This window comes from Leopardus geoffroyi, chromosome A3 (genome assembly GCF_018350155.1).
Source record: "Leopardus geoffroyi isolate Oge1 chromosome A3, O.geoffroyi_Oge1_pat1.0, whole genome shotgun sequence".
Lineage (NCBI taxonomy): Eukaryota > Metazoa > Chordata > Mammalia > Carnivora > Felidae > Leopardus > Leopardus geoffroyi.
In genome coordinates, this window is record NC_059336.1 from 32158549 (window position 1) to 32301410 (window position 142862).

At 40.9% G+C, this 142862-nt stretch overlaps 5 protein-coding genes across 14 annotated transcripts; 3 read left to right on the forward strand and 2 right to left on the reverse strand.

Annotated features, from left to right (window-relative positions):
- Window positions 1–2020: 2020 nt before the first annotated feature.
- CHGB (chromogranin B) lies at window positions 2021–15251 on the forward strand. Of its 2 annotated transcripts, none has more exons than XM_045445270.1 (5): window positions 2021–2243; window positions 6639–6685; window positions 7204–7297; window positions 12024–13759; window positions 14853–15251. In XM_045445270.1, the coding sequence occupies exons 1-5, from the start codon at window positions 2195–2197 to the stop codon at window positions 14934–14936; spliced, it is 2010 nt and encodes a 669-aa protein (XP_045301226.1). In that variant the 5' UTR covers window positions 2021–2194; the 3' UTR covers window positions 14937–15251. The 2 variants fall into 2 exon arrangements, with proteins under 2 accessions (XP_045301226.1, XP_045301227.1); XM_045445271.1 differs by having other exon boundaries at window positions 6642–6685.
- A 13026-nt stretch (window positions 15252–28277) lies between these two features.
- TRMT6 (tRNA methyltransferase 6 non-catalytic subunit) lies at window positions 28278–40795 on the reverse strand. Of its 4 annotated transcripts, none has more exons than XM_045445272.1 (11): window positions 40489–40794; window positions 36875–37002; window positions 35339–35448; window positions 34707–34798; window positions 34500–34583; window positions 34102–34226; window positions 32834–33192; window positions 32293–32378; window positions 31331–31433; window positions 31146–31232; window positions 28278–29781 (listed from the first exon to the last, which is right to left on the reverse strand). In XM_045445272.1, the coding sequence occupies exons 1-11, from the start codon at window positions 40614–40616 to the stop codon at window positions 29590–29592; spliced, it is 1494 nt and encodes a 497-aa protein (XP_045301228.1). In that variant the 5' UTR covers window positions 40617–40794; the 3' UTR covers window positions 28278–29589. The 4 variants fall into 4 exon arrangements, with proteins under 4 accessions (XP_045301228.1, XP_045301230.1, XP_045301231.1 ...); XM_045445273.1 differs by having other exon boundaries at window positions 29670–29781; window positions 31146–31260; window positions 40489–40795; XM_045445274.1 differs by lacking the exon at window positions 36875–37002 and having other exon boundaries at window positions 40489–40795.
- Window positions 40796–40909: 114 nt separating this feature from the next.
- MCM8 (minichromosome maintenance 8 homologous recombination repair factor) lies at window positions 40910–97311 on the forward strand. 6 transcript variants are annotated; one of them, XM_045445260.1, is made up of 20 exons: window positions 40910–41264; window positions 46414–46566; window positions 46880–46963; window positions 49014–49096; window positions 49510–49659; window positions 51545–51648; window positions 52422–52620; window positions 56152–56237; window positions 64373–64524; window positions 64771–64966; window positions 67870–67900; window positions 68421–68561; window positions 71787–71928; window positions 75238–75433; window positions 77138–77357; window positions 77653–77862; window positions 79140–79216; window positions 82855–83044; window positions 86749–86850; window positions 97165–97311. In XM_045445260.1, the coding sequence occupies exons 1-19, from the start codon at window positions 41225–41227 to the stop codon at window positions 86824–86826; spliced, it is 2532 nt and encodes an 843-aa protein (XP_045301216.1). In that variant the 5' UTR covers window positions 40910–41224; the 3' UTR covers window positions 86827–86850; window positions 97165–97311. The 6 variants fall into 6 exon arrangements, with proteins under 6 accessions (XP_045301216.1, XP_045301217.1, XP_045301215.1 ...); XM_045445261.1 differs by lacking the exon at window positions 97165–97311 and adding an exon at window positions 94467–95599; XM_045445259.1 differs by lacking the exons at window positions 86749–86850; window positions 97165–97311 and adding an exon at window positions 85217–85585.
- A 3587-nt stretch (window positions 97312–100898) lies between these two features.
- Window positions 100899–126437, forward strand: CRLS1 (cardiolipin synthase 1). Its single transcript, XM_045445276.1, has 7 exons — window positions 100899–101377; window positions 104538–104675; window positions 109717–109846; window positions 120007–120092; window positions 121446–121514; window positions 123277–123368; window positions 125452–126437. Exons 1-7 carry the CDS (start codon window positions 101072–101074, stop codon window positions 125537–125539), a joined length of 909 nt encoding a protein of 302 aa, XP_045301232.1. The 5' UTR covers window positions 100899–101071; the 3' UTR covers window positions 125540–126437.
- A 3745-nt stretch (window positions 126438–130182) lies between these two features.
- On the reverse strand, window positions 130183–140622 carry LRRN4 (leucine rich repeat neuronal 4). The gene is made up of 5 exons (XM_045445265.1): window positions 140400–140622; window positions 138514–139156; window positions 137217–137421; window positions 133359–133496; window positions 130183–131780 (listed from the first exon to the last, which is right to left on the reverse strand). The coding sequence occupies exons 2-5, from the start codon at window positions 139145–139147 to the stop codon at window positions 130529–130531; spliced, it is 2229 nt and encodes a 742-aa protein (XP_045301221.1). The 5' UTR covers window positions 139148–139156; window positions 140400–140622; the 3' UTR covers window positions 130183–130528.
- Window positions 140623–142862: the final 2240 nt, after the last annotated feature.

Consider the following 142862-nt stretch of genomic DNA (forward strand, 5'->3'; position numbering starts at 1 on the left):
CAGCCCAAGCCCTGTCTGAGAAGCCACAAGATGACATTAATATTTTTAACCCTGTACTTTATGAGAAAGCAAGATAAAAGGGAAATTGATGAAATACTGGAATGTAGATGCTCCTGGAAGGTGGCAATGTTTAAGTACTATTGGCAATCAGTGCATTTTAACAGCAGTTGGAACCCTTATATAATTTCAATAATAGTAGAAGAATTTCCCCCAGATTAGCACTCAAAGAAAGGCCTTTACTCAACACCTTCTTTTTTTGTACCCAGTTCTTTACAGAGGTTTTATAAGACTCTTTTGTGCCAAGAATATTCTTTTCTGTTTGTTTGAAAATAATATCAGATTTCAGAAAAATGCAAAAATAGTATTAAAAATTCCCATATACCTTTCACCCCAATTTCCCAAATGTTGCCCTACTTGCCTTAGTATTCTTTCTTTTTTTTCCTTTCTCTAACTCTATATTTTTCTAAAACATTTGGGGGTAAGTTGTATATATGACACCCTTTTATCTCTAGCTACTTCAACATGCCTTTCCTAAAAACAAAGACATTCTCTTACATAATCACAAGAACAATTCTCAAGATCAGGAAATTAACACTGTATTGTATTGTAATGATACAATATGTATCATGTAATCTACAGATCTTATTAAAATTTTACCAACTGCTCCACTAATATCCTTTTTAAGACTATTCTCTTAAATATCCTGCAGCCATGGTCCTGGGGAAATCATTCCCAGCCTTTTCAGGAAGATGTAGTGCATGCATAAAGAATTTGAGCCTCATTGATTTTCAGGAAAAAGACACTGAAACTTCCTTTTAGTTGTACATGCAGACATCTGCCTTCTCTAAAAAAGACCCCACATGATGGTTCACTCTATTCCTCAAAGCCTGTGTTATCAGAGAAGACTCTGAGCTGTTTCTCTTTGGTGCCCATATGCCTGCTTCTTTTTCCTGATTCCTCATTAGATTGAGAGAAGTCACATTAAAAATATCCTGGAAGATGTTTTCACCTTCCTCTCACATAAAACAGAATGCCTTCCTATTTCAATTTTAAAGCCAGAGAGGATGAACAGTGCTTATGAGATGTACTAGATTCTACAAGCAGGTTATTACATGACCTGCCCCTGACACTAGGGCTCTGTTGTAAAGGAGTAATTAAAGGCCAAAGGGTAATAACCTAAATGAATGCCCATCAGAAAGGGAACTGGTTAAATAAACTCCAGTTAATACAGTCAATGTAATATAGTGCCGCCATCTGAAAGAAGATGTAGCTATATATGCTCCAAAATAACTTAAGCCTAAACAACAGAAAGTGGTTAGGTAGAGTAGACTCTGCAGGGGGTTAATTAGGAATGAGGGGAAATAGAAGTAGAAGGGAGATGTTTCTAGTAAACTCTTTTGTGCCATGTGATTTAAAATTTTTTTCACTATGTGTGTATGTTATGTGTTCAGAGAGAGAGATAATCATAAATAGTACATAGGTAGGTAGGCAGAAAGGTGGATAGATACGGATAGATAGAAAAATGGGTAGATAGATTTAAGACTAAAATTTTTAAAGAACAGCAGATTCCATATTCTCCCTCTGCACCTTTTATTTTTAAAGCCATCATTGCTCCTTCCATGTCCCCCCACCGTTTAGTACTCTCTAGTTAGCAGGAGTCTTATTGATACTTCGCTGGGTAGTGGCGACACAAACCAGACTTAGTCCTAGATACACTCTCAACAAAACTGCACACGATACACAGCCTCATTGAAGGTGGCGTGGAGCGAGATGAGGAACAAGCTGGCGCAATCTATGCGGGACCTCTGCCTCTCCCCTCGCGTCAGATTTGCACTGCCTCCCCTCAAACTTTCATTCCGACGTCCGCCTCACTCCCACACCCGCTCCAGACCTCGAGCACCCGGGAGACTGGACTGGCGTAGATTTCCTCCCACTTGCGCCGCGGGCCCCGGGGCCGCCTCCTGACGTCAGCGCTGAGCCGAGGGGGCGCAGCCTTCTGGATTCCCGCCCCTCCCGGCCCTGCGGCCCTGGCTTGCCCTTTAAAAGAGCGGGGCCTGCGCCAACCGCGCCACACCGCGGGGACCTGGACGCACAGCTGCTTTCCCGGAGCATCTTTATCTCGCCTTCCGCCCGCATCCCACTCACCGGTCCAGTCGCCATCCTCTTCTCCGTGCAGATTCGGGAGAGCGGGGCCATGCAGCCGGCCGTGTTGCTGGGCCTCCTGGCAGCGGCAGTGGTGGCCGGTGAGTGGGCTCCGCGGGCTGTTCAGCACCGCGGACAGCGCTAGCCTTGGCCCTCCAGGGCGCTCCGGGAGTGTTGGCTTGTAGACACTGGGGGAGAGGAAGGGTTGGTTGAGTGGAAGGTTTTCCATCTTGGTTGACATTCTTAATTTCTTCTCTTGGCTGGGTATTTTCCTTCAACTCCCCGCTTCATCGTCTGACTTGGAAAAAGCCAGAGGTCTTCTTAGCCCAACCAGAAGAGTCTCAGTCTTTTCATATCTGAGTTTTCCCGTAGATAGAAAGAAAACGTGCAGTGTCTCCGCGGAAACCCCACATTTTGTGCTACCTCCTAAAATGTCACTCTCTCTCTACCTGTCTAGACGCTGTTAAAGCCTTAATATGTAACTGGAATGGAGTATTTCTTTGTTTTTTTTTTTTTAAAGCCAGAGGACTACAGAGACACAGGAGTCCATGTATTATATATTAGTTGGCACCTGTGTAATTTCCTTTATTATTATTATTTAAACATGATGAGATGAAAGTAAGTCTTGTATGTATTCTTATATCTTTTAATTAACATGTTCAACTATATGTGTGTGTTCATGTATATGTTATGTACAAACTTAATGTAATTTTTTTTTTATTTTATAGTTCCATTTCTGGGAAGAGGTAATTTCATACCCAAATTAATCCATTTTTAAGTTATGAATGGAAAGTGCAGTAGATATTTTGTCTTTTGTACTGCAGGAAAATAACAAGTATAAAATAACCACAAAATATCCTTGGAGAAGTTAAAAAAATCATTTTAGTCAATTTGGGAGAATGAAACTTAAAGTAGTAGATATCTGACAGTGTCTCTTTATGTGTGGAAGACTGCAGGATTAATCTTTCAAACTACTTTGAATCTTGAATAAATGATCTCTGGAGATTGGAAAAAATGTGTGGGGTGTGTGTGTGTGTGTGTGTGTGTGTGTGTGTGTGTGTGTGTATTCATGTGTATTGAAGTAAAATTTCTATGAGTATTGAGACCATTGGGAGGTAAATATGCACCACCAGATTAAACTGGAGGTCTTCTGTGGCTATTTTAATGACCCCATAGGATATTGTTCTTTATCTGAGATTGAGATTCCTACCTGGAATTGAAGTATTGCCATCTATGAATATAAAGCTTTCATTGACAGCAATTGTTGGATACCAAATGTAAAGACATAAAATGAAAGCCAGTGGTAATTTATTTTACTGCAAGCTACAAGCATTTCAAATTTTCTAACATTCTTGTCACTCTTATAAATTACCTATAAATGTTCTTAATTTAAATATTTTCAGAAACAAATTGCTTAAAATGCTATTGCTATGCTATATACATTGTGCTAGAGACAACAAAACAGAGATTTATTTTATTATAGTGGTAAAACACTTAGAGCTCTCCTATGCAAGAGAATATTTTAAGATGGGTTCATATTTTAATATCAGCTAAAATGGAGACATCACATTCTTTAAAAAAAATATTGAGCTATAATTCACATGCCATAAAACCCACATTTTTAAAGGGCAGAATTGAGTATATTCCGACATTGTGTAATCACTATCAAATGTCAGAAGTTTTTCATTACCCTAGAAAGAAACCCCTGTGCCCATTCCTGCCATCCACAAATGCCTGGAAATGAAACATGGTAGCTTTCAAGCAAAGTTTGTTATTTAGCAAAATCACAGGGATGAAGAAAACCTCAGGAAACCATTTGGTTCATTTCCTCTCCTTAAGAGCTTCTGAAGGAGATCCATACCTTTCCATAGTAGCTACATGTGCACTCTAAAAATTAATATAAGTGAAGTTACTACGTGATATCTATATTATACTGGGTAAAATGGTTTCTTCATTCAGATGAAGTTGCTTAACTTTTAAAATTTTAGCTGTATTTTTATTCTGGAATCAAACCTTAGTTTGATAGTCTTATGAAATATCGTACATTTCAAGTTATTCTCGGGTATACCATACAATATTATTTGAAGATTTTCTATCATCTGATTACTTCACCTTTATCATAATTATTGGGTTTTCTTTGGTGCCTCCTGAATCTTTATACAAAAATAAGTTAAACTGCTTTAGGGGAATCAATGTGTCTTTAACTATCACTTTGCTGTTACAGATTCCATTGGAAAAAATACAGTGGAACTTAGGTGTCTCATCAAGGTGCGTAATGCACTTTTATAAGGAGACCTTAGTGCCTTTACATCAAAAATAAATCTGAAGAGCCTCAATCAGAGAAATAGGACTGTTTGCAATAACAAACATGAGCTATAAATTGTTTAGAGTGAGTGCTCGCTTCAGCAGCACATATACCAAAAATTGTTTAGAGTGATAAAAGAAAAATATTTATCTCCTCCCAAATATGATAACTGTTAATACTTTGGCAATGCCAGTAGTTAATAAAAGCACCTATTTTACATATATGGAGAAAAAAAGAAAAGTTATTAGCAAGAAACTGCATTACCAAAGAAGGTTTAGTAATGCTAGATTTTAAAAAGGCACCTTCTAGTTTATTGGAGGAGTAATTCTCTCAGTCATTTCTTTCTAGAGAATTTTACAGATTCAGGTGCAAAGAATAAATGCCAAAGTGAAAATGTTTCCCAATAACAACCATTTGGGGGATAAAATAATGATCTAGCCAGTATATTTGGCCCTGGGTGCCAAAGGTAGGACATCTGGATCTTGTCTGAACTATGTTTTAGAGAGATAGTGGGGTCTTTTTACCTTGTTAGGCACTTCTCAAACATTTTACAAATGGTTTTAATATGCTGGATAGCTTTGGACTTCTTGAAACAATTGAAGTATATCCCAAGTCATGCTTTAAAAAGGAAAATTAGGGGCGCCTGGGTGGCGCAGTCGGTTAAGCGTCCGACTTCAGCCAGGTCACGATCTCGCGGTCCGTGAGTTCGAGCCCCGCGTCGGGCTCTGGGCTGATGGCTCAGAGCCTGGAGCCTGTTTCCGATTCTGTGTCTCCCTCTCTCTCTGCCCCCCCCCCCCCCCGTTCATGCTCTGTCTCTCTCTGTCCCAAAAATAAATAAACGTTGAAAAAAAAATTTTTTTTTAAAAAGGAAAATTAAGTAAGGTAAGTACATGAAATAGGTTTTATTCCTAGGTTGAGCCTGGGATGATGTGTAACTGATTAGAGACAGGTAGTTAAAGAGACTTGGAGAGTAAACATTTGGGGAGGAGAGGTCAGATTGCTGGTTAAAAATAAATTGCATTTGAGTAGCTTTCATCTCTGATGTCTGAGTTTTGCTCTTCCTTCAGCTAGCTCTTTTCTTGTCTCAGGGACCTAGAAGAATTTTGTGCACTGAGCTTCTTCAGCCATAATGGCAGCTGTCCACTCCAGGGAGTGTCAGGAGAACTGTGGAGATGGGCCTACATGTAAATGCTTTGAGCTTCTCCAATGGAAAGGGCTTAGACAGAACAGAGTCAAAGCGAAAGATAAAAGAATCAAAGCAGCTTTGAAAGAAAAAAAAATGGCATTGGAAAATTAAAAGCACTTGAAGCATTTCCTAAGAAGACAAAGACACTTTAATCGCTGGTTCAAAACAAGCAAAATCTTATGAAATTTAATTTAAATAAATTAAGATCTACTGTTTAAAAATATTCTGATAATCCAGTTGTTAAACACCTATTTCATATATGATATTATTAACTAGAATCAGATCCCTCCCCTGCTGTTTACAGCCAACATGGGGAAAGGGAAACACAACACTGATACACATGCGTAAGCAAGCTTGTTCAGAAAAAGGACTGGGGGTAAAAACAAGGTAATTAGTTATGTAAAATAATCACAACCATGACTTCAAAAATGAAATGAGTTGTGGGGAGGATATTTTGGTGGGGACAGCAATAGGTAGAGGGAATCACAAATCTTTACCCATTTTGGGTAGGCATAAGGGTTGAGGAGGGTACCCTGGTTTCATTTAAAGTAGGTTTTCAATTTTTTATTGAAGTATAATATCCAATTAGAAAACTGCACAGATCATAAGTATATGGATTAATGAATTTTTCTCTCATTGAGCACATCTGCGTAATCAGTACCGCAATCAAGAAACAGAACATTGCCAGTATCTCAGAAGCTCTCTTTGTCTGTGGTCTGGATTTGATTTATACTGCATATAAGATAGTATTCATTTCTAAATCATGTTTAAGACATTGCTAGGGAAAACAGGTGTGTGTGTGTGTGTGTGTGTGTGTACATGAGCAACTGGGGCAATTATGGCTCCTGGACCAATCTTACCCAGTTATCTCCACTCTGCTCAGCTGTGACTCTGCCACTCTTTCCAAGTAATGTGCAGGGAGTGGGAGTGATTTTGTGAGTTTGGGGTCACACAGCTTCCAAAAATCAGCTCAAGTCATTTCCCTTTTCTTTTTCTCCTTCAAAGCAGTCAGTTCTATGCCAGTGGATAACAGGAACCACAATGAAGAAATGGTAAGTTGAAATGGAAGTCTAGAATGTATACTTTCATCTAGACTCTAGATTCTCCCACTCCTTATCATACCAAACAAACAAACAAACAAACAAACAAAAGAAACAACAAGAATAAAAAACCTACAAAATAGTGTTACAAAGCCAGGTTTTCATCCCTAAGGGAATGGGGGCAAAGGATGTCCCTCCTGCCTTGGGATCTCACTTCCTTCCCAGTGTCTTTAGTGCTCCTGAGGATAGCTGTCATCACTATTTTCCTTTGGATCTGCAAGAAATGGGGGGGGGGGGGTGAGGTAGTTCTCTTCTCTTGTGTAATCTTGACCCAGTGCCATTGTGCAGTGTTCTGTGGAAAAGCCTGGGATGTTTCATCATGGTCCTGTAAATCTACATTTCTGCCCCAAGGATCCCACACCAGTATAGGCCACAGAGCCGACCCTCTCTCTACAGCAGCTCTGGTTTGGGTTAGACCATCATCCCAGTGACACCAGCTTTTGCCAACCTGCTTTTGGGTTTCCCCCCAGGTGACTCGCTGCATCATCGAGGTCCTCTCAAATGCCCTGTCGAAGTCCAATGCTCCACCCATCACCCCTGAGTGTCGCCAAATCCTGAAAAAGAGTAAGTGTCCTACACTGCAGGAGATCTTTGTCCCTCAGGTGATCCTTCCGCCTGCTTGCTCCACTTCAGCTTCCACTTTACCTCCAAATGAGGGGAGAATCAGGGGAGTGGGTAATGCAATGGAAAGAGTACAGACTAGACTAGTATCTGAGGAGATAGAAGATATGGCTTCTAGTCCCAATCTGCCGCTTAATAGCTGTGTGACCATGGGGAAAGACCTCTTGCCTTTCTGGGCTTATTTTCTCAAAGTAAAATAAGGGAGTTGAACTCAATGATAGTCTTTGAGATGTCTATCAGTTCTTAAATTCCTTGGTTCCAGAGTTTGGATTTTTAGAACAGGCTTTTACTTGGGTGGAGGGAGGTGTGGGGAGTGCTTATTTGTTATTAGGTAGTAGGGGTTAAGTGTTCTGGGAGTGTTGGAAGACAAAAAGATAGAAGTAGATCTTAATTATTCTTCTCCCTGCCTTCTGCTCTTCTGACAGTGAGAAGTTAGAAGCTTGAAGGGCGACTTGGAAACTTCTGCCCTCTTTACACGACAGATTGTTTAAGCCATTTTCATTTACAGCTGATTAGAATGGGAGGTACTACCATGGGAGGTCAGGCCTGAGAACTAAAAAGGGGAGGGTAAAAGCAGAGCATTCAGTGAGTCAGAGCAATGACCTTCTGAATCTAGAGTGGGATGTATTCTCTATACAAATCAACTTCTGTCGAAGACAAAATCTGAACAGTAATGCAAGCAGTATCCATTGGGCATTGACATTAAAAGATCAATTTCTCAAAACTATGTTGTCTCTTTTAAATTTTTTTTAACATTTATTTATTTTTGATAGAGAGAGAGAGAGAGAGAGAGAGAGAGAGAGAGAGAGAGAGAATGAGTAGGGAGGGCAGAGAGAGAGAGAGAGAGGGAGACACAGAATCTGAAGCAGACTCCAGGCTCTGAGCTCTCAGCACAGAATCTGATGTGGAGCTTGAACTCATGAACTGAGAGATCATGACCTGAGCTGAAGTTGGATGCTTAACCAACTGAGCCACCCAGGCACCCCTATGCTGCCTCCTTTATACATGAAGTCAAACTGATGCAAACAAATCCAAAAACCACTGTTCTCTTCAACACCTTCTCTGCTTTTAAATTTTTAGTGAGGCTGGGAATGGTGATCTTTTTTTTTTTTTTCTTGTCACCTCCAAAATCTCTTGTTGCAGGAGAATACTCTTGCTATTGCTGCACATGAGCCCTCATACATAAAATGGTAAAAACAAGTATTGGCAATTGACCAAAAGAGTAACCTATCAGGACTCAATCCACCATTGGAGGCTTCAGGGTAATTATAGTAGATGTGGGGACCTGAGTCTGCAGGGGCCCCATGAACAATGGGAGGAACCTTCCCTACCAATCCCAGCCTAGACATCTCTTTCTGAATTTCTCCCCAACTTTCTTTTCCAGCCATTACAGGGAATGTGTACAAACAGAATGAATCTTCAGGCAGGGACAAAAGGCAGCTCCTCTGGGCAGACCCATCTCACTATCTCCCTTCTCTTTGTTTCGTTTACCAGATGGATGCAAAAGTGTGGGGTTTGCCATACTAGGTCATCAAAGAACTGTGATTGCTTAGGAAGAGCTGTTGAATGTTGGATTCTGCTTGCCTGCTCAGACCTTACTTTGTGGCCATGGCAATTCTAGCCTTCCCTTATCACTGACTGCCCTGGGGTCTTTTGATGTCCTTTGAGACAGCCTCAGGGAAACTGGTTAAAATCTAATGACTCATGTCTAACACGACCCTGGTGACACTGCACCCAAGAACTACACAAGGGTTTAAGAGCTCCTCTGGGTTGCAGACTCAGACATCAGCCAGGGCCAGACAGATAGCATAAGGAATAAGGCAGAATAGGAAGTAACTCACAGACTGGAAGATACATGTCCGTTCTGGAGGGGGTGAGGGTACAGGGGGAGATATTTTTCTGCTCCAACCGAGAAATATAGACTTTATTATCAGATTTGGGATTTTTCAAGAGAAGTGAAAATTTGGATTTGTTAGCAATATCTCCTGGTATTTGAATATTGCCTCTGAATTCGAAATTGCTAAAAATGCTATTTAGGCCAAAAAGAACTCACCTCTGGGTTACTAGTTTGTGGCTTCTGCCCGATTCTAGTTTTCTTTCCTGCTGGTATGTCTTAAGCTGATCTGAAGACCGGTAGAGGTTTTGGCCAGCTGGATGGATGAATTCTCCCTCCCACCTGTAGCTCATCTCTATCTCCACTCCCCACTCTCTTCAGCATGTCTGTGGAGCAAGCATACACTTACTGAGTAAATGAGCACTGGGAGAGTGGAAGAGAATCACTGTTTGTGGCTTGAAGAGACCTTGGGGAATACATAGTCCAGTTCTTAATAGGTACGAGAATCTCTTTGTCCAGGTTAATCTGGTTGTCTTTGCAACATGAAAGTTAGGGATGGAAGGTACATTTCCCCCATTTTTACTTGAAAGTAAGGACGGGCTTCACACCTTGGTTTTACAGATTGACAGTGACTATGTGCTGCTAATCACAGTACTCTGATCTCACCTGTGGGGACTTAAAGCTAAATTTAGGAGGAAGTGCTAAGCCTCAGTCACAAGCTGCTACAGGGAGCACACATATAACTGGGGAAAAAGAAAAATACTTCTGTTCCTAACCAGTAGGCAGTAGGAAAGGGGTGACACAGCCCCTGCCCTGGAAAGCTGAGATCCTGTCTGATCAGGGTTATGTCATCTGACTCTCAGAATGATGTCAGTCTCTGCCCAAAGCCTCCTTGCTTACCTGTGCCTACTTGGACAACCTCACCTGCCTCAATGTTGCACTGGTTCTTAAAAGACAAAATCACTGGAAAGGCACCAGCTCTTAGGTGTCTGGGTGTGAAAGGTCAGAGACATTTCAGTTGATTCATAAAACATGAGAATGTTATCACGCCAGGCTGGGCTTTAAGCAGAGAGGTACAGACCATCTTGCTATTTTTTCGACATTTTTACAAAGACCCAATTTTGCAAACGTCAGTTCAAAATGACTCATCAGTAGTGTTTTGTAGAAATATAATGTGAACCACAAATATAATTTCAAATTTCTTAGTGGCCACATAAAAAAAGTAAAAAGAGACAGGTGAAATTAATATTCATAATATATTTTATTTTTATCTAACACATTTTATTCAATATATAATTCTTATACAACCAATAGATTTATTTATTTTATTAAAGTTTTTTTTTTAAGTAATCTCTATGTCTAACATGGGGCTCAAACTCATGACCCCGAGATCAAGAGTTGCATGCTCTTCCAACCGAGCCAGTCAGGTGCCCCCACACCTAATGTATTTATAATATATATTATCCAATACATCCCAAGTATTATTTCAATATATAATCAATATGAAAAGTTGAGATGTTTTGCTTTTTTTTCATACAAAGTCTTAGAAATCTGGTAGGCATCTTACACTGATAGCTCATCTCAGTTTGGATCAGCCACATTTCAAATACTGAGTAGCCACCAAAGGCTGATAGCACGGTGGGACAGTGCAGATGTAGCCCCAGAGTTATGAGAGGCTTGGGCTTCAGGAGTTCTGTCTGAACTCAGTGACAAGTTGAAATTCAAGGCCTTCCAGCTATCATTCAGACAGCGTTAGCTGCATATCTCCTCTCATGGGACTCCCCTGAGTTAAGGAGGATTTAGTAAAAGAGCTACTGACATCTGGAAAAGATAGAACACATTCAATTGAAATACCAGTTATACCATCTACTGTTGACTAATGAAACACAAAGATAGCTCAGTATACTGATTTTCATCTTGAACATCTGAGAATATGTTGGGCAGATAGGACCCGAGTGATGAAAGAAATGGTTCTTTCTACTGCTGTACAGTTTTCTAAGGGAAGACATATACCCACTTCTTGTCACCAGTTAGTAAGTTATATTGTCACTTACTGCTACCTTGGGTCTACACAGTTGATTGAATAAAAAAAAGGCTGATAAACTAATAATTTAAAATTTTACATCCTCCTTTGAATCCTGATGTTTCCCTTTGGCTATTTAACTTCATTTAGCTGGATTCTAGTTAGAGCTATTTACATAATGCTAATTTTTTAGATCTTACTTACAGCCAATATAGAAAGAAGGGTCCCTAAATACACCTTTCTGAATTTCACTGTCTTTGTCTGCAAAAAGAGGAGGTTGAACAAGATGAATTCAAAGGTTTCTTCTGGCTCTTAAGTCTAACATTTCATAAATCTCTATTTGGATTTCCATTTTATCATTAACAGTACCGAGAAATGCTGGTTGGGTGCTATGAAAAAAGTAAAAATAGAAAGAGTTTATTATTAGATTTAACACAGCCAAGGAGCTTTCATACCGTTTGCTTTCAAAAGTAATCTGAGTATATTTTTCATTAACTTAAAAAATTACCCAAGTGGGGTGCCTGAATGGTTCAGTCGGTTGAGCATTCAACGCTTGGTTTTGGCTCAGGTCACGATCTCGAGGTTGGTGGGTTCGGGCCCCACATCAGGGATCCATGCTGACAGTGAGATTCTCTCTCTCCTGCTCTCTCTGCCCCTCCCCCACTCACTCTATCTCTCTCAAAAATAAACTTCAAACAATCACTCAAGTGATTTTTCAGGTCCTTACGTTTTGCAGTGATCACTGAGGCTGGTGTTTGTTGAACCACAAGCAATTCTGAAGTTATGCTTATGCTTTTTTATTTTCATGATAGGTAGAAAAGAGGTCAAAGATGAAGAGAAAAATGAAAATGAAAACACACGATTTGAAGTAAGGTTGTTAAGAAACCCAGCTGATGCCTCAGAAGCCCACAGGCCTTCCGGTAGGGAGGAAACAAGAGCCCCAGGGGAGGATACCCAAGGCCTGACAATGGCAGACACAGCGGGAGGTGGGCATAGCCGAGAAGAAGCAGGTGAACCCCAAGGAGGCCTCTACCCCTCTAACAGTCAAGTCTCCAAAGAAGCAAAGACACACCATTCTGAGAAAACCGAGGAAGAGGACAGGAAGGAAGAGGAGGGAGAGAAATACCAGAAAAGGGAGCATGGGAAAGATGGCAGTGAAGAGAAAAACCTGGAAGAGCCAGAAGAGACACAAAATGCCTTTCTCAACAAAAGAAACCAGGCTACTGCTAAGAAAAAAGAGGAGTTAGTTGCCAGATATGGTATACACTCTGCTGGGCCGCCTGAGGAGATGACACACAGTCGAGAGAGGAGTAGCCAGGAGAGTCGTGAGGACACAAGAAGCCAGGAGAAACACCTTCAAGAGTCTAAAAACCAAGTTGGGAGCCAGGAAGAATCTGAGGAAAGTGAGGAAGATGCTGGCCCTGAGGTGGACAAACGACGCTGGAAGCCAAGACACCACCATGGGAGGAGCAGGCCTGACAGGTCCTCTCAAGAAGGGAAACCTCCCTCCGATGAGAGGGGACACTTTCGTGAGGAATCGGAGTCAAACGTGGGCATGTCCAGTGTAGGGGAAAGGAGGGACCATCATCCAGCCCACTACAGGGCTTCAGAGGAAGAAGAACCTGAATATGGGGAAGAAGTGAGGAGTTACCCAGCTGTCCAGGCTCCTGAGGACCTGGAGCAGGGACAATATGGCAGCAGAGGAAGTGAGGACTACAGGGCTCCAAGACCTCCCAGTGAGGAGAGCCAGGAGGAGGACAAGAGAAATGGCCCCAGCTCAGAGCTTGACAAGATGGCACAAGGATATAATGAAGAAAGTGAGGAAGAGAGGGTCCGAGAAGGGGGACACCACTATAGAAGCAGAGGAGGGGAACCAGGTGCATATTCCATTCCAGACAATAAACAAGAACAACGGTTCTTGGGTGAAGGACACTACCGTGTTCAAGAAAGCCAGATGGACAAGGCAAGGAGGCATCCACAAGGTGAGTGGAAAGAGCAGGACAGAAATTACCTCAACTATGGTGAAGAAGGAGCCCAAGGGAAGTGGCAGCAGCAGGAGGACCTGGAAGATGCTAAAGAGAGCAGGGAAGAAGCTAGGCTTCAAGGCAAACAGTATACTCCCCTTCACACCACTGACAAGAGGAAGAGATTAGGGGAGCTGCTCAACACATACTATGACCCTCCTCAGTGGAAGAGCAGCCATTCTGAGAGAAAAGACAACATGGATGACAATTTTCTTGAGGGTGAAGAAGAAAATGGGCTGACCTTGAATGAGAAGAACTTCTTCCCGGAATACAACTATGACTTGTGGGAGAAAAAGCCCTTCGAAGAGGACGTGAATTGGGGCTATGAGAAGAGAAATCTCCCCCCCAAACTGGATCTGAAAAGGCAGTATGACAGAGTGGCTGAACTGGACCAGCTCCTTCACTACAGGAAGAAGTCAGCTGAGTTTCCAGACTTTTATGACTCTGAGGAGCAGATGAGCCCACGCCATGCAGCAGAAAATGAAAAGGACAGGGCCGGCCAGGGAGTTCTGACAGAGGAAGAGGTACAGTGTGGGGCTTTTGCTTAAAATTAATTTAAGATGGTTAATGTTGATATGTTCAAGACTATCTGATATTAATGTGGAGAAATTGGTGGGAATCAATTACCATGAGAATCTACCCCCATAAGAGAGTGGAGATAACCTCTGGGTTTGAGTCCATTGTCCATATCCCTGTGCACTCACCCTACTGCAGTGCTTCTCAACCTTTGCTGCACATTGGAATCACCTGCAAGGCTTGAGTAATCACTGATGTTTGGACCCACCTCCAGGGATTCTGTGTATTTGGTACTGGGTACTACGTGGGCATGAGGATTTTTCAAAGCTCCCAGTCATTGTTCAGTCAAGGTTGACAACCACTATTTTGGTGTCTTCTTGGTCATTTAACTTTTCACCACTATTTCCCAGGGGAAGAAAGAACAGATGATATAGAAATTAATTGCTTTAGTCTATCTTAGTTTTTAATTTTTTAAACGTTTATTTTTGAGAGACAGAGAAAGAGCATGAGTGGGGGAGGGGCAGAGAGAGAGGGAAACACAGAATGTGAAGCAGGCTCCATCCAGACTCTGAGCTGTCAGCACAGAGCCCGAGAGCGGGGCTTGAACCCACGAGCCGTGAGATCATGACCTGAGCTGAAGTCAGTCGCTTAACCCAGTCCCCCAGACACCCCATTTTAGTCTATCAGCTAAAGATATCACCCCATTTTGTTACCAGCTACTGGACTATAACAATTAGTTTACATCTTGGAGAGTTAACATTATCAGAACTGTACCAGCCTGAACAATGATTTTTTCCTAATATTATGTTGGTTGGTGTTTCTCAAACTTGAACGTGCATAAAAATCTCAAGAGATTCCTAGCCTTCAGGGTTTCTGATTGAGTAGGTCCTTGGGTGAGGCCCGAGAATCTGAATTTCTGACAAGTTCCTTGGAGATGCTGATGCTTCTGGTGAGGGGACCACACTTTGAGCACCACTGATGGTAGGGTGTCTCATATGACTTCTAACATATCAAATATTCCCCTTTCTGTTCATACTCCTTCAACTACAATAAAACTAATTGATCTGAGACCTCATGCCTCCACTTTTCTGTATTTTCTAGGAAAAAGAACTTGAAAACTTGGCTGCAATGGATTTGGAACTACAGAAAATAGCTGAGAAGTTCAGTGGCAACAGAAGAGGCTGATGGTTGTTGGAGCAAAGGGCAGTTTTAAAGAAGCAACTCTCACATTATCTATTTTCCACTCACTTCACTGAAAGACACCATTTATTTACCCAAGAGCAGAAAGTAGAATTCACTATTCATTAAATGTTTGACACAATTTGGAAATGCTTTAATTTTTGCCAGAATGCTATTGAAAATATGAATAGCATGACTTGTAGCATATCCTTTCTTGCAAAATAGACATATTAACATGCTTGTGACAATGATTGTGCTATCATCTTTGAAAAAACATGTTTGTCTTGGTTTGAAACAATAAAAGATTCATCTGAGACCAAAGCTTCATGTTCTTAGCTTCCTTTGGGCATCTCAGGGTGGAGTGTGACTTTCGAATCCATTCTTTAAAGTAAATTTGACTATGTGGATGGAACTAGAGGGTATTATGCTAAGTGAAATTAGTCAGAGAAAGACAAATATCATAGGACTTTACTCACATGAGGACTTTAAGATACAAAACAGATGAACATAAGGGAAGGGAAGCAAAAATACTATAAAAATAGGGAAGGGGACAAAACATGAGACTCTTTTTTTTTCTTTTTAAAAAAATTTTTTAATGTTTATTTATTTTTGAGACAGAGAGAGACAGAGCATGAGTGGGGGATGGGCAGAGAGAGAGAGGGAGACTTAGAATCCAAAGCAGGCTCCAGGCTCTGAGCTCTTAGCACAGAGCCCAACGCAGGGCTCAAACCCACAAACTGTGAGATCATGACCTGAGTCGAAGTTGGATGCTCAACCGACCGAGCCACCCAGGCGCCCCTTCCAGTAAGAGACTCTTAAATATGGAGAACAAACAGAGGGTTACTGGAGGGGTTGTGGGAGGGGGATGGGCTAAATGGGTAAGGGGCATTCCTTAATACGAATCTACTCCTGAAATCATTTTTGCATAAGTAACTTGGATGTAAATTAAAAGAAAATAAATTAAATAAATAAAAATAAATTTGAGAGGCTAGCACTAGGATTTGTTTGTCTCTGGGTGCAGAATAGGAAAAAGAAAAAAAAAAAAAAAAAGCAAAACTTTAAGTAAAAGAACGTCCAGGATATAAAGTGAAAGAGCTCAAGAAAAGACATCTATCCCCCCAGGATAAAGAAAGTTTAAGTAGACTTGAAGAAGCTGTTTCAAAAATGATCATAAGACATTACTTTTTAAATCTTATTATCTGGAAAGCTTTGGGAATAGCAAGCCAAGGGTCACTTTTCAGGGCCAAGGAGAGCCTGGATCATGGGAAGCACTCTGGACTGAAAATCAGAACATCTGGGCCAGTCCAGACAGATCCCTGGACCCTCAGGGCCTGTCTGATTTCTACTCTGTAAGAAGACAGGGTTCTGACTCTGTTACTAAGTAAAGGTATGACTTTGGACAAGTTGTTTTCCCCTCTCTGGACCTCAAGTTCATCAGCAAAATAAGGATACCTGCCTCACTGGGTTGTTATGAGGATGATATGAGTAAGCAAGACACTTAGAATAGTGCCTGACATATGACATGATGCAGGAAATGTTGGCTGCTACCACTGACCCTGCAGCTAGCTACAGCAAGACAGGTGGAAAATGTCCTCTTCTTTTACCTGTCATTTCATTCCTCACCAATGGTGTCTCCCAAGGGATAGAGCCCCAGGTGCCACAGCAGCAACCTGCTTGGTAATATAGCTTTATAGGCTGCCTTTATCTCCTTGTCCCACTTTCCTACTGGTAACCTCAACTGGTGTTTCCTGGAATCATCTCCCAAATAAACTACTTGTCCTCAACTTCCTACCTTAGGGTTTGCTTCTGGGGGACCCAAACCTAAGAAACCATTCAGAGCCAAGCTTGTATTATGGAAAATAATACAACTACAGTTTCATATATTGCCATTGTAACCCTTTGTGTTATTGAATCTTGATACAAGTTACTAAGAAATGCTTAAGGGGCGCCTGGGTGGCTCAGTCAGTTAAGTGTCCAACTTCAGCTCAAGTGATGATCTCACAGTTTGTGGGTTCGAGCCCTGTGTCAGGCTCTGTGCTGGCAGCTCAGAGCCTGGAGGCTGCTTCAGATTCTGTGTCTTCCCCTACTCACATTCTGTCTCTGTCTCTCTCTCTCTCTCAAAAATGAATAAAAATTAAAAAAACAAAACAAGGAAAAAAAAAAAGAAATTCTTAACACATTGCAGTAGACACAACAATGTCTCTCCCTTTTCTCTATTGCAGTTCAGTAGAAAAAATCACTTCCTAATAAAGAAGATTCAAGGGTCCAAGATGAATAGCTTACTCACTGGATAAGAGAAGGCAAAACACTGCAACGCACCAAATGCCAGCCTAGCAAGTCACTCACTCACACACACACACACACACACACACACCACTGTTCATGAGAAGCTGCTGGCAGATGGAGCCTAGCAACACATGGTCCTGGCCTCTGGTGGATGTCCTGTGCACTAGCACATCCTTTCATTTTAGTTTGCAAATTCTTCAGGGCAGGAGAATGTGTAGGCACAGATGACCTATCAAAGATACAGGAGACATTCAAGAGAATCCCACCTGACTCATGGTGCCAGCAGAGTGTGATTAAGACCTCTGGGGATGCGATGCCACCATTTATTTAAGACAAACTCACCATTTATTTGAGACAAATCCAGGCCACTGTTTTTTTCCTCTTTTAATCAAAGTAGTATATATTGATGGCAAAACATCAAGTAGTCCTGAAAGGCATACAGTGGGTGTTTTGGGTTGAATTGTGTCTTCCAAAATGACATGTTGAAGACCTAACCCCTAGCACCCCTAGCACACGACCTTACTTGAAAATCGTCTCTGCCAATGCAATGAAGTTCTGTTGAGGTCATTTGGGTGGGCCCATATCCAATACAACTAGTGTCCTTATCAGAGGAGGGAAATCTGGACACAGACACACACAGAGGAGAATGTCATCTGAAAACATAAACATGGAGGGAAGATGGCCATGTGAGGATGGTGGTAGAGATTAAAAGTGGGCTGCCACCAGCCAAACATCTGGGGTCACCACAAGCTGGAAGAGGAAAGATTCTCCCCTAGAACTGTCAGGAGGAGAATGACCCTGCTGATACCTTGATTGGGACTTCTGGCCTCCAGGTCCTTTGTTAGGACAGCCCTGGGTATCTAATACAATGAGAAACAAATGGCTTCTAACCCTCTCCTCTCAAATCCTTTTGCAGATGTAACTATCTGTATTTAGAGTTCTTTTCCTATTTGAATATTTGAATTGTCATGGTCTCTAATTAATATTTTCTCAAGGAGGAATTAAAGCACAGTGATGGAACAGGAGGGGAGAAAGGGTCCTAACATTACAAAATGAAAATGTACAGGGGTGCCTGGGTAGCTCAGTTGGTTGAGTGGCCGACTTCAGCTCTGGTCATGATCTTGCAGTCCGTGGGTTCGGGCCCCGCATTGGGCTCTGTGCTGACAGCTCAGAATCTGGAGCCTGCTTCAGATTCTGTGTCTCTCTCTCTCTCTCTCTCTCTCTGCCCCTCCCCCACTCATGCTTTGTCTCTCTCTGTCAAAAATATAAACAGTAAAAAAAAATTAACAAAATGAAAATGTACAACATATCATTGTAAAATATAGTATAATTGGGAGATCTCAGGTGCTAAAATAATTAACTCATGAAAATGAAATCATTATCACTCTGTAGCTCAGAAACCAGCCTCTTGGATACATAACTGGCCTCAGGGAGAAAGTGAAACACCCTAAAAAAAAAAGTGTGGGTTGTCAGCCATGTGGACTTCTGGGGGAAGGACACTTCAGGCAGAGGGAATAACAAGTGCAAAGGCCCCAAGACAGTAAATGTGGTCGGTATGTTTGAAGAAGTGCAGGGAGGCCCATGTGGGGGACATAGAAAGTGAAGTGGCACTAGCCAGATCACACAGGGCTTTGTATGGCCTGGTAAGGACTTTTGCCTTTGCAACTGGAGAGTTGTCAGCAAAGGACTGACATGATTTGCTTTATACAATAACAACACTCCAGCTCCTGGGTTGAGAGAAGGCTGTAGGGGAAGTGAGGACACAAACACAAAAACCAGTAAGGAGATCATTTTGCAATAATCCTGGTGGGTCACTGTGATGGCTTGAACCAGGATGTGGCACTTGAACCAGGGGGCAGGGAGAAGTAGTCAAACTATGGATCTATTTTGAAGACAGAGGACAGGTGGGGCTGAAGGATTTGGTGTGGCATGAGTGAAAGAGAGGTGTCAAGGATGAATGCTTTAGGCCTGAGCAACAGGGAAGAGCAGAGGTGAGGAGGCCTGGCTTAGGAGGGAAGATATCAGATTGGGCTATATTAAGTCTGAAACATGACCAGATACCCAACTGGAGGTGTTGAGTTGGGTATATAGGCCTGGAGCTCAAGGGAAAGGATGTGCTATAGACATCATGTGGGAGTCATCATCACAGAGATGGTATTTAAAGCCTTAAAACTGGAGAAAGAAGAATAAATGAAGCCCAAAGTTAGTAGAAGGAAGGAAATGACAAAGATCAGAGGGGAAATCAATGATATTAGACTAAAAAGACAATAGAAAAAAAATCAGTGAAACAAAGAGCTGCTTCTTTAAAAAGGTGAACAAAACTGGCATACTTTTAGCTAGACTTACCAAGAAAAAAAGAGAGGGCTCAAATAAATAAAATCAGAAATGAAAGAGGAGCCATTACAACAGACAGACATACAAAGGATCATAAGAGACTACTGTGAATAATTATATGCCAACAAATTGGACAACCTAGAAGATATGGGACATCCCTAGAAACACACAACCTTCCAAGACTGAGTTATGAAGAATTAGAAAATCTGAGTAGACCAATTACTAATAAGTAGGTTGAATCAGACATCAAAAACCTACCAACAAACAAAAGTACAAGACCAGACGGTTTCACTGGTGAATTCTACCAAACATTCAAAGAGGAATTAATACCATTCCTAAAAATGTTCCAAACAATTTAAGAGAAGGAAATGCTTCCAAACTCATTTCTATGAGGTCAGTATTATTCTAACACCAAAAGCAGACAAGGGCACCACAAGAAAATTACAGGCCAATATCGCCACTGAGTATAGATACAAAAATCCTCAGCAAACTGAATTCAACAATACATTAAAAGGATCATACACCATAATCAAATGGGATTTATTCCAGGGATGTAAGGATGGTTCAACATCTGTAAATCAATTAACATGATACACCACATTAACAAAATGAAAGATAAAAAGCATATGAAAAAGCATCTGACAAAATTTAACATCCATTTATGATGAAAACCCGCAAAAAATAAGTATAGAGGGAACATACCTCAATATAATAAAAACCATAAATGACAAGCCCACAGCTAACATCATACTGAATGGTGAAAAGCTAAAAGTTTTTCCTCTGAGATCAGGAATAAGATAGGGATGCCACTGAGAACTCTAAAACATTGATGAAAGAAGTTGAAGAAGACACAAATAAATGGAAAGATATTCTGTGCTCATAGATTGGAAGAATTAATATTTAAATGTCTACACTACCCAAAGGGATCTATAGATTCAATGCAATCCCCACCCAATTCCATGACATTTTTCACAGAAATAGAATGAGCAAGCCCCAAATTTGTATAAAACCACAAAAGATCCCAAAGCCATCTTGAGAAAGAAAAAGAAAGCTGGAGGCACCACCATCCCTGATTTCAAAGTATATTGCAAAGTTATAGTAATCAAAATAGTATTGGCATAAAAACAGACATATATGGGCTTTGCGCTGACAGCATGGAGCCTGCTTGGGATTCTCTCTTTCCCTCTCTCTCTGCCCTTCCTCTGCTCATGAAGGTGTACACACAGGCTCTCACACACTCTCTCTCTCTGAAAATAAAAAAAAATAAACTTAAAAAAACCCCTCAGAGATATAGATCAGTGGAACAGACTAGAGGATCCAGTAATACATGGTCTATTGATTTACAACAAAGAATCCAATAATACACAATAGAGAAAGGACAGTTTCTTCAATAAATGGTCCTAGGAAAACAGGACAGCCATATGCGAAAGCATGAAACTGCAGCACTGTCTTACCCTATACACAGAAATACACTCAAATGGCTTTAAGACTTGAATGTAAGACCTGAAGCCATAAAACTCCTAAACACACACGCGCGCGCACACACACACACACTCACGGTAAGCTCCTTAACATCAGTCTTAGTGGTGAGTTTTGGATTTGACACCAAAAGCAAAGCAAATAAAAGCAAAAATCAACAAGTGAGACTATATCAAACTAAAAAGCTTCTACAGAGCAAAGGAAACCATCAACAAAACGAAAAGGCAACCTACTGAATAGGAGAAAATATTTGAAAATCATGTATCTGATAAGGGGTTAATATCCAAAATATAAAGAACTCATACAATTCAATACCAAAAAAACCCCTAAATAATCTTATGAAGAAATGGGCAGAGGACTTGAATAAACATTTTTCCAAAGAAGACTGACTGATGGCCAATAAGCACATGAAAAGATGTTCAAAATCACTAATCAGATTATCAGGGAAATACAAACCAAAACCACAAAATATCACCTCACACCTGTCAGGAAGGCTAATACCAAAAAGAAAAGTAATAACAAGTGTTGATGAGGATGTGGAGAAAGGGGAACCCTCATACACTGGTGGTGAGAATATAAACTGGTGCAGCCACTGTGAAAAACAGTATGGAGGTTCCTCAGAAAATTAAATATAGAACTGCCATATGATCCAGCAATTTCACTTCTTCACTTTTGGAAAAAAAATGAAAACGCTAATTTGAAAAGATATGTGCACCCCCATGTTCATGGCAGCATTGTTTACAATAGCCAAGATATGAAAACAACCTCAATGATTGGGTAAGTGGATAAAAAAGTTTATATAATATATAAAACGTAAAACTAGTCAGCCATGAAAATTAATGCAATCTTGCCCGTTGTGCAACATGGATGGATCTTGAAGGCATTATGCTAAGTGAAATAAGTCAGAGAAAGACAAGTATTGTGTGATTTCACTTATATGTGGAATCTAAAAAAACAAATCAAAGCAAAACCAAAAAACCAAGCTCATAGATACAGACTATAGATTGGTGGTTGCCAGAGTGGGGAAAAGGGCTGGGGAGTGGGCAAAATGAGTAAAGGGGGTCAGAAGGTACAAATTTTTAGTTATAAAGCAAGTAAGTTTTGGGGATATAATGTACAGTGTGGAGACTATAGTTAATGATACTATATTGCATATTTGAAAGTTGCTAAGAGAGTAAATCTTAAAAGTTCTCATCATACAAAAAAATTTTTGTAACTACATATGGTGACAGTAACTAGACTTATTGTGGTTGATCATTTCTCAGTGTATACAAATACTGAATCATTATGTTGTAGCCCTGAAACTATATATTATGTAACGTCATAATATAATGTTAGATGTCAATTATATCTCAATAAAAACAAATCCTGAAAACTGAGTAAGATCACCTATTGTTTATATAAATGAGTCACAGACAGCTCCTGTGCGTTGGCTGCTAGGATTTTTCACTGCAGACTGAGAACTCTTCGCTCAAAAGCCTGCCAGTGACAAATTCAAGTTTTACACATCCACTTAATTTTATTTATTTATTGAGAGAGAGAGAGAGAGAGAGAGAGCACGTGCACAAGTGGGCCAGGGGCAGAGAGAGGGAGAAAGAGAATCCCAAGCAGGCTTTGCACTGTCAGCACAGAGCCCAACTCAAGGCTCAATCCCATGAACAGTGAGATTATGAACCGAGCTAAAATCAAGAGTTGGATGCTTAACCAACTGAGCCACCCAGGTGCTCCACACACCCACTTATTTTAAACAGAGCCCAAATAAGCCAATCTTTAGACATTTAAGGTTCATCTGCTTTGCATACCTTCAGCAAATTCCCAGCATCTGCTGACCATTAATTAGAAGACCCCAAGCCTTATAAGACTTTGTTCCTCAGAGTTTTGGACCCAGGGACTCCACCTAGATGGGAGAGGGCCCTCTTCAATTCCCCTCTCCCTAAGGGTTCCCCTGCTCCTCCCCTTCTTTGAAGCAACTCCCTTGGTGTAGCTTCTAAACAGATTCCCGCTGTGAACAGCATCCCCTCCCTTGTAAACCTGTCAGAGCAGTCCCATCACTCCATGAAGCATGTGGGTGCTACTGCCAACTCATGGTCATATCTTTTTCTTTGATCAGATCCCAAATCCCTCGAACAGCCTACACCTAGCAGTGTGTAGACAAAAAAAAAAAAAAAAAAAAAAAGGTAAAGAGTGCAACTGCTAAGGCCTGGGGCAGGCCAACGCCGTTCTAAACATTCATCTCAGAGATGAAGAGGAACCACCAACAGGGATGGAGGAAGAACAGCCAGAAAGATAGGAGGGAAACCAGAAGAGTGGTGTCCTAGAAGCCAAGTGAGAAAACTGTCATAAGGAAAGGGTTCAACCATGTCAAGCTCTGCCCATTGGTCTAGAGGACCGTAAAGGAGCTCTGGATTTCACATCTTTTGTTGCTGCTGGCTCCAGACCAGCTGTCTGCTGCGGCTGCTCCAAAGTGCTGCTCTCCTGATCCCTTCACCCTACAATCCCTCTCACCACTTCACTTACTTCGTGGTCAGCATACCTCTTAGATGGCCAGAGAGCACATATTTAAGGCTTTGAGGGCCACACGCTCTCTGCCACAACTATTCAACTCTGCCAACGCACAAAAACAGCCACAGACAATACTGTAGTCCACTAAAACTTCATTTGTGGGCACTGCAATTTGCATGTCATGTAATTTTCATGTCATAAAATTATTCTTTTTTTGCTTATCCCTCCACCTATTTAAAAATGTAAAAACCATTTTTTTAGCTTGGAGGCCATACAAAAAACTGGTTGTGAGCCAGATTGGGCCTGTGGGTTATAGTCTTCTGACCACTGATTGATTTGATTGATTTAAATGTTTATTTGAGACAGAGAGAGAGAGAATATGCATGAGTGGGGAGTGGGGGAGGGGTGGGGAGGGGGAGAGAGGGGACAAAGAGAAAACCCAAGCAGGCTCCATGCCGTCAGCAGAGTCTGATGCAAGGCTCAGTCTCATGAATTGTGAGATCAAGACCTGAGCCGAAATCAAGAGCTGAATGCTTAACCAACTGAGCCACCCAGACGCCCCTGACCATTGACTTAAATTGATCATATTCTTTCTTATTTTTGCCTCCTCTTTCCTTGAGTCTGTCACCATATGGCTTTAACTACTTTGTGTCACTCACAGGTGATGGGAAAGAACTGTGAAAACCTGCTTTACTAACTTACTTGTTTGGAGAAGAGCACTCCCAGAAGGCAAAGGATCTCATTTCCTCCACTGTCTGGATCAATTTCTCTACTTTTTAAATTTTTTGATTTAGAATGGTAACACTAAGCCGACCAAACATGCAACAGATTGAACCCACTAGCATTTAAAACCAAAATTTCCTTACTGCCTCGTTACCTGTCAGTGTGAAAATGAAATGTAAAAATCTTTCCAGTCTTGTCCTAATCATATCTTAACTAGATGCCAAAAGCCCAGGTTATTAATGGAACTGTAAAAGAGGCAAAAAAAAAAAAAAAAAAAGGAGGGGAGATGGGAGTGGGGGAGGAGGGTACATATTAATTTCCTATGCTTCAAAGATTTGATACGTCCTCATAAAGGGTTAAAAAGCAAAGGTGTCTAATAAATGTTGAGGAGAATAAGGTAACAGCTTATCAGTTACTCTTTAAGTAGCTATTCAGGGACTCAGATTTCTCGCCATCTGTCCTGTGCTACGTAAATCCAAGAACAACCTGTAATCTATTTTTGCAAAAAATTAACACTACTCTCCAGGCAGAATTATATTTCAAATAGAGATATCAGATACACCAGGATCCCTTCTAGCAGTGCACTTAAACACATTCCAAAATTAGGAACACACAAGAGCAACATTAATCTTTTTAAAAATGTTTTTAAATGTTTATTTTTGAGAGACAGAGTGCGAGCGGGAGAGGGGCAGAGAGAGATGGAGACACAGAATCCGAGGCAGGCTCCAGGCTCCGAGCTGTCAGCACAGAGCCTGATGTGGGGCTCGAACCCATGAATTGCAAGATCATGACCTGAGCTGGTAGTCTGACACTTAACCCACCGAGCCACCCAGGTACCTTAAATATTAACCTTAAATATCGAATTTCTAGAATAATTTTTTTTTAGCATTGCTCTTGCAATATTTATAATCAATGCTTTAAAACAAGATGAAAACACCCAATTCCACCCCCCCCCCCCAATTTTGTACATATTAGTGAAGAATGTTATTTTTGGCTTTTCCATATACAACTAATGAATGAATGATTGCCTATTAAGACTTGCTTCATATAAGACAGGACCAAGATGGCAGCATAGGAGGGTCCTGGACTTTGCTCCTCCCATGAATACACCAAATGTACAGCTACACATGAGTAATTCCCTTTGACAGAAATCCAGAAACTAGGGGGCACCTGGGTGGCTTAGTTGGTTAAGTCTCTGACTCTTGATTTCGGCTCAGGTCACGATCTCACAGTTCTCATGATCTCACGGTTTGTGAGATTGAGTCCCGCCTCAGGTTCTGTGCTAACAAGCATGCAGTGCCTGCTTGGGATTCTCTCTCTCCTGTTCTGTCTGCCCCTCCCCCCTCAAAATAAACTTTCTCTCTCTCAAAATAAACTTAAAAAAAAAAATAAATAAAAGAAACCCAGAAACTAGATGACTGACTCCTACACATCAGGGGAATGAAAAAATACCCACATCAAAACAAGTAGGGAAGGCTGAGACATTCACCACCAACTCTACCCTGGGCACAGTAAGACAATTTGAAGAGAATCCCCAACCCTAACTCCCAGCTTATCTTGAGTGATGGATTTGGACCACACATATATGCACCCCAACTTTTGATTCCCACTCAAGGAATGGACCCCCAAACACTTATCTCTGAAAGCCAATAGCGCTTGGGTCCATGAGACCCATACGACTGGAGCAAAGAAGTTCACAAAGTCACAAGAGCATTTGCCCTGGGGCTCAGTGTAGAGCAAAAATGCTCATCTCATAGTCTTTCCCTGAAGGATATGACTGCATACTTTACAAGCTGCTGCCTGAGGGTCCAGTTTCTGATTTAGCACACATTTAGAAACCAGCTGCCATCCTCCCAAGAGGCCCTGGGAGCCAATGGGCACCTCCCTTACCTTCTCCCTCTGGTTCACTCCAATGATAAAATCAGATCACCAGCACCTACCTGGATGAAAGGAGCTTGTACATGTGTCTGGCACCCCGGCTTTTGTGGATGCCACCTAAGGGACCCTGGATCACTTCTAAAGCTGAAGGGACTTACATTCATGACTCCTACAGCACAAAGGCAAAGAATCAGTTTTTAAACAGGTGCAGGAACACATCCCTGCAGCTATTCAACTGCGGTCAGCATAGAGGAAGCAGGCAAACATGCCAATCTCCCAATTTCTCTCTGGAAGGGTCTTAACCACACACATCGCCACCTGCTGCCTGAGGACCGGCTGATTAATAGCAGGTCTTGGCACACCCTCAATTACCAGGGACCACTAAGAACAAAGATAGTGGCTTAGGCAATCATGAAGAGACAACTAGCAGCTCAGACTAAGCTGGTTAGTGAGGTTTACCTCCTACACAAGACCAACCTGTCAAGACTGGGAGAGGCTGCTGTCATATCTAATATGCAAGCATCAACATATAGAGAGAAAAAAATAAAGAAACAGAGGAATAGGTTTCAAACAAAACAAGCTAAATCTCCAGAAACAGATCTTAATGAAACAGAGATAAGTGATTTATCTGACAGAATGTTCAAATTATGATCATAAAGATGCTCACCATGGTCAGAACAATTCATGAACAAAGTGAGAATTTCAACAAATAGAGAAAATATAAGTACCATAAAGCAATCATAGAGCTAAATAATAAGTGAACTAAAATATTCAATGTAAGGGTTCAAAAGCAGATAGGTCAAAGAGAAGAAAGGATCAATGAACTCAAAGACTGGGCAGTGGAATTCATTCAATCAGAGATGCAAAAAATTTTTTTAAATAATGAAAAAGTTAGCTTAAGGGACTTCTGGACCAATATACACATTATAGGGGTCCCAGAAAGAAAGAGGCAGAAATTTATTCAAAGAAATAACGGGGGGGGGGGGGGATCTGCTTCACACCTCTAAGCTAAAAAATCATCTCGTTGGCACCACTGTATATGTCCAAGTACTCTAATCCAATGAAGAAATAAGATGGACATTACAAACTGATTTTTGTCTTTATTTTTTGACTGCCACTCATTAAAATGTTATTGCACATAACTCTTGGTGGCTACATGTCCAGAAGTCATAGAATTATCCACTCATCTGCTCCAAAGGTGGATGTCTACTTTACAAATAAGAAAAAAAAGCATCATGGGGCGCCTGGGTGGCGCAGTCGGTTAAGCGTCCGACTTCAGCCAGGTCACGATCTCGCGGTCCGTGAGTTCGAGCCCCGCGTCGGGCTCTGGGCTGATGGCTCAGAGCCTGGAGCCTGTTTCCGATTCTGTGTCTCCCTTTCTCTCTGCCCCTCCCCCGTTCATGCTCTGTCTCTCTCTGTCCCAAAAATAAAAAAAAAAAAAAAAAAAAAAAAAAAAAGAAAAAAAGCATCATGTAGTTTGGCGTGCTCTTGATGTGGGTGTACACACAGGAGTGTTTCTCAAGCAGTGGTCCCTGGGTCAGCAGTACCAGCCATCACCTGGAAACTTCTTAGAAATGCAAATTTTCTGCCCCACCCCAGACTTACTGAATCAGAAGCTTTGAGGTGCTAAACAATCTGTGTTTAATAAGCCCTCCAGGGAATTCTGGTGCACACTAAGTTTTCAAGTTATTGAATTAAGCATCAGTTCTCAAAGATGAAGTGAATAATATGAAAGAGAAAAAAAACAAAACAAAACAACACTTGGTTTAGGTTAACTTTTACTGTTGGTATATGAGTTCACAAGAAACTCCAGGGCAGCTACATGGGCACACAGGGCCTTGGTAGTGCAGACTTGCAGAATGAATGAAATGGGATGGGACTTGAAAACTCAATGAATAACAAGTATGAGAGGATTCTAATGACAATGACCCGTGGAGAGCAGCCGCTACAGAATCCAGTCTGTGCATGTATTCTCCTTGACAAAACTTGACTGGTTGTATGTGGGTGAGGACTGTTTGCAAGGACGTGTTCAGTGAGGTTATCAATTTGGGCACGTTTTCTTATACAGATCACATGTCACAATCAGCTGAAAGCCAGTGAATGTGGTGTCACTGACTGCATCATTAATGTAAATCAGACAAATCGTAGTAGGAAACACTTTTATTCTTTAAAAGGAATTGTTTTAAGAAAAAGGAATCAAAACTGTACTTGTTGGTAATCACATTGACCATTATCAGGATAGTACATGCTATTAGGAAAATGTAATTTCTTTTTTTCTGAGATGCTCCTTGCTGGATGATCAGCATCTGTGCTATAATGATGTGAACAATACACACTATGAGCATGTTTAGTAAGCAAGGCAAGAGCCGTGGCTTACTCTAAACACTTTCCTTGGCTATAGATGACCAAATAATTTGATTATATGTTTTCAGAGCTTAGAAAGGCTAACCACCTAATCATGCCAGAGCTCAACAAACCAGCATTAATAATCACCAAAAAAGGCACTTTAAAATACAACTGACTAGGAGTGACACTAATGCAATGAGAACTGGTCTAAGCTCTGCACTAAACTGTCATAGTTCACATAGATAGTGCATTCTCTCTGTCTCCGTGTATATGTGTATATATAAATATATATATGCGTATATACCAACAACCATATACATATGTATGTGTGTGTACATATATATACATATATTTATATATCTCTCCACAAGTGTCTGGGTAGGGGGGAAAAAAACCCTTGTTGTTGCCTTTAATTGAATAGTACACAAAAATTCTAGTCACTTCATTTCGAACAAAGAAGGAGGGGATTGGCAAATTAACCCAAAAAAGTACCCTACTACACCTCTGTGTTGACAAAAAAAAGCAGTAAAATAAATATTCAGAACTTTCCTAAGTTATCAACTATTAAAATTAAAAAACCTAGCATTTTAAAAAAGTTTATTCCACTGGAGGAAACAGGGAGGACATTTTTGGTACTGTAAATCTCAGACACTCATACATCCATATTGCTTAGATTAAAGAGAGCGGAATGAACACAAGAAATGTCTTCCACAAATTCCTTTTTAGTACCTAAGTTGTCTCTATGTTGTGTTATTCCACTTAGCTTAACACATAAAGTCTTGTATAAATATATTTCTAGGATGTCTAAATTCTCAGGATATTTGCACAGAGTACCAAATGTACTTAGAGGATTTTTGTGAAATAAACAGGATTGGCCATATATACCAGTCCACTGCATACACCCCAGGCTTAGGTATTTTGGCTCGACGTTTTGACAGACCAAATCTATCTGTGCCAGAAGTGGACAAAAGGCTTACTCGTCCTTCCCAGGAGCAGGTGTACAGACATGTTCTTATTTTTGAATGTAAGAAAACAATTAGTAATAGCGTTTAAGGTTTAATTACTAACTGTATAGTGCCTGAGGACAAAAATCAGAGCAATTTTTGAAAGCTTAAGAGTCAGACTCTGGGCATTTCCGTTTTTTAGCTGCTGGCTCTTCAGTCTTGTGTAATTCTAAAGTGCTTGCGTTGGATTTGAGACTGGGGTCTGCTTTAAGGTTATCCATGGCAACAGTGAAGCCTGAGAGAAGGTACCCCCCACCTCCGCTCATCAGTAGTTTGGGATGACTTCGATCTGGCAAAACCTAATCAAGACAGAAAGACATTCATGTTTTCCTAAGCAGATAAAGCACATACTAACAATACACATGCTGGAAATCAGAGTTTAAACGACACAGATTCTCTTGAAGATTTAATCGGATCAATTCCTAAAGAGCTCCTCCTTCACATAATAGTGCAGATAAGAGTATAGAAACTGGTTTAAGTGGTTTTCTTTTGAAAAATAAAGCTGGAGCTGCTGCTCTCAAACCTGACGCAAGTTTCTGGTGGCAAACAAACAAATGGTTGGTGTAGTACTCCTGGGCCTGTGCATAACTTTCTTTCTATTGGCTCCAGGAAGCTTCATGGCCAACAGTGGAGTTTCAGTCCATGGAGAAGTAGCTACTGGACACATATCCAGAGCCTCCCTGCCCCAATACCTTGTTAACTCTGACAAGATCTCTTCTCTGCCGTTACTATAGCTCAATAAGATGACTGTCATGAAGGGCAGGGTCCGCTCAGGGCTTTAAGTATCCCGGATTAAGTAGGACGATGTCCAAGCAGCAGGGCAGTGCCCGTGGCAGCCATGGCGGTGCTCCCTCAGACCTTCCAGAGGGAACCGGCTGTGAGGAGTTCAGGCAGCAGAAAGCCTCTAGGTGCTGCTCCTTTGGGATCCTCTGCAGCATTCACAGCCAGGGAGGCCATGGGCCACTCCAAGTCGATTACTGAGCATGGGTACCAGGACCACAACATTTCTGCTCAACATAGGGCTCCTTTAATGGGCACTCTTTGCTCTGGGGTTCCCCATTATGTTGGCTGAGACCTTCTGAGGGTAGCACAGCAGGATCTTCCTGCCCATCTTCCTTTCTCCCCCTTCTCTCACAGCCATCAGACCTCCACCATGGTCTGAGGGCTTTCCCATCTAATCCTGCTTCCTCTCTCATCTTTCAAAGACATTTTCCCCCAATAAATCCCTTCCACTGCTAATTCCATCTTAGCAAATGCCTTCCAGAGGACCTGAACTGACATGAAGCCCAGAAGTAAATCCTGAAAACCTGATGCAAAGATATCCCGGGAAGAGAGAAGAGAGTCACTTTCTTATTGGCCTAGGGAATTTGCTATTATCATTTATTCCCTCCGCAATGATCTCGAAGCCTTGAAGAAACATGAATCATAATTGTTTACATTTTAAATGTCTCTGGACTGGAGTTACAGAGTAATAGACCCTGACATGAACGGAGAAAAAAGGGTCAGGAAAAGCCAAGGTACTTTCTCTGAGTTACAGGCAGGAGATTCTTTCATCTCTGTAGACAGAAATAGGCAAATTTCTATTTAACAACTTCTGGCACTACTGCAAAGAGCCAGCAACTCAGGAGAGTAGCTCCCAGGAACTGGCTCTAAGAACACGTACCTGGTAATTCCTGAGCCAGGTTTCAGACAGTCTGAGGTTGATGACCCCTCCTCTTTCCCGCAGTTTTGTATAGCATTCCAACAGCGGCTAAAAGCATAAAAAGAGTTGAGGATGACTTTGAGGGCTGTGATTTGAGTATTAACATGCAGACGCAAGAACTCTCATCCATTCCATTTTAGTATTACCTCTTTATACTGACAGTAGACCACAAATGGCCTTGAAGGGGCCACGAAGTCCAGCAAAGTCAGCAGGAGTGGAGTGGGATGGAAACGACTAGCTACAATTAAACTGTAAGGAAAACATTAGACAAATTATTTCTCTGCTCGGCAAGGCGGAGCGCAGATTTTAAAATGTATTTAAAATGATCATTTATTTGCCATGACTTGCACAAGGAACAGCTTGATATACAACATTCTACAAATTCAAAAAAAAAACAAACAAACAAACAAAATCATAAGCTATTACTTTCTAAGAAACACAAAATGAATTAAAAGCTCTTTTGGGAGTGACTCAGTGGCTCAGTCAATTAAGCGTCCAACTTCAGTTCAGGTCACGATGTCATGGTTCGTGAGTTCAAGCCCCACATCAGGCTCTCTGCTGTCAGCGCAGAGTCCACTTCGGATCTTCTGTTCCCCCCACCTCTGCCCCTCCCCTGCTCGTTCTCCCCCTCTCACGACAATAAACATTAAAAAAAAAAAAAAAAGCTCTTTTGGTGCTTGGCAACTCTAAGTCGCATTTAATGACACTCCTGATTTAAAAACAAAAAAATCTGGAAACAAATCCAACATGGTACTTACTGGCTTTACGGATATCTGAATCTACGACTGTCAGGTTTCCCCTAGCCCTTACGGGTAGCCAGTATCACACCAGTTTGAATGCCCCACCACCTGCATGCAGCAGGACCACACAGACCCATCTGACACACGGTCATCAGAGAAATTCCAAACTTATTCTAAAACTCTGAAACCAGCACACTTTCCCACCTCCACTAGATGCAGCCTCCTTTCTTTAAAAACCCAAGACAGAATCATCATCTCAGCTCCCACTATAATCAAAGCAGACAAGCAGACAAGCAGACAGACAATTCTAATCTGTTTGAAGCAGAACCCGTGAGCACCCAGATATCTGCATTCCTTCATCAACGCACCCATCTGCATTTCTTTCACTCAGCAGAGCAGCAGCCTCTAAATGTCTTTTCCTTTGCTCTTCTTGTCTCCTCTGCTTTTCCTGAATCTTCAAGAAGAAAAAGAAGAAACTAATGTACTGAGGCCATTCAGTCAGGTTTAGGAAACGCTGGTCTGTCAGAACATTTCAACAATATTTAGCAACTTAGACTAAAGCAACAGAAAGTCATTCATAAGAAAGTTGCAAACACATAAATCCATATGTTATAAAACCATCATTAAGCTACCTGGTATACAATGCTTCTGTATCCTAAAGCTCCATCCCAAAGATCACATCACATACGTGTGTACACCCACACACACGCTTTCTCCATCTGTTTTGATATTCACTATCTTGGGCACTGATTCTCCAAAGCCAAGCCAAATCTCAGTGCTTAAATTAAGTTAACTGAAACTGAGGGAGTTACACAGTAATAGATCCTGACATGAAAGGAAAAAAAGGATCAGGAAAAGCCATAATGAGGGGAATGTTATGAAGGTAGTGGGGACTCTTAATACTCTTACATAATCTTTTTTGCTTCCTCTCTCTTTAGGCTCCTTATATTCTGGATCTTGAGAGACAATTTCCATTGTTTCTTGTTCCTGTGGGTGATGGCTCTCTTGGGCTTCTGCCACACTGTCTTCCTTCTCTTGCTCTGAAGTCTGTTTTTCCTCCAGGGTGCCGTTACTTTCTTCAACTGAAGCACTGTCTTTAGGCTCTGAAGATAACATCTCTGCAGAAAACGTGCCATTTAGGAGACTGTCCACTTTGTTGAGTGGGAATTCATAAAGACCACTGAGGAAAGATTTGGGAAATCCAAAACATGCTGTTGCTGCCCGAACAGGTCCACCTCCAGGGTACAGCTGAATAATGGAACCAAAGCCTGGATTAAAAAAAAAAAAAAAAAAAAAAAAGCAAACATCTGCTTGACGGAGGTGATTCTAGACTATGCAAAACCTCAGGGTCCACCACAGTAAGAAGATAGAAGGTCTCTACTCTGCTCAGAGGCTGCAATATGATGCAGCTCCTCCGGGGTCTGTTCAGTCTATGAATATGCCCAGTGAAGGAAATATAATTCCAAAACACGGGAACAAGAAATCTTTTTTTTTTTTTTTTTTTTTTTTTAATGTTTCTTTGTCTTGAGAGAGAGAGAGAGTGCGCGCATGAGCAGTGAGGGGCACAGAGAGAGAAGGGAGAGCATCCTGAGCCACCCAGGTGCCCCAACATGAACAAGAAGTCTTAACGCTTACCCCACTTGACACTATGGTAAAACCCTGTGATCGTGCAAATTTGGATGTCATGTGATCGGTGACTGGCTCTCAGCTTTCCCCTACTCCAATCCTCAATCAGGACAGTTAAAAGTTCTTATCTTCTACAGGGTTAGAGAGAGGACAGGCAAACCAGGCCGTGTTGTGTTCCTCCAGGACAAAATATACCCCCAGTATTCTTCTCATACTATCCCCTCAATTCACGCCAATAAAATGAGCGCCAGCTATCCAAGAATTCACTGAAATCACTGTCCTGGAGGTCCAAGCTGGAAAAAAGCTTCAGAAACATCCCCATTGATGTTGAAGCTGGAAAGGGCAAATACCATCCAGGGGCACCAACATAGCACTGGCTGGGAGATGTGGACGCTGCAGGAAGGTCCCAGGGACGGGAGCTGTGCAGGCCCACCCAAGCCATTTCATTAATCTTGTAGTAACTCAGCCTCACTTTCTGTGCGTTGTGTTTTTAGGCCCCTCTACTTATGTCATGGTGGTGCTTTAATGAACCTGAGAACGTTAAATCTTACCTCCCATTCGTTCCATCATTGCACCCAGTACCAAGCCTGCACACGTTTCCATTACAATCATTTTATTGCCAGCACGGATATTTCCCAACGTCAACATCTGGGCTAGGGTATCGTATCTCATGTGGCTAAAGAAAAAAAGGAATGATTCATTTATTTTTAGCTAAGCAGAGACAGCTATCTTAATCATCATTTCTCAAGTTTTATTTGTTTGTTTCACAAAAAATGATGTTGGTAAGATTATAGATTGCTTTGGAGACAACAGTAAAAAGAACTTACAATTCATGAGGTAGGAGGACACTTTATGCAGGTGTGCAAGTTTTTCATTTTACTTAAAATCATGACTTTTCTTAAAGACATATTTTCCCCCAATTATACTTTTGAAAGGAAACAAAGCGTACTTAATTTTTCCAGGTTCTCTTGCATAATACATAATTGAAAGAATGCGGGTGGATGGCTTCACAACAGTAATGATGGCTTCATACCTGAGGGAAGAAAAAAGAGGACATCAGTCTTGAAAAATTGGCTTAAAAATATTTTATTTTTAATAATTTTAGAAGTCTATAAAGATTTAATACTTTCATCTTTTTCAAACAAAGGCCACTTACTTCTTTTTCTTCTTTTTTATATATTTATCTTGAGCAAATTCTGTCTTGTCTCGGAATGTTGTACTATTTTCAATTAATTGCTGAACTATTTCCTATAAGAAAAGGAGCAAGCAGATTTCCTGAAATTTTATTTCCACTGAAACGATAACTTCAAAGGTTTCTTACCCTAGAACGTATACAAAGACCTGATTTTCCAGGCCCCTTTCCACACAAGTCCAAATGAATACACTGCATTTTTCACTCTATCTAGAACTTGTATTAAAATACAAGTACTTTGTAACTCCACTTAAAACAGGATAAAAAAAAAAAGAGAGAGAGAGAGAGACATACATAATAAAGGGAGAAGGGATGTAAAAGAAAGACACTGGCTGAAAACTTACTGAAAATGAACCAAGTTAAGCTCTGATATGCACTAAGTTATTAAATTCTCTTTTGCTAATAATATCAGTAAGGTCACTCACATTCCTGCATAAAAGAAATGATATCTTTGATATATTGAATTGCATGTACATTTCAAACTATTTTTAAGAGAAAGTATTTTTACCTCTCACCTTGGGTAAATCCTGCTTTAAAAACCAAATAATTTCCTCAAAACCATACAAAAACAAAACACAACATCCTTTGAATATTACCTCTCCTTTAATGCCCTTGTCCTTTAAAGCTTTTATGTCATCTTGAGTAAGTTTCTGAGATTTCCCATCATCAATTATATTTCGATTATCAGTGCCCGCTTCTTTGGTCTCTAAGGAAGGAAATTGCTTTATGACATTTATGATCTGCGGTTAGTTAAAATCTTTCTTCTTCTAAGTTCATGTCCACATCCAGCCCATCAGTCATTCAAATTTGGCCTTCTAATTCCATTGCCTCTATTCCTCCCTCCACTCTTTTCTTGCCATGACTGCTCCAGTCTCTAACTCCTATTCCTGCTCCCTCCCACTCTTGCTCCCTTACAATCCACCCAGATACCAGAGTTCTCTTTACAAAATGCAAACTGGCTCATCTAATCCTCCCGTGCACAAAACAGTGGCTTCCTACAGCCAGAATACATTCCAAAGACGACCTGCAAGGCTGTATACGCTCTGGCCCCTACACTTTAGCCACTCTGCCCTTCTTTCTCTTCCTCAAACACACCAAACATAGGCTCACTGCAGCACTCTGGCACTTGCTGCTGCCTCCACTTGGAGTGCTTTTATGACAATCTCTGGGTAGATTTCTGCCTAGGTCCTTCCCATCACTCAGCAGTGAACTCATTATCTCAGCCAAGTCTCAGCCAATCAGCTTCCAGCACACCTCCCTGTTTTATGGTCTGCACAGCACATACCACCACCTACAAGTATGTGTTTAGCTTGTCTACTTATTTTTGGTGTTCCCCACTGCTAAGTACATTTCATGAGATGGTTTATCTCATAAACTGTTACAATCACAGTGCCTAATCATACCTGGAACATATTTGGTGCTCAATAAAAATATGGATGTTAATTGAAAAGCATTTAATTGGTTTGAACAAAAATTTTAAAATAGTATTTTAATTATTTGATTTTAAAAATTATTTTAATTAATAAAATATCTTAAGTACATTTATTTTAACATGTTGGAGTACTTAATTTTGATTAACAATAACTGCTAAAATTATGGGCCTTTGCTACAGGCAAGGCACTGTTAGGAACTTCCCATATATTATATGACTGAACACCAGCAACATCCTGGGCATTAAATGTACATATGGCTCCATTTTACAGATGAAGCTCTAAGACCTAGAGAAACCAAGTAACTTGCCTAAGGTGACAAGGAGAGTGATAAAACAAACTTAAACCTAGTCAGTTAACTTTGAAGCCAGACTCTCAACCTCTACCCTACATGCTAACTGCCTCCAGCAATTATTTAACTTCTGGGCACTGAAAGGGCTCTCTACCTGCTCTTAGCAAGGGTTCCTGGGATTAAAAATTTGGCCTAAGGTCGGAGAGCCAGTTAATGATGGGCTAGAGACAGAATCCAGGTATCTCAAAAGTCAAAAGCAGACCTCGCTTCATTCCATCAAGCTACAGTTCTTAGATTATGAGTTTAAGTTTCTTTGAGGATAGCTTGGGTTAGCATTTTAGAATTGGGGTTGACAGGTTTCTGACTAGTCAGCTCAAGAGCACCTATTTCATATACCCAAAGGAGTGCACCTGAAGTAGGCTCTTCCTTCTTCTTCTTAGGCTGAAGACTTCCTCCATTGGTCACTTCAAATGTGGTTCCATAACTATGGCCAATGATGTTATCCAGATAGAACCACTGCTTTTCAAAAGTTACTTTTCTGGGGAAGAAAATGCAATTAGCTGTATCTTATTTGCATTCAGTGTAGAAAATATATGCTCAATCAAATTTATTTCAAAACTGGTCTCCCATAGAGACTGATCTCTGAACATTATCTCTGAACATGAACTGACAAATGAACTAGAGAGAACTGGGTTGGACAGAGACAAAATTAGTAAGAAGCCACAAAAACAGTGAATTTGGAATGAGAAACAAGGACAGAAGACATTCCTCTTCTGAGGCATTGGTCTGACTCCAACTTGCATTGACAGGATGTCCTAACTCACAGGTTTGCAGATTTCCTAAATAAAGGGTCACCAAGATTGCCTGGCCACTGAACACACATTGTGACAACTGTGACACCCCTCAAACAATCATTGAGAAGACAGGGATTTAACAAATTCCCTGGTCTAATTGGCTATTTCCTTTAAAAATTATCTAGTAAAAGCAGGGGTGCCTAGTTGGCTCAGTCGGTAGAGCATGTGACTCTTGATCTTGGAGTCATGAGTTCAAGCCCCACATTAGATGTGGAGCCTACTAAAACAAACAAACACATAAATAAATAAATAAATAAATAAATAAATAAATAAATAAATAAATAAATATCTAGTAAAAGCAAATTATGTTTACAAATAAACATTACTGACAATCTATACATTTGGAAATATGTCTAATGTTGACAATGCTCTACTGAGGATCTGGCAACTTTAGCTTTCCTCATTATCTAAATTTTTATCTTATTACCATTTAAAAGGAAAATCCCACAAAAACAAACAACTTTTTCTTTTTCTTCAAAACACCTACTGAGTGTTGACAAGTGGCTGGGCAGTACATGCCAGTGAGTTTCATGCTTTTTCATTTAATTCTCACAGAAATCCTGGGACATAGCTCCTTCCTGATGAGCAATCTAAGGCTTAGGAAAAGTATCTTGTCCAAGACTCATAGTTACATAGTGGGAGGCTGGGATTAAAATCCAGGTTTGACTAACTCCAAAGCCTGGTACCTTCCACTATACAACACAGTCTGCCCCAGAAAAGACCAATGGATCTCAGGAAGCCCTGCCTAGTTTTAGGACATGGCCAGTGTCCACAGAACTCCGAATCCTGGAAGACATGTACTGATTAATTCTGTTTGTGCCCCACCCTACACCTTCTCTTCCTTTTTCTGTGCCCCAGGAGTCTATGACAGAATGCATAGACCACATCACCCAAGCTCCCTTGCCAAAAGTTTCTCACCACTGCTAGACCCTGGGTGCATCACCATTCTCTGTTGGTTCTCTAAACCTCGCCACACCACTGTACATGTATATGTCACATCTTCATTAAATCTCCTCCCTTGAACCACCTGAGTGAATTCCTGCGAGATCCTAAGTAATCCAGATAGGATCAATTCTTATTCTTTGCTGTGTGCCCAGTTTCTAAAACATAATAGAACATAGCAGACTCTAAAAATATTTGCTGACATAAATCCCATCAGAAATTGAAACTCCGTTCAGTCCAGATGTGCAACCCACACTCTCATCCCTTGAGCACCCCAGTGCTAGTGAAATACTGAGTCTGAGATGATTTGGGTTTACCCTTCTGGCTGGGGGTCTGATATGCAAAGAAAGGTGTGTCACTCAAACTGAGAGGCATGACAAGACGTCACTGCCCTAGTCAGGAAAGTGGGGCCCAGTGAGAGCAATGCAATGCCATGTCTTCACCGAGAAAGAGTGGGATGTGCAGTCTCTTCAGTAAGCCAGGATTGCTTCTGCCCAACCAGATGTGTGCAGACCCGAAGAACAGTAAAGGGAGAGTATGGCCTGGGACTTCGATGAGCTCAAAGCATCATTTAGTAAATCAAACAGAAACTAATGCAATGGCTTCTGCCAAGAAAAGTGATGAAAAGTGCTTCCAAACAAGTATGTCTAGAGTACGAACAGAGTACTTTTTAGAAATAAAGATAATACTGTCCGCATTGTTGGTAATGAAAAAGCTCTTGTCTAGAAGAGCACATTATTAACAACCACACTCAAACGTCCACTTTTAAAATTAAGCAACTTGAGAAAAGGGCAAATGAGAAAGAAAAGAAAGAAAAAACAAAATTTCACCTGCATGGTCATTATACAGCTGTGTAAACTTGGTATCATTCATCAAGCATAACCTAAGGATTTTGCTGCACTGTTACACTTCAATTAAAAAGTTTAAATAATTAATATTGGCTCTTTCCAAAATTATACACTTGAAGGCCAGCACACATTTCTAATCAGAAATTCTAGAGAAAATGATGCAGATATATTTCTGGACTAAAAGAACCCCCCCACCCTCTACCCCCACTGCATTTATTTTTCTTTACCACACTGGTTCTTGTGCAATAAAACTTGGCTGTCACCAGCATGGTGCTTTGCGGGCTGTTACTTGATTATTTTCTAATGACACCTGTTTCACTTTAAATACCAGTCAACAGTTTGGTTCACACAGGAATAAAATAATTTATCTGAAGGGAGCACTTAGAAACTCCAAATCTCAGAGCACCTACACTGTGCTCTGCAGAAAGCTGTTCTCCTGACACTGAACTCAACTTGTTTCATTGTCTAAAGTACTATAATAACCAAACTTAAAGGAAAACTTGGTTGTACTTTTCAGATAATTAACAGAAACATCTCAATACATTTTCAGCATTAATAAGCTATTGGAATTTAACAACCTCACCACTCCTGCCAAAAAGTTACCAAAAATTCCCACTTTTCTAATATTAAAACAGAGTTACAACTAATCAGCATGTTCACAAATCAAGCCTGATTTCAAGTTTTGAGATCTTGAGCAAACTGCTTCTAGGTAATTTAACTTTCCTAGATCTCTTCGCATCCCTGTGTGTTAAGTGAGGGAATCCTAAAGTAATCCTACATTCTATGGGAAGTTGTTTTCCAACGTTACTATATGTAAACAGTTATTCCAGTTTGGATACAGAAAAGAGACCAAAGGTCAGATAAGGTGGGAGACGTTTCATTTTTGTGGGACTGATCCTGGCTGAGGGAGTAGGGAGAAAGGATGGTCTATGGGAAAAAGGCAGGGGAGGGGAGGACCCCGAGAGTCAAGGATAGGAGAGAATGGTTGGCGAGTTCTGTTGAGATAACAGGAGAGAACATCTCAAGAGCCTAGGAGAACAACTCCAGGACACAGGGAAGGGTGAGAACAAGGAAGGGGGAGAGCACTTGAGCACCCAAGGGCCAAGTATGAGAAAGGGAACCCGGTGGAAAGACCGAGAGGGATGTTGAAGGCAGAAGACCAGGTTTGAAACCTTGGAAGCGGCAGTCTGCAGGAAGGCAGAAGGGACACGGGAATGGGATGTTGGGGGAAAAGGTTTCTGTAAGAAGATCAAGAGGAGAAAACGAGGAAGGAGGTTGGGGATCCACAGATCCAAGAACTGGACCCTGGTGGGAAGACCTGGAGAAAGGGGGTATCTAGAAAATGAAGCGGGGACCCTTAAGGCCAGCGACCTGACTTACTTTCTCCGCTGGACTTGCACTGCTTTGAACACATCTTCCCGTTTCAGCACCACGAAGTCGCCGTCACGGATGCGGTGGTCCTCGGGATGCGGTGGCTGTGGGCCCGGCGCCTCCCCTGGGCCCTCCATGGCGTTCAGCCCGTCTCCCCGCTCCGCAGCGTCTCTCGGGCTCCCCGGGCCCCGCCCTTCGTCCTCTGCTGTGGCGGAGGCCAGCCTCACAATCACAAACCAAGTGGACGCAGAACCCTAGGACCGGCACCTCCCCCACGTGCTGCGCGCCGCTTCCGCTTTCCTGTGGGGACCTCTGGACAGCTTCCGGGAGCCTCACGGCTTCCGTCTGGCCGAACTCCTTGATTGGCTGCACTCCATCCCTCCCTCCGGTCTCGCAGCACCTTGGACGGAAGTTGCGTCAAAGACGCGCCAAAAAAGAACGTGGAAGGAGACGGTAGTTTAGCTTCAGTCGCTAAAGATCCAGTGAGCCCGTGAGGCGTTGGGGAAACAGGTCCCACGCGGGGACGTCGGGAGGGCTGCGACTGAAGAGAATCGCAGGTCTTGGGTAGGGGTCGCCTGAGGAGCTCGGGCCTCAGTCTTTTCTCGGCCCTGCCTAGATTCCCCCCCGGAGGAAGGGAGAGCGGGGCGGGGCACATCTGCTGCTGTCCAGGAACCTGCCCTGCTGAGAACTGGGAGACCTTTGGGACGTCTATCTTTGCAAGTAAGAACAGCCTGAGGAGAACTAAATGAAGTGGGGGTGTTTAACGAAGGACAACAGGCCTACAGGTGGCTCCTTTACCCAATTCTACAGTCCTACATGTTGCGTCTGTGTTGGAATTTTTACAAGTTATTGCCACTATATTATCTCATTTGGGAAAGATAGGGCATGTAGCGTTCTCGAAGGAGCGCTTCAGCTTGGATTTTAAAAACGGAGTTTGGAGTTCAGTACTGCCACCAAACAACTTAGATCTTGATCTGTTTCTCAGGGTTTCAGTTTCCTGACTTGCGATATGGTCTAGACGATGATCAAAGTTCTGGCTTGTCCTAACGTTAGGAACTTGTTTGGGTATTAACGTATTTATTAATTAAATCCCTTTAAACAGATTCGGATATGGTTTTTTTGTGTGTGTGATGAATTGCACTACAGTGTACGGAGATACTCTTTGTTTCTTTTTATCCTTAGGATACGAGCTATTTTTAAAGGTTGACTTTCTTTTTTACAACAGTTTTAGGTTAACAGAAAAATGGCACAGAAAGTGCAGAGTTCCCTTATATTTTCTCTTACCTCCCCACAGCCCAGGTTCCACTTGTTAACACCCTGCATTATTAGTGTGTTACATTGGTTGCAATTAATTGACCGATATTGATATTATTACTAGCTAACGTGCAGAGTTTATGTTAGAGTTCACTATTTCTCTTGTACAATTCCATGGGCTTTGACAAATTCATAATGTCATATATCCACCACTACAATATCATACAGAATCGTTTCACTGTCCTAAAAATGCCCTGTGCTCCACTTATATGAATTATTTTAAAACCTATTTTATTTTTTTTACTCCTACTTCCATCACAGAATTGATATTTTGAATTTTATTTAAATCCAAGTTAGTTAATATATAGTGTCGTAATGCTTTCAAAAGTAGAGTTTAGTGATTCATCACTTACATATAACACCCTATGCTCATCCCAACAAATGCCCTCCTTAATGCTCATCACCTATTTAGCACCCCCCCCCCCCCCTGCAACCCAAAGGTTGTTCTCTGTATTTGAGTCTCTTATGGTTTGCCTCCCTGGTTTGTTTTTAGATGTATTTATTTTGTGTGTGCACCTCACAAGTGGAGGAGGGGCAGAGAGAAAGGGTGACAGAGGATCAGAAGGAGTGCTGTACTGACAGCAGAGAGCACGATGCAGGGCTTGAACTTGGAAACCGCCATATCATGACCTGAGCTGAAGTTGGAGCCTTAACCAACTGAGCCACGCAGGCGCTCCTTTTGTTTGTTAACTTATAAAAAAAATTTTTTTTAATGTTTATTCATTTTTAAGAGACAGAGGGTGAGTGGGGGACAAGCAGAGAGAGGGAGACACACAATCTGAAGTAGGCTCCAGGCTCTGAGCTGTCAGTACAGAGCCCGCCATGGGGCTCAAACCCACAAACCGTGAGATCATGACCTGAGCCGAAGTTGGACGCTCAACCGACTTAGCCACTCAGGCAACCCCAGGCACCCCAGCCGGTTTTGTTTCTTAAATTCCACATGAGTGAAGTCCTATGATATTTATCTTTCTCTGACTGACTTATTTCGTTTAGCATAATACACTCTAGTTCCACCTGTGTTGTTGCAAATGGCAAGATTTCATTCTTTTTGACCCCGAGTAGTATTCCATTGTATTTATATACCACAGCTTCTTTATCCATTGATCCATCAGTGGACATTTGGGCTCTTTCCATACTTTGGCTATTGTTGATAGTGCTGCTATAAACATTGGGGTGCATGTGCCCCTTTGAAACAGCATACCTGTATTCCTTGGGTAAGTACCTAGTGGTGCAATTGCTGGGTCGTGGGGTAGTTCTATTTTTAATTTTTTGAGGAACCTCCATACTGTTTTCCAGAGTCGCTGCACCAGCTTGCATTCCCACTAGCAATACAAAAGTGTTCCCTTTCCTCCACCTCCTTGCCAACATCTGTTGTTGCCTGAGTTGTTAATTTTAGCCATTCTGACAGATGTGAGGTGGTATCATTGTGGTTTTGATTTGTATTTCCCTAATGATGAGTGATGTAGAGCATCTTTTCATGTGTTCTTAGCCATCTTGATGTCTTTGGAAAAGTGTCTATGCGTGTCTTTTGGCCATTTCTTCACTGGATTGTTTGTATTTTGGGTGTTAAGTTTGATAAGTTCTTTATAGATTTTGTATACTAACCTTTTATCTGATATGTCATTTCAAATATCTTCTCCTATTCCATTGGTTGCTTTTTAGTTTTGTTGTTGATCGTTTCCTTTGCTTTGCAGAAAGAAGCTTTTTATCTTGATGAGGTCCCAATAGTTCATTTTTGCCTTTGTTTCCCTTGCCTCCGGAGGCACATCTAGTAAGAAGTTGGTGCAGCCAAGGTCAAAGAGGTTGTTGCCTGTTTTCTCCTCTAGGGTTTTGATGGTTTCCTGTCTTACATTTACGTCTTTCTCCATTTTGAATTTATTTGTGTGTGTGGTGTATCATTCTTCTTCACGTTTTCGTCCAGTTCTCCCAGCACCATTTGCTGAAGAGACTGTCTTTTTTCCATTGGATACTCTTTCCTGCTTTATCAGAGATTAGTTGGCCATACATTTGTGGGTCCATTTCTGGGTTCTCTATTCTGTTCCATTGATCTATGTGTCTGTTTTTGTGCCAGCACCATACTGTCTTGATCATTACAGTTTTGTAATACAGTTTGAAGTCCGGAATTATGATGCCCCCAGCTTTGGTGTTCTTTTCAGTGTATTACATTGGCTATTCAGGGCCTTTTCTGAATTTTAGAATTGTTTGTTCTAGTTCTGTAAAGAATGCTGGTGTTATTTTGATAGGGATTGCGTTGAATGTGTAGATTGCTTTGGGTAGTATTGACATTTTAACAGTATTCCTCCAGTCCATGAACATGGAATGTTTTTTCATTTCTTTGTGTCTTCTTCAGTTTCTTTCATAGGCTTTCTATAGTTTTCTGCATACAGATCTTTTACACCTTTGGTTGGGTTTATTCCTAGGTATTTATGGTTTTCGGTGCAGTTGTAAGTGGGATCGATTCCTTGGTTTTTCTTTCTGCTGCTTCATTATTGGTGTATAGAAATTAAACTGATTTCTGTACGTTGATTTTATATCCTGCAATGTTGCTGAATTCGTGTATCAGTTCTGGCAGTTTTGGGGTGGAGTCTTTTGGGCTTTCCATGTAGAGTATCATGTTGTCTGCAAAGAATGAAAATTTGACTTCTTCCTTGCCAATTTGGTTGACTTTTATTTCTTTGTGTTGTCTGATTGCTGAGACTTGTTCCAACACTATGTTGAACAACAGTGGTGAGAGTGGACATCCTTTCACATTCCTCACCTTAGGGGGAAAGCTCTCAGTTTTTCCCCATTGAGGATGATATTCTCTGTGGGTCTTTTGTATGTGGTCTTTATGATCTTAAGTTATGTTCCTTCTATCCCTACTTTCTTGAGGCTTTTTATCAAGAAAGGATGCTGTATTTTGTCAAATGCTTTTTCTGCATCTATTGAGAGGATCATGTGTTTCTTATCTGTTCTTTTATTAATGCAATGTGTCACATTGATTGATTTGTGGATATTGAACCAGCCCTGCATCCCAAGAGTAAACCCCACTTGATTGTGATGAATAATTCTTTTAATGTGTTGTTGGATTTGGTTTGTTAGTATCTTGTTGAGAATTTTTGCATCCTTGTTCAGCAGGGAGATTTGTATGTAATTCTCTTTTTTAGTGGAGTCTTTGTCTGGTTTTGGAATCAAGGTAATGGTGGCCTCATAGAATGAGTTTGAAAGTTTTCCTTCCATTTCTATTTTTTGGAACAGCTTCAAAAGAATAGGCATTAACTCTTTAAACATTTGTTAGAATTCCCCTGGGAAGCCATCTGGCCCTGGACTCTTGTTTGTTGGGAGATTTTTGATTACTGATTCAATTTTTTTTTATTGGTTATAGGTTAAAAACTGTTTTAAAGGTTACTTTTATTTTGAATCTTTGATAATTAGCCAGAATCTATCATTGAGTTAAAAAAAAAAAAAAAGTATCTTGCTATGTACAAAACAAAAAAATGTGAAGGGATAATTAGCAAAAAAAAAAAAAAAAGAAAAGAAAAGAAAAGGATGAGAATATGTTAATAAATATGTTTTTAAAAAAATGATTGCATTTCAATGAGTTTATCTAAGAACTGCAAATAATTCATCTAATCAGTATTGACCTAGAAATGATCTTTCTTCCATTGCCTTTTTGAGAAGCTGGAAGTCCCAGGAAATTAACTTCTTTCCTATTTAGCCCCTATAGAGAAAGAAAGATTAAAACATGTATGTACCCTTTTCCACCCCTATGCATCCTCAGAAAAGTTCACATTAGCTGCCTATGTAAGAGTATGTGTGTACCTTTTGTAAAAGTGGATATGACATGCAGGATTGACTGTTTTTGAGGGTCTATGATGATGTGTTCGTAGTGTCACAGGTCAGAATTATGGTCAGCCAGTGCTGCCCTAGAATCAGTCTAAAACACTATAAAAAAAAAGTCATCTCTGAGTTAATTACTTGTCTTATTTTCATTTCTATTGAGGGAGCCCCTTGAAAACCGGTACACTACCTTATTTTTATCCCATGAATGTTCAGTATACTTGGTTAAACACCTATGGTACATATACCTTGAAAAGAAGTGGCACCATTTGCAATGATATAGATCTGGCTAGAGAGTAAAATAAGCAAAGTCAGTCAGTCAGAGAAAGACAAATACTATATGATTTGACTTATATGTTGAATTTAAGAAACAAAACAAACAAGCAAAGGGCAAAAAGAGAGAGATAAACCAAGAAACAGACTCTTAACAATAGAGAACAAACCGACGGTTACTAGAAGGGATGTGGGGGTGAAACAGGTGATTGGGATTAAGGCATGCACTTGTGATGATGAGCACTGGGTATTGTGTGGAAGTGTTGAATCCCTGTATTGTACACTTGAAACAAATATTACACTGTATGTTAACTGGAATTTAAGTAAAAACTGTAAGGAGAGAGAGATGGGAATTAGAAGTGTGACTGCAGAGCGTTTGAAGCTGGTACCATGATGTACAATGTTGCAGTGCTGTTTGCTAATCTCAAACTAGAATATGTTAATTTTATTTACTATGTTAATACATTCTTAGGAGCACTATTTCCATTGTAATTTTGATGAAGATTTTTTTTTGTCTTTGTCTTTTAGAAGACATGAATGGAGACTATAGAGGCAGAGGATTTGGACGAGGGAGGTTTCAAAGCTGGAAAAGAGGACGAGGTGGTGGGAGCTTCACAGGAAAATGGAGAGAGAGAGAACACAGACCTGACCTGAATAAAACTACGAGAAAGCATACTTCTGGTAGGGGAGGTCAAAGATTGCTCAATTTTTTTTCCTTCATGAAGGAAGCTATTTATGCTTGTCCTGCAAAGCAGTTTAACTTAAACTTCAGTCTTTGATTTGATGTTACTCCTTAAAGTAGTATTGAAGTATTAAGATCCAAAATTTTTACTGAAACGTATAACTTAACCTGTAACTACTAATATCATGTCAGTTTCTCATTATCAGAAGGAGAAGCAAATTGGAAAAAAAAAATATTCTACTTCTACTAACCTAGTGCTCGCTTCAGCAGCACATTACTATTTCTACTGACTTAGTATTCTATTTGTTTTAGAACAAACCTCACAGTCTTTGCTACTACAATCAACATTGGATCAGTTCATACCATATAAAGGCTGGAAGCTTTATTTCTCTGAAGGTAAAGTTACAAGTGTAAAGAGTATCACAGATTCTGTTTTCTTGTCACTGGATGTTACATCTCCTATTACTATAGTACATTTGGCTTACTGATAAATATCCCCTTCTTTAATTTTAGTTCACCCAAACAATTAAATCATGTTTATATTTAAAGAGTATTATGTTTAGGGTTTTGTATCAGTTAGGAAAGCAGAAACCACAGTAGGTATTTCAAAAAGGGGATTTAATACAGTGAATTGAATATACAGTTGGAAGTCTAAAAAGAGCAAAAGGGGGGTTGCTCCTGGGTGGCTGTTGGTTGAGCCTTTGACAGTTGATTTTGGCTCAGGTCATGATTCCAGGGTCATGGGATTGAGCCTGCATCGAGCTCCACACTGAGCCTGGAGCCTGCTTAGGACTCACTCACTCTCTCTCTCTCTCTCTCTCTCTCTCAAATAAAATTAAAAAAATAAATAAATAAAGAGCAAAATGGGAACACTGTGATAAGACCTCAGATAATAGTAACTTCCAGAAGCAGCAACCATCCTTAAGGCTGAGGGAATAAAAAGTAAGAAGTTCTGAGGTTGTCAGGATGTAGGGATTCAAAGGAAGAGCTGTTGCTTCAGGTGCTCAGGGGCACCCTGAAAAGCTGTGCTTCGATCTCCAAAGGGTACCTTTCACACCTGTGCTCGGACCATTGCAGCAAATGAAGCTGGTTGTTGCTGGTAACTCTGGTGGGAGGATGACACTATTGATGCTCAGAGCTGGAGGCTGGAAATTCTCTGCAGCTGGCAAGATGCTGAAAAGACTTAGAAACAAAAATAAAACCCTTCTTTCTTGCCACCTTCCAGTCTCTAACATGCCTCCAGTTGGCAGAATTTAAAGGAGTCTGGGCAGTGCACTGTGCAGATCTCAATCATAGCATCACAGGATAGAAAATAGAAGGGAGGGCTTGAAACCAAGAGAACCTACACAGGCTTGTGTAGAAACACACTTAAGGACTCTCCCTTTTATAGTCAAAAATATCAGTTAACATCATAGGTTTGGAGACTAGTCTTTTCTGTGTTCTTACAGTTTTTTTCTATATGTTATATCTCTTATGAATTATGGTTTATGTGTACGTATATGTGTGTGTATGTGTAAAGACGTATATGTATATATGTATACGTATGTACATTTATATGTATATATATGTACTCATATATGTGTATATATATATAGGTTTTTTTCTACTGGACTGTACTGCTTTGAGGGCAAGGATCTTCCCCCTACCAGGCACTCCGTATTCATTTGGTGAATGAATGAAGTGCTTTACAAATGTTTTTCTGTATTGAGAGTCTGTTTGTTTTTTTGTTTTCTATCACATAGATATGTTTCTTAGGTGATGTGTCTTTTGTTGTTTTAGGATGCATTAGCTACCAACACCTGCAATATTTCCCTAGTACTTAGACCAGAACACCAGAAGTGATCTTTAGACTGGTCCTAAAGATGGAGTTCAGCAGATGCCTTAGATTTAGCCATCTATACTTCCAAACTACTTCATTGTATTGTTTCTCTGTGGAAGACGAGTTTGAAAATGTTATGGAACTTTACAGTGTAAAAGTTTTGGGACCAGAGTGAAATAGCGGTTTGTCTACCCTAATGTCAGGAAGGGATTTGACATGTGGCATTTTGGACTTGTAGAATTTACTTTGCAAAGACTGATTGTCTTTAGCTCTGTTTCTGGGTAAGAATTTAATTCAGGTGTCTAGCTTTGGCTTTATTATAATTTTCATTTTAAGCTCTATTATGTAAGCTATTTGAACTACTAGGTCCTATTAAGCGCCAAAGGTTCAGTACAAAGATTCCCAGATAGTATTGGTGCTATTAGAGAGAAACACTTCTTATCTGCATTTAAGATTATGCAGACCTAAACTTGCTTTAGAATACTTAACTATTCCTATGTAAATATAATCAAAATGCAAAGTAATTGGAACAAGTCCTCTACCATGTGTACAATGTTTCTTCGTCTCATGAAAAATATGCCTGTATGTGTGTGATTATTAGTGCTAATGCCATATTTGTTGGATTAGTTTACAGCAGTAGCTCTCCTTTTATTGAGAAGATTCAAGCATTTGAAAATTTTTTCACAAGGCGTATTGATTTATATGATAAGGTAAGCTTCCTGTACAACAAAGCTACCAGTACACCTTTATGTGTTGTCTTCTTAAACAATGTGTTTGAGGTGCTAGTGATCAGTAGAGGCTGGAGCCAGACAGCTTTGATCTAGATCCCACCTCTGCCACTTAGCTGCAGTGTGGACTTTGGTGTATTACTTACGTTCTTTGTACCTTAGTGTTCTCATCTATCAGTTGGTCATAATAGTATTAATACCTACCACAAAGTGTTGTTAAGAGGCATAAGTAAATTAATATATTTTAAATACTGTAACTGTGCTTGGCGCAAAGCTTATTATACTCATTGTTATCACAATATAAACATATGCTTTTTCAAAGTAATTGAATGTTTAGTTTTGATTGTTGACTTCAAAAAAGCCATCATTGTTTTCATGCCTTTAATATTTTATAGGATGAAATAGAAAGAAAGGGAAGTATTTTGGTGGATTTTAAAGAACTGACAAAAGACGATGAAATGACTAAACTGGTACCAACTATAGCAAATGAGTTAAGGGATACACCTGAGAAAACTTTGGCTTGCATGGGTCTGGCAATACATCAGGTAAATATTTTTGTGTTGACTTTTGTCAAAATTTTAAAGGAAGACTTTACAGTAACAGTACCTTCCCTAACAGGTAGTTTTTAGCCAACTAGAACTGAAGAATTTCAATCCTGTCCTGAAAGATAGCATTCATTCTATATACAACAGCTTATCTAAATATAACATTTATTTTAATTTACTTGAATTAGTTTAGTCTGTTAAAGATAATGCAGGAATTGAAGAGCTCCTTAAAAAAATCTCATAAGGAAGATGAGACAAGGATCATGTTGTTATCAGTTATGAACTTGGAAAACAACCTCAGATTTGGGTTGTGTGGCATGGGGCAAGACTTAATCTCCCTGAGTGTCCCCATATATAAATGGAAAATAATATATGCTGTGCCTGTTTTTCTCAGGGTCAGTTGACATAACATATGTGACAGTATTATTTAGGCTGACAAATAGATAAATGCTTCTAGGTAAAGAGTTGTAAATCTCACAACAGGAACAGATAAAATACTGGGTGCATTCAGAAAAAGTAAGACTATTGGGGAGGAATAGGAAGAGGTCAGAGGAAGACTTTGTAGAGATGCTAGGGTTATTATGGGTCTTAAAGGGGTTCTGAGAATTAGACATAGGCCAGAGGAGGTAATGGTATCCAGGCACAAGGAATAGTTAATTACAAAGATGTGTACATTGCTGGTAACCTGAGACAGGAAACCTTGGTGTTGTCTCCAGACTCATCTCACTCATTAGTTCTCCATATCCAAGTCACCACATTCTTTCATTCCTGTTTCTAAAACATCTCTTAAATCCATCTCTTTTCCACCCTTACTGGCCCTCCACCCTTCTTAAACCTTCATTATCTTTCCTAAATTGTTGCTATACTGGTGAAACATGATCTGTCTTCGGAAACTGGTGACTTCTTCCAAGTGAAATCCAAATCCTTTACATGGTGTTGAAGGCCTTCCATGATGTGGTTCATCTTCCTCCTCCACTTTCACTCACTACCCATTAAGCTAAGCTGAGATCTCCCCAGAATTCTTTCAATACTCTGACCTCTTGCACATGCCGTCCCTTAACCATGGAATGCCCCTTGCATTGCATCCAGATTTTGGGGCCTAACTCCATTGTCTTTCATGTAAACCTTTCTCAGGACTGTTTTTCAAAACTTGCATAGTATTTGTCTCTAAATCTTTATGGTCTTTATAACAATTAGAGCTATAGATGTGCATCTCATTTTCACTCTTAGATTGTCAGCATACTGCTTTGTACACAAGAGGATATTAAATATTTAATATCAAATGTCAAGGGAGTGGGTATTAGATATTTCAAAAGTCATCTTTATTTTCTCTATCTTAATCACTGAATATAGAGAAGTATAAAATATGTATTCACCAGAGCCTGTTCCGGCAGTAATAGCTTTGGAGACTACTGTAAGGACTTTTAATATTAAGCTTACTTTGGACAGAAAGTAGCAGACAGGGATGCTGGAGTTTTCCAGTCCAGGGATGACAAAATCCCAGGTAAAACATAATCCACTATAAAATAAGTAGTCATAATTAAATATCAGAGTTTAAAAATAAATTAATGTTTATTTTTGAGAGAGAGACAGAGCACAAGCAGGGGAGGGGCAGAAAGAGAGGGAGACACAGAATCCAAAGCAGGCTCCGAGCTGTCAGCACAGAGCCTGACGTGGGGCTCAAACCCACAAATGATGAGATCATGACCTGAGCTGAAATCGGATGCTTAACTGAACAAGCCACCCAGGCACCCCTTAAATATCAGAGTTTTAAAGGGCTATTAGAGTTCTGTTAATATTCTGTTCTGAACTGTTTATATTCATAAACTTCACATTTCTATAAAAGAGTTCTACTTCGAGTGTATTTTGTTTTCCAACTGTTTAGGTATTAACTAGGGACCTTGAAAGGCATGCAGCTGAATTACAAGCCCAAGAAGGATTGCCTAGGGATGGGGAAACAATGGTAAATGTGCCACACATTCATGCAAGGTAAGGATTTACCGGTATTAAAGTATTATTTAGAATCTGGCATGTAAGACTGTTTGAGATTGGAAACCTCATTTTATAAAACCAGAGAAATCAGTAAAAAAGGTTGAATTCTGTGCTATCTTATTGATTATCAAACCCAAGTAAACTCACTCAGAATTCTTCAAAGAGGTCATGACAAAAATAAATTTCCCTGCCCAAATAAGGTGATTTCCCAACCTGTACATTCCTGTAAAAATTGATTTTGGATGTATACTTATCAAGATGCTGCTATTTAAATTAATAATCTATGTAATACAGTAAATGGTGTGATTATATTTTGTTGAAATTACTAGGTTTCTACTAGACACAGAACAAATGGAATTCTGTTTTTCTTTAATTCATCTTTATTTAAGATTTAAAATTCTCATTAGAAGAGCTGAATAAGGTAATCACTAGGGTTTTCTTTTTCAGAATTTATAGATGATACTTTGTAACAGTTCTTGAAAAAGAAGAAACTCAAGTCACTTTTTTTGTTGCCAAAATTTTTCTTTTGACAGTAGTTTTTTCCTTTTTTCCCTTAGAGAACAGCCAGTGGGACTAGAAGAAACGGGAACATTTAGCATTTTTTAATCTTTAAGAATGATTTAATTCTTCTGAAATTACTGATCTGTAGGGATGCTATGGTTGGAGAATTCCACAGTTGCTCCTAAAAGGAAGTTGTGAAGATACAGATAACTTCCACTATTGGCTTATTGTAAATTCATAGATAAATACATTCTTGTTTTTGTTTTTAGGGTCTATAACTATGAGCCCTTGACACAGCTCAAGAATGTCCGAGCAAATTACTATGGAAAATATATCGCTCTGCGAGGGACAGTGGTTCGTGTCAGTAACATAAAGCCTCTGTGCACTAAGATGGCTTTTCTTTGTGCTGCATGTGGAGAAGTTCAGGGTTTTCCTCTTCCAGATGGAAAATATAATCTTCCCACGAAGGTAATATGTTATTTACCTACTTAATTATGTATCTTGGTAGAGAAGGCAAATCAGTTTACAGAAAACATTTCCCAGTGTTTCTGAGCACAGAGCTTATTTTTACTTATTTTTAGTTTTTAAATTATGAAATACTTCAGGGTACAGAAAATAAACCAATAAAGCATTCCTCTAATCATCACCCAGAATTTTACATATTGCCGGCTCCAGTTATATTTTTAAAGATCTAGAGCATTATGGATGTGATTAGTGTCACTTTTGTGCCCCCTCGCTTCTACAATTCCCAGAGACAGTCATTATCCTAAAGTTAATGTGTATCCTTTCCATTCATATTTCTATATTTTGACTTAATAGGTTTGACAATGATGTGTTCCTTTTATCTTTATTGACTTTAGACTATAGATTTTAAAGCCATAGAAAAGTCGAGAGAATAATATCTATAGAGCCACCGTTATGAGTTGACAGATATTAATGTTTTGTGATTTAAGCTTAATTTTTTAAGCATAAAATACTAAGTATTAGAGTTAAAGTTGAAATCTCTCTATTGCCCTCCCCAGTTCCATTCACTTTTTTCATCCTTAGAGGCAGCCACTCTTCGGAAATTGGCATAAATTCTTCAAATCTGCATTCTTATACCTGACAATATGTGTAAGGTTTGTTTTGTGTGTGTTTATGTGAATGGTATATTGAATGTAACATTCTGCAACTTTTTTTTCACTTGGTTATTTTGGAGTTTACCTATCTTAACACATACCTAATCCTTTTATCTTTACCGTTGTGGAGTACCCCATTGAATGAATAGTGATTGTTTATCCATTCTCCTGGTGGACGTTTGTGTTGCTTCCGGTTTTTTACAACTACATACGATGCTGCAGAAAACATTCTTGTACATATCTCTGTAGCAGAGGAATTTCTCAGTTCTGGGATAAGCTTATTGTTAACTATTAGAGGTTGCCAAACGACTTGTCAGAGTGTTGGTCCCAGTTTACACCTCTGCTGGAGTGTTAAACAATTACCATTTCTCTGTATTTTCATTAACACTTGGTATTATTAGCCTTTTTAAATGTTGTTATTCTGGTGGGGTAAATGGTATTTCATTTTTAATATGAATTTCTACTATTTCTGTTACAGTTGAACATCTTTTCACATCTTTATTGGCCAGTTTCCTTCTTTATTGAATTTTCTGTTTATGTTTTCTGCTTATTTTTCTGTTTATACTATTGATAAGAGTTTTTTATTAATTCTAGATAATAATCTTTGATTATATACATTATAGATATCTTCTCCCAGTATTTGGTTTATCTTTTAACTTTGTGGTATATTTTTTGTTCTATAGTTTTAAATTTTGACAGGGCTAAAGTGATTGTTTTTTTTTCCCTTATGACTTTTACTTTTTATGCCCTTCTTAAAAAGGCGTTCTTCACTCGAGCATTATCAACATTTCTCTTACATTCCCTTTTAATACTTTTAGGTCATATTTTTTATATTTAGATTTTTGTTCATCAGGAATTTAATCTTGGGAATGGCATAAAGCTAAGGATCTAATTTTATTCTTTTAGGTGAAAAGCCAGTTGTCACCATTTATTAATTAAGCCCTCTATTCCTACTGACGTGTATTACTTCTTCTGTGGTTCACTGTGTTTTTATAGACATGTGACTCTTTCATTTCACTGGTCCTATCCCAGCTCTATACAATCTTACTTTTGCTGATCTCATTAAAACTTTTGATAAGGCAGGGAGACTTACCATACCTATTCTTATTTTCCAGGGTTGCCTCTACCAACCTTGGACTTTAATAAATTTAACATTTATTACATTTTTACACAAATTGAAATTTGTAGGATTTTCTTCTTTTACAAGAAGAACAAGATGTGTTAGATTCAGCTATTGGTTCTTTTTTAAAATATATTTTCTTAATATTTATTTATTTATTTATTTAGGTGGGGGGCATGTGCATGGGGAAAGGATGCACAGAGAGAGAGGGAGAGAGAGGGAGAGAATGAATGCCAAGCAGGCTCTGTGCTGTCAGTGCAGAGCCATAAATGGGGTTTGATCTCACGAATGATACAATCATGGCCTGAACTGAAATCAGGAGTTGATTGCTTAACCAAATGAGCCACCCAGGCACCCTCAACTATTGGTTCTGGGTAATCAGTGGTGTTGGTAAATGGGTGTCACCTACTATTTGTCTGGGCTTAAGGTTCAGGCTCTGCCTTTAGCTCTTAGGCCAAAATTTAAATGCTGATTTATTGGATATTTACCGTACACCACATTTGGTCAAGATACTTCCATGCCCTCCAGTATCGTGGGTGGTAATGCTGACCTGTAGGATGAGCACTAGTGTGAAGAGGTTCTGCTTGTGTCTGAACTTTGGTGAACTGAAGCACTCAGAAAAATTATTGTTCCAGGAGATCCCTGTTTCAGTCACTATTACTGCATAACAAATCCCCCTAAAACTTAGTGGCTTAAAATAACAACAGTCATTTAATTACTTGTCATGGTTTCTGTCCGTTCGAAGTTCAGAAGAACTGCTTGGCTGGGTAGTTCTGCCCCTGGGTCTCTTATGGAGTTGTAGTCCAATGGTGGCTGGAGCTGAACAGCAAGGGGCTGCAGTGGCTGGGGGCTGGGGTAGCTGGGGGCTGGCTGGGCATCTCTCCTCCAAGTGGTCTCTCCGGGCTGGTTTTGGTTTCTCACACAAAGTATGACAGCTTGGGATACTCATTCTGCACACATGGCTGCTGACAGCTTCAAGACACAGACATCTAGCTCTCAGGAAGAAATGGCTTTGGCTCTTTTGAGCTAGCCTTAGAAGTCAGGCAGCATCACTTCTATCACATTCTGTTGGTTACAAAGTGAGTCATAAGCCTGTCCAGATTCCAAAAAGGGGAAATTAGACTCCATCTCTTGATGGGGGAGTGGTAAGGTTCTAGAAAGGCTCTTGGGGAGATATTGTTGCAGTCATATTTGGAACTGGCCAATCTGTGGCACGATCTGTGAATTTATAAATGCATCTTGGGGTCCAAATAGCCAACAAGTGACTTATAAAAACTTGAACACAACTCACATGGTGAAGACTGCCTTTGTGGTACAATAAACATTATATAAACAGCACAAGGAAGTGAGATAGGAGATCTAGGGATTAAGGAAGACCTAGGAAGCCTTTGGAAAAGGGGAGGATTAGGGCTGGGTACGTGGGACTGCATGTGAGAGGGCATTCAAAGATCAGGAGGCTACATGGGCACAAAGGAAGGAAGGAATGCTTAGTGTGAGAGGCTTGTGAGGAGCCTTGCACACCCACAGTGGAAAGAATAAGAGCAGTAATCAAGAGGGACCAGCTGCAAAAGTACCTCAAAAGCTTGTGATACAGAATTGATACAGAAGGAAATAGAAAGTCATTAAGCTCTTAGTGCATTTTACTTTAACACCATCCTGAGACCAACTTAAAACAATGTTAAATGAAGCATTTTAACTTGAATTTTCCTGAGATGTGATTGTAGTTTATTAAAATCTGGATGTGAATTAATCTTGTTGCAGTGTCCTGTGCCCATATGTCGAGGGAGGTCATTCACTGCTCTCCGTAGCTCTCCTCTCACGGTTACGATGGACTGGCAGTCAATCAAGTAAGCAATCAGACTATTAAATAAAACACAGGTTTTAGATCTCTCATACTGCCAAGTAAGTCTATAATATTCCTGTATTGTACTGTGATTCTTATCTGTAGGCAGTGATACAGTGTATAGTAAAAGATTTATTTCATTAAGAGTTTGTCTTGAAATGATAATTGCCTTTATTTGAAATTTGTTGTATATCAGATTCCAGAAAGGATTTAAAGTGCAAGTATCATACCCTTTTGCTATTGAGCAATAGTTCATTTTGTTTCTCATTTATGTGGTTCATTGAACTGGATGTAGGCCATCAAAGCTATATAATTTTCTTTCCATAATGAGCTATGAAAGAAGCATTGTTTAGAAATTTAAAATAAAGAATCCCTTAGAAATGGCATGTTTCATGTTCTCACTGTCCATGACACATTTTACTATAGGTTTTTATTTTTAAGCTGTTTTTTGCAGGTTGTGTGTGTGTGTGTGTGTGTGTGTGTGTGTGTGTGTGTGTAGGGGGGTATATTTTTAACCCAACAATTTATTCTATTTTATCTGGCTGTAGTCCCATACATAACTCATCCCTTGAAGTCAGAGTGCTACCCAGGAAACCTGGCTAAAACAGGATAGAGATGGTTTTAAAAAAAAACTAAGAACCTAGAGAGAAGTGAGGTAGATTGCTACCAAGCCCTGTCCTAACTTTACCTCCTTCTGTTCTGTAAAAACTAAGACCAGTATGTACAATAATTAACTGTATACTATGCTGAGATCTTCACAAACACTCTTTTACAGTAGAAGAAAGGCTTAAAAATTTTTTTTTACATTTTATTTTTTTAATGTTTGTTTATTTTTGAGAGAGACAGAATGTGAGCCGGGGAGGGGCAGAGAAAGAGAGGGAGACACAGAATCCAAAGCAGGCTCCAGGCTCTGAGCTGTCAGCACAGAGCCTGACGTGGGGCTCAAACCCACAAATTGTGAGATCATGACCTGAGCCAATGTCAGATACTTAACTGAATGAGCCACCCAGGCGCCTCTACATTTTATTTTTAAAAAGTTTAATTCCGGCATTGGTAACATACAGTGTTATATTAATTAGTTAGTATATATTAGTGATTGCTCGGCATTCATCACGAGAAGTGTGCTGTTAATCACCTTCACCTATTTCACCCATCCCTCAAATCCCCTCCCCTCTGGTAGTCAACAGTTCTTTGGAGTTAAGAGTCTGGATTTTGGATTGTCCCTTTTTTTCTTTATTCATTCCCCTCCCAACCCCCCTCCACCCCCCCCCACCCCCGTATTCCACATATGTGTGGTATTTGTCTTTCTCTGATTGACTTATTTCACTTAGCATTATACCCTCTAGCTCCATCCATGCTGTTGCAAATGGCAATAATTCATTATTTTTTATGGCTGTATTTAAGACTCTTGAATGTGATCTTGTGCTCTTTCAGTGTACAGATGTGCAAAGAAAGTCTGTAGGACTTTCACCACTGAGGGGGTAATGAGGGCCTCAGAGGAGCTCTAAGGTTCATAATAGGATAGGTGCACACAAGATCCAGGGTAATTTAATTATTTGAACAAAATCTCTTTGCTTTCTGGTAAAAATAGCAGACAAGAAGATAGGCTTAAATATTTTAATTAGGTTTGAATGATGATCTTTTGATATTAGGAAATCAAACTTAGAGAGGGATGCCATTTACATCCTTTTCTTGAATTTTTAAAAGAAAGATGTTGCTAAAGTTCATTTTGAATGAGTTATAGTAAAAATTTATTAGTATGATGTTAACTTACATTATTGTTTTATTCTGTCAACATGTAGATCTATAAAATGACTATCTGCCCTAAGCTCTTCCTGCCATTAATAGTAAATTCAATTTCATTTTTCTGAAACTTAGCTTGGGATGGCCATAAAGAATTAAATTATTGTTTCTGAGCTAGTCATTGAAATATCTGAATGAATGAAGGTGAAAGCCTTACAAAGGCCTTGCTATTGAAACAGTCCCAGTTCTGGGGGTTTATCTGTTGAAAACAGTCACAGTATGTTAAGAAATAGCTTGCTGAAAGTATGTTTTCACAGTGTTGATTTTTTTTTTTAATAGGGAGCAGCCTAAACATCTGAAGAAAATATTATAAATAAGATGGTACAGAGGATTATTGTATAACCATTAACTATGATGTTGCAGGAGAATATTTTGAAATGACATCAAAAATGTTTACAGTGTTTTTAGTAATAAAGCAGGTCGCAGAATGTTATCTATTGTACATTACTGACTTTGTTTAAAAACATACACTGGTGAACTTTAGCCTCTACTACAAAACTGTAATCATCAAGACAGCATGGTATTGGCACAAAAACAGACACATAGACCAATGGAATAGAACAGAGACCCCAGAATTGGACCCACAAATGTACGGCCAACTAATCTTTGAGAAAGCAGGAAAGAGTATCCAGTGGAAAAAGGACAGTCTCTTTAACAAATGTTGCTGGGAAAACTGGACAGCAACATGCAGAAGAATGAAACTAGACCACTTTCTTACACCATTCACAAAAATAAACTCAAAATGGATGAAGGACCTGAATGTGAGACAGGAAACCATCAAAACCTTAGAGGAGAAAGCAGGAAAAAACCTCTTTGACGTCAGCCACAGCAATTTCTTACTTGACACATCTCCAAAGGCAAAGGAATTAAAAGCAAAAATGAACTATTGGGACCTCAGCAAGATGAAAAGCTTCTGCACTGCAAAGGAAACAATCAACAAAACTAAAAGGCAAACAATGGAATGGGAAAAGATATTTGCAAATGACATATTGGATAAAGGGCTAGTATCCAAAATCTATAAAGAAATAACCAAAGTTCAAACCCAAAAAACAAATAATCCAGTGAAGAAATGGACAGCAGACATGAATAGACACTTTTCTAAAGAAGACATCCAGATGGCCAACAGACACATGAAAAGATGCTCAACGTCACTCCCCATCAGGGAAATACAAATCAAAACCACACTGAAATACCACTTCACGCCAGTCAGAGTGGCTAAAATGAACAAATCGGGAGACTACAGATGCTGGAGAGGATGTGGAGAAACAGGAACCCTCTTGCACTGTTGATGGGAATGCAAACTGGTGCAGCTGCTCTGGAAAACAGTGTGGACGTTCCTCAAAAAATTAAAAATAGATCTACCCTATTACCCACCAATAGCACTGCTAGGAATCTACCCAAGGGATACAGGAGTTCTGATGCATAAGGGCACTTGTACCCCAGTGTTTATGGCAGCACTTTCAACAATAGCCAAATTATGGAAAGAGCCTAAATGTCCTTCAACTGATGAATGGATAAAGAAGATGTGGTTTATATATACAATGGAACACTACTTGGTAATGAGAGAGAATGAAATCTGGCCATTTGTAGCAATGTGGATGGAACTGGAGGATATTATGCTAAGTGAAGTAAGTCAGGCAGAGAAAGATGCCACATGTTTTCACTCATAAGTGGATCCTGAGAAACTTAACAGAACCATGGGGGCGGGGAAGGGAGAAAAATGTTACAGAGAGGGAGGGAGGCAAATCAAAAGAGACTCTTAAATACAGAGAACAATCTGAGGGTTGATGGGGGATGGGGGAGAGGGGAAAGTAGGTGATGGGCATTGAGGAGGGCACCTGTTGGGAAGAGCACTGGGTGTTGTATGGAAACCAATTTGACAATAAATTTCATATATTAAAAAAAAAGGAAACCAGTTTGACAATAAATTATATTTAATATAAAAAAACATACACTGGTGAGAAATACAAAAACATGTTGAGAGTATACTGTCTAGGAAGTAAGATTGGAGTAATTGTTATTTTCTTCTTTATGTTTATCTGTGTTTTAATAAGAAAAGTTTAAATGTCTAATTTTTAGAGCAAGGCATCCTTAGCATGTTGTGTCATTCTGAGACTTCTCATTGCAGTCTGCTAGTGTTTGAGTGTGTATTGAGGGTGAAGGTGCAGGGTTGGTGGTGGTAAAGATGGAGGAGAATCCCGAGTAAGGGTCCTTGCTCTATTTTTATTAGGATCAGGAGGCTTACAAATGTGATGGGAGTGCACAAAGAGACAGTGAAATCATGAACATTAACTCATGGGCGTGAGAGAAATGGGGTTTTGAAGATATGCGGTGTTAGGGGTTTGGGCTAATACAAAACAAAATCCTGGCACCAGGCAGAAGGTTGTTTACAGTAGATATGAGGCCCCACCTCTGTTTACCTAAACTGGTCTAGGGGACAAGAAAGACAGAGCATGCTATGTCAGGGTCAACAAGGCACCTCTCTTTAGCTAATTATCTCCTCTCTGGGCAGCTTCGCCCTGCAGCGGTCCATAGCCCTATTTACCAGTTTACCTAATTTGTTCCTTCGGGGGGGGGGGGCATTTCCACTCTGAACACCTAATCTTTTTAACTCATCCTCATCCTGAGATTCCCTATTCCTATACCTTTGTCCTATATTGGGACTTTTGCCCCGCTTTACCTATACTGGGGCCTTTGCCCCATTTACCTAATCTTATTTACTTAAATTGTTTACTCAAACTTGGGTGTGTACATCCTATGGATTTCTAATTCTTTATGCCTTGTTAACCTATCAGTGCAAGCTCAGGGAATTCCTAAGCTTATTCCCCACAGTAAAAAGTAATGGTAAAAAGGGAATTTTAAAAGCAAGAGAAAACAAGACAGTTACATACAAAGGAAACCCCGTAAGGCTATCAGCTGATTTTTCAACAGAAACTTTCCAGTCCTATCTTTTTTGAGAGCCACAATTCAACTCACTGTAATTATGAAAGAAATTTGAGAATTAAAAATAATTGGTAGTAGCCCAAGTGCCCATTGATAGATGAATGGATAACAAAGATGTGGTGTGTGTGTGTGTGTGCGTGCGTGTATTTACTCATATAACGGTATGTTACTCAGCCATAAAAATGAATGAGATCTTGCCATTTGCAACAATATGGATAGATCTAGAGGGTATAATGGTAATTGAAATAAGACAGAGAAAGAGAAATACCATATAATTTCCCTCATATGTGGAATTTAAGGAAGAAAAAAAAAGAACAAAGGAAAAACGAGATAAACGAAAAAACAGACTCTTAACTGTAGGGAACAAACTGATGGTTACCAAAAGGGAGGGAGGTAGGAAAATGGGTAAAATAGGTGACAAGGATTAAGAATATACTTAATCATGATGAGCACTGAGTAATGTATAGAATTGTTGAATCACTATATTGTATACCTGAAACTAATATAACACTGTGTTATAAATGTATGTTATCTATACTGGAATTGGCGGGGGGTGGGGGGGTGGGGGGAGCCAGGAACATACCACAAATGCCAGCCTGACAAGTGTTGGGCTTTCAAAACCATGGTCGGTTTAAAGCTTTTCCCATTATGTGCCAATAAAAATCCTATTGGCCCAGAAGATTTTATGAAGTCATTGTGGAAGCTGTCTAGATGGCCCTGTGGAATGAGAAAATACATGTGCCACTGGCTTCATCAAATGAGCCCCCTCAGTGGTCATTCCCAGGGCCTGGGAGGCCAAGTTGCACTTCCAGGGGCAGATACTGATTCAGTTGGTGAAAAGAAGACAGATGAGAGGCCCTGAGCTACTGATCTTTTGCTGTACAATTAAACTGGAATATGAGTGTGGCAAAAAAAAAAAAAAAAAAAAAAGTTTTAAGGTAATGCATGTAAATGTTTTTAAAAACTCAATCAGTAGGGGTGCCTGGATGACTCGGTTGCTTGAGCATTTGACTCTTGATTTCAGCCCAGGTCATTATCCCAGGGTTGTGGGATTGAGCCTCACATTGGGCTCCCCACTGAGCGTGGAGTCTACTTAAGATTCTCTCTCTCTTGGGGCGCCTGGGTGGCGCAGTCGGTTAAGCGTCCGACTTCAGCCAGGTCACGATCTCGCGGTCCGTGAGTTCGAGCCCCGCGTCAGGCTCTGGGCTGATGGCTCAGAGCCTGGAGCCTGTTTCCGATTCTGTGTCTCCCTCTCTCTCTGCCCCTCCCCCGTTCATGCTCTGTCTCTCTCTGTCCCAAAAATAAATAAACGTTGAAAAAAAAAAATTAAAAAAAAAAAAAAAGATTCTCTCTCTCTCCCTCTGGCCTAATCCCCTGCTAGCGTGCTCTTGCTCTCTCTAAAAAAACAGAAAACAGAAAACCTTCAATCAGTATAGAAGGCCACAGTTCCCACAATTTCACGTCTTATACAGAATTTAGATGACACCCTTGTATGCCTTCCTTCCTTCACTTTACTCACCCACTTTCTGTGAATCATGGACGTTAGGACGATGTGCTTGCTTTTACTTCTCAGCTATGATGTTAATTTTACATTGTCAAGAGTTACTTCTGTTTTCCTATCATAACTGTCTTCTTTGTTTAATTTATAGTTTATATCTAACAAAAACAAGAGCATTTACATTTTTATGATCATCTTTGTTCAACAAAGAACCAAGGAAGGTGATCAAATGCTAAGAAAAGGAAATGTAATTTATATCACTGGGATGTGTTTTTTCGCGTGTTCTGCCCCTTAAAGGAAATGATCCAAGCATCAAAATCAAAATGAATTCTCTTTCCTTATACTCCCCTAAATTATCCCCTATTTTAATGTGCTTCATGTTTGGACTGTAACTTTGTTATTTAGCACTTTTGAAATCTTTTTGTCTATGGTGTTCTGAAGCAGTGAGAGTACATCTAAATGTGACTTCATCCTGTTTTCTCTGTTTATATATGTTTTTTCTTTTGATGCTCCCAATTAGATACATCCATTGGATTGTTCATCTGTCTTTTAACTTTTTTTCTTTTTAACTTTCATTTTCTAGTTTTCTTTGGCTTTTTCTAGTTTCTCTCCTATTAATATTTGATTTTTAGAAACATATTTGTAGTTTTCCTGATCTCACGCTTATTTTCCAGTAGGTGCCTTTTTATAGGTGCTTATTCTTGTTTTATGGTGTAAGATTTTCTCAAAAACCCTTAGGCAGCTTTTTGTTTGTTTCTAATGCTCTTCTCCTCCCTAAATTATTGCCGTTTCATGATGAAATATCTGATGAGCAATGAGACGTTAGTTGGAGTAGGTAGGGTGGGTTTCCTTTGCCATTTTGTGGATTGGAGTTTCTCCTCATGAGGCTTCCCCCCTGGATAAGAAGGTAGGGATTCCAACTAACAGATTTTACTATGTGAATGTGTTTTTGAATTGCAGTTGGGCTTCTCATATGCCAGAATAAGGAGGCTTTATTCTGGAACTCTGATGCCCTCACTAGATGCCGTAGCTCCCCACACAGAGTAGATAGATCCATTTCTTTAGCACAGTGCTGTGGTTTTTGCCAAACAGTAAAGCCTGGTTTGCTGGGATACCCTCATTCTTTCTCTACCCCCATCCACCCACCTACCAAAAAATTATCAACAGTTTTGTGACTTGTCTTTCAGTTGATTTTCCTGTTTCGTTTCAGCCATCCACTCCTACTCTCCATTCCTGCCGACTACAACCTAGAAGCCTCTTAAGGGCTCTGCTGAGAATATTGGCTCCCACTTCTCTTGTACTGTTGTAACTTTTTCCTGTGTGTATTCTGGACTTCATTTTGTTTTATCCATTAATACTTTCCTACTTGCTGTTTTCTAAAATTTCAAGATCTCTTGTTTATCAGTAACACCTCTGCACACCTAAAAACTTCTCTTTATTTAATGACTGCCATTTTGGTGGACATTTTGGAGAGAGGCTAGGCAAGTGTATATACTCATCCCACCATTCTTTTTAATTTTTTTTTAAGTTTATTTTGAGAGAGAGAGAGAGAGAGAGAGAGAGAGAGAGAGAGAGCGAGCAGTGGAGGGGCAGGGAGAGAGGGAGAGAGAGAATCCCAAGCAAACTCCACACCAGCAGCACTGAGTGTGATTGGGGCTTGTGATCTGAACCGAAATCAAGGGATGCTTAACTGACTGAGCCACCCAGGTGCCCCTCATCCTGCCATTCTTAATTGGAAACAGCTGAATTAATTTTAGATACGTTATTGAATTTTTTTTTTATTTTTACTACTCTGCCCTTTAGCTCAGTACCTTGTGGATTCCAAATAGTTGACATGTTGAAGAAATGACTTAAAGTCAGTACATAAACTGACTGAAAATTGTTTAACTTTTTAGAATCCAGGAGCTGATGTCTGACGATCAGCGAGAAGCTGGTCGGATTCCACGAACAATAGAGTGTGAACTTGTTCATGATCTTGTGGATAGCTGTGTCCCAGGAGACACAGTGACTATTACTGGAGTTGTCAAAGTCTCAAATGCTGAAGAAGGTATGGTATAACCCTTCTCATTTTGATTGTCCCTCAATAATTTGTTAGCAGTCATCTTTTTTCTTTTTAAGGTACTTTTGAATCTACACTAGTATAGGGAAGGCTTGTTTCTTACACAGGTGAAACTTTTCCTTCAAAATAAAGGTTTATTTGTAGCTTATTGTGCCTTTCTTTTACATGCTATTCAAGTCTTTGTAGGGAAAATGAAAATACCAATTATTGTACTTCATGCTTTGAAATTTACAGGTTCTCGAAATAAGAATGACAAATGCATGTTCCTTTTGTACATTGAAGCCAATTCTGTTAGCAATAGCAAAGGACAGAAAACAAAGACTTCTGAGGATGGGTGTAAGCATGGAGCACTGATGGAATTTTCACTTAAAGACCTTTATGCCATCCAAGAGATTCAAGCTGAAGAAAACCTGTTTAAACTCATTGTCAAGTATGTATGAGGTTATCTGAAATTTTATTATGTATATGCACCATAGGGGTGCTCTTGGCTACTAATAAGAAAAAAACTGGTCAAAATGGTTGCAAATTACAATTCACAGGTCAAATCCAGCTAACTGCCAATTTTTATATGGCCCATAGGCTAAGAATGGTTTCTGTATTTTGTAATGGCTGAAAAAAAAAGAATATTTCATGACACACAAAATTATATGAAATTCAAATTTCACTGCCTGTAACTAAACTTTTATTGGAACACAGCCACAGTCATTCATTTATGTAGAGTCTGGCTGCTTTCCAGCTGCAATGACAGAGCTGAGTAGTTGTAACAGAGAATGGCTCACAGATATTTACTGTCTGTTCCTCTGTAGAAAAGTTTGCTGATTTCTAGTTTTATCCATAAAGAAAATTTGCTATCTCACACAGGAAGTTAGTTACTCAACAGAAGAGTGATGGGACTATGAATTCCAGTCACTTCAATTAGTGGTATGTCAGGGGTTGTTTGCTTACTTTTAAAAAGGAAGAAAGATACCACATAGAAGTCACTTACTTCAATAAGTGTTTCATAATATTCTTTTATTTCCATGTTTTTGCCATGTAGTAGAGAAGAAGCAAAGTAGAGGCATTTTTGCTTTAGTGGTTAAGAGGTTTTTTTGTTTTGTTTTTTTAAGATAAATCTAAGTTAGAATCCTTCTTCAACCACTTAACTTCCAGTGTGGTTGGATGCATGTTACTTATTATTGCCTTGATTTTTATCTTCCTAAAATAGAAATAATAATTCCTGTCTCAGAAGGTTGTACCAGAGATTAAATGAAATTCAATAATATATTTAATTTAATTAACACAACATGCTGTTATTTTAAAACATTGACAATTTTTTGGACAATTTTGAAGAAACAGAAGAAACAAGAGAGACTGAAAATTGGATATACCTAAGGGTGGTGAAGATCTGAGGTTTTGAAATGCGTTGCATTTTCCTTCACCTAGGCTTAGGACACTTTAGAGAATTTGACTCATTTTGCGTTGAATATGTTAATTAACCGACTAAGAAAGTACGCAGTTCCTCAGGGGATTCTTTGTCCCTAAACCCTCAGAGAATTCCTGTGAATGGGTAGCCATCTAGACCCACCCTGGGAGAGGAGGTACTCTGAGCCGAAGTGGGGGTGTGATCTGCGGATCAGTGACTGTGGTGTGTGGGCTCTGAGCAGACGGGGAGGAGTAACCTGGTTGAAGATCAAAACGCCTCTTCAATTGGTTCCTCTTACCCATTATAAATAAGAACAAATGTTTGCAGTGGTCCTTCTGCTATACTTAACTTACAGAAAGGTTTTCTTCCCACAGGTTGCTTTTACCCTTCAGTTCTAAATTTGTAATTTCAGCATCAAAAACCAGAAGGTTTCATTTGTTAACCTTGCAGGGGTTGACAAATTAGGCAGGCTACCTGGTTTTGTAAACAAAGTTTTACTGGAACACATCCCTGTCCATTCATCTACACATTGCTTTCACACAAGTTGAGTCGTTGTGACCCAGACAGTAAAATTGAAGATACAGTTTCTGGTCCTTTAAGGAAAAGTTTGTCTACCTTCGTTAGAGTAACAAGTAGAAGACCATAAAAGCAGAATGCAGAAGACAGTGGAAGGTTATGTTTTAGTTTAGGTTCCTTCAGAAGCAATGATTTGGGTAAGCATTTATTTGGGAGGTGATCCCCAGAAATACTGGTAAGGGAATGGGGGAGTGAGAGAAAGGATGGTAGTGTATGGTGCCTCAATGAGGAGGTTACTATAAGCATCCGGGGCTTAATCCTCTTGAGACCTCGAGATACTAGACTGTGTAGAACTAGCCTCAGTATTTTTCTATCCAAGGGCCTAGATTTGGGGCTACTCTTGGAATATTCTATAACCCAGCACTTTCAGCCTGTCCAGCCTGCCTGCTGCTGATGCTTCTGCAGCCAGAGAAAGCCCTTCAGCAGACAGGTGGAGGTGTGTGGTCAGAAGCTAGCAGTAATTATGTGGGAACATGCTTAACAGTGAGCACCAGGGGGATGTGGCAGGACAGCAACTTCTGTATTTACATGTATTAAAAGGGATAATGATTTATACTTAACTCCTGGTTACATCTCTTCCACTCTGGCCTTTTCTGTGTGACCCTTGTTTTTACAATTGGTGAATGTGAATATACCTCTTTGTAGTCATATATGGTCTTATTCTGATCCTTTGAGTTGAGCTGAAAAAATGAAATTTTATCTCCTCTTAAAGTATTATTTACTCAATTCACCCATTAGTCTTCTTTCCGTGACTTGGCTACACAGCTGCCTATTCATGTAAAATGCAATATAATTCTGTATCCTAAAGTAGAAGACCATGATTATGATGTGTTAAAGGCTGGAGATGGATCAACCATATATTTGGTTACTTTAAAATGCTTTGCGGGGTGCCTGGGTGGCTCAGTTGTTTAAGTGTCCAACTCTTGATTTTAGCCCAGGTCATGATCTCATGGTTCTAAGATCAAGCCTGCATTGGGCTCTATGCTGGGCATGGAGCCTGCCTGAGATTCTCTCTCTCCCTCCCCAACTGCCCCTCCCCTCCTTGCACACACAGTCTCTCAAAAAAATAATAAATACAATAAAAATAAATTTAAAAAAATAAATGCTTTGCAAGTATCCTGTCTCCCTTACACAGGCACAGTTTTTAAAGCATTCTTCCCTTTATGGATTAACCAAGAACTTTGAGAATTTTACTGGTAGAATAAAATGTCTTGGGTTGTTTGAGGGATGTAAACTATATGTTTGTCTTTATTTTTTTATGCTAAATAAACCAAGTTAAGCAAGTTGTAAAGTAGATCCTCTAATGGATTGATGAAGTGAAAATAAGAATTTCTAAGTTGTATTTTGTTTTTCAGCTCACTTTGCCCTGTCATTTTTGGTCATGAAGTAAGTATTTTACTTCATCTTTACCCAAAAATACATAAAGTTGGCAAAAAAAAAAAATAGCTAATTTCTGTTAGCCAGATGTTTGTATTTTAATAGGTCATTATTCTCCAGAAATGAATGATGTGAAAGGCAAACTATAGCTTCTTGTAATAACAAGCTACTTACTAATTCAAGCTAATAGGAATGAGGTTCTTTAAAGTGACTTTAGGTGTAAAGTATTAAAGCAGAAGCTAACAAATATTTCCCAGTTTTGTGGAGTAGATTCATGCTTTGCAAGGTAGGTCTTTACTCAGTAAAGATACCTCTTTGATTTTATGTGCTTCCTACCTTTTGCTTCTTAATCATTTACATTATGGAAGTTTATATTTTAATTTCCTTAGGAAAAAAAGTAAAGTTCAATCATGCTTTAAAAAAAAAATCTCAAATAAATGTAAATATAGAGGGAAGAACATCCGTTTTTTGCTAGTCATCTTTATGTTTTTCTTACTTTGGGGGTCCCCCCTCTTCTTTCACACTTGAGCTTGTTAAAGCAGGCTTGGCATTAGCACTCTTTGGAGGAAGCCAAAAATATGCAGATGACAAAAACAGAATTCCAATTCGAGGAGATCCACATGTCCTTGTTGTTGGAGATCCAGGCTTGGGAAAGAGTCAGATGCTACAGGTAGGAAATCAATCATCTCGTATTTAATGTATTCCTTATAAAATGTGTGACTGATTCACAAGTGAATTTTCTCAAAGCATGCAGTGTTTGTGTTCTAGAGGATATAGTTGGTCTGGTGGTATAAGTGAATTGGGGTTTATGTGAGTAAGATGTCACTTCTATCTGGCCATCCTTTCAAATCGAGTCAGTCTCTGTCACACAGGCTGTTGCAGGCATGCTGGCCTATTGAGATGTTACCTATTGTGAAATGTTAACCATTTCTCTAACCCCCTGCTTTTTTTGCATGGTATCAGTTTTTGGTAGTCTTTTTTGTTGTGGCTTCACCTATGAACAGAATAGTTTGTGAAAGTAAAGAGCAGGGAAGCAGGGTCACACATTCTCTGATCACACAACTACATAAACAGTGTATTGAGCTTAAGGAACAGTGTGATAAAGGTAAGAGATCTGTCTCTATACATCTTCACTGCTCTGAGTTTAAAGGAAGGCAACTTCTGTGAAAAAGTTCTTGTTGGTCCCCAAGAAGATTCTGCCTCTGCCAATCAGAGCCTAGTGGTTCTCCCCATCAGGGCTTATGATGGCCCTAGAAGGCTCTGCTTGTTGGAATGCTTGTGGTTGCATTTGAGTGACACCTGGTAAGTCAGCCATAATGTCCTTTCTGAGAATGCCCATGTGTCCCCATTCCTCACCACCACCCCCAGTGTAGAAAAATGTGACCAGACCAGGGGTCTCTTTGCTAAGGTGTAGTCCTGCGGCTACTGCATCTTTGTCCAGGGGTCAGAACCTTGGTTGCATATCAGAATCACCTTTGGAACTCTTTGAAAATCCTGGGGCCTGCCTAGTCCAACTGAATTAAGAGTGTCTGGATTAGGGTCCTAGTGTCTGTGTGCAGATAACCCACCACAGGTGATTGTGCTGTGCAGCAACCAGGATTGAGAACGACTTTGACATCATCATTGCATTATAAACCCACTGTCCTTCACATCAGAATCATTATATGTTCCCTACATTTGATTGTTACATCAGCCATCATTTTAATTCCTAAGCTGACATTTCATCTATGTTTCCATGTTCCTTTGGACCAACTGGGCCTACTTTAAAAAAAAAACAAAAACAACTCTGTCCTGAGCCCTTGCTAGAAACCTGACAGCAGAGACACAGCACCTAGTTTTAGGGGAAACAGTTGATGATAAAAATAAAAACAGGATACCTAGCCAGATTATGCATGTAAAAGGTCCATGTGTGGACCTGAATTGTTACAGCTTTCTTTTCTGTCTTTTATATCATTGTGTACATAGCGAATTAATGTATTATAGGTAGAAGCCTGGTTAACTTCCACAGTGGCTAGTTATCTATACAAATAAATCTTACAGCTTATACATTTTGCTTACGGTGTGTAAAAGTTCCATTTTTCTCTCTTACTCCTTTTTATCCCCCTCTTACTCCTTTTTTATTTAAGAAATAGATATTAGCAGATAATGGTTTCAGAATACATTTAATGGTACCGAAAACAATTTATTACTAAGAAATGGCATCGGCAACTTTTCATGGTTTTTAGACCTGGAATAATGCCTTTTAAACCATGGGCTCAATTTAAAAATAGAAGCTATAATGTTGGTGGAAATTAAATGTTGTAAACAGAGGAGGGTATTTGGATGTAAGTCTTCTAGCCCTGCTAAACCAGTTTTTAAAAATTAGGCTAATACTAACAGTCATCATTTACTTTATATTTTTAATCCTCTTTTCCTCTGACCATTTAGTAAGCCATCATCATCCTCGCAGACTAATAAGGGATTACAAATAACAAAAATAGTGAGGGGCGCCTGGGTGGCTCAGGTGGTTAAGCATCCAACTCTTGATGTCGGCCCAGGTCATGATCTCATTGGTGGTGGGATTGAGCCCCCACATCAGGCTCCATGCTGAGAGCCTGCTTAGGATTCTCTCTCTCTCTCTCTCTCTCTCTCTGTCTCTCTCTCTCTGTCTCTCTCTCTCTCTGCCCTTCCCTTGCTCACGCTCTCAGAATAAACATTTTTTAAAAATGATAGCTACTGTTTATAAGCTAGATATCATAGGGTCCCTTGGGTTGGGCACTGCACATGTCCAGAGCACACTATCAACATAGCAGTGTGAGTATTGTCTCCTGTGGTTATGCAGTGCACAGCATACACAGTGGCCTTGCATTGGGCACTTACTGTGTGCCAGGTACCAGATTTAAGTGGCTTATATACAAAAATCTCATTTATTCCTCAGGGATATACGTGATTAAACAAGGAAGCTGAGGCTCAGAGAGATCTGAGAGCAGCATAGCCAGTACATGGTAGAGCCAAAATTTAAACAGGTTTTCTTGGGGCACCTGGGTGGCTCAGTCAGTTAAGCATCCGACTCTTGATCTCAGCTCAGGTCATGAGTTCAGGCCCCATGTTGGGGCCTAGGCGTAGAGCTTGCTTTAAGAAGAATAATAATAACAAAAACCCAGGTCTACTTGACTCTGGAGGTCCACACTTTTAACTCTTGTGTTATTTAATCACTTTCTGACCTGCCGTAGCTTGTTTACTCAGGTGAGCATTATTGAGCCATTTTATTACCTGATGTATAAAGAAGCATTGAAGCCTTTGAAATTAAAATTGGTACTCATGTGTTTTCTGTTTGAACTTGAAAACGAAGCATAAAATGAAGTTGTATAATATTCACATGACCACAGTCATCAGAGGCAGGCTGCCTGGATTTGATTGAATCCTCACTTCCCACCTTCATAGCTACTGTGAGTTAGTGTATGCAGGGCTTGGTTTCTATGTGATTAAGTGGGGATGTAATAATGCCTTCCTGCCTCGCTACTGTGGTAGTGAAGGTTGTATAGTAAAACTGTTAGAAGAATACCTGGCAGGGGTGCCTGGGTGGCTCAGTTGATTAAGCGTCTGACCTTGAATTTTGTTCAGGTCATGATCTCATGGTTCATGAGATCAAGCCCTGCATCAGGTTCTGTGCTGACAGTGCAGAGCCTGCTTGGGCTTCTCTCTCTCTCCCTCTCTCTCTGCCTCTCCCCTGCTCGTGCTTTCTCTCTGTCTCCCTCCCTCCTTCTCTCTCTCTCTCTCTCTCTCTCTCTCTCTCAAAAATAAATAAATAAACTTAAGCAAAAAGAATATCTGGCATATAGCTGATATTTGTAAGCAGTTACTATTTGTTTTTCTTTTACTTTGGTTGATTGTCTTAAACCTTTTGTTTCCTTAGGCAGTATGCAATGTTGCTCCACGTGGTGTGTATGTTTGTGGTAATACCACAACCACCTCTGGTTTGACTGTAACTCTTTCAAAAGATAGTTGCTCTGGAGATTTTGCTTTGGAAGCTGGTGCCCTTGTACTTGGTGATCAAGGTAAGAGACCAAACTCTCCACTGTTTACAACATTTAATTTTTCACTAATATTACAGCTTCTATTTTTAAATTGAGCCAAGGGTTTTAAAGGTATTATTCCAGATCTAAATAATTAGTAATTCTGGGGCTTTTGGGTTTGTTTTTTTTTTTTAAGTCTTTTCCAGTTCATTTCTTTACATTCTGTTCAAGAGGCATTTGGACAGCACTGTATTGACCAGTGAGTTGAGAATGAGTGCCAGAAAAAAATAACCGGAAATGCAGTTTACCCTGCGGAATTGAAACTGGTACTTAATGTCATTCATTGTCAGAATCTTGCGATAGACACAATTATATATCAAGTCAGTCAAGTCAAATAGGTATAGATAACTCCTTGCACTTCCCATTTCATATCAACCATCACAATTGTTTAAAAGCCTGTTTTAAAGCTTTACATCAAGCTCCCTGTGGGGTGGAATATGGTTATCTGTTGACTGCCACATTTATCTTGTCTAATACATAGGTGCATAGTAAGTACTTGCTGAATTCATTACTATTACTTAGTTCAGAATACTTCGAGATGCCTTGGAACTGAAAATAAGGTAAATGTTATTATCCTTTACTCTCAGAGGACTTACAATAAGAATTTAGACTATTACATTATAATTAGAATTTTGCTGTATTTTAACCCATCTCATTGGATGTTTGTCAGGATTTGATGGAGAGTTTATAAGAAATCCAGTCGGAGGGCTTAGCAAGAAGGGATCTCTGATTAAGCATTGCTACCTAAGTTTCTCTTTGTGATGCTGTAACTCTATTGGAAACATGTTCCTATGTATGTGTCAGACAGTGCCCAGATTCCAGTCCAGTTAAGGCCATTCATTCCTTTGTTTGCTGGCGACCTCCACATTTCTGAATCCAGATCCTGTCAGCAGCCCCCACCAACCCCCTTCCTTAATACTTTACCTGCTTGGTTTCCAGGACACTCTACTCTTCTGTTTTTCTTACTTCATTAAATGTTCCTTCTCGGTCTTGGTCTTTATCTCCCCAACCTTAACTGGTTGGCACCTCCAGGTGCTTAGGTTTTGTACCTATTTTCTTCTTAGTCTATGTTACCTTCTCAATGATCTTATCTAGTCTCATGGCTTTGCCTACCTATATGCCGAAAATTTCCAAATTTATATCTCTTCTTCCTTGAACTCCAGGCACATTTTTTTTTTTTTTTTTTTGAGAGAGAGAGAGGGAGGGAGAGAGAGAGAGCATGAGCAAGCGCAAGCAGGGGAGGGGTAGAGGGAGAGAGAAAATCTTAAGCAGTCTCCATGCCCTAACTCGGGGCTCAATCTCACAAAATCAAGAGTTGGATGCTTAACTGAGCCAAAATCAAGAATTGGATGCTTAACTGACTGTGCCATCTAGGCACCCCCAGGCACATATTTCTTTTTTTATTTTTTTAATATATGAAATTTATTGTCAAATTGGTTTCCATACAACACCCAGTGCTCATATCAAAAGATGCCCTCTTCAAAACCCATCACTCACCGTCCCATCCCTCCCACCCCCCATCAGCCTTCAGTTTGTTCTCAGTTTTTTTTTCTTTTTTAATTTTTTTTTTCAACGTTTATTTATTTTTGGGACAGAGAGAGACAGAGCATGAACGGGGGAGGGGCAGAGAGAGAGGGAGACACAGAATCGGAAACAGGCTCCAGGCTCTGAGCCATCAGCCCAGAGCCTGACGCGGGGCTCGAACTCACGGACCGCGAGATCATGACCTGGCTGAAGTCGGACGCTTAACCGACTGCGCCACCCAGGCGCCCCTGTTCTCAGTTTTTAAGAGTCTCTTATGCTTTGGCTCTCTCCCACTCTAACCTCTCTTTTTTTTTTTTTTTTTCCTTCCCCTCCCCCATGGGTTCCTGTTAAGTTTCTCAGGATCCACGTAAGAGTGAAAACATATGGTATCTGTCTTTCTCTGTATGGCTTATTTCACTTAGTATAACACTGCCCAGTTCCATCCACGTTGCTACAAAGGGCCATATTTCATTCTTTCTCATTGCCACGTAGTACTCCATTGTGTATATAAACCACAGTTGATGGACATTTAGGCTCTTTCCGTAATTTGGCTATTGTTGAGAGTGCTGCTATAAACATTGGGGTACAAGTGCCCCTTATGCATCAGTACTCCTGTATCCCTTGGGTAAATTCCTAGCAGTGCTACTGCTGGGTCATAGGGTTCTTAAGCCTATTTTTACAGTATCTCTATAACTTCCTCAGACTTAACACATCCGAAATCAAAATTCCGATATTCTCCTTCAAACCTATTTTTATAGTCTTTCCCATCTCAGTCAATGATAATTCCATCCTTCTATTTGCTAAAATCAGAAAATGTACAGTCATATTTGGCTTTTACATATACCCCACATCCAGTCTATCAACAAATATTGTGGGCTCTACCTTCTATATACACACACACACACACACACACACACACACACAGTATCGAGACTCTTCTCCATTGCTGCTACCCTGATCCAAGACACCATCATCTCTTAAATGGATTATTACTGTGATCTCCTAGTTGGAATGCTTGTGACCACCCTTGCCCTTTCCATTGTTCTTAACAAGGCAGAACAATCCTGTTAAAACTCAGATAAAGTTATTCTCCTGCTCAAAACCCTCCAGTGGCTTCCTATCTCACTAAGAGTGAAAGCTCAAGGCTTGACAGTAGTCCAGGGCCATTCACATTCTGGCCTTTTAATCACCTCTTTTGCCTCATTATCTACTACTTCCTTCTTATTCTCCAGTTACACCACCAGCACATTTTACATTCCTGCATTAGGCTTTTTTACTTGTTATTCCCTTTGCCTGTGCTTCCCTTACTCCAGATAAGCCGCAAGGCTTGTTCCCTTTCCTCCTTGAAGTTTTTGCTCAAATGTCCTTTCCTTACCCGAGAAAACTAATCTTATATAATTATGCCTATCTCATGTAGTTGTTGAAATATACTATCTTTTGAATATGCATATCTCTTATTTCACCTGTTTGAACATAAGTCTTTAAGCTTTCTGAGGGTCATTCGTATCTTCATTTTTGTAGCACTCACAACACATGCCTTGCCTGTGAAAAATGTTGAATGAGAAAATATTACATAAAAGTTAGTTACGACAAGTGTTTTATTTGCTGTAAAACAAGCACAAATTCTCTACTGTATGACATTTTATAATTTTAACTGCTGGAAACAATTACAAATAATTTCCTTATTGTGGAACAGTTTCCATCCTGTAAGATTTGGAACTTAACCAAAGAAAGCTTTTTGTCTGTATTATTTTACTGTGACTGTAGGTATTTGTGGGATAGATGAATTTGATAAGATGGGGAATCAACATCAAGCCTTGTTAGAAGCTATGGAACAACAGAGTATTAGTCTTGCTAAGGCTGGCATGGTTTGTAGCCTCCCTGCAAGAACTTCCATCGTCGCTGCTGCAAATCCAGTTGGAGGACACTACAATAAAGCCAAAACAGTTTCTGAGAATTTAAAGTAAGTCTCTTTGGATATTTATACCTTTAATGTATTGAATCCTTATAAATCAGTAAGAAAAAGATAACTGAGGACATAATAGTTCACAGAAATGATAATTTCTAGTAAATGTACAAAAACATGTTGAGCACAACAAATTAAAGCAATGAAGTACCATTGATAGCTACCAGATTGGCAAACATTTTATATATTAATAATCATTATTGGCAAAGGGTTGGGAAAATAAGTTCTCACATATTCAGGTTAGCGTATTGAAGGACAACTGGCATGTTTATTATCACTGTTTGAAATATACATTCCATTTGTTTTAGCCAGTTCTACTTTTAGGAATCATACTCACAGAAATAGTCATGTAAGTGCACAGAGACGCATTTACAGGTTGGGTATTATGCCATTGTATATCACAGACAAAAAGCGGAAACAGCTTAAAATGCCCATTGGTAGGAAAGTGGTTCTATGGAAGGCCGAACAGTGGAGAATAGCAGGTATAAAAATGGAAGTAGCTCTGTGTGTGCTGATAGGGAAACATGTCTGTGCTTACTGTTAAGTGAAAAGAGCACATTACATACTTATAAATGGGGTACGACCCCACTTTTTCCCAAAAACAGAGTTTGTGTTGGTATGTGTGTATGCTTTCTCTTCTAGTTTGTTCTGTACAGGTTGGACAAAAGGCATGGGGTGGGGGGGAAATAGGTTGAAGTGATTGTGGAAGTGAGAAAAAGACAAAAGAATGCCTCATGTGAAAAATTGGAAGCTTAAATTCTAGAGGGAAAAACCCCAAATTTCCTAATATTTGATAATGTGTACCTTTAATACAGAAATGGTACATGGCAAAATATACAATAGTACTTGGAGATGCTATACCACCACCACCAAAAAAGTCAATCTAGGGACCCCTGGGTGGCTCAGTCGGTTAAGTGGCCAGCTCTTGATCTCAGTTCAGGTCTTGATCTCAGGTCATGAGTTCAAGCCCTATGCTGGGTATGAAGCCTACTTTAAAAAAAAAAAAAAAAAAAGTCAATCTATTAGTTTTTCTTAATAAAATGGCAAAGTGCTATATTGGAAAGATCAGAAAGATCCTATTTAAGAAGGACTTGGTTTTTAGATTCTGGTTTTTAGTGGTACCCAAACCTGTTTTGGGGTGTTGACCAAATTCTTTAGCTACTTTGAATTTCAGTTTTATTGTCTCAAATAGAAGGATAATCTGATTGGTGGGATCAGGGAAGATGACTAAGTAGAACACAGCATTTTTATTATAATGATTCTAATGACTTCTAAGAAAAAGTGGGTTTTTTAATCTAAATAATCATAGATGCTTTGAGAGACTCAATGTCTTGGTGAAAGAAAACATACAAAAGATTAAAACGACCCAACTAGATAACCTCTGGCGTATCATATAGCATTTGTTTTAAAATTCAAAGGCATTGTGAAACTTACCATTAGGTAGTAATATAGAACACAGACATGGTGTGAGAAGGGGCCTTATCATTAACCTACCAAAGGTAGGTACATGTATGACTGGTGTGTGGCCTGGTGTCTCTCCAGAGTTGGTGGGTGTATCGAATACAAAAGCTATTGTTTGTTTCTTTAACATAAACTTTATTTTTTTTAAGTTCTACATGGAACTTCAATAGTAAATAAGTAAATGGTTTTCTACTTGTTTTGATTCCAATCATTGGTTCTTCCTTCTTCCCTGCCTTTTAGAATGGGGAGTGCCCTGCTGTCCAGATTTGATTTGGTCTTTATCCTGTTAGACACCCCAAATGAGGACCATGATCACTTACTCTCTGAACATGTGATTGCAATAAGAGCTGGAAAGCAGAGAACTGTTAGTGGAGCCACTGTAACTCGCATGAATAGTCAAGATTCAAATACTTCTGTACTTGAAGCGGTGTCTGATAAACCATTATCAGAAAGATTAAAGGTATGAATGTTTCTGCTCCTTAGTCATTCATTTCGGTTCTGTTTGGATGTCAGAGTTCAGTATGTTGCTTATTGTAGAGTAGTAGTATATAAGCTTTCATGCCAAAACCTTTTATGTTACAGTAGTAGGGTTTATATAAACTGCATTAGAAATAATGTTACCTAGACTCAGAGCTGGAACTACAGTGTTTGGCTTCTTTGGAAAGTCTTTTAGAACTTTATATGTATCTAAACAGGTTATTTTAACAGAAAGATTTTATTTGCTATCCTTGTAATCTTTTTTTATCATGCTTCAGGTGGTTCCTGGAGAAAAAATAGATCTAATTCCCCACCAGCTGTTGAGAAAGTACATTGGTTATGCTCGGCAGTATGTCTATCCAAGGCTGTCCACAGAAGCTGCTCAGATTCTTCAAGATTTTTACCTTGAGCTCCGGAAACAGAGCCAGCGGTTAAATAGCTCACCAATCACTACTAGGCAGCTGGAATCTCTGATTCGTCTAACAGAGGTTTGTTTTAAATTCGTGCTTTTTTGACTTAAAAATGGGGGCAAGAGGTGGTATGATTTCTCTCAATTTCCTGCATAATTAACTTGATTTTTCTTCCAGCTGAGAGACAATTAGAAATGGATGTATAAAAATGTTTAAAAATGTTTGGCCATATCTGTAACAGAGCCAATCAAGCCACTTCTTTCTAGGCACAGAACCAGTTACTAACCATGCAACTCCCCCCCCCCCCCCCCCCCCCTTTAATGACATTGAAGGCTCCTGGAGTGTGACAAGTAGTTAGGTTAATTAAGGATTCTGAGATTCTAAGTTGAATATATGGGAGCATGGAATATGTCAGTATTTGATTTGATACATGACAGGTCCATAAGCATAGTACCTGTTTTTCCAATAGCAGTAACATTTGTTCACAGGTTTGGAATGCTAAGAGAACTGTGGCAGTTAAAATAGCTGGAGTTTGGGCTTTTTGCTTTAAAATCAGATTATTTCTTCTATGTTGTTTTAACAAATTGGTTAGGCATGATTTCCTGAAAGTAAAAGGCAAGGAAAAACCAAGTGTATTTCATAATCAAATTTTCTGAAATGAACACTCAGAAAGATACATGTTAGATAAAAATAGGTTTTAATCCTATTTTATTTAGTTCGTTTATTTAGTTTATTAAGTTTATTTGTTTATATTATTGGGGGGGAGGAGCAGAGAGAGAGAGGGAGAGAGAATCCCAAGCAGGCCCTATGCTGTCAGCGTGGAGCCCAGTGTGGGGCTCAAATCCACAAACTGTGAGATCATGACCTGAGCCAAAATCAAGAGTTGGACATTTAACTGACTGAGCCACCCAGGTGCCCCTAATCCATATTTTAAATGAGCGATTGGGGTACCAGAGTGGCTCAGTCAGTTAAATGTCTGACTTTGGTTCAGTCATGATCTTTGGTTCGTGGGTTCGAGCCCCACGTCGGGCTCTGTGCTGACAGCTCAGAGCCTGGAGCTGCTTCAGGTTCTCTGTCTTCCTCTCTCTCTGCTCCTCCACTGCTCACATACTGTCTCTCTCTCTCTTTCTCAAAAATAAACAAACATTAAAAATTTTTTAAAATAAAATGAGTGATTGTTTCCATACTCAAGTTTTCAGATAATTTTATTCTGACTTTGATATTATAGTCCTCCTCCTGCAATCAGTGTTTGTGTAAAATGAATAAATGAAACTATCTTAGACCTACTTTACCTGCTCAAACAATGTCAAATATACTTACTATTGTTATTTAAAAATGCTTTTTTTCTTTCAAAGGCACGAGCAAGGTTGGAATTAAGAGAAGAAGCAACTAAAGAAGATGCTGAGGATATAGTTGAAGTTATGAAGTATAGGTAAGATTAAATTTTAAATGCTGTTTTAAATGAAATATCAGTCATCGTTTCATCTCAAATTAAATATTTAATTATGCCAAGCAAAATTATTTTTACTTAGCCCATTGGATCCTTTTAACAAACTATATTTTCTTGGTTTAAAATATTTGTATAAAGAAACAATCTTTATATTAAAATTTTTTGAATGGGTATACATTCACATAGTTATAAAATCAATTCAAAAATACATATTTTGAGAATACTCGAAAGGAACAGCCTCATAATGGGTAAAATCATCATTAACACTTAATGACTACCAACCCTTTCAACCAATTCCTAACATTCCCTTTTGTATAAATATCCTGTTGGTTTAATATTCTACTGTGATTGGACTGTCAGTTTCCTCTTTTACATGATTCAGTACTAGGGTTTGAGGGGTCTTGTAGATGAAAATTTTACCAAGCTGGCTTCATTCCCTCTCTAGTTGACTTCATTGTGTTGGAGACCCTCAGTTGCCATTTGTCAACAACCAGACAGTCTAGGAATTACTAGACTGTCTCATTCAATGTGGTGCCAGGGATTCAGTGTACTAGCATGTGAAATAAAGGAGTGGCCATAAATACCAGTTGTCTGCCTGACTTATGGTGGACCTAGCTTCCTGGCAGACCAGACCAATAAGAATCCTAGAGATTGCCTACAGGGCACCTGACTGGCTCAGTTGGTAGAGCACGTGACTCTTGACCTCAGGGTCTTGAGTTCAAGCCCTATGTGAGGTGTAAGGCTTACTTGGAAAAAAAAAAAAAAAGATACCTAGAGATTGCCCCAACAGAGATTCTTTTCTCACTAGAAAACAAAGCCACTGAACCTAACCAAATTTCCAAAAAATTTGGATTCTAACTTTGTTCCCAATTAAAAACAAGGACCACTAGTAGGGACTCCTTGTTTAATGATAAAAAGTTGCCTCTTAGTTTAGAATTTTTCTTAACAGACTGCTTTTTTTTTTTAAGTTTGTTATGAGAGAGAGAGGATGCGCATGTGCGTGAGTGGGAGAGGGGCAGAGAGAGAGGGAGAGAAGAATCCCAAGAAGGCTCCATGCTGTCAGCACAAAACCTGACATGGGGCTTGATCCTGTAAACCATGAGATCATGACCTGAGCTGAAACCAAGAGTCGGCCGCTTAACCAACTGAGCCACCAGGCTCCCCTGAGCATCCTGCTCTTATATTCTCCACCTGTGGCAGTGGGGCTATCATTGCTACTCCTGGTTTCCTTTTCCATTTAATGATCTCTCACCCTTTAGACCTACTGGTGCCTGGCTCTACTGAATAATATCATGGATAGACTTGGGCTATCCAGCAAATCAGGGATCAAACTACCTTATTACTCTCTCTTACTTGTAACATTCTCTTTTTAGGCTTTACCCTAACTTAGTTTCCTTAGGCCTCAGACCCCAGACATTGCCTCAAGCAGCCATCTAGTATTTCCCTACAATAAGTCCACTGGACTGATTCATTCTCATATCTGAGCATTACACATTATAAATTACACATTAAACCTTTTCAATAAAAATGCCATATTGATTCTGCATGTCTGAATCCTCATGTCAGACAGTGTTTACATGTACTTTTTCCATCCAAGAGGAACTCTTCCATATTTTTTTGTTTAACTTTGTATTTTTTTCTACTACTTCTCAAAGTTGCCTTGCTGGTAATTCTGAATTAGTTTTAGGCTGTCAATTTACTCCTGAACTCCTGAAAAAAGAGATCTCATTGTTAAATATAAACAGTATCTACATGAAATTACTAGTTTGTTTCCTTGAACTGAATGTGCTTTATTGGCTTTTACACAAATTTTCAGATAAAAAGAATAGGTTGATTCCTAGTGATTGGAATTATTTCCTAGTGATTCCTAGTGACTGCCATTATTTCCATGGTAGATATCAAGATCCAGTTAAACACAGAGACTAGGTTGTGAATTGTCTGTTTTATTATACTTACCATGCTTTCTGTCCCTAGTCTATGCTCTAGGAGAGCAGGGACCCTATCTGTCATCTTTACCAGTGTACTCCCAGGGCCCATACCTAGCACACAGCACACCCTCAGTAAATGTACTGCATTGATAGTAAAGTTGACCATGGGAATCATCTTTCATTCATTAACTCTTCCATTTCAGAGTTTCCCTCTCTTGAGTTGTGAATGTTTGTGCTTAATGTGGTCTTGAATCTATAAAACTACATTTTAAGCAGAAGCAGAAGCCAAAATAAAATCTAACCTGTGATACAGTTCATCATAGTTATCAAAGCACATAGCTATAAAAACTAAATGTTTATGGCCAACAGTTCACTTAAGTTTTCTTTAAAAATATACTAGGAAGCACAGGAGAATAGAGCCACCTTCAAAGATGAAACATCATTGAGTTTTTTCTATTTCAGCAAAGTGGCTCAGATATTTATAAATCTTCACATCTGAAGCCATGTAGCTCAGATTCAGATCCCAGATATTCCACTCATTGGCTGTGTAACCTTTGGCAAGTCACTTAACTTACCACACTTTGCTTCTTCATCTGTAAAATGCGAATAAGAATAGTCCCTAGATCAGAGGATTGTTGGACTAAATGGGGTAGCGTGTGGTGATTAAATATAATTAAGCTAAATATGAATTGTTAATACATAGTAGTTTAAAGCATTTTTGACAAGTACCTTATGAAAAATAAGCTACGGTTTATTATATTTACATAATCATATTACATTTCTTACCATTTATTAGTCTGATTTGGATGATTCATTCCTATTTGTACAGCTTTTTCTTTCACGTAGGCTCTTATCAGGAAACAAAACAAAGCTATGTTTTTAGTAACCCTATAAACTCATTGCTGTAAGCTCCTTAAGGGCAGGAATTACATCCGTTTTATTCATCAGTGCAAGTCTACTGCCTAGCAGGTGACCAGTTTATATATGATTAACCAATTCCTGATTAAATAACACCTTTGCCTCTGGGCTTTGTGTGAGATTATATCTGTCCCATTGTACAGGCAGGGAGTCATCCACAGAGCTGGATTAGAAATGATGGCTAATTTTATCTCTCACTGGTGTTTTCAGACTTCTGGCTAAAATCCACTAGCAAGAGTGCATATGTCTTTCTTTGATGATACTGTGAAAATAAGAGGAAGCAGCAGAGAACTAAAAATAGTAGGTGGATCCTTTAATATCTAACCACCATTACTGCAAGTCAGCAGAACCGTTCTAGTTCATTCCCACAGTATTTTTAAACATCTTTCATCTGCCAGGTGCTGCACTAGGAGCTGGGAACATATCTTTGTCCTCTAAAGCCTAAATTTAGTATGTTTAGAATTTCTTTCTTTCATGAATCAAAAAGAATGTTCCAGGCATTTATATCATAGTCTATCAACTTTGTATTCTTACGCTTTTCTCTTTTCAAATGTAGATGTTTCTTAAAAGTGGCAACTGTGTCCAAAAATATTTTTATCGGCACATAGTTCATACCATAGTGAATTTCATAGTGGCTGTTCAAGCAATACATGTTGAAATCTTTGCTACGTGAGTCTCATGGTTATTTCCACATTTTTCTTCTTATGAACTGGGACAAAAATTTCCATAGCCATGCTACATTGGGTAACTCTGTTCTCCTCCCTTCTCGTTAAGCATGCTAGGAACTTACTCTGATGAATTTGGAAACCTAGATTTTGAGCGATCCCAGCATGGTTCTGGAATGAGCAACAGGTCAACAGCAAAAAGATTTATTTCTGCTCTCAACAACATTGCTGAAAGAACTTACAATAACTTATTTCAATTTCAACAACTTCGGCAGATTGCCAAAGAGCTTAATATTCAGGTATGATAAACCAAATACTTAATCTTGTTTATGAAAATTGCAGGAGGTCTTTATTAAGTGTAGAATTTTTAAATATCAGAATATTTTGATGACTGTGGAAAACAGTATGGAAATTACTCAAAAAATTAAAAGTAGAAATACCCTATCTATGATTCAGCAATCGCACTATGGTATATTTACCCAAAGAATACAAAGGAATTCAAAGGAATATATGCACCCCTGTGTTTATTGCAGCATTATTTACAATAGCCAAAATATGGAAACAGCCCAAGTGCCAATTGTTGGATGAAGGGATAAAGAAGATGTGGTATAGAGAGAGAGAGCACGCACATGTGCTCGCTCGTTCTCTCTCTTTCTCTCAAAAATGAATAAATAAAAACTTCTAAGAAATTTTTTTAAATACTTATTTTTGAGAGAAAGAGAGAGAGAGAGAGAGAGAGAGAGAGAGACAGACTGAGATGAGTGGCAGAGGGGCAGAGAGGGAGATGCAGAATCCGAAGCAGGCTCCAGGTCAGCACAGAGCCTGACACAGGGCTCGAACTCACTAACCGCAGATCATGACTTGAGCCAGTTGGACGCTTAACTGACTGAGCCACCCAGGCGCCCCGAAGAAACAGACTCTTAGCTATAGTGAACAAACAGATGGTCATCAGAGGGGAGGTGGGTGAGGGAGTGGGTGAAATAAATGATGGGGATTAAGAGTGCACTTTATCAGGGGCACCTGGCTTGCTCAGTTGGTGGAGTGTGCTCCTCTTAATCTCAGGGTGGTAAACTTGAGCCCCATGTTGGGTGCAGAGATTACTTAAGAATAAAATCTTTGCTGGGGCACCTATGGTGTTGGACTCTTGATTTTGGCTCAGGTCATGGTCTCATGGTTTGTGGGTTTGAGCCCCATATTGGGCTCTGCACTGATGATGCAGAACCTGCTTGAGCTCCTCTCCCTCCCTCTCTCTCTGCCCCTCCCCTGCTCATTTTCTCTCTCTCTCTTTCTTTCAAAATAAATAAATAAGCTTAAATTAATAAATAAAAATAAAATCTTTGCAAAAAAAAGTATCACGAGCACTAAGTAATATATGGAATTGTTGAATCGCTATATTGTTCATCTGAAATGAACACTGTATGTTAACTACACTGGAACTAAAATTTTAAAATAAATATAATGGAGATTGAAAAAATAATAAAAGATTTGGGTGAAAAGAATGGAATAGGCTTTTTTGAAGTATTTTCTTTGTTTAAGCTATGAAATTAGCTGCTCAGAGCTTTAAAAAAAAAAAAACAAAAAACAAAAAAACAACCCAGCAGTGTTAGGGTTCCTGGGTGGCTCAGTTACACATCCCATTCTTGGTCTCAGCTCACATCTGGATCTCAGGGTCATGAGTTCAAGCCCCATGTTGGACCCTACTCCGGGTGTGAAGCCTACCTAAAAACAAAAAACAAAAACTAAAAAACCCAGCAGTTTTTATCTAAAATGCATTCCTACCTCTTTTTTAGCATCTTGATAGTTGAAGGAAACATAAGAGACTCACTTTCCATGTTTTTCTGACAAAATCTCTTGTGGGCAAGTCATCTTACATCTTTGCATCTCTGTTTCCTCGTTTGTTCAACAGACATGATTCCAGGGGCCGACTTCGGGTCAGGTCATGATCTTGGGGTCTGTGAGTGTGAGCCCCACGTCGGGCTCTGTGCTGACAGCTCGGAGCTTGGAGCCTGCTTCGGATTCTATGTCTCCCTCTCTGCCTCTCTCTCTCTCTCTCTCTCAAAAATAAATATTAAAAAAAATAGACATGATTTTACCTGCTCTATTTGAAAGTTTTAGTGAAAATGAATGTAATAAGACTTTAAACATGTAAGACAGTTTATATGGAAAGCTGCCCACTCAATTTCAAAATTGGAGCTAGTCTAATTTTTGTTTTGAAGCTAATCTAAACCAAATACAAAAAATACTCTGGATACTGGAGTTTTTAATTTTGATTAACTCGGCTCATCAAATAGAATAGAATCTCACAATAGAATTGAAAGCTTATATGTAAGCAGTTTTCTCTATGAGGAAGTACGAATAAATTTATTTGCCCAAGAAACTTGAGGAATGCATGTTATGGTTTGAGAGATTCATTTTATAAATCATGTTTTTGCATATTATTTAATGGGCTGTTTCTTGATGTTTTATTCCAGGTTGCTGATTTTGAAAATTTTATCGGGTCACTAAATGACCAAGGTTACCTCTTGAAAAAAGGCCCAAAGGTCTACCAACTTCAAACTATGTAAAATGACTACCAACCCAGGACGTCCTGAGATTATTAGCAGTTTAAAACTGTCTCAGTAATAAAGAGTATGTAAAAAAAAAAAAAAAAAAAAAAAAAATATATATATATATATATATATATATATATATATATATATATATATATATATTGTTCTCTGGAAAATGATGTCCTAAAATTAATGTAATAGGAAAAAAGATTTAAGAAGTGATAAAGCCATGTGTTTAGTTTTTACAGCTTCTCTGAAAGATGAGAAAAATAAATTGTTTATATTTTTAAATGATATGATCATATGTATTATATATAGTTGTATTTTTGACCTCTTTTATTCTTACTTTTTTTCTATAAAATGTCCATCTGAGTAAACATTTGCTAAGTTACATCTTAATGTTTAAATAGTTCTGACACACAAAAAATGAATATCTTTCAGAAATAAATTGAAACCAACTTTCAATTCCAAAAAAAGTTTGGAAATATTTTATATTGACACATTTAATTTAACATCTTAGCTACTGAAAAAAATTTTAAACCATATTATGTTTTATTACCAAAGTTAAATATGTACCTGTGGGTTTTTTTTTTTTTAATGTTTATTTTTGAGAGAAAGAGAGAGACAGAGTACAAGCTGGGGAGGGGCAGAGAGAAAAGGGGACAGAGGATCCCAAGCCAGCTCCACAGTGATAGCAAGTCCGATGTGGGGCTTGAACTCACAAATCATGAGATCATGACCTGAGCCAAAGCTGGACACTCAACCAACTGACCCACCCAGGGGCCCCAAATATGTACCTATATTAAGTCAATAGCTGTGTAAGGCTTATTAAAACCAAGCCGCCTCAACTCACTACACAGAGGGTGAGGATGCTGTTCTCCTATTCTGTGTACGTACATAAATACACATACACAGTTTCCCATTTCTTTCCAATTTAGTTCTATGTCCTCTTTCTTGTTTCACTCCCTCCTTTTAGTAGAATCGATCTTCTAGTAGCTTCCTGAGAAGAAGTTCATAAGGCAAATTCTACCCTTACCTCTGGATTGGGCATAGAATTTTAGTTTGTAAAACTAAAATTAGATGTTGCGTTTAGAAATCCAAGACCACAATCGCTTCCCAGCCTTTTGGCTAAGATCGAGTGTAGAAATCCAAGGCCATTGTGATTTTTATTCATAGCATGTGACCTTTTTTTCTTCTTGAGAAGGTGCTTGGATCTTCCCTTTCCCCAGGTATCCTGAAATTGTATAATGTTTAATAACTATCCTGGTGGTCTCTCATGCCAAAAATATTGGTGTTATCGTTACCTCTTTTTTTCTCTTATCCCTGTATCAGTCCATCAACAAGTTTGCTCAGTACCTTTAATTGGTTCCAGTTCCACTATTCTGGATCAAGCCACCCTCTCTTGTACCGCTTTATAAGGACAAAGACTCCACTTTATTCTGTTGCTGCCCCAGCAGGTGGAACGGATTTTTGACACATACCCCTCTGAGGTGGATACACAGACAGTGGGTGATTATACCACTTGCGAATGAGGACACAGAACTTAACCAAAGTAGGTAAGCAACTTGATGTAAGACTATGAAAAATAAGAGCATAAAAAGGATTTCTACTAATAAGATGGAGGCATTCTCCTCTTTTTCTCCTATGAAGTTGCTCAAAACCAACAAGGAAACTGAGAAATACAAATATATAGTCCATCTTCTGTGAACTAGGAAACAACTGAAACCCCAAACCCCAACACACTAGGAAAAGCTGCCAAAAGCTGACAGGATGACCCAGGTAGCCTTACAGGAGGGAAGAGGCGAGACGATGCCTATTGGTGAATATCTTAGAAGAAACCAACAAAGTGTATTTCTTAAAGTATACTTTAAATATCTTTGGGGGTAAAAAGTAAAACCCCATGTTTGTAATAGTGTGAATATGGCATACAGGTTGGCAGCAGCAGCTTCTCTGGATCTTGCTGGAACACAAGAAATAGAACAGGAGAGGTTAAATGAGAAGTCACACTGATAAGCCACCATGAAGGAGGAAAAAAAAATCTGGCTCTGCTTAAATTTCTCCAAAGCAGTATTCATCAGTAAAACAATGGAACATTGCCTACAAGATTGTCTTTTCAAGTTTATTTATTTATTTTAATTTTTTTTAACTTCTTAAGTTTATTTTTGAGAGACGTAGAGAGCACAAGCAAGGGAGGAGCAGAGAGAAAGGAGACACAGAATCTGAAGCAGGCTCCAGGTTCTCAGCTGTCAGCCAGAGCCCAACACAGGGCTCGAACTCACAAAGCCCAAGATCGTGACCTGAGCCGAAGTCAGATGCCTAACCAACTGAGCCACCCAGGCGCCCATGAATTTCATAAAAATGTCATGTTGAGAGTAGTAAATATTTTAATTAAAAAAAAAACAATAATAATAGGTAGTGGGTCAGATTTGGCCCATTTGGCTATAATTTGCAGCATCTTGACTGCAAATAATAAAAACCTGACTTGATTAAGTAGGAAAATTAGGGTTTTTTAAAAGAATTTTGGTTAGCTCACAGAATTATTGGAAGACTGGAGAACCAAAGGCTGAGCTTCAAGGAGCAGTTTCTAAAACCATGCCTTAGGATTGGTCTGAAGACCAAGCCACTGTCACCCTACTGCCGCACAAGGCACCAGAGGAAAATGCTGCACCTCCCTGGTCCACTGATGCCACTTCTGTACCAGGGACACTGGGAAGTGACCGCCCTGCAGAAAGGTGGAAGAATGTCCCCCTCCCCAACACGTACCAAAAGAGCCACAAAAAGTTATTCATAGGGTCTGTTTCAATTGCTGAATTCAAAAATAGAAATCTCATTCAGAAACACCTGACTGATGGAGGCTAGGTTCTATGCCTCTTTCATAGAGTGCTAGGGAGTGTTTTGGGTTCTGCTTTAGTGAGGCAAGACCAATAAAGCCAAACTTTCTCATTTGTTATGAGACTATTCAAGTGGTACTAGACTGCCAGACCATTATCATTCGTGTATATAGAGCCAACAAACACGTCCTAACATACAAGAACTCAGAAAGCATGAACCATTCTTGAAGAATCTACCAAAATGTGACTTATAGCAAACTAGATGAACAGGGGAAAAATTGGCAATGTACATTGGATATTTAACTGTAAGATAAAAACTAAGATAAATGTGGGGATAACTGCCACAGAACAGAATATAAATATTAAGTCCTGATTCTGAAAAAAAAGGAGGGAAAAGGTATATAGTGTAAATATGAGAACTTCATCTTTAAAGTCTGGGGTGGAGGCTTAAAAGGTATTTAATGCTGATAAATCTATTAATAGAATGAAAAGCATATTTCACAAAAGTGAAGTCAGATAACAGCAAACAAAATAAAATGGTAGATGAGAGAGAGGACAAGGATATGTACTACATAAATGGTATGTTCATACATTATATATATATATATAGTATAAATATACTAAAGGATATATACTATAGTATGTTCATACATCATAAATATAGTCTAAATATACGACATTGTGTTGAAAGAGGAAAATAATAGATACTATTTATTTAAAAAGTCAAAGGCTATTACTATTATATAAAATCACAGGGGGGGCGCCTGGGTGGCGCAGTCGGTTAAGCGACCGACTTCAGCCAGGTCACGATCTTGCGGTCCGTGAGTTCGAGCCCTGCATCGGGCTCTGGGCTGATGGCTCAGAACCTGGAGCCTGTTTCCGATTCTGTGTCTCCCTCTCTCTCTGCCCCTCCCCCGTTCATGCTCTGTCTCTCTCTGTCCCAAAAATAAATTAAAAAACGTTGAAAAAAAAAATTTTTTTTAATCACAGGGAAAAAGGTAATAAATTATCAGAAGAAACTCTTCTGTGATTTCTTACATATTGTGCTGTCCATTTGGCATCCATTAATCACAAGGCCAACCTAACAGCCAAAATTGTTCACATCTCCTCTGCAATCCCAGCTTTTGCAACTAAACCACAAACCACAAACCCCATCAGTGTTTCACTTCCTGCCCAGTAGGGGACATCCCTACCTAAAAACTTCCCACCAACTATAGCAATAAAGGCCTAGGGTTTCCCCTCACTCCTGCCTCCTGACCAACCCGGGTGCTTCCCTGTGTGGCCCTTTGTGGCATATGCTCCTTTCTCTTGGTAAATGTAATTAATGCTTTCAAAGGCAATTGTCTCGTGTCTGTCAGCTTACCATGCCCAGTTAAGACAAATCCCAGGTACATATTTTAGAATAGAAGCACAAAAACAGCAAGAAAACATTACATCATGAAAAGTTTTTAAAATAAGAGACTAACATATTCATGACAAAAGTCAACCTAAATCTAAGTATGTCATAATAATAAATGCAAATGGGCTCAACTCACCTACTGAAACTAAAAGACTTTCAGATGGGTTCACAAACTCTTATCTGCAAGATACACCTAAAACAAATGTCGCGTGTTGCTTGTGAGTTGACGTTAATCCCAGGAAACTGAGAATACCACTGTAGATTATAGCTGGGTGAATAGGGGGGTGTGGAGCTCTGGGGAGCAGCTAATAGCTGTTTAGTAATAAAACGATGCCTTCTACATTTGCCCCATGTTCATATTGTCCCCTGAAATCCCACTGCTCTCATGTTCCTCACTCACTCTGCTTCAGCCCCATTTGGTCTCTTTGCTGGTTCTAGAATATGCCAGGCACATTTCCTATCTTTAGGGTCTTTGCACATGCTGTTTCTGCCATCCAGTTTGCTTTTCCACCAGAGAGCCACATGGCTCATCTTCCCAACTAGCTTTGAGTCATTACTCAAATGTCAGTCTTTTAGCGACATCTTTCCTGGACACTTTAAAACTGCACTCCCCCCCACCCTAATTTCCTTCCCTACTGTGTTTCTCTGTAGCAATCAACACGAAATAACATACTATGTAACTTACTCATCTTTATGTCTGTTTCCTTAGTCCCGGCTAGATTGTAAACTCCATAGGGATGGGAAATTTTTACTACTATCTTCACTGTTAAATCCCCTGTTCCTATAACAGTACCTGGCATGTGAAAGGCACACGGTAAATATTTTCTGAATGAACGTCTGTCTGGTGAAGAGGCATGTGAATGAGCTTCTCAGAATGTGCTCTGAGTATGAGAATATTTGTGTCCATGTGAATGCTCACTAAAGGAACTTCGTAATTAAATGGATGTCACCCACTCCATGAACGTCAGCTAGTCTATTTCTCTAGCCACCCCAGTCCTTGTTCAATGAGTTCATGAACAAAGTGACCATGAGGCCAAGGTTGGCAGTTCAGCTTGCTCTTTCACCAAGCCTAAACTTCCCCTCACCAAGGCTGGCACAGACGATCATCATTGCTGAGTATCTGATTTGCCAGTGGAGGCACCTATCCTGAAACAACACAGTACTGTATCTCAGGGGGACTAGCTTGTTGCTTGGTGAGAGATCAATTTACGCTGGGCCCCGAGGGGGCAGCTATTTGTTTCCACTGGAGGGGAGAAGGGAGCTTATTTTGGATGTCTGCCCTTCCTGCCTTGTTTCTTTCAGCAATGCCATGTATGAATTTACTCAGCTTATTCACCTTCATGATATCCCATGTAATATTACTTCTCATGAAGACATTTTACAACTGAAGAAGTAAGGCAACGGATTGAAGTTCATATGCTGTCTTTACTGTGTACCCCATTAGCCAAAAGCATCTGGCCTAGAGAACATTAGAATGGACAACAGCGATTCAGTTATGGTGCCAGATAGGTGACAATACCTTGCAAGTCTGGGATCTTCTCTGAGCTAGTGACTGCTATATGATTCTGTTTCTCCCGTAGCCAGAATACACAGGCCTAGGAAAGAAGGTGTGAGCATTGTATCTTATCACTGTTAGTAAAGCCCAATTTTTAGCAGCTAGAGGTCTTCCAAAGGAGGCATACTTTTTTTTTTTTTTTTAATGTTTATTTTTGAGAGAGAGTACAAGCAGGGGAGGGGCAGAGAGAGGGGGAGACACAGAATCCGAGGCAGGCTCCAGGCTCTGAGCTGTGAGCACAGAGCCCGACACGGGCTTGAACTCACAGACCAGGAAATCATGACCTAAGCCAATTCTTAACCAATTGAGCTACCTAGGCGCCCCAAAGGAGGCATACTTCTATCAGAGGACATAGCAATGGCTCCATTGAACTGGAGGCTGAGACTGCCGCCTAAACATTCTGGGCTCTTACACCTGTGAAGTAGAACACAGAGGGTTACTGGGGTTGCACCCAATAATGAGGGGAAACTGGGTCACTCCTACAAATGGGGGCCTGGAGGACATTTCTGAAACTGAAGAGAATCTTCCCACATTCACATCCACCAGTAAAAGAAAAGGTCATGGAAGGCTACAGGCAGGATCTCCAAAGGCTCAGACTCCTCAGGAATGAAGCTTTGAGTCACTCTGCAAGGTAAAGAATCCAGACCAGCTGAGATGCTGACTGAGCAAAAAGGGAGTAAGGAATGGAATGGAGGGAAGATAGTTCTAAACATTAACTAGAACCTCATGACCAGCTGGCGAAAGGCCTGTATCTGTACATTAACCACTTTGCTTTCCCTCCCTCTTATTTTCCTCTAGTGGTTTAAATGGACTGTTAATAATCAGCTTGATAATTTAGTCTTTGGGACAGAGGTTATCAAGGTGAGAATGTAGCTGAAACAGAAGAGGAATGAATAAGCACCACGCTGTCAGTGACACCTTTATAAATAACACTTCTTTTATAAAGGCGGGAAATCTGGTTCTTGCATCAACGTGTTATAGTTGCTATGGTTATACACAAGTCTATGAATGGGTAGAGTTTTGAATGTGCATATTGCCGAGCCAAAGAGGTGAAGGTCATGAACACAGTGATCTGATACCCAACCTTCATTCCACCCTCCTCCTAGCGTGCCTTCCTGTCATTCAGAGACTAGAAAGCAGTGAAACATTTCCCAAACCCCTTTTGCAGCTAAAAGTTCTGATTGTGAGTAGGATTGCCCTGATTAGCTGTCCTGTGTGAGAGCAGGAAGGTGGAAGTGAAGAGAGAGCCATCTATCTCCTGCTCGTCGTTTTCTGGTGGCACGTGTAGCCGAGGAAACATTTAATTTCTCTGCGAATCCTAGCAGTCTGTAAGCAGCAGCTGTGGTGTGATGGCAGCAGCTCTGATTACCCCCCTTTCTCACTGTCGTGGGTTAAACAGCTCCCATGCCAAGCCAAACCTGCAGCTTTTCTCTAGGAGTCAGTTCTGGAGACCCAGCATGGAGCTCCCACTCCTCCAGCCTGACTTTAGGACAAGCACCCAATTCCATTTTGGAATCCTTTTTACTATGGCTAGAGCGGTTTGTGTTTCCTGCAACTAAAGCCTCACTGATGGCATCCTTATCCAAAGCAATCCACCCAGATCGTGCGCTATACTTAAAGTTATGAGGTAATAATAATTCCCCAAAGCTGCATGTAAAGTTATGGAGGTAACCATCAGAAGAACTAAACACAGAAAAGCTGTCTCAGGTTTGCTGTGGAGAGTGGGCCTGGGGATGGAAAGTTAGAGAGTACCTATTGATTTCCATCATCGGCTTTTCTACACAGTGGAATTAGTTACCAGGTGTATATACAGCTTCGATCAAAATAAATGAAAATGTTTAAAAATTGAGCGAGGTTTTGGCATTCAAACAAACTTCTTAGTACACTGACTTGCAAAGTCACTGAATAGTTCACTGAGACTGCAGGACCTCTGTGTTTGCATCCATAAGTGAATAATAATTTCAACAGGCTTTCTCTAGACATCCCCCAAACACTGGAGAGCCCCAAACCTTCTCTTCCCTAGAGACTGTATATTATCTTTACTATTAAAAATGGCCCTTCTTCTTTTTTTTTTTTAACTGAGTTGAATCCTCAGCAGCTTTTTTTTTTTTTTTAAGTTTATTTATTATTTTTGAGACAGAGAGAGACAGAGCATGAATGGGGGAAGCGGCAGAGAGAGAGGGAGACACAGAATCAGAAGCAGGCTCCAGGCTCTGAGCCATCAGCCCAGAGCCCGACACGGGGCTCAAACTCACAGACTGCGAGATCGTGACCTGAGCTGAAGTCGGACGCTTAACCGACTGAGCACCCAGGCGCCCCAAAATGGCCCTCCTTCTAAGTTCTGAGAAGCACCTTAGAATACTGTGTTCACACGTTTGGTAGGCAGAGTAATTACCAACCACTGCCCCCCGCCCCCAAGATCACCATATCTTAGTCCCCAGAAACTGAGACTATGTTAGCTTACACAGCAAAGGAAAACTAAGGTTGCTAGTCAGCTGACCCTAAAATTGGGAAGTTATCTTGGATTCTTTAGGCAGGCCTGATACAATCACAAGGACCTTAAAAGTGCCCGAGGGAGGCAGAAGGAGAGTGTCAGGCAGAAGATCTGACTGCAGAAGAAAGGCACAAACAGACACAATACTGTTGGCTTTTAGATGGGGGGGGGGGGGGGGGGGGGAGGGAAGGGGGGCATCAGACAAGGAAATATGGGTGAGCTCTAGAATCTCTTGGGAAAAGGCAAGGAGACAACCCTCTAGACAGCAACACAGCCCTGCCAATGCCTTGACATTTAAAGGCCAGTGAGGCCTGTTTCAGACTCTTGACCTACAGAGCTGTAAGGTAATAAATTTGTGTGAAGGCTCTAAGTAGTGGCAATGTGTTGCAAGAGCAACAGCACACTAATACACCAGCTTATAAATGGTATTTTTTTTTAATGTTTTTATTTTTGAGAGAGAGAAAGAGACAGAGTATGAGCAGGGGAGGGGCAGAGGGAGAGGGGGACACAGAATCCAAAGCAGGCTCCAGGCTCTGAGCTCTAAGCACAGAGCCTGACATGGGGCTTGAACCCACGAACCGCAAGATCATGACCCGAGCCGAAGTCAGACGCCCAACCAACTGAGCCACCTAGGTGTGCCTCTTAGAAATGGTATTCTAACAGTAGGAGCTGAAATCTGATCATGACACTGGAAAACAGCTGGAAGAAAAAAAAAAAGGCAAGTCATGTTAGTCTGTTGTCTCCTGCTCTCTGAATTTTGGAGAATCTCTCAGTGAAAAAGACTTTCAGCTAACATTTCAGTTGTGGAGGTTTTTAACATTTTGTTATTGACACCTCCCCTATGATACCATAAAATGCTTTTTTTTTTTTTTTTTTTTTTTTTTTTCCCCTAGGCTGTAATTCTGCACCATCAGAATCTACCCAACTAAACAGCAGCTGGACATGAGAGGTTCTTAATAAGGGACTAGACACCTTTCTGGCAGTTCTTAGAGAAAGGTCACATACCTTCACCAAGGCCAAGAATAAAGGGCATTTCTGGGTTGCTAAGTTAATACCTTTAAAAGAAAAGCTAAGGTGATATCCCTGTATTTTTTCCACCTGATATATGAGATTAGGGGCTGTAGGGAACAAGCACAAGACCAGACCCTTAGGAACATGGCAAAGGGCTCATAATACCACCTGAGCTCTGAACACAGAGCTGTGAGTGCTGCCTAGTGATTATTACCTAGGGGTTGGTGAGTGGGCCTTTTGGGCTACAAGAATCTCTTAAAATTTTATACAAAATCTGTGTTGCATATTTTTTAATAGCTTTCTCCAGATTCTATAGGAGGTCTGGAAAAGATTCCATGGAAGACACTTTTTTATCTTTTCAGGGCTGACGTTCAGATAGTGTGCAATAGTGTAAGTTCTCTGAGAACAGAAACTTGTGCAGATGGCCTAGAATCTAGTACATGACTGGTATGCAATGATGCTCTAAGTATTTGTAGGGAGAAAAAGGAAAGAATACATTTAGTCTAATTTGCCTCCTGGGAAATGGGCTTGGAATTGACAAGAACAGAAGACCTAGTGTTGCTTTAGCACCAGAAAATCCATCCCAAGCTCTGGCGGACAGCTCCACAAGTAGACCTTACTTTGGTAATACCTAGTTTTACTGGGTAAAATCTCAGTTTTAATGAAAAAAAAAACGTGAAAAAATATTTCAAAAGGGATCCAGCCCTGTACTTTGCTCATAATACCAGAAAGGACATAGAAACACAACTGTTTTTATGCTATCAGTACTGAGCTTCCCAGCCCTGTACTCTCTTATCCTATATATCAGCATGTGCACCAGAGATAAGGTTATTAAACAACCTGATGTAACTGGAAAAATATTAATGCTGAAGTGTATGGAGACAACGGTTTATGAAAATATGAACGGTAATAACTTCAATTCTTAAGGAATACGAGGTATGTGCAGGAAATCAATAGCTGAAGAATATGTACCATATACAAAACACTAAAAAATAAAATTCTCACACTTGCATTCCATTTGCAATAATTACATGAACTTTATTTTTTTATGTAAGCCCTATGTTGAAAGTGGGGCTTGAACTCATGACACGCAGATCAAGAGTCACATGCTCTACTGACTGAGCCAGCCGGTATGAACTCCTTTAAAATTAACTGAAGTGCTTAGGATTCTGTGGAGGGAAAAAAAATTATCTTGTGCTCACATTTGAAGGTTTCTCTCAGAAGTAAATCCCTGAAGGAGTCCACAGCATTGGTTTAATTTTTTTCTGGTGGACAGTGGAGGGGATTTATCATTTTCCAAAATTCCGTCACTTGTCCTGAAATGCAAAGGATAGATAATAACATGAAAACAGGGCTCCCTAAGCTACAAAAAAGGAGAACAAGATTCTTAAATTTTTGACAGGAAGGAGGAATGGAATGGAAACTAAAGCAAGTCATACACTAAATAATGTTAAAAAATCCCTCTGTTAACTTAAAAAAAAAAAAATGCTTCCCCTGCCCCCTGGATGTATGTTTACTTAACATTTTTGAAAGGAAGTTAAACAGGAATTAAATATGTAAAGTGGATATACTTTGGTCCAGAATTTTCACTTGTGCATCTCTCGTATAGAAATACACACACAGGTGCACAGAATTTTATGTACTAAGATGGTATATTCATATTTGTGAAACATAAACAGTCTAAAAAATCAGGGAGGTGGTTTATATATTATATTCTTATTGTGCAATATTAACTATCTTTTCTTAAATTTAAACCCAAGTTAGTTAACATACAGCGTAATAATGGTTTCAGGAGTAGAATCTAGTGATTCAACACTTAGATATAACACCCAGTGCTCATTCCAACAAGTGCCCTCCTTAATGCCCATCACCCATTTAGCCCATCCCCCCACCCAATAGCCCTCCAGCAACCCTGTTTGCTCTCTGTATTTGAGAGTCTCTTATGGTTTGCCTCTCTCTCTGTTTTCATGTTATTTTTTCTTTCCTTCCCCTGTGTTTATCTGTTGAGTTTCTCAAATTCCACATATAAATGAAATCATATGATATCTTTCTCTGAGTTATTTTGCTTAGTATAATACACTCTAGTTCCATCCACGTTGTTGCAAATGGCAAAATTTCATTCTTTTTGCTCCCCCAGTAGTATTCCATGTATATATATACCACAGCTTTATCCATTCATCAGTTGATGGACATTTGAGCTCTTTCCATAATTTGGCCACTGTCAGTGCTGCTATAAACATTGGTGTGCATGTGCCCCTTTGAATCAGGATTTTTGTTAAAATGTTTATTTTTGAGAGAGAGAGAGAGAGAGTGGGGGAGGGGCAGAGAGAGACAGGGGGACAGAGGATCTGAAGCAGGCTCCATGTTGACAGCACAGAGCCCGATGTGGGTTCCACTTCACAAAACTCGAGATCGCAACCTGAGCTGAGGTTGGACACCCAGCCAACTGAGCTACTGAGGCCTCCCTCCCTTCGTTACTTCTAAACAATTTTATTACTAAGGGAAGTGGGTAAATATATTGAAACCAACCTTTTTACTTCCTTTTTTGTTGATATGTGAGCATTTTTATTTGCTTTACAGGTTACTACAAGAATGGACCACATAAAAACTCTTAGGTGAAGACTTGACAGTTCACCTATTCTAGTAACATCAGTACTTTTGTGGGAAGGAATGATGGAAACTTGGCCCTAGAAGTTGACAAAAAAATGAATAGTTTAGATCTCTCAATAATTTAAAGAGTAATCTAAATTATAGAGTTCAGGTAGAGCTAACCTCTCAAGTCCTGAGGAGGTTGGCCTTACCACTAATTTCCTCTCTTGTGAACGGTGTGTTTTAAATCTAAATCCAATCATATTATTCCTTCCTATTTAAGGCTATTGGCGTATTTATCACAATGATTTAGACCTGTGCCTTATTTGGGTTACCGGTTACCTCTGGCTTTAGTGTCAATAACAGCAGCTCACTCCTACAAGATTTAACTTGATTCCCAGAGAAAGAGTTTCATTTTTCTGGTTCGCTTTAACTTCCAATCATTATTACTCATATAAGATCCATTTGCAAAGCTACGTATTTGCATTATTATTATTATTATTTTCTTCTGGTCCCAAGAAACAGAAAGTGGCTCAAGTTTAGTGTGTCCCAGACTGAAAAACTTAATATAAGTAACAAACCTATGCCTCAAGGGGAGAGCAAACATATTTCTAGTTCACCAGTTTATCAGTAGACAGAAAATATTAATATATTTGGGACAGTTCTTTTTTTTTTTTTTCAAAAAGCTTATGTTTCAAATAGAAGTGACAAGTGAGAAAGAATGATTAGGTTGCAGAATTTTCAAAAGCCTAAACACAGGCTCCAGGAATTTTTTTTAATTAAAAAAATGTATTATTTATTTTTGAGATAGAGAGAGAGAGAGAGAGGACAAGCAGGGGTGGGGCAGAGAGAGAGGGAGACACAGAATCCGAAACAGCTCCAGGCTCTGAGCTGTCAGCACAGAGCCCGATGTGGGGCCTGAACTCACAGACCGTGAGATTATGACCCGAGCTGAAGTTGGAAGCTTAACCAACTGAGCCACCCAGGCACCCCCAGCCTCCAGGAATTTTTAGCAAAGAAGTAATATGTGTTAATATTTAGGAGAGCCAGACCTTCAGTGCTTTGCAGCTTACCAAGGAAAGCATAAAAGTGGCAAGTTACTACTACTCTCTAGGGGCAGGATCTTTATTTTTATAATTCCTTAACAAAGTATCAATTAAGGGATAAGGAGCCAAACACAGTATAACTGTGATTGCACAATAGATATTAGTGGCTGTTAATAGCATTTATGTTTTCAAAGAACTAAATTACACTGTCAACTGGTTAAATTATCCAAGATTAATTATTTATAATCCTTTTTCTTTTCATATTCTTTTGTTCTTTTACTGTTAGCACTTACATGATTGGCTAGAGAAGTTGGGATAAAATACTGACTAGCATATTTTGCTTTTTTAAAAAACAATTCTAATAAAAAGGGTGGAGTGATAAAAATGTGAAATTAATTTGAAGCATGAGACCTAGTGTTTACACTTGGATTTTTATTTGGATATTTGTTACTTTTCTAATTATTTTTTCCCAGTTTTGGGAAAAGGTCCAGTGATAGAGATCCCCAATCCCCTCAGACATGTGAGCTGCCCACTTACTTAATCTTATTGGATAGAAATTAACTATTACAGAATTTATAAAACAGAAAATGAACTTACTACAAACCAAATACTAACTGAAGAGTTTTTAGGTTTCCTCTGCCCTCTTCTAAACTATGTTAGGAAACACATTACACTCTTTACTTACTGTATGTTTTCATAGGCTTCTGAATTTTTTCCATCATTCATCTCAGATTAACCTGTTCATTTATTGACACCTATCATGTTCTAGAAAATGAAATCAGAGGCGGATACCTGGATATTCTCCTGTCTTAAAGTGTTAGGGAGGGGCCCCTGGGTGGCTCAGTCAGTTGAGCCTCTGACTTTTGATTTCGGCTCAGGTCATGATCCCAAAATTGCGCGATGGAGCCCCGAGTTGGGCTCCTTGATAAGAGCAGAGCCTGGCTAAGATTCTCTCCTTCTCTCTATCTCTCTCTCTCCCCTTCTCCCCCGCTCATGGGCTCACTCTGTCTCTCAAAAAAAAAAAAAAAAAAAAAAATGTTAGGGAAATGAATTGCTAGAAGCACTGTTACTTTTTATTTATTTATTGCTTTGTTTAAAGATTTTAAGGAATCTCTACACCCAACATGGGGCTCAGATTCAACCCCAAGATCAAGAGTTGTACACTCCACTGACTGAGCCAGCCAGGCACCCCTACTTTTTAGTCCTGTGTATTGAGCTGTCATTGTCAAATGACAAATAAGGCCAAAATGCCAGACACTTTACTGTACTACTTTGTGATAACTTAGCAGGGATATCAGTATTCCATAGTAAAGCTGGCTTTCTTAAAAAAAAAAAAAAGGAAAAAATATATTAGTTTACTATATTAAAATTTTTTCCAGATTTATTGAGGTACAATTGACATATAACATTTCATACATTTAACATGATGATTTGAAACAGTATAGATTGGGAAATAATTACCACAATAAGAAAAAAGCAAGGCCATGCCCTTAGTGCCAACTATTACAGGCAGATGCGGCAGGAACACCATGGAGGAGAGAGAAGAAAAATCCCAAGAAATAATGAGAAACTGTCTTAAAGTAGGAAGAAGTGGAAAGAGTGAATAAAGACAATTCAGTGGCTGGAAAGACAGGAGAGACTGAAATACCGCCCACTCCTGCTGGACACGATTATCCAATGTCTATGAATGAGAACTGTAGGTATATGATTCCAGTAGGATTATTTTTTTTAGAAAATTATTTTTACATTGCTAGTACAGTTTAATTTTTCTCTCAACATACGTATTTAAACATGTGCATAAGTAATTAAGGATTTCTTTTGATAAATACTCAGATCTACAATGAGTTTCAAATTCAGCTGGTCTTTTGCTTTCCTAGCTGTCTGAAGTAAGAGTTTAAGAACAACTTTAACGTGGGTCTGTCATCACAGACACGATGGGGGGCGGGGGGAGAGATGGTGACAAGGCGGCAGGAACCATTCAAATCCAATCTGACACAGAACTCAATAAGAAAACAGTTCTGCGACATTGCAATATTAAAAATTAATGTAGAATACTAGTCAGTTAACGATGAACGGATTCTTAATTATTTTGGGATATTCCTCTAATAAGCAAGTTTCTTAACTTCTCTAAGCTTAAATTTCCTTATCTGTAAACGTAAAGGTAATGATGGAACCTATTCTGGAGTTGCTGGGAGGGTTAAACGGGAGAATGCACTAGAGCCTACCTGTAGTCAACACTTTCCTGGTAAACAATTAGTAATTGCCACTATTGGCATTTTCTAATACCCATATTTTTGGCTTATGAGACGCTCAGATAAAGGAAGAGAGCGGGAAACTTGTTTTAATGACTTCTGCAACAGACGCTTCACTGATCTTTAAACCTCCCACGGGGGCCCCCCGGAGCGCCGCACACACCTCGGAGGGGCCCTCAAGCCCGGGCGCGCGATGGCTCCGGTGCTCTCCGGTCACATCGGCAGCGCCTTCACCCCGCCCAGCTCGTTCCTGTACTCCCCACCCCACGGCCCTCAGCTCCCGACCTCGGGCGGAGAGACGCCAGCACCGCCCACCGGCCGCTACCCGAAAGCCCACGCTGCCTAACCGCACTCGCCTCCCGCTGCCGCCGGGGGCGCTGGGAAGCCCAGCGGCGACGTTGTCGCAAAAGCGTCGCGAAGGCGTCCGTCCTTGGCGGCTCCTGGCCACCTGTATAAGCGGAGTGTGCTGGGTTTTGAAAACTGCTATGGAGGCTGCTGAGCTTCTCCGACGTTGCGGGGACTCCATGGAGAGGCGGCTTGCCAGTGCCCCAGGCTGTTGAGCTCTCGCCGCCTGTGTCCCCACGGCGCAGCCGCAGGGTCATGCTGGCTTCTCGCGTGGCTCGCGGCTCATGGGGGGCCCTTCGCAGCGCCGCATGGGCGCCGGGGGCGCGGCCGGGCAAGGGGCGCGCCCGTGGGTCCCTGCTACGCTCCGTGCCCGGCTGCCTAGGCTGCCTGGTGGAGCGTTGGTGGCTGCGCCCCGCCGCGCTCGGCCTGAGGTTGCCTGGGACCGGCCCGCGAGGCCACTGCTCGGGCGCAGGGAAGGCGGCCCCCGGGCCCGCGGCTGGAGGGGGTGCCGCCGCCGAGGCCCGGGCCGGCCGCTGGGGCCCGGCGAGCGCCGCCAGCCTGGTACGTATCGAGGAGGCGGAGGGCGGCAGCACTGGGTCGTCGTCGCCGGCCCTCTCGGGGCTCGGACCTGGACGCGAATAACGTGCCCTGGCCGGCCCAAGTCGGACATTTCCGATCCAGAACCTGGGAACCGTTTCCCGAAAAGAAGTTATGGGCAGGTCATTATTCAGTTGGGAGGAATTTCAGGGGTGCCAGACGAGTCCACCGTCAGTCTCGGCGGTCAAGTTAGAATCCCTCCTTCCCTACTTGCCTTTCTGTCCGCACCTTTAGCGGGACCGGCCTCTGGATATTGCATTGGTAAAAATAGCCTTCACTTGTCTCATTAAGTCTATTTTTAATTCTCCTAAGCCATTCCCTAATGTTTAGGGCAAGTCAGTAGAAATCTTTAGAAAAGTATGCCAGCCTGTTTTGCTTGTGCAGGTTTGGTTCACTATCATTTGACCTTTGGTAACCTTAAGTATTATAAGATGAAGGATAATTAAGTTGTAATTAAAAGACCCTTTAATTTCTTATTATAGAAAAAGATTAAAATCTCTTCTTGAGGTAACAGAACGAAATATCGTTCCACTTACCTGTTGAAATAATTGCCCAAGCAGAAGACACCAGATCCTGAATGTGGGAGAGCTTTTGATGTCATGTTAGCAAGACTCATGCAATTATTACATCTTCAATTGTTATGTCTTCAGTGGGCCCTTGTACTGCTTTAGTCAGTTGTACAGCATGGGTTGAGGTGGCCACATCCTGGCAGGGGTCTCAACTCCACTAATAGCTAAAGCATGTTGGAGTTTGAATGCTGGATGCTTTGAGGTTGCCATATCGTGGCTGAAGTCCTTCCCAAGAACGGCAGTAGTTGGTCGAGTATGCCACAGGTTATCTGGTTGGGTAATCTGAGATTAGCTCTCTTAATTCAATTTATAAAGTTTTACAAATGTAATGATTAGAAATTAATGAGGTACTTTAAAATCTTTTGTGTGGAGCTAAAAAGAACTCTGTTCCAACAACATTACAGTTCTGTTGATTCTCCAAATGAAATAATCTGGCTATTTGCAGCTTCGTTTTTAATTTTGCCCTATGGATATTTCTGGTCATTTATTCTGACATTATGGATATTTGCCTTATGTATATTTGGGGCTCTATTCTGACCTTTTGCCTCGTGATTCCTTTTTTTCAGTCATGAACTATGTTTTTTTTTTTTTTTTTCTTTTTCTGAGTTGTGTAACATTGGATCAGTATTTGACTTATTCTGTACCACATTATGGTGAACAGGCTTATCTTTTGTTCTCTGGACTCTGAAACACTCTGGCCTTTGAACTTAATTTTGGAATATGTTCCAAGAATGTTCCCATTTCATTACATAATATGGCCCACCTTCAGTAAAAGGTCCTTGAGTAGTGGAGGTTTATACTGCTTCTTGGTTGGCAGTTGTTTCTTAGAGAACTTGACGTTTTTCTGTAGTTTTCAATGGCAGTATTCTGCCATCTGACCCCAAAACAACCCCACTGTCTCTTCAAACTAAGGTGAACATGTGTTGCCAGTTTCTGTTTATAAACACAAATTTAGTATCTTTAGAAAACTGCCTTTTCTTACAGGACCGTTCCTGGAATTTTAAAAGATTTCTTTAGAAATGGAAACTGTAGGGGCGCCTGCGCGGCTCAGTCGGTTGAGCATCCGACTTCAGCTCAGGTCATGATCTCGCAGTTTGTGAGTTAGAGCCCCATATCTGGCTTTGTGTTGACAGCTCAGAGCCTGGAGCCTGCTTCGGATTCTGTCTCCCTCTCTGCCCCTCTCTGGCTCATGCTTTCTGTCTCCCTCTCAAATAAACATTTAAAAAGTTAAAAAGAAAGAAATGGAAACTATCACTTTTTAAAAAAATCAAAATTAAGGTTCAGGTTATTTGGTTACTGATTAAGAGTAGGGTTAGTCTTGTTAGGAGACAGTCCCATGGGGTAGAATTGGCAGCCTTCACCAGTGGGGAAAAAAATCCAGGCTTTAGGGAGACATTTTCCTGGTATTATTTCTGTATCCTGTTGGGCAGATTGAAATATTCTCATGAAACGTTTTGTTTGGAAAGGAAGGAATGTTCTTCAGAGTAGCTGCCAAAGAGCCCTTTTGTTAGTGCCAACTGCAAACACCTTGCCTTTAAGTGAAGTTTCAAGGAATCATAAAACACTCAGATTCTAGGTGGGAATCTTAACATTTCATTTTCATGACTATTTTGAATAGATTTGCAGATTTTTTCTGTATTTCCTAAGGATCTCAATTGCTATTCCTAGCTCCATTTTCTTCCAGCATTTATCCATTTAGGGATGAGATTATGGAATTAAATTTTTTTCTTCTTCATTCATATGTCCATACACCATAGCAGTTAGCCTTCTTTTGATGGGTATTTGCAGAGGAGTGAGGGAGGTTATTTGCAATTAGTGTTTTAAACCAAAAAATGCCTGGGGTTGATCATTTGGTGCTTTTTTCCCCTAACATTCTATTTAGACTGTCTACTTGAAGTATAAGACCTTCTTGAAGTTACAATTTAAAAAAAAAATTTTTTTTAATGTTTATTTTTGAGAGAGAGAAACAATGTGAGAGGGGGAGGGTCAGAGAGAGGGAGACACAGAATCTGAAACAGGCTCCAGGTTCTGAGCTGTCAGCACAGAGTCCGACGCGGGGCTCGAACTCATGGACCACGAGATCATGACCTGAGCCGAAGTCAGCCGCTCAACCGACTGAGCCACCCAGGTGCCCCTGAAGTTACAATTTTAAAAGCAGAGTGTTGTAAGGTTTGACTTCAAATCATGAAGTCTTGACCTGTATGGTAGATGATATATGTTTGGTTTTTTTTTTTCTCTCTTTAGGTAGTGTGTGTGTATATATATATATGTGTGTGTGTGTTTGTATATATACATACATATATATATATATATGCTCTGTATAGCAGACACTTTAGTCTGTGGGTTACGTGATATATCTCCATCTTCTGTATTCCAGACAGTTTTAGAGCTATGGTCTGTAAATAATAGATTGGATTTTAAAGCTCAAAATACTAAATTTAAAGTTTATGTAGCTTCTGACTCCTAAGTTGGTGTATATATATTTTTCTAATATACTTAATTTAAAGTATGAGTTCATAGCATTTAATTTAAATTTTGTTGTCTTTACGTTTCAGTATGAAAACCCATGGACAATCCCAAATATGTTGTCAATGACGAGAATTGGCTTGGCCCCAGTTTTGGGCTATTTGATTATTGAAGAGGATTTTAATATTGCACTAGGAGTTTTTGCTCTAGCTGGGCTAACTGATTTGGTAAGTTGTAAATGCACTTTTTCTGTTTTGCTTCCCTTTCAAGTATCAGGGTCTCTGCTACACTGAAATATCACAGCCTTAAGTCTGCTTCTCCCTGGAAGGAAATCCTCAAGATGAATTTGACCTAGTACTTGGTATAAGGACTTGGCTTTAGCATTTGTGTAGGACTCTTATTTTTTAAATGATCTAAGGAAGGAAGTGAAAGTTGTTGGGAGGTGTAGGAGGGGGTGCTTTTTGTTCTTGGTTTTTCACTTCTTTGGAAAAGAAAAACCCTTAGAAATTCCCAAGGAGCCAAGTATTTGCTTTAGGGATAGAAATAAAGGAAAGAAGTCGTGAGACTATTTTTCTATTTATTGTGATACCTGATCTGCAACAATAGTTGGTTTTACTGGTGGAGAGAGAGAGAGTGGGTCAGTTGTTGTGGCCAGGACACTTGTAGAGGTCAGAGCTCTATTCAGGTTTATGCTGGGAGCAAGCCATAGGCACCCGCACATATTTGGTTTCTGTTCCCTGTTCCCTGCTCTGCACCCCTCTGACCACCCAGCAGAAGATCCTGCCTTGGTCCAGGCATTAGGCATCCTTCCTTCTTCCACTCCCCTAGTAGACAAGTGAGAAAAGAGCTACTTGACACACTGTTTCAGCTTTGGGAGAGGGAAGCATTTTTTCAGGTTATTTCAAATTAGAACTTGGCAAACATTTTATAAGAGAGGGCAACATATGTATGAAATAGGCTTTTGTGGACTGACCAGCCAGCTGCATGTATGACGTTACTTGTATTTATCACCCACCTTGTTGCATAATGGATTTGAAATGGCTTTTAAAACTGTGTCCTACAAAAAAAAAAAAAAAGAAAAAAAAAAAAAAAGAGGTTAGAGTGGGAGAGAGCCAAAGCATAAGAGACTGTTAAAAACTGAGAACAAACTGAGGGTTGATGGGGGGTGGGAGGGAGGAGAGGGTGGGTGATGGGTATTGAGGAGGGCACCTTTTGGGATGAGCACTGGGTGTTGTATGGAAACCAATTTGACAATAAATTTCATATAATAAAAAAAAAAAAAACAAAAAAACAACTATGTCCTACAAAAACCTAGTTGAGGGAAGTGGTGAAAAGATGGAGGGACAATTTTAAATCAGAGCAAAGTTAGCCTGTAGAAATAGATAGAGTATATTCTTGTACAAGGCTGATCTGAGATCCATGTGAGCACCTAGACAGTCAATAATGATTTGGTGCCTCTTCAAACGGATTTATGTTTGAAAAGCATTCCTTGATACTTACTTAGTGAGAATGAGAATGAAGAGAAACTAATTTTCTATAAATAACAGTTATATAGTATCTGTAGTGTCAACTATTCCCTTTGAGGTTCACAGAAACAAAATTCCACCTGCCCGTTGGCATTGGTGAGCAACATAGAAGAATTAAGATAGAAGATTTTACAGGGTAAACAAAGGAGAACATTTGCATTGTTATATAGCATTTCCAAATATGCATCAAAAATTCTCTCAAAATGGTTCCTACTTCTTTTTTTCCAGAATTTAGCTCCTGTTTGTCGCTATTTCTCCCCATTCTCACAATATTTTTTTTTTTTTTTTGATCCCTGCTTTTGCCTCTGAAGTCTGAAGGCCTTTACTCAGACATACTCCGAGTCTGTCAAAGGCCATTATATTGGTAATGGGGTTGTATTTTCTTTTTTTTTTTTAATGTAACAGATGAGATCTTTTTTACTCAATTTGCTCTTCTTTAACTTGTACCTTTAAAAAAAATTTTTTTTTTAATGTTTATAATTAATGTTTATTTATTTTTGAGAGAGAGAGACAGGCAGTGCAAGCCGGGGAGAGGCAGAGAGAGAGAGAGAAACTGAATCCAGAGCAAGCTCCAGGCTCTGAGCTGTCAGCACAGAGCCCGATGTGAGGCTCAAACTCAAGAACCATGGGATCATGACCTGAGCGGAAGTCAGAAGCTTAACTGAGCCATCCAAGCACCCCTCCTTGTACCTTTTTTTTTTAGCTGCCACATGTGATTGCAATATTCACTGAACTCAGGCCTCATTTGCCATATTTCTAAATATATATATGAGAGTGTATGTGAAAACCTGAGTTATCTGGCACCATATTTCACATTTACTCTGTGGAGGTTTTGATATCTAGGTTGGCCACTGGGCAGATGGCTGGAGCCATGCAGGGTTTAAATGGGGATGGCTAGGCCTGATTGATATTGTATATGGGTAATAGGTTGTAGGAAGGTGAGAGTGGAAGCAAGAGAGGCTGGTTAGGAGACTTACAGTTACCTGGGGGAGTGGCAGTGGCTTGGCCTGGGGTGGGAGTTTGGAGAGAAGTCAATGGGTTTGGGATATGTTTTGAAGATAGAGTTGATGTTGACGGATTGCATATGTGCAGTGAGAAATATGTGTGATAGGCTGTTACTTTTTTGTTTTGTTTTCTTTTCAACAACTGATGCATGAAGGTAATAATTTTTGTGATGGGAAGCACTCAGGGTAGGACAGGGTAGAAAAATACCAAGAATGTCTGTTGAATATCTATGCTTGTTGACATAGAGGTATCAATTGGGTAGTTGAATACAGTAGTTTGGAGTTGGAAGAAGTCATGGTTGGAGGTAAATTTGAGAGTTGTCAGCATATGGATGATCAAGTCTGCGTGAAATTAAATGACTGGGTTAAAGAAGAGATAGGATCAGAGAAATGAACAGTGAGTAGAGTAATAAAAAAGGAGCCAGGAAAGGACACTGAGAAAGACCAGCTGGTGAGCAAGGAAGAAAATTGGGCCATCAGATGTCCCAGAAGTTAAGTGAAGAAAGTACTTCAATTGCGTTGAGGTCAAGTACGCTAAAAATGTAGAATACGTTGGTGACCTTTCTGACCACCATCTCTAAAGGAATGGGGACTGAATGGGTTGGCAACACATGTGAGGTGTAATGACAGAGACCTTGCTTTGAGGAAGTTTTGCTTTGAACGGGTACCGGGAAGTGTAGGGTCAAGGGAAGGTAGTTTTTAAAGCTATATATACTGGGGAAATTTTTGTTGTTAATTAACTGGTTAATTAAATGACCAGGTAAAAAGGAGATTGATGATGCAGGAGAGATGGAGGAGAAGAAAGGCAAATCACAGAAGGGGAGAGGGCCTAGGATCAGGAATCAGGGAAGGCAGAGAGAATGTGAATGGATGCAGGTAAGTGGTGGATTTGCAAGTGGGAATATAAGGGAGTGTTAACAACCTGTTTCTATTTTTCAAGGAAAGTATAGATAAGAACATGAGTTGGAGTGAAGGAAGACTAGGCTTGAGGTGAGAACAACAGTATGAAAAGAGAAGGTAAACACAGGCAGGTATGGGATTGCCAGGCAGTACTGCATGCCCGTGGGAGATTTGTGGTCCTGAATTTGAAGTGAGACCAGTTAGCCCATTTATGTATTCTTGAGCAATGGTCAGCTGCTTAGGTGCAGGCCTGGAGTAAATGGATAGTTGTGTGTAAGCAGGGTGAAGAGTGAAGTAAGGGAGTTAACAGATGTTTGTAAAGGAGTGGTGATGTTGATGACCTTGGAATCTAATGTGGGTGGAGGAACGGGGAGGACCAGATGGAATGGTGGTGGAAAAGTGGGAGATTAAGTTCCTCAAGATCAGAAACTGAACTGAAACCTGAATCTTCCAAGGCCCCAGTACCCAGTTCTAGGTACTTTCTGTTAGACATTGTTACTTGTAGTATACTTAAGAAAAAAAAATAGGTTATTTTGGTTAGTGTAGTAATAGCTAGTAACTGCTTTTTTTGAGGATTTGCCAAGTACTAAACAAGTATTAATCCCCGTTATGTGCTGAAGACCATCAACCCTTTGAGGTAGGTTTTGCAGATAAGGAAGGGGAAACATGCCAATAACTTCCCCAAGGTCACATAGGTAATAAATGGCTGAACCAGGACTGGAACCAGTTATGTTCTGCCACAGAGCAAGTTCTTAACCATTGTCCTGTACTTCTGTCTCTAACTCACTGGAATACTTGAGATATACAGAACTTATTTATCCTTTAAAATGTACCATGTTAAATTATGTCTAAGTTAATTTGATCTTTTTCCTTGGAAATAGGACTAGAAAATCCAAACATTTGTTGAAGCTTGAAGTTAAATGAGTGAAAGCCAAGTAGGGACTTGGAAAGCCAGAAAATAACCTCCCTTACTTAATGGGAATAGATGATAGATACTTGGTTTCGATTCATATTGTGACCCCAGGGTGATGAGATCTTCCCATTTGTCAAGTGAAACTTGAGGTCTGGATTTTTGTGGTTAATTTTTGAATATTTAAATGTTGGCAACGAATTTACATTTTTAAAAGTGCTGGGCAGGTTGAACAAAAGTCCTCCCAGGCCCGATTTGGCCCATTGATAACCATGTACACCCTCTGCTTTAAAATGCAATTTGCCTTCAGGAATAGTTAATAAGTAATTTGCATATCAAAATTTTTATGTAGACCAGGTACAGAGGATTGAGTTTTTTATTCACATACAGTCAGACCTGGAACTAACAGTTGCACGAAACAATAAAAAAAGAAAAATGATAACAGTGAAAACTTAAGAGTGTTGGATCATATCATAGAAAAGTAGGTAGGAGTGAGAGTCACAAGTCTGGCCTTGCAAGCAAAAGCAGCTATTTTGGCTGTAGTGAAATAGCCCAAGGCTTTCAAAGGGGAGGGGCTCCTAGTCCTTGTTCTGTCAGCCATGCTTTCTGTGAGTTTTATTTGGGTTCTTTACATCTTTAAATTTGCGTCTGAGTTCAATCCGCAAAAGGGCCTTATGAAAATATAAGAAATACCTGAAGGCCTTGAGAAAGAAAAGTACTGTAGAAAAGTGAAGTTATTTTCAGACCAGTTGGTAATTTGGAAGCTGAATATATACTAGTGAAAGAATGAGAAGGTTTGGGGGTAAGAAACAGAAGAGGTTTTATTAACTTTTTATGAAAATACAGTTGTTTTCTGGTATCTATTAACTTTCAAGGTATCTGCTCTGTACGGATCCTGACATTTATTAAAAAAAACTTCTATTTTCAGTTGGATGGATTTATTGCTCGAAACTGGGCCAATCAAAAATCAGCTTTGGGAAGTGCTCTTGATCCACTTGCTGATAAAATACTTATCAGTATCTTATATGTTAGCTTGACCTATGCAGATCTTATTCCAGGTAAGAACACCATCATGAGTACTTTTAAATAGCATAGGGAAGATTGACATTAGTCAGTTTAGGATTTCTCTTGATTGAAAGATAGATAATTTTTGTTCCAAAAGTATATTTTTCAACTTTAAACTATTTCCCTAATTTTAAATTATTGAATTGCTTTGCTTGTCAGGCTGTTATTTTACTTTAGAATTTATGTCCTCGTTATATTAGTAGAATCTGTTATTTTCTTAGATTGTTTTAAGTTAAATTTAAGCAAATATTATTTCGCAGTGCCAATTCATATCAGTCTAGAATTTTTTGAAATAATATTTTATACCCTTATTGCCTAGTTTTTTGAAAGCAATTTAAAGTTTTCAGAAGTCTATTATATATTAAGTGCAATTTGATCATAAAAAACGAGAGCTTTGAAATCCTGAGGATGTCTATAAAACTTCACATTAGTATTACTTAGACACTGTTAGGGAGTTTCAAATCATATATAGTTCATATCTGAATACTCTTTCTAACAGAATTGTATAATCTTTTGCTTTGTATTTTGCATGCGCTTTTCTGGTTGTTCATTTTCTACTTAAGCTATTATTTTTTAGTTTTTCTCCCTTGGGTCAGATGAAACTGTTAATTTCCAAGTGTTAGAAATAGAATCTGAGAATAAAGAAAGTGCTGCCACATAGTCCTTCAATAAATAGCATGTTATTGACATTTGATAGGAAGAAGTGTAATGGTGTTTCAGTCTAGTATAGTTTCCTCAATATAGAGGCTTTTACTTGTAGGCTTTTAAATTCCCATACCAAATTAAAAATAAATCAGATTAATGTTTATATTTATGTGTTTCTTTGAAAGTCAGATTTTTGGTATGCATATGGTTGGGGGGTGTTGAAGGGGTAGGGGTACTCTCATTCTAATACAGTATGGGGGGAGGAAAGGAACCTAAGGAGCATTCTGTTGACACTGTTTAAAATCCAAACGATCTTGTGTGTGCATGTGTGCATGTGTGTGCATACTTTCATGACTCCGATTTTTTAGAGTTATTTTGTATTTTGTTGTATTGTTTTATGGAGGTTGACCAGATATTTCACTTTTGAACATAGAATTTGTATCCAGGTTTTAGGAATTATAGATAATGTTGCTGTGACCTTTACCTAAATAATTGGTGTAGGTTGCTTTGCAAGCTGAGACTTCTCTTCTTTTATTCTGGGAATTTCTGTTATCTCTCTTCTGTGTGGGTCTGTTTTTCCAAGCTCCTATGGCTTCCTTGTTGAGATCTTCCTTTGGGTGGAGTGCAGCCTCTAGTTGTTTCTTGTGCAAGGATGCAGTGTGGCAGCCAGCATTTTAGAGGTTCAGAGTGTCTTTATTATACAGATTTCTAAGATATCTTTATTCTGCCCTCCATGCTTGATTGAGATTTGAATTGAGCATAATTTTCAATTGCAGATTATTTTCACTCAATTTTGAAGAATCCTGTTCTGTGGATTTCCAAATTCCATCATGCTATTGAGATATCTCATGCCATTCTGATACCTTTTTCTTGATATGTGATTATGTTTTGTACTGGAAAGTTCTTAGGAATTTTTTTTTATTCACATTTTTTCTAGTTGATGTTTTAGAAAAAAATTCTCTCCTAAAAATTAATTTTCTAGCTATTTCTGTGGTTACCCAATTATCCCAGCACTTTTTATTGAAAAGTGTGCTTTCCAGACTCATCGTACTGTCATATATACATTGGTCCATTGCTGGGTTGTCTGGTTATTCCCCACTCATTTGTCTATTTTTGCACCAGTACCATTCTTAATTATTATTGCTTTACTAAATAATAGAGCAAGTCCTTCCACCTTTGATATTCTTAACCCCTTTCCATTTTGTGTGTAAATTTTATTTTTTTAATATTTTTATTTTTTAATTTGTTTTTATGTTTATTTTTTTTATAATTTTTTTTTTATGTTTATTCGTGTCTTGAGAGACAGCATGAGCAGGGGAGGGGCAGAGAGAGAGAGGGAGTCACAGAATGCGAAGCAGCCTCCAGCTCTGAGCTGTCAGCTCAGAGCCTGATGCGGGGCTTGAACTCACTAGCAGTGAGATCATGACCTGAGCTGAAGTTGGACGTTTAATGGACTGAGCCACCCAGGCTCCCCAATGTTTGTTTATTTTTGAGAGAGAGAGAGAGAGAGAGAGAGAGAGAGAGAGCGCGTGAGCAGGGGAGGGAGAGAGAGAAAGGAAGATAAAGAATCTGCAGCAGGCTCCAGGCTCTAAGCTGTGAGCACAGAGCCTAATGCAGGCAGGGCTCGAACTCACAAACTGTGAGATCATGACCTGAGCTAAAGTCGATTAACCAACTGAGCCACCCAGGCGCCCCTAAATATATATTTTTAAAGTTAATTTATTTAAGCAATCTCTAAACCCAACATGGGGCTTGAACTCATGACTCTGAGATCAACAGCCTGATGCTCCACCAACTGAGCCAGCCTGGTGTTCCTCATGTGTAAATTTTAGAATCAGCTTTTCCAGCTCCCAAGAAAAACCTGTTGGAATTTTAATTGGGATTTCATTGAGTTTCTAGATCTATTTGAAAGAATTGATATCTTTACAATATTGATCTTCCAGTTCACAAGCATGATATATCTGCTCTACTTAGGTCTTTTTATAATGTCAGTATGTTAGTTTTCTTCAGAGAGGTAATAAACAATTTTTTATTAAATTTATTCCAAGTTGCTGGGTAATTTTGATGTTTTCTAAATGGTAGCTTTTACTATTTCATTTTCTCTTTTTTTTTAATTGTTATTTTTGAGAGAGAGAGTGAGTGGAGGAGGGGTAGAAAGAGAGGGAGACACAGAATCCGAAGTAGGCTCCAGGTTCTGAGCTGTCAGCACAGAGCCTGATGTGGGGCTTGAACCCACAAAATGTGAGATCATGACGTGAGCCAGAGTCTGACGCTCAACCTACTGAGCCACCCAGGCGCTCCTCAACATTTTGCTATTAAATAAGATATTTCCTATAGGGTTATGTAGATAGATCTCCTTTTTTCAGGTTATGGAAGTTCACTTCTCTTGGGAGTTTGCTGATAGTTTTTATTACAGTTGGGTTTGAATTTTATAAAATTCTTTTTCTTCATGTATTATGAGACTTGTGTTTATTTTCCTTTTAAGCTTGTTAATATGTGATGAATTATATTTTTGATTTTCTAATGTCAAACCAACCTGAAATTCCTGCTATACATCTAACACGGTCATGATATATTATGAAAATATTGCTAAATTTGGTTTCTAATATTGTGTTGAGGATTTCATATCCATGCTCACGAAGTTGACTTGGAATTTTTTTCTCTGAATATCCTTGTTAGGTTTTAGTATCAAATTTATGTTAATCTCATAATAAGAGTTAGGAAGTCTACTTTTTTTCCCCATCTTGGGAGATGTTTGTGTGAGTTTGCAACATTCCCTCTTTAAATGTTTGGTAGAACTTATTGAATTGAGGACTGGAGTTTTCTTTAGGAAAGAGTTTTCAAATAGGTGATTCATTTTTTTTTGTTATAGGATGATTCAGATTTTCTGGTTCATCTTTTGTCCGTTTGGTAAGTTATGGTGTTTTTCTAAGAACTTGTCCATTACAGCTCCATTTATAAAGATTTACCATTAACTATTTAGTATCCACATTAACTTTGATGTCTGTAGGGTATGTAGTGATGCCCCCCTTTTCATTCTGATTATTAGTTCTTTGTCTCTTCTTTTTTCCCTTGAATCGTCTTAACAGAGGTGTGTCAGTTTTATGAATCTTTTCGAAGAACCAATTACGGGTTTTGTCTGATAGGCTTACTCCATTAAATCTTGCTTTTTAAAAAACATTTATTTATTTTGAGAGAGAGAGCACAAGTGAGAGAGGGGCAGAGGGAGAGGGAGAGAGAGAATCCCAAGCAGACTCTGCGTTGTCAGTGCAGAGCCCAACATAGGGCTTGATCCCACGAAATGTGAACTCATGACCTGAGCTGAAATCAAGGGTTGGTCACTTAATTGACTGAGCCACTCAGACACCCCTAAATCTTGCTCTTTCATTTATTTCTCCAGGTTTCCTTTGCTGTTCTTTCTCTAAATTCTTTAGGTCAGATCTGTTTAGTAGAAGTATAATGGGAGCCATATATGAAATTTAAAACTTTCTAGTAACTATATTAAAAACAAAAGGGAATAAGTGAAAATAATTTTAATAATGTTTAACCTACTAGATGAAAAATATTGTCATTTCAATGTGTAATCAGTAAAAAATTAGTGAGTTTTTTTCATATTATGCTTTTAAAAGCCAGCATGTAGTTTTCATTTATAGCACCTCTCATTCAGACTGGCCACATTTCAGGTGCTTGTGGCTATTGTATTGAACAGCGCAGCTGTGAATGAATATTTAACTCATTGCTTTTTAGCTTTTCTAAAGTTCACATTTAGGGTGGGCTATGCATTTTGTCTTAAGTATCACTTTCACTGCATTGCATCTGTTGGTATGAGTATTTTTGCCATTATTGAGTTCAAAATAATCTATTTCCATTTTAATTTTTTTCTTTGGCTTATAGGGCTATTAGAAATGTATTTCATAATTTGTGGGGTTTTCTAGGTATCTTTTTATTATTAATTTCAAGCATAATCACCTTGTATCCAGAGAACATGCTCGGATTTTCGTAGCGCTTTAGCCCAGTATTCAAATTTTATAAAAATTTTATGTGTGCTTCAAAATTTTTTTTTTTTTTCTTCAACGTTTTATTTATTTTTGGGACAGAGAGAGAGGCAGACAGAGCATGAACGGGGGAGGGGCAGAGAGAGAGGGAGACACAGAATCGGAAACAGGCTCCAGGCTCCGAGCCATCAGCCCAGAGCCTGATGCAGGGCTTGAACTCACGGACCGCGAGATCGTGACCTGGCTGAAGTCGGACGCTTAACTGACTGCGCCACCCAGGCGCCCCAATGTGTGCTTCAAATGAATGTGTATTCTGGGGCACCCGGGTGCCTCAGCTGGTTAAGCATCTGACTCTCCATTTCAGCTTGGGTCATGATCTCTCGCTTTCTGAGATCCAGCCCCATGTCAGGCTCCGTGCTGATGGTGCAGAGCCTGCTTGGGATTCTCTCTCTCTCCCTCTCTCTCTCTCTCTCTCCCTCTCTCTCTCCCCCTGCCTCTTTCCCTCTCTCTCTCTCTCAAAATGAATAAACATTTAAAAACAAAAACAAACGAATGGGTATTCTGTAGTTAGTTGGTGATGTTCTGTAGTGATGTTCTATATACATCCAGTTGGTCAGATTTTAAATCCTGATGTTTAAATCTTTACTGACTTCTTTTTTTTTTTTTTTTTTTTCTGTTTGATCTGCTTGTTTATCAGTTACTGAGAGATTAGGTTAGTTTTTCTACTTTGTGTCAAGTTTTCCTTGATTTTTCTTTGTAGTTCCTATTTTTGCTTTGTGCCTTTTGAAGTCCTGTTAAGTGTATGTGAATTCGATTTTTGTGTCTTCTTGGTAAATTGAATGTTTTATTATGAAGTGACCCTCCATATCTTCAATAATGATTATTGCCTTAAAGTGTGTTTTGTTGAATATTATACCTCCACTAGCTTACTTTTGGTCAGTGTTTGCCTGATAGATAAATCTTTCACTTTCAACTTCTCCATATCTTTATATTTTAGATATTTCTTATAAATAGCATATAGATAGATGGGTTTTCTCTATTTTATCCAGTCTAACACTATTTTGTGTTTCAACTGGAACATTTAATCCATTAACATTTATTGTGATTACTAATATTTGTGTAGCAGTCTTTATTTTATGTGTTCTATTTGGGTCATATGTGCTTTTCTATATTGGTATATATCTTTTACATTATACTTGTTTTCCCTGTGTGCCAGTTTGGAAGTGTTACCCTCTGTTTTCATTGAGTTATTCTCAAAATTATATTATGCATCCTTATCAAAGTTCAGTGTTAACAAATATGCACTCTGGGCACTCGCAGGGCTTGAGAATGCTTTACCTCCATTTATTCCTTTTTCAACTTAGATTATTGTTGCCATACTTTGATTTTATATACTTCTTAAACCCACATGATATTGTTTATACAGTATTCATTTAGATGTATCTTCATATTTTTTCTGGCTTATATTTTTGGTGTATGTCACACCTTCCATCTGGGATCATTTTCCTTTTGTCTAAAGTATATCTTTGGAAATTCTTTTAATACAACTCAACTGGTGGTACATTCTTGTCTTTAGTTTCTCTGAAAATATTTTTATTTTGCCTTTATTCTTTTGTATGTATAAGAACATTTAAGTTCTTCTCGCCTGGCAGATTTCAGTTAATACAATACTAATACAGTGTAATCAACTCTAGTTACCATATTCTACATCAGATCCCTGGACTGTATTCATCTTAAAACTGGAAGTTTGCAGCCTTTTATCAGTTTCTTCCTATTTCTCTCCCATCCTCCAGCCTCTGGCAACTACTTTTTTACTTGCTATTCCTATGAGTTCAACTTTTATTTTGTTTCATTTTTTTAGATTCCACATATAAGTGATACTGGGCAGTGTTTGTCTTTCTCTGATTTTGCCTTTGTTCTTGAAGGATATTTTTATTGAGTATAGAAGTCTAGGTTGGTAGCCATTTCATCATATTTAACATATTGTTCAGTTATCTTTTCATTTCCATTATTGGTATATAAGAAATCAACTGCTAATCCATTTCTTTTTTGAAGTTAACTTTTTTACTCTGGCTGTTTTTAAGATTTTCTCTTTGCCTTTGGGGTTTTTCCACAGTAATATATCTGGTTATGAGTGTCTTATTTATCTTGCGTGGGATTTGTTGGGCTTTTTATGATGTCCTTAATCAGTTGGAATTAAAGTAGTTCTTACTAACAAACAGAATGGGGAAATTTGTTTCCTCTTCCCATTCTCTTTGTGACTTTATGTCTTTTCATTCCTTCACTGTCATTTTAGAAGGGTTTTAGGGGGAGAAATGTATATATGTTGTCTTAGCATTTTGTTATTTTTATACTGCCTGCATTTTTGTAAAAGTTCCATCCACCTTGGTTTGAATAGCTTTGTTTTGCCGAGAGTAAAAAATGTGCTTCCTTCTCAGCTAGGGTAATTCCACTTTTCTTGCTCTTTCTATGGGAGGGGAGATAAGGATGAAAAAAACTTACTTGATTTATTACATTTATAACAGTCTGGGATGTGAGTCTAAGTTAATTTCTAATGTGTATGTATTCTGCCACATTTTTTAAATAGTGATTTTCATTCTTTTCATTGTATTATTACTGGTTTACTGTATAGCAAATTGTTATTGCTGGTTTAAGTCCATTTCTGGAATAATTATTCTGCTAAATTAAATTTTATTGTTTTCAATGCAGTAACCTATGATATTGATAGTACCACTTGTAATATGTAAAAGTGACTTTGTTTTGTTAATTTCCCTTGAATGCTGATAAAACTTGCCAATGATGTATGTCTTTGTTGCAGACATTCACCTATGTTTCAGACAGGGTTAGCAAGTAAGGAGGAAACCTTGGAACAATACCTGACACATTTTTACACATTTCTACCCCCACTAACACACTATCATACTCTGATAGGCAAAGTGGAAGCTGCTTTAGCCTTGGAATAAGAGGGAAGGGAAGGCTGGAGAGAAAAGAGGAGCAGTTAGAAGATACAAAGCCAGGGACCTGGATAGAATTGCCCAAAGCACCAAAGTAAGAGCCTATATATATGCTGTCAGGGTATACGAGGCCTTAGAGATCACCCGGTGCTGCGGTAGGGTTCCAGCCTGGCCATAGGTGAAGATCCCCCAGGGAGCTTTAATCTGCGCTTTTATGAAACCCTCCCAGGGTGATACTGTGGTGGGCAGTCAGTTTAGAGAGCACTTGATTTTTGTTAACAGTCCTTTCCTCCAGGCTGTTCCAGATGGTAAGCTGAGACCAGAGATGCTAATTGCAACTCACACTGCTGGGTTGGAGCTGAGTACACTGACCTCAGCATAGGCTGTGAATCCTGTAGACCTAGGTTCCGTTCCTGACTGTACTACTTACTAACTGGTGACCTTGGCCAGATTATATAATCTGCCTGAGGCTTGTTTTCCTTATTGGTAAAAAGGGGACAATGATGGTCCCTATTTTGTGGAGTTGATATGTAGATTAGATGACAATATGTATGAAATGCTTCAAACAGTGCCAGATGCTCAATAAATGGTAGTTTTGGTGGTTAATAGTTAGAACAAGAACGTGCGTCTTTGCAGTATATTAAATTGCCTCATCTTTTTTGTAGAAGCTTCTTATTTAGGATTGATAATATTCCTTTTTCCTCTATGATGACACAGTAACAGGTGTTTACTCTCTTCTAAAGTTGTGTTTAGGACGTTTACTATATGTAATTTGCATGAGCTTGTTGCATCTTAAAATCTGATGGGTTCTGTCAGCTAATGAGTGCTGTTGAAAAGTTTGTTTTACAAACACGAAAATTCTCCTAAAATCATGACTGGCTTCTTCTGTTATTTGACTCCTACAGCTGTGTCTTCTGTGTGCTCCAAGTACCATGAGCATTTTTTCTTTGAAATAGTCTTGTCATCAAGGACTAGGCCAAGGATCTACCCATACATCATAACTATAACCAACAGAGATTTAAATGTTAAATCTGTAGTTAGATTTTGTTCAAGTTGCAAAACCAATAGAATGGCAGAACTGGAGAGGACCATAAATAAACATGATCTCAAAAGTAATTCGTAGAAAAACTGTTTGAAAGTATAATGGAAGGGATATTCGTGACCCTGTTATTTTAGTTTGAAACAATTTAACTGAGTGTCAGGATTTTTTTCTCTTCTTAAAACAATTTTATTTATTTATTTTTAGAGTGAGAGTGCTTGCATGTATACGCGTGTGCAAGCAGGGCAGGGACAGAGGGCGAGGGAGAGAGAATCTCCAGCAGGCTCCACATCCAGTGTAGAGCCCGATGCAGGGCTCCATCTCAGGACTGTGAGATCATGACCTGAGCCAAAATCAAGAGTTTAAGGCTTAACCATCTGAGCTACCCAGGCACCACTTTTCTCTCTCTGTTTTTTTTTTTTTTATCGTTTTTTAAATAAAGTTTATTTATATTGAGAGAGAGTGTGCTTGGGGGAGGGGTGGAGAGAGAAAGACAGAGAGAGAGAGAGAGAAAGAAAGAAAGAAAGAAAGAAAGAAAGAAAGAAAGAAAGAAAAAAGAAAAGAAAGAAAAGATCCCAAGCAGGTTCCCAACTGTCAGCACTGAATCTGATGTGGGGCTTGAACATGAGATCATGACCTGAGCCTGAACCGACTGAGACACCCAGGTGCCCTGCCCCTTTTCTCTTAAAAAAAATTTTTTTTTCTAATAAAAGCAGTATATGTTCTTGGCTAAGACTTCCTGAAGCACAGAGGATGTGAAGTGAAATAAGACCTCCGCCCTCCCATTGTTATTCAGCAAGAGAGTTCTTTGGGTATCAGTCTAAAATATTTTGCTGGCTCTTGCTCTGGGGCCATGCTATAGAACCTTAAGAATAATGAGAAAACTATTAACAGGTTAAATAAGAATTTATTGAATGAATGGGCAGGAGAAAAAAATAGCAATTGCAGGGGTAGGAACTGGCCAGACACGAATTAAAATATTTGGCCTCTCCATAAGTGGTACATATAGCAAATTTTACTGCTTATAAAATAGTCCAGAATGCAGAAGCCATCAGAGCATCTGAGTCACCATAATAAAGTCTTCCAGTAACCTTTCCAGTCTTCACCGTCCCATTCGTTCCACGTAAGTATAGTGATCATGGTGATCATTTTTCCAAATTCACAAAGCTGAGAAGTAACAAAGGAGATTGTGGGGACTGAGTAGAGCTGACACTTAATAGCTACAGCTTAAAAACATAAGCAAGAAGGAAAAGAGGCAAGAGGATCAACATTCTGAAAAGCAGACATAGACTTTTAAAAGCCATAGTCTGTTCTTCACTTGGCTTGAGATAGGTTAAAGAAGAACATAAAAATTACTGGTTCACTACAAGGTCCCTAAACCATCAATAAGTATTTATTATAACATTTTTATGTATGTGAAACACCAGTTTATATTAAGGTTGAATGAGGCTTTAGAGTAAGTGTAATATCAGTAATTTTCAAAATCCCAATCAGAATTATTTTTTGTACTTCATTTTCAGTTCCACTTACTTATATGATAATTTCAAGAGATGTAATGTTGATTGCTGCTGTTTTTTATGTCAGATATCGAACTCTTCCAACACCGGTGAGTTTGTTTAAAAAAAAATTCTTTTACTATTCCTTATAACTTAAGGCAAAAAAAAAAAAAAAAAAAAAAAAGAAAAAAACCCCACTGTATTGAATCCAGAGTTTCACTTTATGGGAGTAATTTATGGCCATTAGGTTTTGATCCATTTACCAAGAATATTTTAAAAACACACACAACTGTTATCTTGCTATTTGAATCACCTACTATGGTAGTTGTTCAGTGAACACGTGAATGACCAATTTTAAAAGTGCATGTTTCATAACCAAATTATGGAAAGAGCCCAAATGTTCATCGACTGATGAATGGATAAAAATGTGGTATATATGTATAATGGAATATTACTCGCTAATCAAAAAGAATGAAATCTTGCTGTTTGAGACAATGTGGATGGAACTAGAGTGTATTATGCTAAGCAAAATAAGTCAGAGAAAGACAAATATATTATTTCACTCATATGTGGGATTTAAGAAACAAATGAACATAGGGGAAGGAAAGAAAAAATAAAAACAGAGGGAGGCAAACCATAAGAGACTCTTAAATACAGAGAACAAACTGAGGGTTGCTGGAGGGGTGATGGGTGGGGGGATGGGCTAAATGGGTGATGGGCATTAAGGAGGGCACTTGTTGGGATGGGCACTTGGTGTTATATGTAAGTGATGAATCACTAAATTCTACTATACTGAAACCAGTACTGCACTATATGTTAACTGTCTTGGATTTAAAGTTGTAAGTTTATAAGTCAAAACGTTTTTAGTTGATAGCACATAAAACCCAGACCAGCTAGCCCTGTCCCTAGCAGCAAACTGTTAGGAGTTTTTGTATAACCAAGCCCCTTTTGCTGTCTGATTTAGCCTCTACTATGGATTGTCTAGATCTAGTTTTTAAAATCACAGTGTAATGGTTTGTTTGCATATTCATTGTTCTATGATGATTGAGCACGTAGGGATTGCATAATAACCTCATCTTTTGATTCTCAGTGCAGTGAAAATAGCAGTATTTTATTAATTTTATTTTTTAGTCTATGAGAGAAAATACCATAAGGGAGATTTATTGAGTTTATGTAGAAAAAGGATGTAGTCAAGTAGACTTTATGATAGGTACTATGTTAGAGTTTTATAGGGATTGAGTAATCTATAAATTAAAAAAAAATCTGTTTTCAGTAACCTGTGTATGACTTAAAAGGAATATAGACACTGCTCATTTAGGGTAATAAAAGAAGATGCAGATAAAGGGCTTGCCTAACATAGAACCAGGCATGTGGTAAATACTCAGTAACTGTTACCTACATATAATACCAAAATGTTTTAAACTTGAATGATAAATAAACTTTATCTTTTTGTCCTCTGCCAGCGAACACTTTCTAAGTATTTCAATCCTTGCTATGCCACTGCTAGGTTAAAACCAACTTTCATCAGCAAGGTAAGAGATACACATGTCCTTTTAAGTGACTCCCCTGTGAATGGTTATTAAAATGAGTGTAAACCTCAGTCTGGAGCAGCTGACAATGAGACAAATTTAAACGCCCTGACTGCATGGGATAGAGAGTGGGGTCATTAACCCAGTTCTTTTTTTTCTTTCTAGCTTTTTGGGTCTTTAGTATATGCGTTGTATTTTCTATTGGTGGTCTGAGCATCTAAGTTTCTGAATGAGGTATAGGGCCACCGTTTAGGGAAGGTGGAGGAGGTGGAAATGTAATCACAGCTTGATTGAGATACAAAAATATAATGGAGGTTCTTTTCTGGTTTCATTACCCACCTTTCTGTGGTGGAAACACCATAAAATTGTGCCCTTTATCTTCAAGATTGATTATTCCATGGAAAAGATAGGAACAAGTTTTCAGTACTGATAAACCACTGCTTCTCTTAAGTTGTCCATCTGTTTTTCCTGAGCCCTTTTTAGGACAGTAACTGTGCCAATCTTTGCATACAGAGAGCTCACTATTAATGCCTCTCACGGCATGTTTGTTTTTCTAGTAGCCTTGATAACTTTATTCTTTTGCCTTGTCCCTAGGTTAGGGACACAGATCATCTTTGGGACAGAGGGGTTAAATACTTTTATACCTAAAACTCCCTGGGGTTGACTTTTACCTACACTGATGGTGTGGGGTTTTTTTGTTTTTTGTTTTTGGATTTAAATGACTTATATTTGTATTAAGTACAGCAGTTTGAGTGTAGCACTGTTTAGAGAGTGACTTAAAGAGGTGCAAGAAGTTCTCCAGACAATTTTGTTACTTATTTTTATTTTTTTTAATGTTTATTTTTGAGAGAGCGAGAGAGAGAGGGAGAGAAAGCATGTGCACATGAGCATGGGAGGGACAGAGGGAGAGGGAGACAGAGGATCCGAAGCGGTCTCCTCGCTGATGCAGAGCGCCCAGTGTGGGGCTCCAGTTCATGAACTGTGAGATCATGACTTGAGCCAAGGTTGGAAGCTTACCCAGGCTCCCCTCACTATTTATTTTTTAAGATCAAGTGGAGTCCTTGTCTTTTGGTTGCAGATTGGACTCTAGAACAGAGATGCTTCTGTGAATGTTTCCCAGTGCTTCATACTTGACACACTTCCCAGCATGCTGCTCAGGATGAGGAGGCAGTCTCCAGTGCATTTTTGGTTCTGTTTTCTTCCTTATCTCTTCCCTGCTGTCTTGTAATGTAGGGAAACCTACTCATTTCTTCCAAGGCCTCTCTTGTGGAGATGAGTGCATTTCAGTTTTCTGACCTCATAGGGTTTGCTGTCTGGGCAAGTGAAGGAGCACCAAATGAAGTGCTGGGGAATCTGGGTTCTAGGTTTGTTCTGTAACCTGCCGTGACTGCAGGCTAGTCACTCAGCTCATTACATTTTCTGTGAAGAGGTGGCTTTATTATTTCCACATTCACAGGGCTATTTTAACAGACAACTGAAAAAGGCAAAAAACTTTGCAACATTATTGAATTGCCACGGAAATTCAAGGTAGTAGTATTTTCTGACAGATGCCCTTATCCTCACTGTCAAGGGCAGCTGTTCAGACAGAGGAGCTGGTTAGTGAAGTTCACCCTTTTGTATGCATGCCAGCTTCTTTGGCAAGGATATTACAACATCAAGCATGCTGAGGGTATGTCATGTTACAGCGTGATGGGCTGTGCCTTTGTCTTTTGAGCTTGAAACAGGATCTGGTTGGCATTGTTCATTTATGACTCCTTTTTTTTAGGTAAACACAGCAGTCCAGTTAATCTTGGTGGCAGCTTCTTTGGCAGCTCCAGTTTTCAATTACGCTGACAGCATTTATCTTCAGATACTGTGGTAAGCTAAATTTAGAATTACTGTCTTCGAATGTCAGCAAATTGGCTTATTATGGTAGTTTTAGAATTACTCGGTTCTTATTGTGTTTATTGAGCACCAGCTGGGTGAAGCTGTGGGCGGTATTTTATTGTATAATTGATACTATTCTTAAATTTACTATCAAGCATGGGATGTAGAAATTACAGTTTTCATGCAAGTTAAAAGGGTTTGAGACGTATAGATAAAGTAAGTATTGGGATTTTGGAGGAGGGAAAGATACTTGGTTCCAGGTAGGGAGAAGAGGGAAAGCTTCAGGGAGGAAATGGCGTTTGAGCAAGAGGTCTAGTGGGTTTATACAGGGAGAGATGGGCATGGGTGGGGTGGGGGGTAGGCCATTGAGGTGAGGGACTGACCTGAGCAGAGTCAGGAGTAGGAGAGCAGGTAGGGGAAAGTGCATCCAGCCTAGTGGCATAGGGACGTAGTGGGAAGGAAACTTGGAGAAAGGAGTTTGATTTTTATTTTATTGTCCTTACTTAGAGCCTTAACGTATCACCTTGAAAATATGTCAAATTCAAATATTCAGAGTCCAGATGTGCCACGATGATACTGAAGCACTGTGTTGTAGTACACTTTAAAACCTTTCCTGATGCAGTCTGAGCCAGAGAATGGTTAACCAGTCAGTTAAGCTGAAGAAGCATAAAAATGATACACATGCTAAACATTTTATTTTCTAAAATATAAGTGTACATTTATTCTGATTCATCCTACATCTTCTGATATAGGACCAATGCCTTTTCTTTGAGTATTGTTCCATCTGTGGGAGTTTTCCTCTGTGAATAAACTACATTCCTAATATAACCTGATTTTTACTTGTTGCTTCTTTGAACTTTTTTTTTATAGTTTATTTATTTTGAGAGAGGGAGAGAGCACACATGAGTCAGGGAGGAGCAGAGAGAGAGAATCCCAAGCAGGCTCTGTGCTGCTTCCTAAGACTTTTACAAAGCAGTCTAAGTACAGAAACTTTCTAGATTTTTACCATTTTTTCTGACCTTTCAACAATCGTATTGCCTCCTTTGACAGTAGTTTTTAGCAACTCACTTTGTTATAAAGTGTTTCCAAGGCATCCAACTTAGTTCTCAGAAATAGCACCTCTTCTTACATGTATGTTTCATTGGTTAGGTGTGAATTTAGATTACCAAGCTAGCACAGACAGCTTTGGGATGAAACAAAAATAGAGTCTCAGTGATCTCGCTCTTGGCTACTGGAAGCAGACATGCACAGGTGCACCCGTTAGGGCATAAGCACTCAGCAAGCCATGAGCATCACTCAGTAACTTCAAAGAGAATCTGGTTAATTTGGCTGTTCACTTAAGGAAAAATTGTTTAAAAAAAAAAAAGCTGGATTTTATTTAAAATGACCCAGATACTAGAATTCTGCAGGAACGGGCTCCTGGGTGGTGTAGTAGGTTGAGTGTCTGACTCTTAATTTCAACTTAGATCATGATCTCACATCATTATCTCACACAGAGTTCATGGGTTTGAGACCCACATCCATGCTGTCAGCAGAGCCTGCTTGGGATTCTCTCTCCCTCTCTCTGCTGAGATCTCCCCCCACTCACTCTCTCTCTCTCAAAATAAATAAATAAACATTAAAAGAAAAAAGAATTCTGCAGGGAATAAAAGCCTAATATCCTAAGCAAGCATGAAGCAGTGGACAGAGCACATGGGCTCTAGAGATAAAACCATGCCAGGCTCCCACAGTGTTCTGTGGCCCTGAGCAAAGTTCTCTGGCGCTCCGTTTGCTCCTCTGTAAGATAAGGTTGTGAAAATAAAACTATAGCATAAGACAGCTAGAGTAACGGCTGGGTAAAAGTGACAGTTGCTAGTATTATTTCTTTTCAGGCTCATTAACTAGATTAACTCTGTTTGACATTACTAGTTCAAATGAAATCTTGTAAGCAGTAGCTTTAGATTGTTGTAGCTAAAAGAATTCCACCCATAGCCCGTTTGCTTTTTAAAGAACTATTAAATGTATTCTCTGTGATTCTCATGGTTACTGTTGTTTAGACTTGACAATTAAACTTTCTTTCTTTCTTCCATAAAAGGTGTTTTACAGCATTCACCACAGCTGCATCCGCTTACAGTTACTATCATTATGGTCGAAAAACTGTTCAGGTGATAAAGGGCAGATGAAAGTCATCCAGCATCATTAGCAAGGAAGCAATATGCATCATTGGTGGCAGGGCCGGTGGAGACCCACAGGACTTTCCATATTTGGGTGTTCAGCTTGAAAAAGGACTTGTCAGAACAAACCATGTCGTCAGAATTTACGTAATGTGCATTGAAAATCAGCTTGATCATGGGCATATGCAGAATTTCCAATGTATTTTTAAATACAAATAAAATTATAATTTAGAATTTTTTATCTTAGGTTTCTTGATTAATTTATAAGGTACCAATTATTCCAATTATTGTCAGTCACTTTTTAATACATTTTTAAAAAACATAGTCCAGAGCATGGAAACTGAAGAGTTGCCACTTCTGTTTAACAGAATTTAGATTGCTTACAAAGCACTAGGGAATTTCCTGGATTTACGTATCTATCCTACACAACTTGGCTACACAGTTTTATGTTTGATTTTTAGAACTGTGTATACATTAATAGTTCGCGTGGTTAATATTTGATCATTTAGGATAATGACAATAAAGGTAGCTTAGTTATGGATGAAGTAAACTTGTAAAGAGGCTTAAAATGCAGTAAGTTTTGAAAATTATAGGATCAAAATAGAAGGTATTGAAGTTCATGTTCAGTAGTCTTCCAGCCTCTCAGGTGCCTAATAGTTTATGCATCAGGGTAACAAGTGACAGAGGTGGTTGAAATATGAAAGCATGTCCATTAGCCTGCACCATCCAGGAGGCAGTGAGTTACATCATGCCTTCCACTGTTTCTAACATAGCAATGTTTGTATGTTACTGGAACCTGTACCCACGTTATGTAAATAATATGAAACTGTATATTTTTCAAAAGTTTTTTTAAATTTTGGGGAATCTTTTGTTAAGATGTTAAAGGAATAAAAGAGCTGGAAAAGTCCCTTCGGTGGTGGTGGTCTGTATAACATGCTATGAGCCTCGCTCTTGTGTAAGTTTTCTGATTTGTAAAATCCATTCAGATGTATCACTCGCACTGTCATTGTAAAAAATAACTTTTGGGGGACCATCTGACTTACAAGTCCTTACTCTGGCAGAGTGGGAGATGCAGGGAGAGAGGGGAGGAAGACCATGGCTGTTGCTGGTTTCTTCCTCTTAACAGTGGAGGCCTGTTGCTGCCCCCTGTCCCAAGTGAAATATGGAAGTGTGCAGTGAGATTATCCAAACACAGCTTGTTGAGCTGTGTTAAATTAAGATGCGAAGTTATAAGCAAAATTCACGCGTCTTGGTGCTGGCATCCTTGGATCAGTGTGTCCCTCAGTCACATTCAGTCCTGGCTTCCTTGTTTCCAGACTAGCCCCTGAGTTGCCCGTGGCCTGAAGTATACTGAAGCCTGCAGCCAGGGACACGGTCACTGAATCAGATGGACGGTGGTGTGAGGAAGAGAAGGATGGCCTGTGGCTGGCCATTTTCTCCTTCTGGAACCTCCTGTGTATAGTCTCATAGCTTGGGAGGTGGTGAAGCTGGAGGTGGAATCCCCACCCAGGAGCACGTTGAACACGTCGTGGCACTAGCAAAGTGCAAGCACACAAACGTTTTAAAATGGGATAACTTGATATAAAGTGTGGGGAAAAATTACAATTTTATACTTCATTGTGTTTATTTTATGGTTTAGTGTTGATGCTATTTGGAGCTACTTACGGGTTGGGCCCATAGTCTCTTTTGTATGAAGGTCTTAATCTGGCTCTGGTTAGTACACCTCAACTGTTAGAAACATGGTACATGTTTCTTCAGGGTTTTGGATATTGAGCTGTAACAAAATGTAAATTCTGCTAGTTGACAAAACACTGGAATTGTATCCGACATGTTAGAGTGTATACTCAAGTGTACAGAGTCAGTCATGATACTCATTTTGGTGCCTCCACATAATGGATTCAATCCTGATAGGAACTAAAAAAGGCATTGAGATTATTACATGTCTGAAGACTATGCTAGTCACATTTTTGGCTTTTGCTTTCCAATTTTTCAATCAGGAGCTGGTAGCTACCTTAAAAGATTGCTTTGTCCAATTCTGTTGGTTACATATGTGATGAAACTCAGGCTCCACCTTAGAATTTTGGGAAGCCTTTTCAAAACTTCAAACACCTATTCAGGTCGAACTTGAACTTGGATACATGGAGTTGCAGCAGCATGGTTTTTGTGCTGCAACACATTTTGGAAACAAGACACATTGAAATCAAACTTTTTTTTTTTTTTTTTAATAGTAGAAATAAATGCTGTTTTGGGTTGAATTGTGTCTCCTCTAAAGATATGTTCAAGTTCTAATCCCTGGTATCTGTGTGTATGATCTTAATTTAGAAATGGGGTCTTTGTAGCTGTAATCGTGTTAGGGTAAAGTCATACTGGATTTGGGTGGGCCTTAATCCAATGCCTAGTGTCCTTGTAAGAAGAAGGAAATTTGACTTCTGGGTATATATCCAAAGGAAATGATATCCTCTTGAAGGGCTCTGCACCCCTATGTTCACTGCAGCATTATTTACCATAGTCAGGACATAGGACATGGGGGCGCCTGGGTGGCTCAGTCAGTTGAGCATCCAACTCTTGATTTTGGCTCAGGTCATGATCCCAGGGTTGTGGGATTGAGCCCTGCGTTGGGCTCTGGGCTGACAGCATGGGGCCTTCTTGGGACTCTCCGTCTCTGTCTCTCTCTCCCCCTCTTCCCTACCCTCCTTTACCTATTACCCCCTGCTCAGTCTCTCTCAAACTATATTCAAGTGTCAATGGATGAGTGGATAAAATGCATGTGTATATATGTATATATATACAAACACACAGACACAGGAAAATTATTCAACCATAAACATGGAAATCCGCCATTTGCACCAACACGGATGGAACTTGAAGGCATTATACCAAGCGAAATAAGGCAGAGAAGGACAAATTCTGTATGATTTCACTTAAATGAAAATCTAAAAAAAAAAACACAAAAAAAACCAACTCCTAGAAACAGCAGTATACTGGTGCTTCATAGGGGTGGGGGACTATGGGTGAATGTGGTCAAAGGGTACACACTTCCAGTTGTAAGATGAGGAAATTCTGGAGATCTAATGATCCCCAGAAGGCAGCATGATGATTATAGTTAATAATGTATACTTGAAATTGCTTAGAAAGGAGGTCTTACCACACACAGAGGTAACCATGTGAGGTAAAGGATGTGTTCACTAACCTTTTTGTAGTCATTTCCCAATATATATGTATATCATTTCACCTTGTACACTGTAAACTTACACACAGTTATGTCAATTATATCCCCATAAAGATGGGAGAAATTTTTATTTAAGGTGGGAAATTTGGACACAGAGAATGCCATGAGACAATGGAGGCGCAGACTGGATTTATCTGCAAGCCAAGGATCACCAAGGATTGCCAGTAACCAGGAGGGGCATGGAGTAATTCTCAGAGCCTCCAGAAGAAACCAATCCTGCTGACAGCTTGGTTATGGTTTTCTGGCCTGAACTGTTAAGAATAGATTTCTGTTGTTTTAAATTTTTTTTTTTCCAGCGTTTATTTATTTTTGGGACAGAGAGAGACAGAGCATGAACAGGGGAGGAGCAGAGAGAGAGGGAGACACAGAATCGGAAACAGGCTCCAGGCTCTGAGCCATCAGCCCAGAGCCTGACGCGGGGCTCAAACTCACGGACCGCGAGATCGTGACCTGGCTGAAGTCGGACGCTTAACCGACTGCGCCACCCAGGCGCCCCAGATTTCTGTTGTTTTAAAGCCATCCAGTTTGTGGTAATTGTTGCAGTCATCACAGAAAATTAAAAATAAATTCTAATGCAGGAAATTAATGTCTAGAAATATGACCCACACTATAATTTTGTAAAATCATTTTCCCCCCTAAGTTTGTATACCAGTGAAAAGGGGTATAGTGAGATACTGCATGCACACTCAGATACAAATCATAAAGGTGATGTTTGATGCAACTGAGAGCAAAATGCTTTAGCTTCCAGTTGGAGCCTTGAGGTTTCTCTCTCTCTCTCTCTCTCTCTCTCTCTCTCTCTCTTTTTCATTTATTTATTTTGAGAGAGCACGAGTCAGGTAGGGGCAGAGGGAGAGGCAGAGAGAATTCCAAGCAGGGTCTGTCAGCACAGAGCCCCCCCCCACCCCCTGGAACTAGAGCTCACCACTTGGGAGATCATGACCTGAGCCGGGATCAAGAGTCGGACCTTTAACCCACTGAGCTACCTAGGCCTCCAGAGGTTTCTCTCCTAAGCTCATTTCTTCTCTCTTAAAAAACAAAATCCTGAAAGTGACCTTATTATGCTTTCTTAAGAAAAGGAGTCCATAGTTCCTCTGACTACTTAGTCTCAGGTGAAATGCAGTAAACAATGAGTAAAAAGCACAGATTCTCCTCATGTCTCACAAGTGTTCCCAGCAGACTGCAGTTCTAACGACAAAGCCAAAAGCACATTTTGTGCCATATCCTGAGACACAACTAATAAACCCAGGAGGCCTCGGGGAAACATAACCAGTAGTTCTCCCTTATCCCCAGTTCTCAGATGAAGACTCCACTGGAGTTGATTCCTTGAATAACACCTGCCTTAGCCAGAGCTTGACCATGAAGGGAACTTCCTTTCCTGAAAGGACTCGAGGATGTCACTTCCAATATGGCAAAAGAGCCTGAATCGTGTGAACTAGTTTTTATCTCCATCTACTTCCATACGCAATCTATTCGACTGGACACAAGCGGCATTAACTGCTGAAAGACCCAAGTAACGCACAAGGATGCCCGGTGGCAACGGGCATCGGGAGTGGACTGGTGTGCACGTTTCTGGGCACAGAGGGGAGGAGGAGGAAGGGAAGGCGGTGGTTCCTTGGACTGAGAAACAGCGGGGCAAGCGCCCTGTGTGCCCGAGGAGCGCTGGCTTCACAGGAAGGAGCGGCTTTCGGAGCTGATGGGGTGCCATCTTTGACCCTCTGTATCTTCTGCACCCAGGCGGCCTGAGTTCCACTGGAGGAGGGGGCGCTGGGCTAACTGACGGTCTGGAGCTTCAGCCTGTGCTCAAAGGCTGGGTTTTTGTAGGCCACCAGGTGCTTGTCATAGCGCCGCGGGTGTGGCGTCCGGGCCCGCCGGCACAGACAGGCGGAGAGCAGCAGGGTGGCGACGAGCAGCAGGACGCAGGCGGCGCACAGCCCCGCGAAGATGAGCACGAAGCTGGGCTTGGTGGTGAAGGCGGCGCACGCCCGCGTCCAGCCCGAGGCCCGCGCCCGGCTCAGGCCCGCCCGGTTGGCCGCCAGGACGCACACGCGGTACGTGGTGCCCGGCGAGAGCCCGTACAGGGGGTGCTGCCGGGCGGTGGCATAGATGTCCGCCACCACCGACGCCGACTGGTTGCCCGGCCGGCCCTCGGGAGAGTAGCGGATCTGGTAGCCGCGCACCACCGAGTTGGGGGCGCACCAGCGCACGAGCGCGGACGTGTCCGTGGTCTCGGTCACCGCCTGCAGCGTGGGGGGGTCCGGGACGGTGTCTTCCCCGCTGAGCCCGGGGCACCGGCACCGCGAGAGCCTCTGCAGCTCGGCGCACGGGGTCTGGAGGTGCTTGCAGGGCTGGTAATCACAGAGGACGTCCCGGGGAGGCGCTCCCACCTCCTCCTTCTTCCCCGCCCCTTCCTCCTCCTCCTCCTCCTCACTGGAGTCGTCCAACAGCAAGATTGGAATCGTGTCCTCGGAAGGACTCGGGTGGGGCACCTGCGGGGTGGCCTGTGGCCTGTGGTCGGGCTGGGGCATCCTCACCGGGTTCCAGGAGGTGGGGAGGAGCCCAAGGTGTTTGCTGGTGGATGGGGTGGCGGCAGCTGGGATGCCAGACTCATGGGCAAGCCTGGCGGCGTGTTCTTGGTGCTCTGTCTCGGCTGTGCTTGCAGCCCTGCGCAGAGCGCTACAGTTGCTGGAATCTGGTGGGGAGATGGCAGCGGAGGGGGTGGTCCCCGTCCTGACGCCACTGCCCGACCATGCGGTCCTTGTGGAGGAATCCGCAGGCAGGGAGGGGGTCTTGGTGACACTCTGTCTGACTTCCAAAGGTGGAGTAAAGGGGGCTGTGCTCTGTGGGATGGCAGGACTCTGTGTAGATAGTGAGTGGGTGACGGGAACAGAGTAGGTCCAGTTGGAATCCAGGAGGGTAGTGCTTTGGTCCAAACGGCACATACTGGGCAGATAGGACAGCGAAAGAGGGGCTGAGAAGGTGTCTTGGGATCCTGCAGCTGGTGTGCACACAGTGTCTGCTGCCCTAGAGGGGAGGCCAACCAGTGAGAGGGTATTCGGCATCAGGGCCGCTTGTGTGCTGGGCTTTGAGTCCTCGGTGCAGACAGTTGCTCCCCTCAAACTGTCTCAACATGCTACACACTCTACCTGCTTCACTCACTGACCCTCAGGGCAACCTGTGGAGGAGACACTCCCATTGGGCCGAGAAAGAAACCCAAGCTCAGCAAGAGGAACTGACCGCCCAAGACAGCAAGTGGCAGAACCAAAACCCAGGGCCAGCACTGTGAATGGTGGTCCAGATTCTCCCAGTGTGGTCTGCCATCTTGTTCTCACCTGTCTGCTTCCTGGCTGAGCACCAGTAACAATACTCACACTAGCCAACGTTTTCTGAGTGCTTGCCATGTGCTAGTGACTACTGTCAGCACTTACCTGTATCAACTAATTTAATCTGTATAACCTTAGGAGGTAGGTTATTATGCCCATTTTACAGATGAAGAAATAGAGGCACAGAGAGGTTAAAGCCATGCCGCCAAAATCAATAGTAGTAAGTGCTGTGAAGAGGCTGCACTCTCAACCTCTTTTTTTGTTTTTTCTTCTTTCTTTCTCAGTCTTCATTTTTTTCAACCTCCTTATTAATACTGTGGTGAGACCCTTCACTGCAAAGGGCCTAGCTACTTATCTTTGGAGGTAACACGAAGGGGATGGGGGTAGACCGAGCCCTGTTTCACGGCTGGGTTTGGGTGGGATGTGAGAAAAAAAACACACAGGATGGGGGGGGGGGTGCAGTGTCTCCTAAAGTGAGCTGCAAGGAGGAGAGTTTAGCTAGTGGAGCTGGTTTGAGAGTATTCAGGATCAGAAGTATCCCCTGCCAGCCCTGCCCTCCCCCCCCCCCCCCCCGCCCCGTTCTCTCCTGGTGGCCAGCCTGGGCATGGCTCCCCACTGTAAAAACAGCTCTTGTAGCCAACAGCCAATGGGAAGTCTGAAGGACTTCTTTTTTTCCCCTGTCCCATAAGAGCCCATTGGTCTTGGACTGAATGATGCAGGAGACCAGGCTACATCTTAGGGACTCAGTAGAGGGGCCTGGTGGTTAAGAGCACAGTTTTCGAGGAAGACAGATCCTGCCTCCTCTGCCCAGAAGCTGCATGAACCTAAGTGAGCACTTCCTCTCTTTGGGCCCCAACCCACTCATCTGTAAAATGGGGCAATGATAAGACTGCCTTGGCAGAGACAAGCTAGCTGTTCACTTAGCCCATTCTTTTTTTTTTTTTTTTCCCCCCTACTGGGCATACAACTAGACTAATTTCCTAGCCTCCCTTGTGATAGGTGTGGCCTCTGACTGACATCTGGCCACTGAGATGTGAGTGGAAGTGATGAGCGCCCCCCTCCTCCTGGCTTGGCCCATTAAAACCACCATGTCTGTTCCTCCATGCTCTCTGCTACTCTGGCTGGCAGCAATAAAAGGCCGTTCTCCTTGGGGGCCCTGCGTGTGACTCTCTGGGGGTGGCCACCCTGCCCAACACTGCTATACTGCCCAAGGTGAGCAAGGCAAATGCTGTGAGAACTTCAGCTCACCCCTCAGTCATCTGCTTTGTAAATGTATTACCTGCTTAGGACAGTCCTCTTTGCATCCTTCAGGAGCCAGGACAATTCACAGCTGCAAATGAGGGGGTTGCCGAAGAGGTTAATGGTTAGGACCTGGGAGGAATGCAGACTCCAAGGAGGGAAGGAACTCAAGTTGCAGCTGAAATACACAAAAAATCCATTAAGTCAGGCTTTACTTTATTTTATTTTAAATTTATTTATTTTTGAGAGAGAGAGAGAAAGCGCAAGTAGGTGAGGGGCAGAGAGAGAGATTGGGAGACAGAAAATTCCACGTTATCAGCACAGCCCCCCTAACGTGGGGCTCAACCTCATGAACCGTGAGATCATGATCTGAGCCGAAACCAAGAGTCGGGCGCTCAACCAAAAGAGGCACCCCAAGTCAGGCTTTAAAAATCAAGTCAAGACTATCCCCAGAGAGCCATGGTGGTGTCATGGCAAAACCATCCTGTTAGGGCTTAGGTGATATTACTTTGGATAAAACTCTTAATGACCTTAGACTTCATTTTTTGTCATTTGTAAAGTGGAGATACCAACCCAATTCAGTCGCTGTCACCCCTCATATCAAATGAAGACAATACTCTCTTGCCCACTGTTGTATCAAAAAAGAGTCTGTGATAACGAAAATGTTTGTAAATCTCCACACAAAAGTAAGGTATTGTTATTCCAGACCCAGTCACAAGAAGTGACAGACTGTTTATTAATGAGAACACTCTTGAATATATACTCTTGCAGTTGAACTGTAGCTGATGACACTCAACACCAGTCCTTTGGAACACGCCTCACTGAAGTGTATCAGTGAAGCTCTTGTGAGTAGAGAATTTCCCCAAAACTTAGTAGCTTAAAACAACAAATATTTATTCTTATGCTTCTGTGGTTCTTGTGGTCTGGGCAAGTTCAGCTAGGGCTGGAAGATCTAAGATGGCCTCACATACATGGAGCCTCCACTAGGCTGGGGCCCCTCTTCATGTGCCCTTCATCATTCAGGAGGCTAGCCCCAGGCTAGTGCATATGGTGGTGGAGGGGTCCCCACCATCGAAGAGGGGAAAGCTCCAATCCTCCTCAACTGCTTTTAAGTCTCACCTCACATCACTTTTGCTAATGCCACACTTGCCTAAGCCGGTCACATGGCCAAGCCAAGCTTCTAGAGGTGGAGAATAGACTCCACTTCTTGACAGGGGGAGCTGCAAAGTCACATTGAGAAGGGGTGTGTCTACAAGGATGGGAGGACTTATTGGGGCCGTTTTGCAAAGGGTTTAGGACACCCAGCAATGGCAGGGCCCCTCCCAACACTCAGTTCTTTCTTCCCTAGGGTCTTACAGAGCGTTTGGCCTCAATGTTTCCAACTCCCCAAGCCTCCTTTACATACACTCAGTCACAATTTATCTAGAGCAACAGGAGCTGCACTTTCCCTTCAGGTTTCTTCTGACCAAAGGCTGGCTTTCCTCCATCTGCCTGGGAACCATGTGCCTTCCCCAACTGCTCTGAGGGGGCTACTCATGTACTAGAGGAGGAAGGACCCACTCCCCAGGTCTGCTCTAACACTCCGGGGTGGTGGGGACCTGGCAGCTGTTCCCGTGGGACACCAGACATATGTGTGTGCTATTTATATTGAAATTCAACGCACACATATGGGTATATACATATATATGCACACATGTGAGCATATACATATATGTGCTTGTTTTAGGAGATTTCACAGAGCTGGAGTAGAAATCTTAGAATGAGAGTTTACTTAGCACTTCAGCACACGAAGGAAATATTGCTCTTTTGGCCTGAAGGGAGAGAGGAAAGGATTATTGTATTTTTGAGCAGGTAACATTGCCCAGTGCTTTACATCCATTATCTCATGTTGACATCATTAGGACAGTTCAGCGAGGTAATAATATTTTGCTCATTTTACAGATAAGGAAAATGTGTCCTTTCCTTCTCTGGTGGTCATATCTGCCACCAATGCGACTTGCACTTGATAAAATCAAGTTGAATTACCACCCACATGCTGAGGGATGGCTCACATCCTGGTGCATGCCTGTATGTCTCTACATCTGAACTGACAGAGCCCTAGTGTGAAAGAAGTTTCCATTTGCTCTCTCTTTTCACTCTTTGCTGAAATACCGCCCCTCCCTCCTGCATGTCAGAGGGGACTGTGGAGGGCTTTGGGCATGCTGGGTTGGCAGAGCAGCCAGGAAGGTGCCCATCCCCTCTCTAGTGGGTGCTCCTTATGTCAGGGCAGCCAAACATCACTCAGGATTTATCACAGCCTCCTGGGGGAGGTTGCGGGTGAGCTAAGGAGAGCCAAGAGCAGGCCGGGCTGAAAAGGGGGAGAGAGGGTCCAGTAGGTCAGATAGCATTTAATGAGCTTCCGAAGCTTGAGAGCACCCAGGAAACAAGTGGCTCCTCCCCACCCCCAGTTGGAGCACAGGTGGTGCAGTGGGGGGCCTAGGATGAGCCAGAAGGAATTAAATCCTGTCCTTCATAAAGCACTGCAGTGTTTTCATTTGGTAGGAGACTCCATCAGATTATGATTTAGATAGATCCCTTGGCTTCTTCAGCCAAGAAGAATCTCTTGGCTGAACTGCCAGTGTTCTTAACTGGGGGTAGGAAGAGACAGGGTATGTGAAAGTGGATGGAGTCAGGATTTGAGCCGGGGCAGTTTGGCTCCACATCTCATACCTTAGACACAAGTCTGAAGCTCAGAAGAGGAGTCTGAGCCAGAGAGGACATTACACTCACCACCATCACCACCACCATCATCATCACGATTACCATCCACTATCACCGGTTCACGATCATTACCCACATCATCACCATCACCACCATCACTGTTACTTGCATCCTTCCCATCACCTTCTTCACAGCCACCATCATCTTCACGAATGTTACAGCATGGGCCCTGTGCCAGGTGCTGAGCTAAGAGCTCTGTGTGCCTGTTCTATTTGTTTTGCTGTCATGACAAGCCCCAGAGTGAATAGTCCAGCTGTGGCTGGGGCTAGCAGAGAAAGGAGAGATGTGGCTACATTGAAAGTGATGATAGGGCAAAGGTGCCAGCTTCCCAGGGCCCAGATGTGGGCCCTCAGGAAAGCAGACAGCCTGGGGTCATCTTCAAAGTGACACTGCCCTTCCTGTTGAAGTCACCTTCCTATTGAGAAGGAGGGTGAATGTAGTGATACTTCAGATAAGTAGGCCTGAAAGCACTGACCTGGGGTCCCAACTCTAAGAAGGACCCTTCTAGCCTTTCACCTTTCCTCCTTGGCCCGTTCAAACCTTGGAAGGCTGAATTGCCTAAACACCTGGGGAAGCAGGTGGATCCAGAGATAGAAAAGAACCTGATGCCTCATCCCCTGTTTCCGCTACAAGTTTCTCAGCCTGGGCTTAAAGGGACGTTTACATACATGAGACTTTGGAGCTTTAGTATTACTCTGGAGAAGACTGAGTTCCATGGTTATTAGGCCGATGCACTATCTAGTACCTGACCACGATATCACCCAAAGGATGAGGAAGAACAGAAGCCCCGAGAGGATGGGAAGGAGCAGAGGGAGAAGAATCAAGGTCTGGTTAGTTCTATAAAATGGTTACACGTGTTCAACTTAGCGCAGTGGCAGAAATCAGTTATGTGATTCAGATGGGTCTTAGGAACACTTACTTCGGGGGCGCCTGGGTGGCTCAGTTCATTAAGCGTCCGACTTCGGCTCCAGGCATGATCTCATGGTTTGCAAGTTCAAGCCCCGCATCAGGCCCTCTGCCGTCAGCACAGAGCCTGCTTTGGATCTTCTGTCCCCCTGCCCCTCCCTTGCTTGGTCTCTGTCTGTCTCTCTCTCTCTCAAAAATAAACATTAAAAAAAAGAAAGAAAGAAACACTTACTTCTGGAATAGAAGGACCTGTAGGCGAGGAGTGTCTTCGAAGATGTGTGTGTGGACAAAGGTAAGTGCTGAAGAGTCTTGACAATCCAGCTGCTGCAAGTCAGGGGTCATCTTGAAAATGTCCCCCTCCAGGGTTCTCAGCCTGGGCATCTTCCTCAGGTGGAGAGACCTGAGCTTTCTCAGGTCTCTGATCCACCCGGACTGAACTGAAACACAGAGGGGGAACTGCCCACTACCCAGGAAGACATCAAGAGGCTAGCCCAGCATTAAGGAAACAAAGAGGGACAAAGTGAGTCATGAAGGTCATTGCTGAGCATGGGCACAGTTAGCAGCTTTGGGAATCTAGAAGCATAGCCATTTCAGCTGGAAGAGCCCTCAGAGACTGCCTGTCTGTCCTTCCTGCCTGCCTGCCCGCCCCGGGGCAGCCAAGGTCAGAGAGGAGAATGACAGGCCTAGGGCCACACAGCTGGGTGGGAGCAGAACCAGGACTTGAACCCAGGACACTATCTCCAAGGCCTCTGCTGCCCCACCCTCTTGTTACACACCCTCTTGTTCACTCTGATGGCTACAAGGACTGGAGACATTTTTGAGAGAGGTGAGGAAGTAGGAGAGGAGGAGCAAGGCTGGATGAGGGCCCAGAACCTAGCTTCGTGGCTCTCTTAACAAATGGAGACCATACCACTTCCCCTGCTTCCCATTCTCGCTCTTTTTTCTGTCTGTGGTGGAACAGGTGATTACAGACACATGAAGTGTTTTTTTTAAAAAATAAAACCAACCTTGTGAATTAGAGTCAGAACACGGCCAAGTACAGGGGAGCTGGTATTCTCACCTCCCTCCTGTGTCTTGTTTGAAAGACCCAACGTTCACAGAATTCACAGAACAATTCGAGTCAACCAAGTAGAAAGACCAATGAATTCACCCTCAGGACATCTGTTGCTTTGGGTTAGCACGAGCTGTGAGACCACAGGCCAGTCGTCGCCTTCCCGTCCAGTCCATGCCCTTCCCCCCTTTGTGAAACCGATAGACAATAACAGTCCTCACCTCTTGGGCTTCCAGGAGTTAACTCCCTATGTTAGATAATAATAATTCCCACCTCCTGGGCCTCCGGAAGTTGACCCCACTGTGGCCCTTCGAACAGGGCCCGCTGGGCTTTGGAAGTCAAGGTGGGGTTAGTTTCCAGCCGCCCTGGCCCACCCCGGCACAGGGCGCCCGGTAGCCACCCCTAGAGGAAGTTCACGGCCTTGCCCCGGAGGGCATGCCCAGCCCGGCTCCCAACTCCCGGCGCGGCCCGGACTCACCCCGCTCCAGGGACGTGCCGCTGAGGTCCAGGACCTCGAGCGCGCCGCCCGCCCCCGCGAAGGCCGCGTCGGCGATGCCCGCCCCGGGGTCGCGGCCGAGCTCGGTGCAGGAGAGGTTGAGGAGGCGCAGCGCGGGGAGGCAGGCGAAGGCCCCGGGCTGCAGCTCCCGCAGCGGGTTCCCGGCGAGCGCAAGCGAGCGGAGGCCGGGCAGAGCGGGCCCGGCGCAGGGCGGCAGCGCGGCCAGCCGGTTGTAGCTGAGGTCCAGCGTGTGCAGCCCCGCCGGCCCCCCGGGCCCCCAGCGCAGCGCCGCCATGCGGTTGTGGCGCAGCGTCAGCACCTGCAGCTGCGGCAGGTGGCCGAGCTCGGCCGCGCTCAGGGAGCGCAGCAGGTTGTGGCTGCCGTCGAGGCTGCGCAGCGTGGGCGGCAGACAGTCGGGCAGGCGCTCCAGGCTGCTGTTGGCGAGGGTCAAGGTCGTGGCTCCCGCGACGGGCAGCCCCTCGCAGGGGGAGACCGTGGCGTTGCTGGCCCCGCTCTCCCAGGGGCCCTGCTGAGTCAGCCGGAAAAGAGGGGCCCTCTCCTGGGGAGGCCGTGCCCAGCTGGGGCGCAGCAGCAGCGGCAGCAGGAACCACCACATGGTGCGTGGCTGGGGAGAGAAGAGCGGGACAGCCCCTTAAAGCCAGCAAATGTCCCCCGCTACGCTCGGGCTCTGAGGAGAAGCACAGGCCCTGGATGTACCCTGAAGGGCGGGGGACGCTCCTGTGACACCTGACCTTCCTGCTCCCAGCGATGCCTTTCCCCCTAATTCCCGTGTGGCTCAGCATCCACAGGTGACCGCTTGCAGAAGGCCTCCTCCATCTGTCCCCTCTGGCCTTGAACTTTCAAGTAACCTCCTTCCTTGTCCCCATTGCATGAGCTTCTGGAGGGAAGAGACTGTGCTCTTTATTACTGTAAACTTTCCCCAGGTCCACAGATGCTGCTCCAGAAACATCTATTAATAATGAGCCTTCCCCGTCAAGAGAAGCCCTATTGGAATAGAAACATGGAACTTCTGGAAGATTTTATCAATTCCAGGGAAACTCAGTTGCCTCAATTTTCCCCCTGAGAACTGCCCAGCCACAGGTGAGTCTGTTTTGCATGTGATCTGGTTTTCAGGTCATGTTTTATTGTAAATTTTTTCATGTTTATTTATTTTTGAGAGAGAGGGAGAGACAGAGCATGAACAGGGGAGGAGCAGAGAGACAGGGAGACAGAATCCGATGCAGGCTCCGGGCTCCGAGCTGTCAGCACAGAGCCCAACTCGGGGCTCAGACTCACAAGCCGCAAGATCATGACCTGAGCCGAAGTTGGATGCCTAACCGACCGAGCCACCCAGGCACCCCTTATTTTAAAATAAGTTCTGAAGGCAGAACTTTCTCTTGAGAGGGCTCTTTCCTGAGAGGTTGGCTTCGGGAAAAAAAGAGCCCCCAGAAAGCTGTGAGGGTTAAGAACGTGGAGTCAACATTTCCCAGTCTCATGCTGGTCCCAGAGAAAGCTAGGGCCCCTGAGGTCAGCCTTGCTCTGGATGGATGGCTGAAGGCTCCTAGGTGTGGAGTTTCTAGAGTACCCAGAATTTCTCAGAGCAGCTGGGAGATCAGGTAGGGGTAGATCATGTGGCCGTGGGCTGGTTTGGGAGCGGCAAAGTTACTTCTAACCAGGCTTGGCCTTGAGGTCACTGCTTCATATAGCCCCACTTCCTCTACCCTGCTGTCTCTGCTGGCCACCAGGTTTCAGAACAGCCAGGCTACAGGGGAAGGGCTTCCCTCCTGCTAGGTGGGGGTCAAGGCAATGAGAAGGATCCTGAAAACTGAGGCCAGGAGTCCACCCATCCGGCAGTGTGTCATACTCACCCTGAGCTGTCCTTTAGGAGTGTAGCACCCCCGATGCCCCTTTGCAGTCCTCTATCTTGTCTTGCAGATTCCAGGGGTCAGTGACTTAGACAGCCGCTAAACTGTGAATTCCAGAGGGAGGCCTGTTTCCCAGGTGCCCCTGCTCCCGGCCCCACCCACTACAAGGGCCTGAGATACTCCAGTCCCTGCAGCCCCTCCCTCCCCACCAAGACAGTATGGTCCTTAGCCCACGCTTTCACTGCCTGTCTCCCTCCTCCCCCACTGGGCCTGAACCTGCTCTTTTTTAGGCCTGGCACCTCCTCCCTGCCCTCCCCCATCTTCACCTCTCCTGACACTGCCTTTTGGGGCCCTGACAAAGGGAGGGAGTCAGCTCTCCTTGGCTGAAGGGAGTGCTGAGGGCTCAAGGGTGCAGTGATGCAGAGGCAGCACAGTCACCTCCCAGGAATCTGATCCTCCTGCCAGGTAGTTCCCACTCCTGGGATGGTTGGAGGCTGAATGATCAGCTGGGATGAGGAGGAAGCCCTCTTCCCAAGGAGGAAGGCACCCTAGTCCGTAGGAAAGCTTGCAGAGCTTCAGAGGACAAAGTGGCAGGAGAAGAGGTCCTCAGAGGAGCCTGGGGAGCAGGGGCAGGCTCGAGCCAGATCCAGGAGTCCCCAAGAATGCTGGGGTTTCTCTAGGACCCAGTTCGGTGACATCATGGATGTTTGTCTCTCCATCTTGTGAAGATAAATAAAGAGGGCAGAAATGCAGAAAGAACATTTCTGCCTTAGGACTGAAGTGGTTGATGCTGAAGCTGTGACGATGCTAAAAATGCTTCGTTTAGAGCAGAGCCTTTCTTCCCCAGAGTTCCAAGACTGGCCATTTTATCTGAGAGCCTTTGATCTTCACCCCCCACCCTCATCCCTTTCCCTCCACCACTCCCAGGGCAGGGGTTAATCATCCCCAGCATTGTGCACACAGACAAGGACCAGAACTTCATGGATCTGTCCCCCTGTCAGTCCTTATCTGAGTAGCCCTGAGGAACTCCAGGACACCTCGAGACTGGCATGTTGTGTTAATTGGATAATTGCAAGTCCCCTGGGATCTCCTTTGAGGCCTTCTCTACTCACAGCCTCAAAATATCAGCCGAAGTGCCAGTCTGGGGCTTGCTGCTCGGAAGCATTCTTTCGTCTGGCCCAGGTGGGGGGCAGGGAGAGGCCTGTTCTGTACAACCCTGTCTGGGGCAGTGCAGTCACTGTCCAGGGAGCCAGAGACTAGGCTCCAGTGCCCCTCCCTTCCAACCTTCTCTCAGAGTTAAACCAGCCAGGTCTATACTACAGGCTGGCAGAGGTTTAGGGAGTGCAGGCAGGACTCCCCAGATGTGAGGGGCCAAATCTATTGAGACAGGGACCCTGATGAGGAAAGCAGTGGTTCCCCCCCCCCCCCCCCATGACATGGACACCTATAAAAGAAGATCCCAGTGGCCAATGTTGGGTGCTCCTCTGTACTCCAGTGGGGTAAGGGGTCTGGAGAGACCAGGGCTGAGCAAGCCCACTGAGGCATTGCCCTGCACTTGCCCAGAGCCCCAGGCCTTCTGAGCCAGCTTCTTGTCCCTGCTGCTCGGTGGCTAGCTCATCCATGGTGGCAAAGTCCTGGCCTGGACAGGCTGACCCAATGTCTGAGCTTGGCCATCTGGTTTGCTCTGGCCCATGCCCTTGGTGGGCTGCCCAGTTGGGCTTTGAGCTGGAGAGTCTGGTGGCAGACCCTTCATGGCAGAGCTTGCTTCCTGGTGGCTGGTTGGCCTTGCCCCAGCGGGTGCACTCTGCTTGTCACCACACCATCTTTTAAAAATTGAGCATCTGGGGGCACCTGGGTGGCTCAGTCGGTTAAGCGTCCGACTTCGGCTCAGGTCACAATCTCGCGGTCCGTGAGTTCGAGCCCCGCGTCAGGCTCTGGGCTGATGGCTCAGAGCTTGGAGCCTGCTTCCGATTCTGTGTCTCCCTCTCTCTCTGCCCCTCCCCCGTTCATGCTCTGTCTCTCTCTCTCTCTCAAAAATAAATAAATGTTAAAAAAAAATTAAAAAAAAATTGAGCATCTGTTATAGTCAGAGCCTAATGCCATATGCATGATCTCATTGAATCCTCGCCAGGTACTATTATTCCCATGGTACAGATAAGTAAACAGGTTCACAGGGGCTGCCTAGACTAGCTAGTCTCTTTGGCTTAACCACTCCTTTATACTGCCTTCCATAGGCCTCAACATTTGACACTGTAATACTCCCTATAAGCACAAGAGAACCTTTTCCAAATATTTAGATAGACCCAAATTATGCAAGCAGCCAGGACAGTTGGGAAATTCCTTTTCCTAGTTGAGCAGCTCATTTTCAGAAGAAACCTCTTGTACCCCTGAGGGCGCAGGGCTGAGGCAGATACCTGGGCAGGGCCACTGGGCACCTCTCAGGAAGGCCCTGGCCATCTTTTTCAG

Bases quoted from the DNA above. Each gene is read 5' to 3' on its own strand.
- LRRN4 (XM_045445265.1), bottom strand. From the start codon at position 139,147: ATGTGGTGGTTCCTGCTGCCGCTGCTGCTGCGCCCCAGCTGGGCACGG. The intron at 133,497-137,216 runs GTAAGTGTTTCT...TGTGTATTTCAG, and splicing joins CAGGTCCTTCTATTCCAGAA to CTGCAACTTGAGTTCCTTCC. The intron at 131,781-133,358 runs GTAATACATTTA...CCTCCCCTCTAG, and splicing joins AAGAGGACTGTCCTAAGCAG to GGCAGCAGACACTGTGTGCA.
- CHGB (XM_045445270.1), top strand. From the start codon at position 2,195: ATGCAGCCGGCCGTGTTGCTGGGCCTCCTGGCAGCGGCAGTGGTGGCC. The intron at 7,298-12,023 runs GTAAGTGTCCTA...TTTTCATGATAG, and splicing joins TCGCCAAATCCTGAAAAAGA to GTAGAAAAGAGGTCAAAGAT. The intron at 13,760-14,852 runs GTACAGTGTGGG...TGTATTTTCTAG, and splicing joins GAGTTCTGACAGAGGAAGAG to GAAAAAGAACTTGAAAACTT.
- MCM8 (XM_045445259.1), top strand. From the start codon at position 41,225: ATGAAGTGGGGGTGTTTAACGAAGGACAACAGGCCTACAG. The intron at 52,621-56,151 runs GTAATATGTTAT...ATCTTGTTGCAG, and splicing joins AATATAATCTTCCCACGAAG to TGTCCTGTGCCCATATGTCG. The intron at 67,901-68,420 runs GTAAGTATTTTA...TTCACACTTGAG, and splicing joins CTGTCATTTTTGGTCATGAA to CTTGTTAAAGCAGGCTTGGC.
- CRLS1 (XM_045445276.1), top strand. From the start codon at position 101,072: ATGCTGGCTTCTCGCGTGGCTCGCGGCTCATGGGGGGCCCTTCGCAGC. The intron at 121,515-123,276 runs GTAAGAGATACA...CCTTTTTTTTAG, and splicing joins AACCAACTTTCATCAGCAAG to GTAAACACAGCAGTCCAGTT. The intron at 123,369-125,451 runs GTAAGCTAAATT...CTTCCATAAAAG, and splicing joins ATTTATCTTCAGATACTGTG to GTGTTTTACAGCATTCACCA.
- TRMT6 (XM_045445272.1), bottom strand. From the start codon at position 40,616: ATGGAGGGCCCAGGGGAGGCGCCGGGCCCACAGCCACCGCATCCCGAG. The intron at 34,584-34,706 runs GTAAGTGGCCTT...TTCTTCCCTCAG, and splicing joins ATAAAAAAGAAGAAAAAGAA to GTATGAAGCCATCATTACTG. The intron at 32,379-32,833 runs GTAAGAGTATTA...TTCTTCTTGAAG, and splicing joins GAGGAAGCAAAAAAGATTAT to ATTCAGGAAAAGCAGAGGAG.